General features: G+C 47.4%; 6 protein-coding genes across 17 annotated transcripts in view; 4 read left to right on the forward strand and 2 right to left on the reverse strand.

The window, feature by feature from the left end:
- The first annotated feature begins 37,885 nt into the window (after positions 1-37,885).
- Positions 37,886-91,172, forward strand: SLF2 (SMC5-SMC6 complex localization factor 2). 6 transcript variants are annotated; one of them, XR_004301667.1, is made up of 22 exons: positions 38,035-38,174; positions 40,741-40,784; positions 41,277-42,010; positions 43,554-43,611; positions 49,088-50,076; positions 51,051-51,121; positions 54,258-54,380; positions 54,892-55,059; positions 56,046-56,148; positions 61,004-61,079; positions 61,885-62,026; positions 67,400-67,502; positions 68,128-68,304; positions 69,733-69,830; positions 70,390-70,477; positions 71,696-71,827; positions 72,294-72,371; positions 75,389-75,475; positions 77,958-78,026; positions 80,158-80,337; positions 84,975-85,354; positions 91,091-91,172. XR_004301667.1 is itself a non-coding variant. In XM_032423026.1 (20 exons), the coding sequence occupies exons 1-20, from the start codon at positions 38,035-38,037 to the stop codon at positions 80,191-80,193; spliced, it is 3,516 nt and encodes a 1,171-aa protein (XP_032278917.1). In that variant the 5' UTR covers positions 37,886-38,034; the 3' UTR covers positions 80,194-82,878. The 6 variants fall into 6 exon arrangements, 5 of the variants coding, with proteins under 5 accessions (XP_032278917.1, XP_032278918.1, XP_032278919.1 ...); XM_032423026.1 differs by lacking the exons at positions 84,975-85,354; positions 91,091-91,172 and having other exon boundaries at positions 37,886-38,174; positions 80,158-82,878; XM_032423027.1 differs by lacking the exons at positions 84,975-85,354; positions 91,091-91,172 and having other exon boundaries at positions 37,892-38,174; positions 49,091-50,076; positions 80,158-82,878.
- A 250-nt stretch (positions 91,173-91,422) lies between these two features.
- SEMA4G (semaphorin 4G) lies at positions 91,423-101,584 on the forward strand. Of its 2 annotated transcripts, none has more exons than XM_032423031.1 (15): positions 91,423-91,570; positions 91,668-91,816; positions 92,049-92,111; positions 94,789-94,887; positions 95,025-95,118; positions 95,267-95,380; positions 95,580-95,749; positions 95,826-95,995; positions 96,292-96,436; positions 96,572-96,794; positions 97,192-97,307; positions 97,443-97,606; positions 97,769-97,830; positions 99,243-100,303; positions 100,438-101,584. In XM_032423031.1, exons 1-14 carry the CDS (start codon positions 91,447-91,449, stop codon positions 100,070-100,072), a joined length of 2,523 nt encoding a protein of 840 aa, XP_032278922.1. In that variant the 5' UTR covers positions 91,423-91,446; the 3' UTR covers positions 100,073-100,303; positions 100,438-101,584. The 2 variants fall into 2 exon arrangements, with proteins under 2 accessions (XP_032278922.1, XP_032278923.1); XM_032423032.1 differs by having other exon boundaries at positions 100,442-101,584.
- Positions 101,585-102,167: 583 nt separating this feature from the next.
- Positions 102,168-103,429, reverse strand: MRPL43 (mitochondrial ribosomal protein L43). The gene is made up of 3 exons (XM_032423040.1): positions 103,222-103,429; positions 103,026-103,132; positions 102,168-102,890 (listed from the first exon to the last, which is right to left on the reverse strand). The coding sequence occupies exons 1-3, from the start codon at positions 103,350-103,352 to the stop codon at positions 102,649-102,651; spliced, it is 480 nt and encodes a 159-aa protein (XP_032278931.1). The 5' UTR covers positions 103,353-103,429; the 3' UTR covers positions 102,168-102,648.
- A 90-nt stretch (positions 103,430-103,519) lies between these two features.
- Positions 103,520-108,649, forward strand: TWNK (twinkle mtDNA helicase). Of its 5 annotated transcripts, none has more exons than XM_032423039.1 (6): positions 103,520-103,605; positions 105,200-105,326; positions 105,514-105,754; positions 105,908-106,015; positions 106,327-106,468; positions 107,340-108,649. In XM_032423039.1, exons 3-6 carry the CDS (start codon positions 105,633-105,635, stop codon positions 107,658-107,660), a joined length of 693 nt encoding a protein of 230 aa, XP_032278930.1. In that variant the 5' UTR covers positions 103,520-103,605; positions 105,200-105,326; positions 105,514-105,632; the 3' UTR covers positions 107,661-108,649. The 5 variants fall into 5 exon arrangements, with proteins under 5 accessions (XP_032278930.1, XP_032278925.1, XP_032278924.1 ...); XM_032423034.1 differs by lacking the exon at positions 103,520-103,605 and adding an exon at positions 103,754-105,079; XM_032423036.1 differs by lacking the exon at positions 103,520-103,605 and adding an exon at positions 105,001-105,079 and having other exon boundaries at positions 105,491-105,754.
- A 2,252-nt stretch (positions 108,650-110,901) lies between these two features.
- On the forward strand, positions 110,902-121,601 carry LZTS2 (leucine zipper tumor suppressor 2). 2 transcript variants are annotated; one of them, XM_032423454.1, is made up of 5 exons: positions 110,902-110,971; positions 116,318-116,767; positions 117,396-118,058; positions 118,570-118,827; positions 119,640-121,601. In XM_032423454.1, the coding sequence occupies exons 2-5, from the start codon at positions 116,360-116,362 to the stop codon at positions 120,321-120,323; spliced, it is 2,013 nt and encodes a 670-aa protein (XP_032279345.1). In that variant the 5' UTR covers positions 110,902-110,971; positions 116,318-116,359; the 3' UTR covers positions 120,324-121,601. The 2 variants fall into 2 exon arrangements, with proteins under 2 accessions (XP_032279345.1, XP_032279344.1); XM_032423453.1 differs by lacking the exon at positions 110,902-110,971 and adding an exon at positions 113,650-113,735.
- Positions 121,602-128,793: 7,192 nt separating this feature from the next.
- PDZD7 (PDZ domain containing 7) overlaps positions 128,794-131,848 on the reverse strand; it is an 11,413-nt gene continuing 8,358 nt past the window's right edge. Inside the window, exons 7-9 of the mRNA XM_032423470.1 lie at positions 131,512-131,572; positions 130,693-131,094; positions 128,794-130,193 (exon numbers count right to left, since the gene is read on the reverse strand). Of these exons, the coding sequence (XP_032279361.1) occupies positions 129,877-130,193; positions 130,693-131,094; positions 131,512-131,572 (780 nt within the window). The 3' untranslated portion in view covers positions 128,794-129,876. The remainder of the gene's footprint in view (positions 130,194-130,692; positions 131,095-131,511; positions 131,573-131,848) is intronic.

The following is a 131,848-nucleotide window of genomic DNA, read 5'->3' on the forward strand; positions in this document are numbered from 1 at the left end:
ACCCAGAGCCCACCCAGAGCTTCTAGCCCGGGCCCCACCCCGGCCCTTGTGGAGCAAGAGGGGCAAGCTGGTGACTCCTCTCCCTTATGCACAAATGTGCAGGGTCAGTGACTCTGTGTGCAGTTGTGTGTGGGCCACGCATGGATGTTGGGGGTCACATCAGCATGAATATTTGGAGTCAGACAGGATATCAATTTGTGTGCCTGTATGTCTCTTTTCTGGGGGTGTCTGCTCTGGGGGGGCAGCTGAGTTGATTTATGTGAGAAAAAAGTGTTTGTGTTGAAGGTGACTATATGTACTGGTTATGGGATGTTTGTTCTGCATATGGTCACGTGCCGAAGAGAAAGCGAGATCCAAGGGGGTCCACAGCCCTCCCCAGGGTCTCCTGAGCTCCTGGCTCGGCCTGTGCCAGGCCATTCGGGGAGCGCCCGTGCTTTATGGTGCGCGGGTGAAAAATGGAAATGCTAATAAGGAGTCGTTAAGTTGTCTTGCAAAAATGTTAAATGATAAATTGGGTGATGTTATTGTTGAAATGAAATATGTAAAATAAATGAGTTATTTATTTCTAATAAATATTTTGTTTACGGTATATTTGTAGGGGTGTTAATTATTTTCCCCCTCAATCGGGGCAGTGTATAAATTCTAATAAAGTGCAGGCCGTGGTGAAGGCAGTGGTGAAGGTGGCAGCCCCTCCGGGCCGGGCTGCTGGGGGACCGGGCTGTGATGGACGCTCCAGGCACATGTCATTGCTCTGTCTGGTGTGGCCTGCTATCTCTCCTCAACAAAAAGAAAGGCAGAAAGGGAGCGGGGAGAGAGGGAGGGAGGGAAGGAAGGAGAGAGGGAGGGAAGGAGGGAGGAGGGAGTCCAGGAGGAAAACAAATAATAAGCTAGGGTCTCCAGGATGAGATGAGGAAATTTCCGTAGACCAGGTCCTGCTCCTTAGCTAGCTGCACAAGCCTTGCGCACGCACGTCACTGCTGGAACCAGCTGCAAGGAAGAAGAAATAAATATGTAAGCAAACCAAGTGGTGAGGACACTTCATGTCCCTAAGACCCATCTGCAGCCCTGACCCACCGCAATAACCCTCCAGGCTGGGCGCCCTCAGTTACTCCCACTCTCCCCTACTCCAGCTGGGAGATCTCCAGGGAGGCAGAAACCCCCACCTCTGGCTGTTTCTAAACCTGCCCTGCCCAAACTTCCTCCTTCCTCCCACCAAGGGAAGCCCGCTCTCCCCCGACCCTGCCTCTTCTCCCTCTCTTGCTTTGCCTCCACCCCTTCCTATGAGGACCTCCAGATCTGTCCACAGCCTCTCCAGGGGAACCCCCTAGTTTAGCCCCTCAGGATCTATCAGACCAGAAATTCAAGGAGGCCCTGGCCTGGCCCCTGAGGCTGGGATGGGTGGAGGGGAGTACATTCCCCTTCAGAACAGGCTGCCTCCCCCCAGGGCGTTATCTCCCCCTGAGTAATAAAACTGCTGAGGCAGGACGGCCTGGTGGGCAGGGACAGGTGGCAAGGGCACGGGATGCAGGGCCGCTCTGTCCCTGCCGCGGGCACCATCCACCTCTCCCTCCAACCCCCCGTGCCAACTCCTGGGGCTGAGCTGGGCTCCAGGTTCTCACCGTGGAGCTCCCATCAGGGAGCCACGAGGGCAGACCTCCCATCAGGGAGCTCAAGCCCTTAGCACACCCTTCCTCACGGTGGGGGAACTCGGTGGGGGGCTACATCCCCAAAGGAGCTGGGGTTGGGCCGATTCAAGGAGTTGCTGTGTGTCTTTAGAGTTGGGGTGCGGAAGCTACGGCTTGAGGTAATGCCTTCCAGGCTAGGGTCCCCCATAGTCGGCCAGGAAGGGGACCCGGACCTCTCCCAGCCACCTACCACTTCCCACCACTTGAAGCTGAGCCTTCGGGGGCTGCCGCTCAAAAGGCGGCCCTCAGCACAAGTGTGACCTGTTTGTGTGTGCACATGCCGCTGCGTGTGCAAGAGAAATAGGCTTATGGGAGGGGAGACCTTCAGCATGACACCGAGGAAGGTGAATAACAGAGGCAACAAACAGGGACGCGCCGCAGACTCTGGCGTGCGCACGCAGGCCCCCGCGGCCGCATGCGCAGATACTGGACTGGCACGCAGTCCGTCACCCTCAGTGCTTGCGGGGTGCACGTCCGGTGCAAAGCCCAGTACCACGCAGTCACAGATCCACAAACAGAAGTGCCTCCAGCTGCGCTTTCAGGGACATTGAGACAGGTCCACGAAAAGACAAAACGGGACATGAAATCATCACCTATCTGTGGGGCTTTGATTAGGTGGAGGGAGGGGGTATCAACACCGTGGGGAGGGCGCCCCCTACTGGACAAAACAGCGTAACGCCCCACCTCCCCAACCCCCAAGCCCCGCCTTCTAAACCTGCCCCTAACTTACCCGCACCCCGCTCCTACCTCCTACCGAGTCATCCACACACCTCACACTTGTCTGCCACACTCTGGATAAGCCCCCAGCCAGGCTGCATAACTCTGGGTTGTCTTCAAAACGTGTAAAATCTTTGATCATCATTTGTTTAAACTGTATAAATAATCCACCCGGTTTTAATAGGATTTTTCTATGAATCGGCAACAAAGCATGAAATGTGATATTTTCACCATGAGTAGTTGGGAAATTAGTCACCTCTGTCCATGGCTCTCTGCTGGCTGGAGACCCCCATTCTGTCTGGTCGCTCCCTCCCCTCCATGTCAGACTGTCTTGGGCCCTTCAAATGCTACCCCCTCAGCTCCCACCTTTTGGGGGGTAGTGGGGGAATTCTATGGCGTTGCTCTGAGGAGCCCTTGTGTTCATCTCTGGCTCTGAGAGCAGAGACCAGGCCGCACTGGTGCTCTGTTTCCCAGACTCCTCACCTGCCATCAGGGCCCCACCGTGGGCTCCAGTGCACTTTGGGGTAGGCTTTCGGGATGGGCAGTGGGCTGTGGGAGAGTTATTTGGGGCAGAATGCTGGAATGAGGCAGAGAGCGGGGGTCATTCACCATCTGCCCCAATCACCCAAAGTGTTTCCACACTTGCCTACTCCCCAGGCTGTTACACAGTCACAAAGGCAAGACCTACGTGCAAGCTCCAGAGGTCGGGCCTGTCTTCTGGGACTGACAAGTTGCCCACCCGCTCTGGGAACAGAAGATGCTGAGTCTGAGGGAAGAGCCCCTGTTGGTAACAGGGAGGGCGGCGGGGGCTGGGGAGGATGGGGGTCAGATCTGGGGAAGTGGGGGATGGGAGCATCAGAGAGGGGAGCCGGACAGGAATCAGAGATCAGGCCAGGACCAGGGAGGGGGAGTGAAGAGGTGGCAGGATGGTGGAAACTGCCCGAATATGCCAGAGAGCCTTTCAGTCCCACTCCCAAATGACTCCTGACCCCGGCCCCCACCACCAAGTACAGCAACCCCAAAGCAGCCCTCCTCTGCCTCAGTGCCACATGGAGAAAAGCCAGCAGCCGACACCAGGGACCAAGGGCCTACAGAGCAGGCTGGCCCGAGTCACCCAGCCAGGCCTTGGGCCTCCCAGGTCTCGGGCCACAGCCTGGTGGGGCTCAGCCACAGACCTGGGCACAGCCATGGGGGAGGGCCATGGGGGGTCCCCCCGCCCCTGTGCTGCACGACAGTCCACGTGCTCCAGGCTGAGCAGGGCCCCCTTCCTTTCTGTCCCCTGCCCCTGGCCTGAGATGAATAAAACTCAGGAGGTGGGGGGAGCTATTCATGGACCAGAGAATGTGTGAGCCGCCCAGCAGCCCCCTCTCATTAGGGGACCCCCGTCAGGTGGCGCTCATTAACTTCAAGTTGTCTCTTGTTTTAAAACTCGGGTGAGGGGGGCAGGGTGGAGGGGCACATTGTCTGGCTGCCGCCCCAGAGAGATTAGGCGCCCAGGAGGAGGGGGCAGGCAAAGGCCCTTTAATTAGTTACTTTCAAAGGTTCCCTGTCCCCTTTCTCTCAGGTCCCCCTCCTGCCCCTGGCTGGGCCCAGCTTCGAGGGGGGTGGTCTTTTCTGCTTGGCGGAGCCGCCCGGTCACTCAGCTTAAATCCGCAGCCTTTGTTCCCGCCCGGACAATGGGCCCAGCACATCAGCCACGGAGGCCACGGAAGAAGCAGGGCCTTCTTCTCTAAGCCTGGAGCCGGCAGAGAGGGGTGCACCGTGGCTCAGGGTGCAGCCTGGGGCTCCAGACAGGGGCCTTTCTGGGCTAAGAAGAAAAGGGGACACACACACTCACCCCAACCTCGAGACCTAACTCTAGCAGAGGAAAAAGTTGGGACAAACCTCATGTCAGGGACTCTTGCACACAGGAAGTTTCTAGGGGAGATATCTAGAAGCTAGCTCAAGGATGGGCGTCCCCTTCCCTCTATGTAGCTGAAAAAAACACAAGGTTTTAAAATCAAGCAGATCTGAGTCAATCCCAGTCTTGGCTCTGCTACTCATTAACAAGTAATTCGTCTCTCAAGCCTCAATTCCCCTCATCTCTAAAATGGGGGAAATAGTGCTTGTCTCATGGGTCGTGAGGATTAGATTCCTTAACTAGATAAAAGTGTCTAGCACAGTGCCTGGCAAACAGGAAGCCCTCAGCACGGTGCCTTGTATGGTTCCCACAGCCAGAGCCTGACCCCACACCCGCCACCAGCAGGCCGCAGGCTCAGCTGACCCTCTCCTTTGGCGGGTGCTTGCTGGGGGCAGACATGGGCTCACTGCCTTGCAGACAAAGTACTGGTGCTCACACGTGGGGAAACACTTAGAAGTCAGTGAGTATGTGGACAGCAATGAAGAGGAAGGAGGGTCCCAGATGGGGGATGATGGGGTGAGGGAGGCCAGCAAACAGAAGGCATAAGCAGGAACAGGAGGAGGAAGGGGAGAGTGGGCCAGCCTGGGGAGCGGGGGTTGGGGCGGGTGGTGACTAGCAGATCCTGGGGGGTGGTCTTGGGGGGATGAGTTGAGAGGCTGAGTTGCAGGAAGAGTTGGTGATTTGCCTGGGTCAGCAGATTAATGGTACTAACGAAGTTTCCAAGAGCGTGGTGAGTTGGGGGGCCGGGGGCGCCCATGTGGAAAGGCACATGACTGGGGATTGATCAGGCTGAAGATGAAACAGAGAAAGCTTCCCGGGCAGGAGAGGTAGGAAACGCCAAAACCAATTACTCCCCAACCCCTCTGGCCTCCGGATCCCTCCCCCAGGGAGGAGGGAAGGGGCTGTGACCTCTCTCTGTGGGTGCCTGCACTCCAGGCGTGCACACACACAGACAGCTCACGTGGGTAGGCGTGTGCACCGGGGAAGGCCCATGCGTGGGAGTGAGCAGGCCTGGATATGATGGTGGGTCACATGTTGGTCTGTGCGCTCTTCCCCTTGTGTGGGGGTCATTTGACTTCTCCCAGGTGTCCCCTGTCACAGATGACTCCTCTCAGGTATCCCTACCTCCCACCTAAGTGCCCCGTGTGACAAGCGCATGTGTCACCAGGAGGAGCCAGGGGCCCACAGGTGGAAGCAGAAGTGGGGGGTGTTGCTGTGGATCATCTTCATTCAGTTTGGGCCTTGAGTAGCACCTCCACAAATCTGTTAGTTTGGGCTCACCCCTAGTTTCCAGTCAGAGGCAACCCTGGATTACCATTTAGGTGGCTAAGTCCCTGGGCAGATAATTGACAACTTAGCCTCTGGTTAATGGGAGTGTACCCCACTTAGGGAAAACCCACCCTTTCGGAAGGAATCAATTACACACAGGTTCCTTTTAATAGCCCCTGATGTTTGTTGAATGAATAAGTGTGACAGACTGAGCAGCCCTCTTCAGCTTCAAGAATTCACAAAAGATATCAAAGAACTAGATCAAAGGGCAAGCAAACATCTCCTACAGGACCTAAAGAAGCCCTTAGTTAAAATTCAACAGTTAAGAGGTGATTAGACATAAGATAAGGGCCCTTCAAACTCCTAACACAAACCCAATAGTGGTCCACCTTGGGGGTCTTGAAGGAAGATAGCAGTGGGGGAGGGGGAGAGAGGAGGCACGAGGCAGCTCTTGCCCGGATCCACCTCTTGCCCGAGGAGGGAGGGATGGAGGGACGGAGGGATGGACCCCTTCCAAGCAGCGCGTCGTGTTGTGCAGAGATTGCACCTCCAGATTCAGGACAGAATTTGTGTTTCATGCCATATGCTGAGTGGTGTTATTATAGTTATTAGCAATTATGTTTTATCATAAAATCACTTTTCCTTTAAATATGTGAGTAAGAAAATATCAGCTGTTCTTAGAGTAAGTTCTAGCCAATCTATTCCTCTTGGAAATTACTTCTAGTTTTAGAATACATGCCAACAGGCAAATGGGCTGGGAGCCCTGGACGTTTGCTCCGGTGCGTGTTGGAAGCCTGGCCATTCCACGCAGGAAGCAGCCACCACAGCGCTGGACCCAGATGGTTGGGGGGGTGGGCATCGTGCTACAAAGGTGCTGTAGTCAGTCCCCCCCACCCCAGGCCCAGGCCTGGCCCTTCCCCCAACCTCCAACCCAGTGACCACTTTCCTGAGGCTGTCACTGGGTTCCTGGCCCCAAGATGCCTCCCCCTGCCCCATGCCCCCCCCATCCCCACCTTGTGCCCCTGCTGCAATGTCTACGAAGGAGACCGGCTCCTCTTGGGGCCTGCAAGCTTTTGTTAGCGTTATGTGAGCCGCTAGTAACAAGGGCCCTGAAACCCAACTCGACCAAACTCATAAAAGGGGTCACTGTCTCTTTAATTAAAGTTCCCTGTTTGGAGGTTAAAGACAAACCCGTTTGATGGTGCAGGTGTGTGGAGGGGGGGAGTAGGGTGGAGGGGGCTGGAGGGAAATGGAATTCTATCCTTGGAGGGAGCAGGGAGGGGCCTCACCAGGGCCAGACTGGCTGACCACGGAAAGTCTGATGGGGAGCGCGAGGGGTCCCCGGTGTGGTAAGTGTCACAAGGGGAGAGACCAGCCAGGAACAGAGAGGCCAGGGGCCAGTGCAGCCAGCTCTGACCACCCCGCACGCGTGCCCGGCTCAGGCTGCCTGGCCCTTGATCCCCGCCACCGTCGTGCCTAAGGACTGCTCCCCTTGTCCGCTCCTTGATTCCCCCTTTTCCACCCCAAGAGTTCTCCCCTAAAAGAGGGCTCAGGATTTAATCCCATCTCCACATAGAAGCGACTTCATCACAGTTTAACATAAAAAGATCAGCTGGTATCGACCCGTAATTTGGACCCACGCCACGCTATTGGCAGGAAGACAGAATAAGTTAGGGTGGCCATGTTTCAAAAATTCTCTGTGTGCACTCAATCACGGCCCAGGGAAGGCGGGCGGGTGCGTAATAACCCAGCCGCGCTCTCCATTTCCCCTGTAGATCAATGCTAATACCAGGAGGCCCCGGAAGATGGATGGAACCGACAGGAACCTTGAAATCCCTACACGGGGGCTGGTGCCTCAACCGATAAAGGATTTCGCTGCTGCTGGGGCGGGGACACAGAAACCCTAAGGGCCACGAGAGACAGTCTGGTGGGGGGCAAGGAGGCGGGGAAGAGGGAGCAGCCTCTCTTTCACACACACACACACACTCATGTCCTCACTGACACCCACAGTCACTCACGCAGCCTCTGACTGATGCGCACTCCCGAGTCACTGACATGCACACCAATGGCTGGCATACACAATCACTCACACTCTCCAGCCCACAGCAGCAACACCTCCCCGAGAGGCCTGGACTCCCAGCGGTCACTCACACAGGTCCTAGGACACATACGCACACTCAGACACAAACATGCATACAAGCTCAAGCCCACACACTAGAGTCGTGGTCTGACACGGAGGCTCACTTGGCACAGTGAGAAACTGACACACCCACTCACTGGCACCTACATGCTGCTCTGGTGAAGCATAAAGATCCAGGCGCCCACACCCATATTTACATCCCTGCCTTTCCTTTCTTCCTTTCCATCTCATCCCTTCTCCCCATTGCCTTCTGATTCTGTTCAGAACCTTGCTGGCTGGCCATCAGTCGGGGAGCTTCCCAGGACCCACTGGAAGTAAATCACTGAGACAGAAGTCTACCAGACACACAGCCCTGGAGACACCCAGATGAGAACCTGTATGCATCCTGGCTGGAAGGTAGGAGACCTGGGTCCCAGGGACAGCTCAGCCACAGACTCGCTTACATGGACTTGGGGAAGCCCCTGGATCTTTCTGGGCCTCTATTTCCTTATCTATAAAACAAGAGGTTGGACCAGGAGATTTCTAAGGTCCCCTTCCAGGTCTGAATGACTCTGTGGCAAATACAAATCCTTGCACGCGCGCACACACACACACACACACACACACACACACACACACACGGGCAGCCCCAAGCAAGTGCATGCACCCGGGCTTTTGAGTGCCTGGTGGCCTGAAGCCACACCCACGATGACGTGCAGGAGGATCACACCTGCAGGTGCTGCTCTTCCCAACCAGGGTGCCTGCCCCAGGGACAGCAGCTCCTCATCCTTCCCAAAGCTGGATGTCAGGGAGCTTCAGAACCCACTTTTCTGTGAGCAGAGAATTGGGGACAGAGCAGGGAGATGGAGCAGGTGTGAGTTTAAGAGAGGAGGTGTTGTAGGGCAAGGGCTGGGACATGCAGAGGGGATAGAGAGAAAAGCACAGTGCTGGCTGCCAAGACTGCCCCCCACCCATCCACCCCTTTCTGGCTGCTGATTTTCCTTCTGAGCTCAGCCCCGGTACAGGAGCCATTTCCACGGCCTCACACTGACATCTTGTGGCCATCACTAGGATTTCAGGCATTGCAAAGGGCGGCCCTGGGAACCCTGTGGAGAAATACAGCTCTACCAGTCACCCAGCCAGTACTTGGTAGGACAGTGGATCTGATCCCTGGGTGCCCTGTCCCAGGCTCAGCAACCAGGAAAGGCACGGGAGACTGACATGTACCTTGAGCAGGGGCCGGTGTAAGAACAGGAGGCTGCTTTGGGAAAAGGCTTCAGGGTCACTCGATGACAAAAGGGACTGGAGAAAAATGAACGCTCAGGGGAGCTCCAGTCTGTGGAGGTGACATAGCCCTGTCACCCTGCAGCCCCAGTCTGAGGCAGGGAAACATGACCCTGACCAGGGGTTGCAGTCCAAGGGAGGAGATGCAATATTTCCCCAGGGATCCTCCACCTGAAGGAAGAGACTCAGCCCTGGACTCATGCAAGCAGTCTGATGGGCAGTGTCTGGCTCCCCTCACAGGGAGACTAAGCCTTTGGGGGGTGAGACATGGCTGCCCCAAGGGAGCCTCTAATTTTGAGGAGGGGAAAACCCCAGCGTCATCAGGGATACCAATCCTATCTGAGGAACATGCAATGTGGGGGTTCTGAAGCCCCCAGCTGTCCCAGCCTCCCATGTCTGGAAGTCTGAAAGGAACATGATTTCTGTGTCTGCATCAGCAGCCTAGGGCTTGGAAGAGGGTTGAGGGAGAAGTAGGGGGTAGTTGGCTCCAGAGCCAGCCCCATCCATTCTGAAGAGGCCTGGTGAAGGGTCAGGGAGAACCACACCTCCCCAAGCCTCTCAGAAGTAACCGTGACTGAAGTCCCAAGCCTGTCCCAAGACTTCTCTGGATCAGTTCCTCTAGCTGGAGTCTCCTGTCACTTCTGGAGACAGGCTCTAGGCACCTAGAGATGGCAGATCACACACACACAAGGCAGAAGCCATGGGTTCTCAGCCCGGAGCCAGGGAACCCTGGAGGTGCTAGGCTGATGACTTTGTTATAAATTAGAGACTCATTAAGAGCAGGTTGAGAAGGGCTCAGTAACAGCTTTCGGGGCCCATCTTTTCGATTTCTTGTTCAGTTTGTTTATTGCGATTGTTCCTGTCTCATAAGCTTATTGCAAAACCAATAAAAATGATCTATTCGGAGAGGGGAGCTGCTCTTTTGACTAGTAAGCTGCCGCTTGGTCCTGGGCCCTGCCCCTCCCCCTCCCGGCAGCTGCAGCCCCAGCCTGGTTGACCAGCTGTCTCCTGCCGCGGGGTCAGCAGAGGGTGCCAGATTCTTGCTCACCAGAAACTGTGTCCACCTGCCATGCAGCCGCCCTAGGCCAGCCTCAGGCCTCCAACCTGGCCCCATCACCTCAATGACTTCTCTACCCCAGCCCTCCAGCTTACCAGGTCTGAGCTGGGCACATGTCGGGGCTCAGTTATGAGGAGATGAGAGGCCAGGTTGGGGACCCTGGAACAGTTGCTGGAGCCTGGAATTTCAGGTGGGATTTTGGCTCAGTGAGACTGTGTGCTTAGCATGGGGTTCTCTACTCTGAGGTAGCCCTGAGGGCTGATGAATGGAGCAGAGGAGGCCCCAAGGGTTCCCTAGAATCAAAAGTCCTGCCCTTGACCTTGATGACAGAACAGAATCCCCTGGCCTCTTGCACATCCAGGACCCTGTCACAGTTGGGTTCAAAGGCCCAGGAACCCCTCTTCTCAGGGAGCTGGCTCTCATTCCCGTCCCTGTTCCATCAATGACATCAGTTCCATTTAGCGACTATAATGTTTGAGACATCATGGATTTCCTTATGGCACTTGGTTTCAGAGACTTTCAGATGATCATTGTGGGGAGCGCAGGGTTGAGGGGAGTCAGAGGGAGGCCAATAGACTCCTTACTGACCATATAGAATTCGAGTGTCGGAGCCAGGAAGGACTTCTGAGAACGTTCTGTCCAACTCCTTCAAGTCTGCGATACAGAATCAGGGTCAGAGACAAGAAGTGACTTGGCCAAAGCCCCACAGCTAGGGAGTGACAAAGCTGGGACTGGAACTCAAAGTGACAGACCCTGGCACCATTGTCTTGTGTCTTCCTTTGTTTATCTGGCTCGTGTCAGGGCGCTCTGCCTCCCTCATGTGTCAGTCCAACGCAGATAACAGGCCACCCTGCCCACCCCCACCCCTGCTCTCTAATAATAGGCAGGTTCTCTCTAAAGCAAAGTCAGCATCTTTCCTCAATGCCATGGCTCTGCCCGAGGGCCCAAAGGAGGGGAAGAACCTTGCACAGAGGCCTTTGGAGTTTCTCTGTCATTTCAAAGAGATAGCATCAATTGACTCTTTCTTGGTCTGTTTACTTTGGACGGGGGAACAAGGCACGAAGGCAGGTAGGAAAGAGCAAAAGTTTGCAGGAAGCAGAGCATCTCAGGGACTTGGCATATCTTCAGAGCGAGGCACATCAACGTTCTTCCTTGATCTCTTTGTGTTTATTTTAATATTCAATATAGCAGTTACTGTGTGCCAGGCACTGTTCTAAGTGCTTTAAATATTAATTTATTAATTTAATATACATCATATATTAATTTATTGAATATTTTTAATAACCTTATGAGGTGGGTAATATTATTAGCCCCACTTTACAGAAGAGAAAACTAAGTCAGAGAGGCAAGCAGCTTGCCCAAGCCCTCACACCTAGGCAGTGGTGACGTCACCATTCAAAGCCAAACAATCTGGCTCTTACCCACCACGCTATGTACCTCCTCTTTACAGAAGTCCCAGCCCAAGGGCCGCTGGGGCCCCGATGGGCTGAGGAGGAAGGAAGACTCTGAACGTTCAGAAGGGACAAGATGTCCCTGGGGTCCAGTGCAGTATCTCCTCAAGTCTATCTCTTGCTGCCCACCATCCCGGCTACCTCTTCCGTTAGCTTGTTTGAAGGCTTATGTTTTATGGTTGGGGTGGCCAAAGGAAGTGTAGGCAGCTGAGACCCTGCGTCCCTCCCACAGCAGCCCCATTGTGGGGGGTCTTCTGCTGGATCTGGAAGCCGGGGCTCCGGGTGTGGTGCCAAGTACCCACCGGCCAGTCGCTCACCGGGCCCTGCTCCCTCCCACACAGCAGCCCGCACTGACAGCTCGGAGAGGGCCTTTGATTAAAGAGACAAGTGACTTTGCCCATTCTATTGATCAGAATAAATTACTAGGAACTAATTTATGGGCCTCCCCACAGCCGATGACATGGTGGATTGTGCGCTATTGGTCAGTAAATTGGATTGTCGGCTGGATTATTGGTTCGTACACAGTTATCTCTCACAGCAGTATCAGGCAGCCCAGGTAGAGGAGCCAAATCCTTTCTCTGCTGCCAGATGCCAGGATGTCATGAGGCCTTCTTGAGGGCTGGAGGGGAGGGGCCGGGAGGGAAGAGGAGGAGAGGGGAAGGGAGGCAAGGCCAGGCCTCTGTGCAGGATGCTTATTAATTAGTGCAGCATCACAGCAGTGAAAGAACATTAGTGTGGAGACATCTGCAGAGTGATGGGGAAGTGACATGGTGGGCCTCCTCCTGATTCTCCAGCTATGGCCCTGCTGGGCAGAGGCAGGGCGGGGGTTGAGGAGTAGATGGCGGGGAGATGGAGGCTGGGGGGGGTAAGGGGCCAAGAGGAGGGGAAGGGAGAAGGGGGGAAGGGAGAGGAGAGGCCACGTCGGCTGGGAGTTGCAAGCAGGGCAGGTCTGCGGAGTGCCAGCGTCGCTGAGCCCCATGTGGGGGAAACGGAGCTGCCGTTCTGCTCCGTACATCACAGCCAACGATGAAAAGTTCTAGAGCTGGGATTTCTCAGGCAATTTGGCCAGTGATGCATGGGGCAGTAGATCCTCGTGCACTCTTCCGTGCTTCTGCCAAGCCAGCAATAACAAAAACTTATTTTTTGCCAGGGAAACGGATATGAGTCAGGCAACCCATCAGGAGTAAGGGGGGCTCTACCACGCCACTGCGATTTGTACCGCTCGGCTATTTCCCCGAGCTCTAAAGACCTGCCAGGAGGTGACAAAGGCGAGACAATTTCGAGTTCACAGTCCTGTGTCCTCGAAGCATAACAGCACGCCATAGATGGGGACTTTCAGGGGCTGTGGGTTGCAAAGTCAGCGGTCTTTTCCCCCAAGCCCACTGAGGAGGGGGGAGAGGGGGTGAGCAGGAGGAGAGGGACAGAGAGCTGAGGCAATGGAGAAATGTGCAGTCCTTCCCCTCGCTGGGCATTCCCAGGACAGATTCCCCAACAGCTCCTTCCTCATATGGGGCATGGTGGGAAGGGCGCAAGGGGGCAGTGTTGGGGTGCCAAGCTGGCCCCGGGGATGGGACCACAGACATCCCAAGCAAAAGCCCTCTGTGCCCCCTGCCATGGGCTGCCAGGGTCTTTGTCACCCACGCAGCCCCTGGGGTAGGCCATCACTGAAGGGCCGGGTCTGGAAAACCCATTTGATCCCATTTTTGCACTCTCGCTGTTGAGGTGTGAGCCCTGAGGAGGCCTGCACTTTCTTTGAGGCTTGATCAGGAACACAGATAACCTGTTCTCTGGGCTACAGGCCTCCGGGGAAATGTGCGGATGGTGGATGGCGCACCAAGCCCTTCGGACTCTAGCTATCACTCATCTGACACCGCCAGGAACCCCACGAGTAAATACTCGCTGGCAGGGACCCAGGGCCTCCGGCTCGTTTGAGTTGCCACTGAGAACAACAGCAAGGAGGTCTCATCAGTGTCACAAATACACGCAGATCACCCCCCCCCACCCTCGCCTGGTGCTGCTTAGCAGACAGGGGCATGCTGATGGAGGGCCTTGGGAAAGGCCTAGCACCGTGAACTAAAAATATTCTGCACATTCCACAAGATAAAGGGCAGAGGTTTAAAAAGTGAAAGACACCTTCCCTCAGCCTTTGGATGCTTTTCATGCCTACCCCCGGTCACTTTGCTCTCCCTACGTTAAACTGTGGCCTTTGGCCATCTCTGCATGAGTTTTCCTTCTGAGTACTCTCCCTTTCTGCCCTCCACTGATAAATATGAAATTAAAAGGGGGCAGACCCTCAAAGTCAGAGGAAACAGGGCTAGGTCCGGACTCCCAAGCTCCAAAGTAGTCCCCCCACTTCTTGTCGGCACTGCTCTGCCCTGGCTTCCATTCAGCAACTATGTGGAAGTGAGCGCACGGCCCCCAGGGTCCTCAAGCCTCCAAGATGGAAAAGTTTGCAAAGCTTGGAAAAAGAAAAGTGGGCCTGCTAGTCGGTCTATAAATTAGAGACTCATTAAGGAGAGGCGGGAAGGGCTTTGGGGGCCTGTGCCTTTCGATTTCTTGTTGAGCTAGTTTATTGCTATTGTTTCTATTTCATACGTTTATTGCAAAACCAATAAAAATTATCTATTAAGAGCAGGAAACTCATCTTTTGACTTGTTGGTTGAGGTTTCTACAGAATAACCTTTAACTGGTCCAGCATGTCTGCAGGACAGGAGCAGGCCCGCAGAGATAACTCCAGAGGTCAACCAGGCAGAGAGTAGGCATGCCCAGTCCTGCAGGGAGGGGATAACTCACCCTCCAGAACCCGCCAAGAGCAGAGGTTATGACTCTAACCAGCGGGCAATCATACTCTATTTCATTCACCCCACATGTAAAATTTTTTAATTTGTTGAAAGCATTTACATTTGAGACATTTCACCAAAATATGGTGATATCTGGCTTCTCTTTAAACATGGGAAGATCATACCGGGCCTCATTCTCACCAGGAAACAATAGACACTGTCTTCTCTCGACAGGCTCACGGCCTCCTGTCCCCCCACACAGCTGCTCAGCCAGCTCACTTATATTTATATTACCTGCCCGACACCTGTGACCGGGTAAGTTTGCAACTCCTACCTTAGAGGAGGACTAGGTTGGAAGGGGGTACAGCAAAACATTTCTTTTTTTTTTAAGATTCTATTTATTTGTTTGACAGAGAGAGAGAGAGAGACAGCGAGAGAGGGAACACAAGCAGGGGGAGTGCGAGAGGGAGAAGCAGGCTTCCCGCGGAGCAGGGGGCCCGATGCGGGGCTCGATCCCACGACCCTGGGATCATGACTTGAGCCGAAGGCAGACGTTTAACGACTAAGCCACCCAGGCGCCCCCTAAACATTTCATTTACAGAACTACTCTTGAGATAAAATTTTATAAGAATGTTTCCAAATCAGACTGATGAAATTTCTCTTCCCAGATCTCCCAAGGGAAGGCCTGGGTCTTGTCCCCGCTGGATGGGAAGGGAGCTAACATGTGTCACATGCCTACGTGCCAGGCTCAGCCCTTCTAGCTTTCTGTGCATCATCCCTATTTCACCAACAGGGAAATTGAAGCTGGGAAATGGTCAGTGATGTGCCTCAGGGCAAAAGATAATATAACCCTCAGCCGAAGAACACCAGCCTTAGGAGAACCCAGTAACCATCTCTCTAGTTTTGAAGAAAGAACAGAAGGTCCCCAGGGTAACTCTCTCAGGCCTGAAGAGGCTGCCCTGAGGGAAGATTCACAACCGATTGAGGGAAAATCCACCCAACTGTGACTCAAGTTAGAACTTGCCTCCAGAGTTACCAACACCCCTAAATCTAGTGAAAGGGAACCACAGGGTCTTTAATAATCACTCTGTCAGGTCACGGGATGGTGACTAATGGGCCTACAGGAGGAGACGGTGAAAAACACTCTAGGAAATAAATTTGGGTGATTAAATTTCAAGGCAGTTCATGGAACAGCAACTCGAGGCCTAAACTAAGCCATCAAGTTACCAAGAGAATCAAGATTTCAATTTAACCACTGCTGCCCAGGAACCAATCCTGAGTCTGCAAAATAGTGGGTTCAGAGAAGGCACCCCCCCCAAAAAAAAAACTTTCTGAGTGGCTCTGACATCTTCCTAACTCCAGCCCTTCCTTCCAAAGGGCCAGCCAGCATTAAGTCGAGGAAATCATTGTCTTTGTCTGGTTATTACATAACTCGAGTCTTTAAGTAAAAAGTCATGCTCACTCAAGTCAGAGAGATGGGGGTGGGGAGGGCCTCCAATCAGATGCAGGCTAGAGCCGTGCACAAATGTCTGAGAGACTCTCAGTTTACTAAACTAACAGAAGAGGCCCAAATTCCTCTAGGTCTCTGCGATTTCGATTGAATGCCAAGTCCCCTGATTGGATCTCAGGCCCAAACAGTCATGGTCTAGTGTCTGGGGCATAATCCCCCCCCACCCCCCGGCTGAATCCCACCCAGGGTGCTGTTAAGCTTTGCTGGTGAATACAACCTGGGCTCTAAGGTAAGAGCCCTGCGTCTGATTCTCTGTCAGATATTGTCCTTGTCCGCTGGTTCTAGTCCCCGGGGCATCACTCTCACTTGTTTGTTTCTTTTTGAGAAAAGCCAGGGTGGGGAGCACTGGAGCTGGGGAACCCCCCCACCCCGTGATCGAGGAGCCTGGGCAGGAAGAGCTTAGCAACCGCAGCTGCTCCCATGGCTCTCCCTTCCGCAATCCCTTGCTCTCTCAGGGCTTCACCTCTCCCTGCCCTGGCTCCACCAGCTGTTTCCTGCAAATCCAGCTGAGACAGCTGCTGGCCCACCATGCTAAATTTCCAGGGGCCCTGGAACCCCTTGACTCTCTTGGCCCAAATGTGGGCAAATCTCAGGCATCCAGACAAGGCTGAGATTGTTCAAAAAGCACTTTGCTAGGAAACTGGGGGGAACGCCAACAAAGTAAATTTCAAAAGCAGAGAAACCGACAGCTTCGAGAGCGCAGATTCCTTCTCCCAGAATGACTCAAGTCTAGTCCCAGGAAAGTTTGTGGCAAGACTAGGTGAATAAAAGGGAGGGAGGGAGGGAGGCAGGGAAAGCTCCAGCTTGCTGGACACCCCCACCGCCTTGCTCCTCACTCCTCCTCAATTCTGTAAGGCTCAGATACAAAACAAAATACTCACGCTCTAGCCAGAGACAGAGGTTAACCCCATCACCATGCCTGACAGGGTTCTAAGTTGTTTGACATTCTGCCATCCAGGCCACTGGCTTGATCCAGCCCTCGGATCGGGGCTAGGCCGTCTACCTGCGTTGCCCTTTGGTGGGGGCTCCTTACCAGGCCCCCCAAGCCCCCGACAAGGAAGGCACTCCTCTGTCGCCTTCTTCTTACACAGGCTCTAGGCTGTCCCTTACAGAGAGCTCAGTGAATGCATTCTAGCTTTCCTTAAAGTTAAGATCTTGGTCTCTGGATCTGGTTAGGGGTTTGGCCTCTTGAGTTGCTAACGGATGGGCACAATGGCATTGGGGTCAGTACACTAGGAGCCTTTGTCCTCTGAGCTTCTACCTGGGCAACTCCCTCAGGTACCCTGTCCTACCCGATTCAGATGCCTGCCCAGCCCAAAGGAACTTCCTGTATTCTGATACTACAGTGGAGTTAAAAAGCACAAATATTTACCCACTGTCAATAAGAATGTCGAAGCCTTTCTCTCAGAAAACCTCCAGAAGAAGTGAGGCATCTGCCGGATGATGCCTCGAGTTTCTGTCTCCAGATCTTGGCTCAGCAGAGTCCCACTTCCACACGACCTCTCGCTTGGAGGATTATTCCCATCTGGCTGATTCATCAGCACCTCAGTATCCATTCTCCAATTCACCCTCAACTGAATGTGTCACCCCACCACTGCCAGCTAGCTGGGATCTATTGGTCCCACCATGGGCTTCAGGTTCCTACCCTGGTTCTGTCACCTATTAGAGAGATGACCTCAGTTAAGTCATTTAACCTGAACTGCTTTCTTTCTCTGAAACGAGGATGAGTGTTTGTAGCGCCCTCTCATGGCTGATGTGAGGAATTGATAAAATTACGTCTGAAAAACATCTAGCATTGCGCCTGACATATAGGAAGAATGTTAAAATAGATGTAAGTGTAGAAACAGATATATAGATATGCTCCCTTTCATGAGCAAACTGGTGTCCCATATCTACTCTCCAATATCCTTCAGTGATGCCATCTTTTCCAGAAAAGTCTGCCTCCTCAGAGAGACGGTGATGCCTGCAGGAGTCTCCTGGATCCATGAGAGAGACTGCTCATTATAAATTAATAAATTCACATTTTGGTTTTAGGCATCCATCTTTCAAGCCTGATTAATATGCTTTTGCTACCAGACAAGGATCTGTTTCTGGTTGCAGATAAAATGAGTTTTCTGAGCCCATGAGGCTGGGGGTCAAATCTTGGACCAGAGATAAGTCTTCAAGTTAATGGCTGTCCCCTGAGAAACCTCCCAGGAGACGACCTGCTCACCATCCCCGGAACAACTGGTCACCTCCATATCTGACACCTCTGGCTCTGCTGCCCCTTCCCCCATCTGGAATCGTTCTGCCCTGGGCACAGGGGTTCACAGAGGCTAGGTATTTAGAATCCACTTCTTTTGTCAGTGTGTGGGTGGGTGGGTGGGTGGACGGTCGAGCGGGTCACCGGGAATTTGTGCCTCTTTTGGAGGCAGGGAAGAAGCTGCGGTGGCCTAGCAACAGGGGAATCTGCCTAGCAACAGGGGCGGGAGGCGGGGCTTGCTGGATCGTGGGGAATGGCTGACGGGAGGGAGACCTTTCTGGATCTTGTCAAGCTGGGGTCTCAGGCCAAAAAGAGAGAAAGCAGACCCACAGAGACCAGGAGAGAAGCGTGGGAGGCAGGGCAGGAAGAGAGTCAGCGTATTTGGAAACATCACAAACCTAAACTGGAAAAAGCCTCCTGCTTTTCCCAAAATGTGCTGAAGCAAGGAGCCCTCCCCACCCCCCCCCCCCCCCCCCCGGTGTGAGCTGATGCCCCGAAGTGGACAAATTTGAAGAGTGTACCACCTTTTCTGCACTCCAGTTTGCAAGGGTGCGACAGGATACACTTTCACATGTGCTGTCAAGTCTGGAATTTGCTCAACTCAGAAAGCCACAACACTCCCCCCCCCCCCCCCAGGCCCTGGAAAGGATAAAGACCTATATTCACTTAAAATCAATCCAGAGGCAGATTTAGCAACTTTCCAACCCAGTCTGTCTAGGGCAAGGAACCATTAAGAACTCAGGGCTGATCTGGTTTGAATCGCTTCCCTCCTTCCCTCCCTTCCACCCATCAGAGGACAAGGGCTTGGACATCCCCTCCTGTGAACTTTCAAGACCCTCCCCTGAAGAGAAGAAAAATTGTCATCAGCCTTTGACCTGATTAATAATTAAAACTGCTGAGTCTGAGCTGCCCCTAACAGCGAGGTGCTCCAAAACCCCAGCAAACTTTAACAAATAACCAGCCCGCTCAGGGGAGAGAGGAAGCTTTTTTCACTAGACAAACTGACAATTAGCCGCTATTCAAATCCCCCTCTAGTCTTAGCATATTGGTTCTCCTTTGAAAGTGGCTCGGCATGGGGTAGAATTTTTGGCCTTGAGTTTAGAACTACTGTGCATAAAATCAAAGCAAGGAAGCCAGCAGTTGAGAGAATAGAGGCTATTTGGGGATTAGTGATTTCAGAGTTAGATTTCTAATAACTTGGTGAGTGGTGGGTTAGGAATGTCCTCCAGGAGCATCAGGCAGTCAACACCGTGGGACATGTCCTCACAGTGAACTGGAAAGCAGTGAGTCACTACCCTAGAGGGTAGAAATACAAAATGGCATAAAATAACTGCAACTCAGCAGCACCGCATGGTAATCTGCCTTTTGTAACTGCTGCGGGCTGTATCCAGCGCTCGCTGTCTTGGGGTTACGTGTGAAACCCCAACTTGGGCTCAAAGTTTTCTCCCCACGGAGCCACAAATACTGGCCCCCCCACATTAGGAACCATTTACGGAGAACAAAGGGAAGAGAGTGGGGGAGGTGGGAGAAGGGAGAAGGAGGAGGCAGGCATTCAAACTGTTCATTTTCCCCTAGGAAGCATAAGGCCCAGCCACTACGGTGGGTGAGCAAAGCAAATTGGTAATGGGTGATCCAGATTGCATCGCAGAGTCTTGCTTGCTTTCCAGGCACTTACTGAACTTTATAACTCTTTTGGGGGTAAGGCACAAAAACCCAGGGTTTCTTATTGACCAGTGGGGGAGAGGGAGTTTGAGCTGGCTGGTCCAAGTCGGCTGCTTTTCCACAAGACTGTACTGTGTTCTGTCAAGAGATTGTTTTTAAATATATATTTTTTTAAAGAGGGGAGTGAGCCAGAAAATTGTGATGGGAACAGCAGCTGCAGGTCCTTCAAGATTGCAATAGCCCAGGCTAGAAAGCACTGGAAAGCTCAGTTTTTCAGAGATGAAGAAGGCAGAAGACAGAGGTGGGCAGATGGCTGCTCATCCTAGGCACCCGGAAGGGGAGGAAGGCTGTTCTGTGAGGACGAATCCCCTTTTGTCCTTTTTTTGTTTTAATTGAAATATAACTTAAAAACAGCAAAGTGGATTATTCATAAATGTATGGCTTGATGGATGTATATATGTATTCATGCAATCACTAGCCAGACCAAATGTGAGGCATGACCACCACCCTGGGACTTTCCCGTGTGTCCCCTCATGGTCACTATGCATCCACCCCCCAAAAGTGGCCACCACTCTACCCTATGTCTAGATAAGTTGGCCAATTTTCAAACTTCATGTAAATGGGATCATAAAGTATGTACTTTTTGGTGTTGCTATCTGTGAGATTCATCTACAATGTTGTGACTATTGTTGGCCCATTCTTTTTCATTGCAGTGTGGTATTTCATTGTATAAATGTGCCACAACCTACTTATCCATTCTACTGTAGGGACAGCTGGGTTACTTCCATTTTTTGTCTATGATGCATATAGTGGCTATGAGTATTTTTGTACGCATCTTTTGGTAGATGTGCACTTATTTCTGTTGGGTATATACACAAGAGTACAATTGCTGGACCATTTACTTATTAAAAACAATAATCTGGAGGCATGTGGCTGGCTCAGTCATTAGAGCATGTGACTCTTGATCTCGGGGTTGTAACTTGGCGCCCCACATTGGGTATAAAGATTACTTAAAAATAAAATCTGAAAACAAAACAATTACCCGGACTCAAAGAGGACAGACATCATGTCTGTCTTCTTCATTGCTATATCCCCAGACCTTGTCACAAAGTACATACTCAGTGAATATCTCTGGAAAAAATATTGATAACAATGATCAATTTTTCCAAAATTAATGTACACATTTGATGCAATTCTAATTAAATAACAAGAAAGTTTTGATGGGGTGGATTGAGTAAAACAAGTTTAAATTATACAGAAGAATAAATGCTTTACAATGGCAAATACAATGTAAAAAAGAAAAATAAAGGGTGAGGCTTGCCTTAGCAGATATCAGAATGTACTATAGAGCCACTATAATTAAATCAATTTGATATTGGCATAGGAATAGATAAATGTATCATTGGAATAAAATAGAGAAGCCAGAAACAGACCAAGTGTATATATGAGAATTTACTATATGACATAGTTGGTATTTCAATTCTGTGAAAAAGGACGGATTATTTAATAAATGGTGCCAAGGCAACTTCCATCTGGAAGAAAATAAAACTGGACTCCTAGTTTATACCACATACAAATTTAAACTCCATGTAGATTAAAGACAAATGTGAAAAATGAGACAATACCAATCTTGGAAATTTAGGAGTCTACATGTTCAATATAGGAGTCAGGGGAGGGGGCTTTGTAAAACAAAACTGGAGTCCAGAATCTATACAAGAGAATATGGACATATTTTACCTGGTAACAATAAAAAAAAAAAAAAAAACTTTGTATGGCAATAGATAAACAAAGTCAATAGACAAACAATAGGTTTGGGGGAAAATATTCATAATGTCCAGGACAGACAGATAATTAAGAACAAAAATAAACAGAAAATCTTCATAAATGTACCAGAGACAAATAACAGAAAAACGGGCAAAAGCTCTTGGAAGGCACCTCACAAAAGAGCATTTGTAGATGGTCAACATGCGTAGGATCAAAATTATTAGTATTCAAAGAGATGCAAATTAAAGTACAATGAGATATTGTTTCATACCTTTCAAAAGCAAAAATTAAAATGAGGGTAATTTCCATTGCTGGCAGGGATTCGTGGAAAACAGTTCTTACATTGCTGGTAGAATTATAAATTTCTACAACCCTTTAGAATCTGGCAACATCTCTTGAAATTGAAAATATGTATTCACTTTGACCCATCAATAGAAATGAAAACACTGGCCATTCTCCTCCACACCCCTCCCCCCAGAAAAAAAGCCAGACACAAACTAAAACCCATTAATAAGGCTCAGTGATGGGCTAGTTAAAATAGGGAAAATGCCCTGGTTTGTAGCTTTTGCAGATTCCTAGTATATAACCAGTCCCAGTGCCTAACTTTGAGCTACCAGCCTGGTGTCACTGAACGCCTGGGCTGGGAAGAGATGTGAACAATCCGCTGGGAGCTCCAGCACAGCCGCACCTTGGACTATTAGGCAGCCATTAAGGAGAAGGAGATGGTCCTATAGAAGTTTCCTTGGTCGATTTCCAAGAGCGGTGGTTGCAGAAGAAAAACAAAAGGCAGAAAAGTGTGTAAGGTGACATCATTATATTTTTGTAAAGCATATTTCGACCCAAAAACCTCTGTGTGTGTGCATGTTTGTGTGCATTCTGTTTGTGCATGATTATATAAATATGAGAAGAAGGAGAGAGCCAAGGAAAAAAAATTAAAAGGGCACGTTTATACATTAGATGTATGTCTATAAAAGTAAAATTTATTTTAATTAAAAAAACATAAAGATGGGGCACCTGGGTGGCTCAGATGGTTGGGCATCTGCCTTCGGCTCAGGTCATGAGCTCCAGGTCCTGGGATCGAGCCCCACAACAGGCTCCTGGCTCAGTGGGGAGCCTGCTTCTCCCTCTGCATCTCCCCCTGCTTGTGTGCTCTCTCTGTCTCTTTCTCAAATGAATAAATAAAATCTTTAAAAAAATAAATAAAGAGGGGCGCCTGGGTGGCTCAGATGGTTGGGCGTCTGCCTTCGGCTCAGGTCATGATCCTGGGGTCCTGGGATCGAGTCCCGCATCAGGCTCTCTGCTCCTTGGGAGCCTGCTTCTCCCTCTGCTTCTCTCTCTCTCTCTCTCTGTCTCTCATGAATAAATAAATAAAATCTTTAAAATAAATAAATAAATAAATAAATAAATAAATAAATAAATAAAGAGCCTCTGATACATGCCCAGTTCTGCAGCAGGTCTCGGGAACATAGGAACATGTGAGACATGGTTTCATTCCAATATCTAGTTGGAAATATAAAAGCAGATCGTCACAGGGCAATTTATTAACTCCTATTAGGCGTGAAATAAGTGCCACAATAGAGGGATAAGTAAAATGAGGGTAGGGGTGAGAAATCCCACCGAGGAGGGCTTTTTATTTCTTGTTTATGTTGATGTTCTGTGTTTTTTGCTGTTTTGTTTTTGACTAAGCCCTCCAGGCTCTCCTGGGCCCAGACTTGCTGCTGGGTCCAGGTCTCCTGCCCCATGTCACTGTGGATCCCGGGCCAGCCTCCTTCTTAGTCTCCTTCAGCAGGTGCCTTTGCCAGGCCCCCAAACCCCCCTTCCCTGCTGCCCCCAAAGACAAACACATTTTATTTTAAAGCTTTGGCTGCTTTACTGCTACTGATTGCTGTTAATCACCATGGAAACAGACCTGGATACACATAAACTGGGGAAGCCACACATGTTAAGAATCATACAGGTGTCAGGAGGTTTGGTTTCTGGGCCTGGCTCTTGACTCCTTTCTGATGTGCTAACAGAAGCGCTCACTGGGCGGCCACACTCCCCTTTCGTGCTCCCATCTCTCTCTCCTGGGGTGGCCAACCGTTCATCAAGCAAGAGCTACTTTGGGTTGCCATCAGCTTTACCTTGGGGAAGGGTCCTTCTACCTCAGAGAGGGAGACCTCTCTGGGAGAGAGGGAGCATGAAATTCCTCCAAGGCGCTCTCCCAGGCCTCCCTTTGACTGGGTTTGGTCTCTGTATAACATACCAACAAAAACCGGGCGCCTGGGTGGCTCAGTTGGTTAAGCGACTGCCTTCGGCTCAGGTCATGATCCTGGAGTCCCTGGATCGAGTCCCGCATCGGGCTCCCTGCTCGGTGGGGAGTCTGCTTCTCCCTCTGACCCTCCCCCCTCTCATGTACTCGCTCTCTCTCATTCTCTCTCTCTCAAATAAAAATAAATAAAATCTTTAAAAAAAAAAAACAAAAAAAAACATACCAACAAATAGGCCGGACAGGTCATCTGCAAGTCTCAGAGCCAAGAATTGGCTAAAGCCCAGTAAATCCCCGTTGGTCCCAACAACCTTTGTGTTCAGGCAGCTTCAGACTCTGATGAATTCTCCACCCAGCGAGCCAAAGCCCCCATCACCACTCGATAGCCCCACCTCCCACTGCCAACAGGCCACTTTTTGTCCTGCTCCTCTGGTCCAGTGCTTTAGCCTTCATCCCGAGACTGTCAGGAAGTCCGTGAGCATCCTCTACCTGCGAGAGGCTGGCTTTGGCTCCTGTCCTCTCATTCAAACACGGCTTTATGAATTTACTGTGTTCAGTATCTTTAATTGGTTGCACCCACATTTTTCACTCAGCCAGCTTGCCAGAGCATTTATATAAAGTTTTGAATCATGCAAGAAAATGGCCAGAAGGCCTGTTTATATAGGAAAAAAAGAGGTAGGGTTTAATTAGAAGGTCTGAGGTAATATTCAAGGGGTCCATCCAAGCTAGAAAAGAGAAAAACTGTTGGGAATCTTAATAGTCAGATGGAAGTCCACCGAGACCAGCTGGACAAGGGGACAAGTAGAGTATGGTCAGAGGTCAGAGGTGGCAGCAGCAGGACATAGAAATTCTAGCACATTACAGTGAATCCAGGGTGAGCCCTCAGGCCGGGCTTGTGGTATTGCAATCGCACGGCCAGACTTAGAGCGTAAGCAGCCCTAAGCTTGGAAATGGTTATGGTGTCCCCTACCTCACTTGTGTTTCACTCAAAAAGAAAAATGCTAAACAGTAAAACAAGCACGTGGAAGTCAAAGTTTTGATTTTTCCTTTCATTATTATTTCAGTACTTTAAAAACTATATGTATTCTTTCAACCTTTTTTTTTTTTTTTTTTTTTTTTGCTTTCTTGGCACCCCAAGTGTATGCCCGGTTTGCAATTAGGCCATCTAACACTACGTACAGTACACATTGTCTTGCAACTTGTTTTGTTTTTCATATGAGCCATATCTTGGGCATCCGTCCATGTCAGTATCTAAACAACATTGTGACTGGCAGCTGTAGGCTCCTTTCTAAAGAAAAACAGGATCCTTCAAATGTTGGTGCCTGTAGCCAAGGGTTAGGATCTTGGAGGAATTTCATGGCTTTAATACATTAGTGTGACAACGACTGACAAAGAATTTTCCTCCATGTTTAGCTTGAGTTCACAAGCAACTGAACTGCTTTCAGACCTTAACAGAAAGAGATGAGATATAAATAAATAAATTGACTAGTTCTCTTCTTCACAGCTAGTTCAACTTAGGAAAAGCAAACATCCTTATCATAATTAAGGGGAAAAGTAAAAATCAGAGAAAACTAATTAATGCAGGGTTTCCTTTATGTCATCACTGTTAGAGAATTTAGAATTAGACTATCTCTTCAACTGATATTTAACTATTACTTAAATGTGGTACTTTTGTTACTGATTTCTGATTTTATTACATTGTGGACAGAGAATGTTTATATGCTATCCGTTCTTTGGCATCTTCTTAATCCTGCTGTGGCTTAGCACATGGTCATTGTAAATATTTGGCATGTGCCTGAAATACTGAAGTTTTATCCACCATCCTGGGTGAAGGCAGAAATAAGAAAACTAAAGTCCATATTCCTATTTGAAATTAGCATTCAAGGACAAGCTTCCAAATAGTATAAATCCTGAACTTTGCCCGACTGAAATCCTCAAAAGCTCTACAAAAAAATTACTTCTTAAAAATTATAAACCGCCTTTAAAATTTTCAAACAGAATAAAGATTATAAAGTTGAAAGTAATAACTCCCTGATATCTCCCCTACGTCAAATCCCAGAAGGTGGATGTGGGGCACTGCGAACAGTTTCAAGAACTTCCCCCAGACACTGTCTTTGTAGGCGCAAGAATATGTAAATACATTGCCTACGCCCACCCTGAAAGGGAAATGCTGCACAGAAGTGGGATGTTACGGGGCGCCTGGGTGGCTCAGTTGGTTAAGCATCTGCCTTGGGCTCGGGTCATGATCCCAGGGTCTTGGGATCGAGCCCCACATCGGGCTCCCTGCTCGGTGGGAAGCCTGCTTCTCCCTCTCCCTCTGCTGCTCCCCTTGCTTCTGCTCTCTCTCTCTCTCTCTGTCAAATAGATAAAATCTTAAAAAAAAAAAAAAGAAGAAGAAGAAGTGGGATTTTACTACCTGTACACTGTTCCACGCTCTGCTTTTTTCACTTAGTGTATGTCAAGTATCTCTTCATATCAGCACGCTTATATCCTCTCCATTCTTTTTAATGGCTGTATGGTATCCCCTGGTAAAGCCGGGCCATCCTCTCTTGATGGCCACGTGCATTGTTACCAACGTTCTGTTACAGATCGTGCTGCTGTGAGCAGCCTCGTTCACACATGAAATTGTTGCTGCTCGGCTCTGTCCTTTCTCAGGACCAACTGCCCCCTCCCACAGTGTACCTCACCAAAGCTCCCCATCCTCCCTTGCTGCAGACCCAGGTATTCAATCTGCTTCCCTCTCCTTCGGAGGCTGCCACACCATCGCCCCTGCGGGCTGAGGGCCAGCATTTAGTTCCCTCGCTCCCTGTTTGGCTAGAACTCCTGACGACCAGCACGCTGGCCTGTTTGGGTTTTAAGTGTTTTCTTCCACTACTCCAAGAAGCAAACAGAGAAGAACAGTAAGAACAAATGCGGGGTGGCACAAAGCTTACAAAGTGTTTTAGTTAGTAATCCCTGGCTCTTGTTTCTGTCCAGGAAATGCCAAATTTCCAAAATTCACCAACTCCATTTCTGATCCGCAAATTAGAGAAGGTCACATTGATTCTTTTTTCCATAGAACTCCTTCCTCCCCCCCCGGAAACTGTCTTCTTATTTCAAGAGAGCATTTTGTGGCTCTGAGGACCCTACACTGGGTTCCCAAATCAACAGGTTTCTGCTCTGTCACTGTGGCCACCCCGGAGCATTTGCTTCAACCATAATTTTTCATTATTATACAACATCTCTAGGTAGGCTGCAACATTCTATGACTAATAAACAGCCTGAAAATGTCAGAACATTGCGTCCTACAGCCAGCTAATTCTGAGTGAGTCACACATAACCTCCTAGCACCTGTAACATAAGGCCAGCAGAATGCATCCTTTCCCAAGCCCTGCAGAGATTGGGTGAGGGGGGCTGCACAGAGAGGGGGTAGATTTCATGAGAGAATTCAATCCCGAAGTGAGCTTTGGGTACAAGTGCCTCATGGGTCGGTACATCTGTGGACACCTGTTGTTTTGCCATTTGTTCTGCTGAGCTGTAGACACCCAGAATCCCCCAGGCTGATCCCTTGACTTTCACACCTGTCCACATCTGAATTTTTCATTTGTGATCTAAGCCAGCATCACTCAAAGAGCCTCTAGAAAATCAGGCATGGCATTTCTAGGCTATGCTCTACAAAACAAAAACAAAGCATATTTTCCTGCTCCCAACTACCCAGGAAAGGTTTGTTTCTGCTCTCATCATAAGAACACAAAGTGAGAATTTTGTGCTTGAAAGAGTCCAGAAAGAGAACGTTACGGTAAAGACCATCTGAGTCCCTACCATGGGAAACTGCGGATTCTGGGGGAATCTTGGAACAGATGGTTTGGGTTTATCACACATGGAGACCTCAGACTGAAGCCTGCTTCAAGGGTGAAGAGAAGAGGGAAAAGGCAGATTCGGTGAGTGGCTTGGAAAGGACTGGGGTGGAAGTAGCACAGAGGGGCTCGCTAAGGTTTTTAAAATGCAAATGATGTTCCCAGATTCATTTAACATAATGCATTTTTCTAATGCCTACAGTTATTTCTGGTATGGTAGCTAAGTGCCTGGGATGGAGGAGCTGGGGAAGAAGGGAGGAAGAACGGGCACCATTGACCAAGACTCACTGACCAAGCCAGGACTAAGTGAATAGTGGGGATTACTTGTGAAATTTTAGTTGGGGATGTCCATGTGTCACCTAGGCTAACACCGCTCCTACACTAAGTATCTCCTCTGGCCCTAAGAACCTCTTTTTGAGGAATGGGCCTATGTCCAACAATCAAAGGAAGCCAGGACTAGCAGGAGACAAACTGGGGGAACTGACCCAATGGTAGGAGCTAGCCCCCGTGGAGGAGGTAATACCCCAAAGACAGGGGACATGTGTTTCAACATTCTCAGTCCTAATTCTGTAAGGGGCATTAAGACATATAGTGCAGGTAGACAAGGTATTCGTGCAAATATACCAAGTGCCTACCATGAATAAATAATGGTTATTAATAATAGGTAAACAAACATAGATCATCAGAATTAACCTTTATTGGGCACCTATTATATGCTATATACTATTATAAGCACTTTATGTATATTAAATGATTCAGTACAAGCCAATGAGATAGGTACTATTATCATTATCCCTGCTTTACAAAGGAGGAATCTGAGTCACAGAGAAGTTAAGCAACTTCCCAAATAATAACAGAGCTGAGGTTCAAATCCAGGCCATCTGTGGCTCCAGAGCTCATACTCCTAGCCACTCTACGATTCTACCTCTTGTAACAAACAGACAGAACCCTGGCCAAATGAAGCTTTCAACCCATAGGGAAGACATAGATACAATAAATCATTTCAATGCAAGGTCATAAATATTATAGTGGGGTCATAGCATATGTGGGTTGAGAAAGGGGCAGGCAGGTCTCTTTAGGGATGTCAGGTAAAATTTTACTAGGACGACAAGATAGCAGTAGAAATGAGGTACTCAAAAGCCCAGAAGTGTGAGTGAGGCTGATGTGTTCAAAGAATGGCCAATACCACTGTTCAGAATGGCTAGAAGTAAGACACACGGGGGCGGGGGGGGGGGGGAACAATGTGATGGCCTCACAGGTAGAAAGGGATCAAATCGTGGCGTACCTGGTATGGCCTGCCGAAGAATTCAGTTGTTGATTCAGTGCCTTGAAATTTGTTTGCTGAGGATTTGGTCGTTGTTGATGATGATGATTTTGTTTTGTTTTGTTACCCTGTCAATAATGAATTTGGGAGTGGCATACTCAGATTTGCTTGTTAGAAAGATAGCTCAGGCTGCAGTGGGGAGATGAAGAAGGACAAAGGGACCAGTTTGAAAGCTGTTGCAAAAGACTTTGCAGGGGGTAATTAGGACTCGTATTGGGGTACAGCGGGAGGGATAGAAGGGATTTTTGAGTATACAAAATATGTAGTTTTAAATTCTACCCACCAATAAGAAAAACACAAACAGCTTAGGAATAAGTAAAATATGGAAATGGACAATTAACACAAGAAGAATCCAAATAGGCACCCCCTCAATATGTATGAAGAGATAGTCAACCTAATAATTAAAGTAATGCAAAAGAAGACAATGAGAAGCCATTTTCACCCTCCAGATAGGCAAAAATAAAAAAGGAGCAGAGACATGAGGAAAACAGAACATTGCTAGTGGGGTCATAAATTAATTTGGCCATTTATGGAAAGCAATTTGGCAGCATACAATAAACTTGATAATGCAAATACCCTATGACCCAGCAATTTCCCTTCTGATTATATAACCCACAGAAATTCTTGCACATGGGCACAAAGAAGCATGTACAGAAATGTTCGTGACAGCGTTGTTTGTAATGGATAAAATGTGGCATATGAACTGTATACATAAATAAGATGTATAAGTATGCAAATCTTTTCAAAAATATATACAAAATAATCCTATATATTCCTTATGACTGCATATAGGTATATGTAAAAAATAAGGAATCTGAGGCACAGAGAACTTGTGTACTTGAAAACCACAATACTGGGAGGAGGGGAATTAAACTGGGGTGTTGGTTAAAAAGGACAGCTACTTCTGTGATGTTTTGTTATAAAAACAAAATGACCAGAGGGGTTCCTGGATGGCTCAGTCAGTTAAGCTTAAGCGTCTGACTTCAGCTTAGGTCATGATCTCAGGGTCCTAGGATTGAGCCCGCCCCCGTGAACTCCCCATTGGGATCCCTGCTCAGCAGGGAGTCTGCTTGTCCCTCTCCTTCTCTCTCTGCCCCTCCCCCTACTCATGCTCTCTCTGTCTCTCTCTCAAATAAATAAATGAAATCTTAAAAAAAAAAAAAGACCAGAAAAGAGGAGAGGAGAGTAACTGGGCAAACTGTTCACAGTCTGTGAATCTGGAGTGGTGAATATGTGTTTGTAATATTCTTCTTTGCATTTGACTGTATCTTTTACATTTCTAAAAAGAACCAAATATATGTTTGTGTGTGCATGTATTTTTAAGAGAAAGAAAGGATACAGGTGATATTTAGGGTGCAAAACCACTAAGACTTGATGACTGATGACAGGTGGGGGCTGAGGGTAATAGAGAGGAGGGGTTAGTTAGTAGGGTTCCCAGGCTTCTGGTTTGGGTGACAGGGGAAGGGAGATGATGTCCCGATTCACTAAGATAAGAAATACAGGAGGAGAGAACATTACATTGGGAGGTTAGGGAGCGGAGATAATAAGTTACGTTTAGGACACGCAGAGCTTGAGAACTCAGCATCAAATGTTTGTCCTGCTGAATCCCTCCTCAGGCAACATAAGCAAATGGCCTCCACATTGGCCACAACAAGCAGATAGGCGCAGGGGTGTTAGTATCACGGTCCTAGGGAAGGGAGACGAAGGAGAAATGGGCAGAGGCTAACAGAAATAGGGGCGGGTATCCGGCAAGTCTTCACTGAAAGCAGTTAATATAACAGCATAACTTTTCATCTGAAACTATTGGTCCCCTTATTTTCTTATGTGTAGGTGAGAGAGAGATCTGTTTCTTTAGAAATGTAATATATGTAACTGGTAAAATACAAATTTCACAAGTAGGGGAAAAGCTCTCTCTAGAGGCAACCATTGTGAAGGGCTTCTTTACCTATGATCAAGGTGGCCACTTAAAAGGACCAGTGGCCTCCCACGTGGGGAGGTCAAGGCAGGCTGCAGGCAGAGAGAGGAGCAGGACCTGGAGCACATGCCTTTATTCGGGTCCATGGTCGAATCCTTTGTGGTTCCCAGGTTAAGGCCCCATTGGTCAATTCAAATTAAAAAGAGCTGGATTTTGGTAAGCTCCCCGGGGGTCTTATTAAGGGGCACACAAGGAGGAGGCGGGGGAGACTGTTGATCACAGGGACTGTTGGGGGGGTTTTATCAGGAACTTCGTTTACTTGTTACTCTGCAGGCTGTTATCTAGGCACGTGCGTGGGAGGGCAGATGTCAGTTCAAGGCCCCTGCAGGCTGCTTGGCCATGCAAACTAGATGCCAAGGTTGGCAATTTTACAGAGTAGTTTAGCAGAACTCTCTACGCTTGTGAACAGTATAAACTGGTATGGAATAGTTTCGAAGATATATTGAGAAAAAATTAAGTAGCAGAACAGTGTATGCTACCGTGTATACATAGACTATGTTATTGCTTGTATAAGTAAAATGGGTGATTTGCATGTATACGCCAAGACTCTCTGGAAGGATGCTGCACTTTCCAAGTGAATTCCTAAGTGCAGCACAGCATTCTACTGTATGGATGTGCCATGATTTGTTTTGTCCCCGACTTCTGGGCTGGTTAGTTCCTTTGCAGCCTTATACTTTGGCTAATGCTACAATAACTTTATAGATCCATCTTTGTGAATGGAGGAGAGGTATATTTCTAAGAGACATTAGAAGGGGAATTGCTGAATCAAAGGACATGTGCATTTTATATCTTTGATAGATATCGGCCACTGGTTCTTTGAAATGCCCACAGGTATTGATTATAAGTAAAGTGTGACAATTTCTTTAAGTAAGAACCCCTGAGTGAGAACCCTGCTAACTCCCTGTAACACTCCTCTGGGTACCGAAAGCACTATTTCTTCCTCTCTTGGTTCCAAGAGGAAATGCTTTAAGAGAGCATTCTCTCCTAGAACTTTAGAAACAAATATTAGGGCATATATTAAGACATCCAGGGCAGCTCAAAAAGGAGTTGCTGTGCAATGTCATGCCTCACCTCCCCACTGCCGGGTGCTTCTCTCTTTGCTGCTGAGAGAAGAGGAGGAAACACGGGGCCTACGTTCCCACATGGAAACTGCAGCCTAGAGAGGTTGTCTCCATTTAGCTGGGAATGTGCCCCCCAGGTCCCCCCAGAGCCTCGCCTCTCCACTCACTGAGGCTGAGTTCCTCGTGCCATTTACCACCATGCTTGTGCAAACACTGGGCCAGTGCCACCATGTCCTAACTTGTAGGGACGTGGCAAAGATTAAAGGGGTCAGCAATCGTAAAGTGCTTAGAACAGTGCCTGACCCATAGTGAGGCCCAATAGGATTTCGCTGCCATCGCCGTACTGACCTGCGAAATAGTTCTCTGATCCCAACTCTCTATAAAAGTCAGGAAAATGAACCTGATTCACATATTTATTTACCTAGCCCCGTAGGCGTAAGTGTGAGACCCCTCCTTTATACCTGTTAAAGCCAGAAATCTAGAGTTTTGTGTGAAATCTCTTGATTTTTTTTAATTTTTTTATTGCTATGTTAATCCCCATACATTACATCATTAGTTTTAGATATAGTGTTCCATGATTCATTGTTTGTGCATAACACCCAGTGCTCCATGCAGAACGTGCCCTCCTCAATACCCATCACCAGGCTAACCCATCCTCCCACCCCCCTCCCCTCTAGAACCCTCAGTTTGTTTTTCAGAGTCCATCGTCTCTCATGGTTCGTCTACCCCTCCGATTTCCCCCCCTTCATTCTTCCCCTCCTGCTACATTCTTCTTCTTTTTTTTTTTTTTCTTTCTTAACATATATTGCATTATTTGTTTCAGAGGTACAGATCTGAGATTCAACAGTCTTGCACAATTCACAGCGCTTACCTGAAATCTCTTGATTTTTAAATGTTGTTCTACGTCTTTAAGAATCTCTTTGAGAGCTCAGGAAAGCACGTTTTCAGGAAGGCTGGCACAGAAGGTTCAGTATTTTGGTGGCGTGGAAGCTTCCAGCTTCAGGATAGTGTTGGTAGGGAATGACTGTAGAGGCAAGTCAGAGCCTGATAAAGTAAGGGTCATGATGTGAGGAACTCTGGGAAGAGCACTGCAGAGGTAAGAGATCAAATGTATTCTCCCTCCCAGACCCTCTCCAGTTCCAGGTGGTGGGGTTTTATGTCAGGGGCAGGTGGAACAGGGGATCTCTGCCTCGTTTGCAACATTCTCCCTTCCACCATTTCTCACCCACAGTCCCTAGATTACTGAGGACAAGGCTGGACTTAAGAGGGCCACCTCGGCCATCCTCTCCATCTTGAAGCTATTACAGCGCAGGATGGGGAAAGGCCAGCTCCTCTAGAGAGTCAGCCTCCCTCTACAAGGCTCCCCACTCCTGGAGGGAATGGCTTTAAAGGAACATAAGGGGAACCTGAGTTGTGTCTCCTGACCCTCCTCACCAGCAGGAGTGACCAAAGGAAGCCCACCTTTTCTCCTCCAAGCAGCTTCTGCTGTTCAGAGCCCCCGGTACACAGAAGGGTGAAGTATGAATACAGATTACAGCAACAACTTTCAAACGTTTCCACCACTGCCCACAGTAGGAGCCACGGACCTACCTTTTATATCACTGCCTCCAAAAGAAAATACATACAACTGAAGTTTTGCAAAATAACACATAACTAAACTATGCACGGTGCACTGATATTCCCTATTCCATTCCCTCACTCTTTTTTCAATTATGGTCTGGGACCCCCTTACATCAATTTTAAAACCCTCTAATGGGTTGCTAACCATGTGTGAAAAACACCTGATTATAGACCGGAGTCCCTAAAACTAGTATTTTCCAAAGACTCTCTTGTATTTCACATATATGAATAATATCTATGCCTACCACCACTAGTAAACAAGATGACCGTAGGAGAAATGTGGGGAGATATTTTTCTAGTTCTAATTGAGTTCTTTATTAGTTTTTACAGTTTGCTTCCATTTGGAAAGTTATCACTTTCCAAGTGATACTGATTTTTAATTTAGGGAAATGATTTTAAGTTTTCTTCCAAAATAAATGGGTTTAAGAGTGATTTAAGTGAAAATATTGAGTAAATAATAGTACAGGAAATATTCAGGTATGTCAAAAATCACAAATATGTTACTTGTGTTCTAAAGTGTAGGAAATATTATCTTGCAACATTCCATAGTGAAATAACAAGAAACGTACTTTCCCTAACATAGGATCTGCTTTCTCAGAGTGTTACTAATTATTCCCAGGAAATTTAGATTATATGACATTACGTTATATTACATTTGGCGTGTCCCTAGCAGCCCCTTAAAACCAAGCCAGTGCTTCTTCCAAATGCTTGTTGGGCAGTTTTGAGTTCGGCATCCATTTGCAAAATGAATCGTGTGGCTCTTGAGAAGCAGGAGCTCGCCTTTCCTTCGTCAGATCATCACGTGGTCTTTCTTTCTCTGTCAGGTGTTCAAGTTAATTATTTCCTGTTTCTCTGGGTCTGTTCCTTATCCCCCGCTTCCCAGGTCCCTCTACCTTCCCCTCCACACATACAGGCTTGGCCATCGGCTGGCAGCTCTACAGTAAACCCACCTTGGTCTCTCCGCCTGCCCTGGAGAAACCTCCAACAAGAGCCTTGGAATTTACCAGAAGGTAGCAATCTCAGAGCAAAAGTGTGTCATTACTGTGGAACCAGAAGTTACTTTTACTTTAGTTCTCTTCTTTTTAGTATCATTTTTTGTAACTTACTGACCTTTTGTTCTTTTAGTCCCTGCCTGCTAAGGTACTGCTGAGCCAGTCTGCCCACTGCTGTTTCCTTTGTGCCCGCTTGGAATCTCTGGCATCAGTTATCCTGTCACTCCTCTCAGGATTCCCACGTTGGGCTTGACACTCCCAGCAAACTTGATCTGTTGTACATGTAACACTGTTGCTGCTGCTGCCCCATCCCTTCCCATCAAGGCCAGAGTCTGCCCTCCTCCTAACGGCCTTTAACAGTTCAGGGTGCCAGACTGAGGGGAGCTGCACTCCATAGAAGCTTCATGCATAGAAGCCACTCCATTCCTATGGTCTTTGCTTCCTCATCCCCAACCGCATTCCCAGAAATCTTTTCAAACTAGCCTTTTATGGTCATCTGGCCTTAATTTCTCCATATTCTTTTTCCAATCCTGGCTGAAGTTTTGTCTTAAGTCTCTAATTGAGTCTTGTCTACTTTATTCATCATCCTCTCCTCCCAGCCCCACCCCAGTTCTACTCTCCTCTTGTCTCCTCACATGCAAGCACCTGAGTTCTTTACCATCTCTCACCTGGTGGACAGCTCCTGGCTATCTATTTCTGGCCCACTACATGAACCCTACATGAACCGTGTGTGTGCATGTGGCATATGTACACATTCAATGTGGGGAGAAGGGGTATAAACACAAAATAGAGTGCCCAACGCTATTTGGGGGTAGGGGGAGAGCCTGAGAGGCTCCCAGCGGTTCTAGTTAGTATGTTGAGCATATTTCACCCTGTGACCAAATCTGTATCATTTTCAAATACAGCTTAAACAAAGAAGAGCCTTGATGCTTATCGAGGATTTGGATAACTACTTCCCTGTTAAGAAGAGATTTTTTAAATTGTGTTTTCATTATGACTCCATCTCCATTTATTGATCAAGGGATTTCTTGCCTCACTTAACTCTATAATCTGTTGCTCAGATTAAGAAAATGTGAAAACTATTGTTTGGTAGCATGAGTACAGACTTTAAAGTGATACCTTGGAGGCCAGATGATTCAAATATTATAATCCAAGAAAAGCAACTGATTGATCATGTAGAATGTTGTTTTTATGCATCGCTCTTTATTATGGACCGAGCATGCAGTGAAACGAATCAGATTAAATGTTTTGTAGATGTGCCATTATAGAAGCAAGAATTTACTAGTGTAAAAACACCCAAGAGAAAGCACTAATACAAAATAGGAAATAATACATGTAAAAAGCCCCAAATAAACAAATGTGTAAATCATTATTCATTCAACACATTTCAAGCATCTATTGTATTCTTTGTTAGGTAGAGAATGATGCTACGTACAACTTCTCGCTATTAGCAGAAAAAATGCCCCTTATTTTAGTATTTCCTTTCTTTTTTTTTTTTTTTTAAAGATTTCATTTATTTATCTGACAGAGACAGACAGTGAGCTGACAGAGACAGACAGTGAGAGAGGGAACACAAGCAGGGGGAGTGGGAGAGGGAGAAGCAGGCTTCCCGCTGAGCAGGGAGCCCGATGTGGGGCTGGATCCCGGGACCCTGGGATCATGACCTGAGCTGAAGGCAGTCGTTTAAGCAACTGAGCCACCCAGGAGCCCCATAGTATTTCCTTTCTTGCTACCTAGTATATTAGCTGCATATATATGCTTTTTGGGTTGTATGACAGATCGTACATTCACTGTTTATCTTTTACCCTATGCTTTGCAACCTTGTGGGCCACTTTTACTCCTCATTAATTCTTCCTCCTAAGGGCTAACCAGGAGGGAAAAGAAGTGAACTTCAGGTCAGTCAGCCTTGCTTAGCTACAGAACCAGTCAAATCTCAGTACAATAAACTTTATTTTTTTTAAAAGATTTTATTTATTTATTTGACAGAGAGAGCACAATCAGGGGGAGCAGCAGGCAGAGGGAGAGGGAGAAGCAGGCTCCCCACTGAGCAAGGAGCCCTATGGGGGGGGCTTGATCCTAGGACGCTGGGAACATGAACTGAGCCGAAGGCAGGCGCTTAACAACTGAGCCACCCAGGCGCCCCTCAGCACGATAGACTTTAAATACCTGCCTAAATTCTTTTGTGTTTTAAGATTTTGTTCCACCCAAATGATTGAACAGGTCTGACAATTAAAGCTTGGACATCCTGAAGATATCACATATAATGTACGTGAAAACTATTAATATATTACATACAACATATGTCTGCATATATGTCAGACAGTATCTGAGGTATCTCTGGAAGATTTTGTAGTAAATTAGAGTGTAAGAGTATGTCTAAAGAGCAAAGGAAAGGGAACACTAATTTGCTCAGTACTTATTACACGAGAGACTCTGAACTGTTAAGTTTACACTGCTTATCACTTTTATAGTTTACAGTTTCCCAGAAAAATAGAATAGCATTTTATAGATGTGGAAACTGAGGCTCAGAGATATTCTGACCAGTCTCAGTTTGCGAGGAAAACCCTGGCTAACAGCCTCCAACACACAAGCCCCTTACAAAGAAGGACTGGAGAGTGCTGGCAGCTTTCACTAATCTATGCTGTCCACACTTAACATGGGTAATTGAAAGCTGACCCTGTGTTCCTTCCAAAAATCTCCAAGGAATCTGGCTGCAGAGACTTCATGGATAACTCATTTCAACAGCTGAGAAACAAAATGCTTCTGCGGAATAAAAACAGCCTTTATTTCTGTGGGTTTTTTTTTTTCTTTCTTAAAAAAAGAGAAAAGGCATCCACAATACTTAACAAGAACTCTCACAGAACGGACAAGTCTTCAGATTGGGTTGTGCAGATTACCAAGGAAATGGTGACAGCATTAGGGCACTTTGGCCTAAGATGTTAAAGAGACGATGTAATGAACAGCTGGGGATTTCTGAGGCACAATTGTATGACACGGGAAGCCGAACCGTTGGCCATCCTCACTGAGGGCAGCTGCCGGGCTCGGGTTTGCTTCTGCAAACCTCGTCGTCCCTCGCCCTCGAGCAGGCGGCTGTCGCCAGCTGCCGCAGCACCCGCAGCGGCCCGCGCCTGTCCGCCCCCGCGTGCCTGCCAAGGCCGACGCGGCCCGGATGCGACGGTGCGCTCCCCCCCCAACCGCGCACGTGACGGGGGGGGCAGTTTTCCTACCCCCCTCCCCCTTCTCGAAACCCCGCCTTCTCCTGAGAGGCTGCGGCTTTCTATTGCGCCACTACTGAAATGACCGCCGTGCCAGCCAGTCAGAGTGCGACCCTTCAAGTAAGACCCGCCCCCTGTTGGTCCTCAGGTTCCTTCCCGCTCATACAGGAGTCACTTCCGAAGAGAGAGAACCGCCATGAAGAGGGAAGGGGGTGCCGCCCAACTCCGCTCCGACAGCCTCCCCGAGTCCCAGCAGCAAGACGGCAACCACGCACCCAACTTCTCCAGCCACAGCTCATGCCGCCGTCGCCAGCGGCGCCGACATGACAAGGCGCTGCATGCCCGCTAGGCCAGGTTTCCCCTCATCCCCAGCCCCGGGGTCGTCGCCCCCGCGCTGCCATCTGAGACCCGGTAGTACCGCCCCTGCTGCAGCGGGAAAGAGAACAAAGAGTCCTGGGGACAGGTACCGTGCAGAGGGCTGGAGAAGGGGCCGGGTCGCGGGGGCAAGGGTATGAGGGAGGACTGCGGACGCCCGCTCTTTCGGTTCCCGCCATCCTCCGCGAGCTCAGGCCTCGGCTTTCCGGGGCCTGGCAAACCCCTGCCCCGCCTCCGCGCGGGGGCTTCTGGGACTTCGAGTTTCCTTTTCTGTAGTTGGGACGCAGTTCTCGGTCTAGTGACCACACAGCTTGGGTGGCTACGGAGAACCCGCCTTAGGTAGACCGTGATTTTTGTCTTTTACGATAGCTGGACCCGGGGCCCTGCCTGCTTAGTGCATATTTAGGTGGTTTTTTTGTACGTTGCAGTTCTACTGATCGTAGTAGCTTAACAGTATAAATCTTTTCTCAATTGTGGGTGAAATTATGTACGACGTGACGAGGAAAACCTTTCCACGAATTACTTTATAGTCCAGTATGCACGATAATTGATACTTGACATGCAGATTTGGAATGTGATATGTTTTTTCCTTCAGTAACTTTCCGCCTCTCCAGGCTAGGTTTCTTGTGAAGATTTTGTGGGAGCTATGTAATAAGATGGGGGAGTTTTGACATCCTCTGACAATAAAACATGTTTAAATTCTCTACGCACTTGGTACTGTCTTTTTTATTTTAAGTTTTAAAAAGCTTGTAACAAGTTTAACAGTAAGTTTATCTTCTAATGTGGTACAGGTCCACAATCCCTTATCTTAATTGTGAAAGCCAGAATGCTATGAAAATCAAAAGTTTTCAGTAAGTTTGGCACCACCTCTGACTTGGCAGCCAAACCTGACTAGAACTAATGGAAGGCTATTTATGGGCTTTATGGCATTAAGTGTGAGTATTTGTAAGCTTTGCTGGAGAAATACTGGTGTGTTTGCTTCCGGGGTGCAGTGTCAGACCCCACTGGGGGACTTTATGTAATGCATCCAAGTTACCCCCGTTCTAAAATCCAGTAAATTCAAAATTCAAAAACACATTTGACCCCAAAAATTTCAGATAAGGGCTTGTGAGCTGTTATAATTTTTAAAAGCTAGTTATAAATAACTAATGGACATTTCTGTGCATATAAAATTAGAGAACTGTTCCTACTTGAAAGTTACATTCATGGTTATTTTACAGATTTCTTGTATGTTTTACCCAAAACCATTTTTCCCTCTGGTGTATTACTCGAAAAGGAGCCTGGGATCTAATATTTTAGGAAAGATATAATGTTACTTTTAGTAATTAATGTAAAGGCATATTTAGTATTGTTTTGAATTAGCTGCTGCTTAATCCTTTCCCATCTCTCCTCAACTAGTAACAGAGGGCATCATCCTTTCCCGATTTGCAGAACCTCTGATATTTCTTCGTTTATTCTCCTGTGGAATTTTTTATGTTTTATGAAAACAAATGCATAAATTATTTCTTAGTCTGTCACTCATATTCATTTCATAACCAGTTAGCTTTTCTACCAACATTTTATAAACATTGTAGACTCTCAGTAAACCATTAAAGACGGGTGTTGCTCTTCGAACGTGACCTGTGAAGCGTACGAGGGACTTGGATTGTTCAAGTTTTCTCTGAGCATTCCAACCTCATAATGAATAAATGTTTAGGGAAACTGAGTGTACTGCTTCTCTTTCAGTGAAATGAATATGTTTTAGCAGAATTTTGCCAGGAAGTTAATTTTTTGCTCTACATATGATGACATTTCTCTTTATGCAGCTGACAGATAACTCTAAATACATCAATCCGAATACAAATTCTGGTAATATGGTTCACTTTGTGTTACTGTGCAGAAAGGCGCAGAAATCCTTAAAAATTAAAACAATTTGGTTTTTGTAATTGTTCACTTTCTTCCTTTTCTCGTGTTTCGTGTTTTCCCCAGGCAATGTGTTATTTTTGTAAATATCTGAAGAGTTTTTAGGTAAAAATTAAGATTTTGAAACACTAGTTGTGAAGATCATTCTAATTTCTGCTGTTACTTAGATTAACATCTTACTGTAGTATATAAAGAAGGTAGTATAAGCTTGGCACTTGATCCTTTCTGCCTTATGGCCAGCATGCCCTTCAACTCAGCTGCCTCCCCAGCTAGGCCCAATCACTGATATGCCATTCTACCATCTACTCTTGCTATGAGTCTATTCAGGTTTTACTCCGTTTTTGTAATCTCCATTATTCATTCAGCAAACATCTATTGAGCATTATTTTGTACCAGTCACTGGAGATACCAAGCAATAGGATCAGATCCCTTCACGTAGCAGTAAGCTTTTCCTAGGAAGCACACTGTCAATTCCCTGGATCTGTACTCCAGTCTTATCATTTTAGTACTATAGATTATATAAACCTCAGTTGTGCTTTTATAAATTTTCTCCTACAGGAAATGGTAAATTATATTTTCAGTTTTTTATAATCAGCTTAGCAAGGCATTATTGCCATTGTCAGAACGTGATTAAACCAGGTAGTGAAATCCAGTCTATATCCTATAAATCTAGTATTCTCCCCTTAATCTGAATTATTGAGGTTTTAACGTTTGCTTGTGTGATACCATATTAGTTATGCTTTTATTTTCAGGAAGCAGTCAATTATAGATTTCTTCAAACCAGCTTCAAAACAAGGTATGTATACTATTAATGCATTTTTTTGCAGGATCTTTTGAGGAGGGAGATGGATTCAATAAATTTCTCTAAGCTCTTACTTGATTAAGCATAATGTTCAAATTGAGAATATAATGAAGATGCAGTGTTTTTTACAAAGATAAGTTCTAAACATCATGAAACTTTTTGCTATTATTTTCTTACATTTAAAATATTCAGTCAATAATGTTCATACTGCATACTATTTTGATTCTCTAGTACAGTAACATTTTATAAATGGAGCCATATGAGCTTACAAGATGTAGCAAAAGGGAGCTTTATGAAAGTAAGGCTATTAAATAAATCATGTCTTAATTCCCCCCCATGAAATATGTATCATCATCTAAATATTGATTTGAAAATTCTTGTGATAGCTTAGTATTTTAAGTATTATTAATTTAAATAAATATACAAAATGTAATAGTTTGTGTTATTTTTAATAACATGCAATTTGTGTTTTAATTGGCTATTTAGACAGACGTATGTTGGATTCTCCACAAAAATCAGACATCAAATATGGAGGAAGTGGATTGTCCATCACTGGGACAGAGCAGTTTGAAAGGAAACTATCCTCACCAAAAAAATCTAAACCCAAAAGGGTGCCATCAGAAAAGAGCACTATTTTAGAGGCTTTCATGAAAGGTGTAAAAGAGCACCATAAAGATCGTGGTATGCATGAGTCACGTCGGCCTTGTGTGTCAATAGCCACCAAATATCCAAAGGCAGTTGCAAAAGTCTATGTTCCTCCATATTGCTTGTCAAAGGAGATGAAGGCACTGAAGAAAAAACATCGATCTCCAGAGAGAAGGAAGTCACTGTTCATTCATGAAAATAGCAGGGAGAAGAATGATAGAGATCGAGACAAGACCAGTGCAGATTCCAAAAAGCAGGCCACAGTGACAGAAACTGACATCTTCAGGAACAGCTCTAGAAGTCTTAGCAGCAGGAGCAGCCTATCCAGGCACCACCCAGGAGAAAGTCCACTGGGGGCTAAATTCCAGTTGTCATTAGCTTCTTACTGCAGAGAAAGAGAACTAAAGAAGTTGAGAAGGGAGCAGATGGAGCAGAGAATCAACTCGGAAAATTCTTTCTCAGAAGCAAGCAGTCTTTCCTTAAAATCCTCTAGTATAGAAAGAAAATGTAAACCAAGGCAGGAACAAAGTAAACAGAATGACGTCACACCTGGAAAGAGTAATCTTTCAAACCTGGTATGTGTAATAATTACTGGATTAGCCTGGCTACTGCTTTATTTAACATGCTAAATCTAAAAATATTTAATAACTATTAGCATCATATTGGTATCTTTTGTTAAGGAAATACTGATACACAGTTTGTTTAAAACCTAATTTCATTACATTTCTTCTGACTGTCTGTAGGATTCAGTAAAGTAATGTTTCTTGCCCTTAATTTTTTCAGACCATGAACAAAGACCTTTCTTAATCAAGAAAGTAAGCATTCTTTTTTTAGGCAAGTATAGTCATTTTTAAATTAGGCTGTGCTGAAGGGAGATACTTAAGGAATGGAAAAATCTAAAACAGGAAGAAATGTTCTAGAACAGCGATTCTCAAAATGTGGTCCCTAGACTAACAACATCAGCATCACCTGGGAACTTAGAAATGCAAATTCTCAGGCCCCGCCCCAGACTCACTGAACCAGAAATTAGAGGTAAGACCAGCAATCTGCAATTAACAAGCCTTCCAGATGATTCTGATATACTTTAAAGTTTTGAGACTGACTGGTTTAGATTATATGAGTCCTAAATAATTTTGAGAATGGGTCTTAGACAACTTAGATAATACTTAGAAAGCTATCCAGATACATACTAACTTCATATTCTCCCTTGAGAATAGACCAAACCTAGATTAGCATAAAAGCTGACCCTCTCCCCTAGAAAGACAAGTACCTCTGTTTCAAAGAACTTTTCTACATACAGAGCAAATAAAGCAAGATCAGATATCAAGAAAGGGCTATGTTGATAAGATGCTATGAGATTTTAAAGCCAGGTAGACCAAAAAAGTAAACCAAACTATGACATTTTAGGAGGGAATGGAGAGTGTTGCCTTGTATATTGTTAGAAAATGTGTTTGTAAACTCTAGGGTTTGTTTGAAAGGAGTTTGGTGTCTTTACCAATGAGATTTGCTAACAGTCAATAGAAGTTAGTAACATTTGGTCCATTCTTACAAGATTTTAGTGTTTGGTTGTACATCAATACTTGAACTGAAGTATTGAAGAGTCTGTTATGTCCATTTTTTTTTTTTTTTAGAGATTTTATTTATTAGAGAAAGCACAAGTGGGGGAGGGGGGGCAGTGATAGGCAGACTCCCCACTCAGTGGGGAGCCGGGTACGGCTGGATCCCAGGACCCTGAGATCATGACCTGAACCAAAGTCAGGCACTTAACTGACTGAGCCACCCGGGCGCCCCTGAGTTATGTCCATTTAATTGGCAAATATTAGGCTTACTATTTCTTTTTCAAAATAATGATGCAGTGCTTAATCTTTAGCTCTAAATTTGCATTATGAAAACTGGCTTTTATTTTTACGACATTTTTACATTTTATGATACAAATGCCTTTCATTTTTATAAAACTTAAAGAGTTTAAAATGTTTTATTATAGAAGTTTGAATTTCTCTCCAAATATAAGTGCTTGCTTTAATTGGTCTAGAAATCTGTGTTTAAATGTTATAAAGAAAAGTTTACATTCTTTACTGGCCCCAATTCCTAATTAACTTTTTCTCATTTTGCTAATAGGAAAATGGACATTTCTCAAGGAAAAGATCCTCTTCTGATTCATGGGAACCTGCTTCAGGTAGAATCAAAATTAATTTATTAATTTTTAAATAAAATTGTACCTCAGTGGCACTTTTTTTTTTTTTAAGATTTTATTTATTTGACAGAGAGAGACACAGTGAGAGAGGGAACACACGCAGTGGGAGTGGGAGAGGGAGAAGCAGGCTTCCCACTGAGCAGGGAGCCCAATGCAGGGCTCGATCCCAGGACCCTCGAATCATGACCTAAGCCAAAGGCAGACACTTAACGACTGAGCCACCCAGGTGCCCCATTAGGTGGCACTTTTTTAAAACAAATTGGTTTAAATATTCAATTTCCTTCCTAGAGGGAAATTGAATGTCTCAGATCAGTTAAGAGTTTGGTTAAATTATATTTTAAAAGAATAGTACTTGAATTAGTATGTATAACCTGTGGTTTATCTTGACTTTTTTGCCTCTTTCAAGAGTTCCTAGCAACATGTTTCTCATTTTGGTATTCAGTGTTCTACTGTTGAATCTTGGCTACAATAAGAAGCATAATCTTATATTATTGGAATTGTGGACTATCTGAGATCTCGGTATTATAGATGCTTTGTATAAGGTTGAAACTGTTATCATGATCCAAAACAGTGTTTCCTAATATTTCAAGTACAAAGATAACCTTTTTAATATCAAATTTCTGAGGACACCTACATGATATTAATTTGTACTTTTAGTATCTATTGGTTGAGGAAATACATAATAACAAATAGCTACTGTTAATTCAGTAATTCTTAAAATATCTTTATCTTTTCTTAACTAGAAAATAGAACAGTGTAAAAGTCAAACATTGCAGAAATTCATAACACAGAAAATGAAAGGTTCCCAGAAATAACAGCTGTTAATAGTCCGGTGTATCAGATTTTTTTCTGCCATGATTGCAAACTTTGAAAAATGGATTTTACAGATTTCCACACTCAGTAAGATACAGTGGACATAACAATAATAGCCAGCGTTTATTGAACAGTTACTGTGTGCCATGCCCTGTTCTTTGTGCTTTTAATTCATTTGATCTTCACATCCTCATAAGATGATTACTTTTAAAGATGAAAAAACAGTGGTACAGAGAGACAGATGTGACTCCTTGTTCTTCAGGTTTCATGTAAGACTCTATTTTTTATATATTCTAGAGGTGCAGTACATTTTGACCAGGTGATCTCAAGTGTTAAAATCAATGTTTAGCCAAGGCTGAAACCATAATTACCATCATAGAGGGAGCTTCTAGATACAGGAATAAATTTGAAGTTTTATGTGGTTTTTAAAATTTTTATTTAATTTTTACAGTGTTGTTGATTTTAGTGATCAAATTTCATTGCATTTTGACATCACGAAATACAACAACAATAATTTCTCAGCCAGGAGGTTGTTCCTGTACTCACTGTATTACACATTTGTAGTAATAAGTGATTTGCAGTGAGGTGAATGGAGGAACAAAGTATTTTTAGTATAAAATATTTTGCTCTGCCGGTATAAAGGGCTGCCGGTGGTGGTGTTGCCACCAAGCTCTTCAGCTTTTTTTTTTTTCTCTAGTAATGACTAAGAGAAAAATTCTCTTCAGTTCATAGGTTTGCAGATTTCATCAGTGGTGACTGTAATGTAGTTTCATTTATATAGTTCCACATATTGCAGTTTTTGAACAGTGTTTGAAAAAGATGCTTTCTGGGTGCCTGGGTGGCTCAATCAGTTAAGCATCTACCTTGGCTCAGATCATGATCCTGGAGTCCCAGGATCGAATCCGAATCCGGCTCCCTGCTTAGCAGGGAGTCTGCTTCTCCCCCTGACCCTCCCCTCTCTTGTGCTTTTTCTCTCTCTCAAATAAATAAATAAAATCTTTAAAAGAAAAAGACGCTTCCTGTCCCGGGAGCTCTTAGGTATCAAAGTGTTGTCCTTTCCCCCCTGCTTTTCTGGTTGAGATCATGTCATTGATGAACTCCCAAAATCAAGGGAAGAGGGCGGACACCTCGTGTTTACATCGGAGTTTCTACACGTTTTAGACAGAGACTCTTTAAGGCCCGCGCTCTTGTTTCACTAAAGACAAACTAATGGCAGCACACGTTGCTAATGACAGTGGATTTTTTTTTAATAAAAGTTTACAGATCAAATGTGAAATAAATATGAAAAAAATAAAAAGATGCTTTCTGCATATTTTCATAAGCAGATTTAAGATTCACTTATATTTTTATTTCTAATATTTTTGCATGTTTCATAATCATTTTTAGTTATGGTATTGTACTTTTTAATAAATACACATTTGTGCTGCATTTCACTGTCAACAGAATATAAAGGACATAAGGGGCTTTTTCACTAGATAACCTGAAGAATGCTTATCTTTATCTGATAGTGAATAGATCTTAATAATCCAAATATACTGTCTTGTTCATATTACTGCTATTATACTTCTCAGTTGTGATCGTGATGTACATAATCACACACAAGTTAGAGGATTTCAGAAATGTTGATAAAGTCATTTAGCTCTTTAGTCTTCCAGAATCCTGTCCTTGGGCTGCATTCTGAGGTCCAAATTAATCCATCCCTTGTTTATTCTATAATTTATTAGTAACCAATCTCCTATTTTTTTTTCTTTTTTTTTTTTTTTAAGATTTTATTTATTTATTTGACATGGGGGGCGGGAGAGAGTGAGGGAGAGGGAGAGGGAGAGGGCAAGCACAAGCAGGGGTAGCAGCAGGCAGGGGAGAAGCAGCCTCCCCGAAGAGCAGGGAGCCCGATGTGGGACTCGATCCCAGGACCCTGGGATCATGACCTTAGCCGAAGGCAGCCACTTAACCAACTGAGCCACCCAGGTGCCCCTAACCAGTCTCCTATTAATGGACAGTTGGATTTTTACTTTTTTTCTATTTACAAATTAAATCTCTTGTCTTACCTGTTTTATATATTAACAGATATTTGAAATGTTCTTAAACAGTCTACAGTTTGTACAAGCAGTGCAAAAATAATTCTTCAGTTAACCCACTGCTTTAGAGAGCTTGCAAAAGGGGAGCTGCCCCACAGTACCATTTCAACCTCCTCTAATTCTAGATGTCAAAAGCTCTTAATAAGCTGATTTTTCCTAAACTTTGCCCATAAACAGGTTTTCTCTCCTCCTGTTCCGTAATTAAAGACCTGAACAAATCAGAAATTTCTCCTCATGTCTAGCTGTATATAAATTAACTTCTCTAGGAAATGGAACAGAACTCAAACTGGCAGCTCTGTAGCTGTCTTTTTTGAAACCCTAAATTTAAAATAATCAGTGTAAGTCCACCCCAAGTCTTTTTCTTAGTTACTTGATTTCTCATCTTATACTGTAAAGGACCCCTGTCCTTTTTTACAAGACATTTAACCCCAGCAGAGTGAGTGGGCATGGAATGATTTCTTCAGGTAATAGGAGCTATCTGTAGAAAAATGGCGATAGAGGCATTTGTTTATTGATTTTTCATGTTTATAAATGGAATTTTTTAGATTATGTTCTGATCAAGCTATCCAAAAAGTTGCTTACCTCTTGAGTTATTTTGTTGTTGTTTTAATCAAATTGTTAAGGATTTGAGGACATCTGCCCATATGCAGAGAGAAACTTGATTTGGGGAATACTGATTATATAAATAGTAATATTTAATGATTAGTGGGTTTTAATTAATGATACATCACATTTTTAAACACAATAAGAAATTTTTTAAACCTGGTTAACTCAAATATACGTGGTTTATTAAAGTTCTCCTGTATGGAGCTCCTAAACCTAGGTGGCTTAAAACAGTAGTAATTTATTTTCTCATGATTCTAGAAGCTAGAAATCCAAAATTAAGGTTATCAGCAGAGCCATGCTCTCTCTCAACAATTCTTAAGATTTTATTTATTTATTTATTTGAGAGAGAGTGTGCGCACACAAGCGGGGGGAGGGGCAGAGAGAGAGAGGGAGAAGCAGACTTCCACTGAGCAGGGAGCCCAACTCAGGGCTCAGTTCCAGGACCCTGAGCTCATGACCTGAGCCAAAGGCAGATGCTTAACCAACTGAGCCACCCAGGCACCCCTTCCTTGTGTGTTTTCACATCATCTTCCCTCTTCAAGTCTGTCTCTATGTCCAAATTTCCCCTTTTGAAGGAAGCCAAAGAGAAAGGTATTTAGGTTCAACTAAAATGCCAGCCTGCTCCACCCAGAGAAGTACATTTTGTGAGAACCAATGGAAAGGAGCCTGAGTTGCTGTAGTACATTCCCTGTGAATTCATGACATGATAGTGTAAAAAAAGATAAAAGACCTCAAGACTGCAGATATCCCCTTTTTCTGAGGACACCAGTCATAACTTTATTAGGACCCACCTTAATGACTTTATTTTAACTTGACTACCCCTGTAAAGACCCTATTTCTTATTTTTTTTAGCAATTTTTTTTTTTTTTTTTTTTTTTTTTTAAGATTTTATTTATTTGCGAGAGAGAGAATGAGAGACAGAGAGCATGAGAGGGAGGAGGGTCAGAGGGAGAAGCAGACTCCCTGCTGAGCAGGGAGCCCGATGTGGGACTCGATCCCGGGACTCCAGGATCATGACCTGAGCCGAAGGCAGTCGCTTAACCAACTGAGCCACCCAGGCGCCCCTAGACCCTATTTCTTATTAAAGTCGCATTCTGAGATTCTGGGAGTTAGGAGCCACAATTCAACCACAGCTCATAACACAGCTAAAGACTAGACGGATACACAGGAAGGAATAAATAATTAAACACTGGGGAGAAAGACTTGGGTGGATTTTCTTAATTGAGAAATTAAAATATATCTGCCTTCAACTAGTTATCGTATATATATTTTAAGGTGCTATAAATTTAGATGTAGAAGTATTACATTTTTGGAATCAGATAGTCCTTGGTCTAAGAAAGAATATATGAACTTTGAGGGAATTGCCTTCCATGATAACAGATATGCAGCTTTTGTGTTTTGGGGAGCAATACCTTGAATTTTGTTTTGGTAGTAAACTTTTAACAGCTTTAGAATGAAAATGAGCATTGTCATTAGCTTTAAATTTGGACACCAGTATTTTATTAGTTAATAAATAAATGGTAGTATTACCTCTTTTTCCTTATCCCACATATATTGAATGATCTCAGCCTAAACTTTTACAATTTATTTTTTCTTTTTTTTTTAATTTTACTTTATTATGTTAATCACCATACATTACATCATTAGTTTTTGATGTAGTGTTCCATGACTCATTGTTTGCGTATAACACCCAGTGCTCCATTCGATACATGGCCTCTTTAATACCCATCACCAGGCTAACCCATCCCCCCACCCCCCTCCCCTCTAGAACCCTCAGTTTGTTTCTCAGAGTCCATAGTCTCTCATGGTTCATCTCCCCCTCCGATTCCCCCCCCTTCATTTTTCCCTTTAAACGTTTACAATTTAAACATTTTGTCATAGTGTTCTAGACACTCACTGAATAAACTTTACTAAGATAGGAAAATATATTTTTCACTAATCTGGCAAAAATTAAATTTTAGCAGGGTCTAAGCAGAATAAGTTCCCTGACAAAAGAAAAAGGAACTCTGTGGACTCAGATCTGAAAAGCACAAGAGAATCTATAATGCCAAAAGTAAAAGAGTCCTTCCTTGAGAAGCGTCCTGACGGACCACATCAGAGAGAGAAATTTATAAAACATATTGCACTGAAGACACCTGGGGATGTATTGCGCTTGGAAGATATATCCAAGGAACCCAGTGAAGAAATTGATCGCTCCTCTGGAGGCTTGGCACCTTCAAATTCTGGCCACCATTCTTCCAGGAATAGTGACCAAATCCGTGTGGCAAGTACCAAAGAGACTAAGATGCAGAAACCCCACTTATCTTTACCTCAGGAAAAGTCTGCAGTTAAAAAAGCTAGCAATCTTCAGAAAAATAAAACTGCTAGCTCTGTGGCATCAAAGGAAACAAAACTTCTACCTTTACTTTCCCATGTTCCAAGTGCTGGTTCCTCCCGGGTACCATTAAATGCTAAAAATTGCACTCTTCCAGTTCCTAAAAAAGAAAAAGAGCGTTCCTCATCTAAAGAATGTTCTGGGCATTCTACAGAGTCCTCCAAACACAAGGAACACAAGGCAAAGACTAATAAAGCTGATTCTAATGTATCTTCAGGGAAAATTTCTGGGGGATCTTTGCGTTCAGAATATGGCACTCCTACAAAGTCTCCCCCAGCTGCTTTGGAAGTTGTGCCATGTATCCCAGGCCCTACAGCACCTTCAGATAAAGCCCCTTCAGATAAAGAGAGTTCAGGAAATTCCAATGCAGGTAGCAATGCACTGAAAAGAAAACTAAGGGGTGATTTTGATAGTGATGAAGAAAGTTTAGGTTACAACCTAGACAGTGATGAGGAAGAGGAAACATTAAAATCACTGGAAGAAATAATGGCTTTGAACTTCAATCAGACTCCTGCAACTACAGGAAAGCCTCCTGCTCTTTCCAAGGGGCTTAGATCTCAGTCATCAGACTATACAGTAAGTAATGCTGTGACATTTATCTTTACTTGAAGAGGGAAAGATGGATTGATCAGTGAAAGAGGGATAAATTGCTAGAACTTATTTGAAAACTTAGTATTTGTTATGATTCATAATTGGACTGAAACTGGTATAGTTCTTGTTTGGTTAATGGATTTCCCATATCTTTTATTACTGTAAATCAGTGGTCTCCAAACTTTTTTGATCACACACACTTCTATTAGTAAAAAATTTTTAAGCATGTACTCCAATATATATGTATACTTGTAGATTATATACATGTACCACTATACTACTGTGTACTTTCTAAAGCATATGCAAAAACAGAATTTAAAAGGAAGAAGAAAAAAGTATTTTCCATTAGAAGTTATATAGAAGTTACTATAGACTAAGTTCTACTGGAGTTTCTATAGAAGTTCCATATAAATAGAAGTTCTATTATTTTCTTCCTGCACCCCAATGGATCACCTTGCACACCCCCTGCTTTGGAGACCACTGCTGTAAATGAAGGTAGAGTGTAGAAATGTTGTTAATTGTGGTGTGCAATTTTATTTATAAAGTGCTTCATTCTATCTTGGGAATAAGCTGCATTAAATTCTAATATGTCTGTAAAATTTGGTGGGGAAGGTGTTAATGTTCCATGGTAACACCTAAAAATTAGTTTGATTCCATTAAAATAGAATTTAAAAATAAAGACAGGGTAGCCATGGAGCCCTTGGGTGTTTGCAGTCAGTTCCTAAGGCTGGCAGGGTTTTATAAGTAGTGCCTTTCCTAATAAATGGTAAAATCAAATTGCCTGCAGTACAAAATACTAGATTTAAAGCATGATGGTGAAAATTCTCTAAGAAAGGTATCCTCCTGGCCTAGGTTATTGAAATAGAAAATATTCTTTAGTACTCTGAACAACTTAGAACATCCCAATTCTTCTACTAAGATATGTTATAAAGTATTCCTAAATTTTCTTCTTGTTTTAGGAACATGTTCATAGTGGAACATACACAAATACTTTAGAACGTCTAGTGAAGGAGATGGAAGACACTCAAAGGTTAGTTAGCATCATGACTACCTTGCTAAATTTAACATACTGCTTGTTTGTGTGGCTGGCTTTTAATTTTCCTTTAAAAATTATGAGAAATTAGCATGCATTTTGTGCTAGTTTTATTGTCAGCTTTGTTAGAAAAAAAGTATTCTCGTTCACAGGCAGGGTCAGAAGATCAGGTTTTTATGGTTTACTGCATTACCGTAATAATACAAATTCCTTTCTGCTTACCACAACCAGAATCTAACTGGTAGCTGAAATTCTTGATCAAAAGTATGGGCAGAGTTTTTTGTGTGTATTTTTTAATTGTGATAAAATATATAGAATTTAATTTACCATTCTAATCATTTTTAAATTTGCAGTTCAGTGGCATTAAGTACGTTCACCTTGTTGTGCAACCACCACCACCATCCATCTTCAGAACTTTTTTTCAGCTTCCCTAACTGAAATTCCATGCTCATTAAATAATAACTTCCCATCCTTCTCTTCCCCCAGCCCTTGGCAACTACCCTTCTCCTTTCTGTCTCTATGAAATTAACTATTCTAGGTACCTCATATAAATGAAATCATACAGTATTCGTCCATTTATACTGGCTTATTTTACTTAGCGTAGTGTCTTCAAGGTTTGTCCGTGTTGTAGCATGTGTCAGAATTTCCTTCCCTTTTAAGGCTGAATAATACTCCATTGTATGTATATAGCACATTTTATTTATCCATTCATCCTTTGATGGACACTTGTGTTGTTTCTATTTTTTGGCTATTGGAAGTATTGCTGCTGTGAACAAGGGTGTACAAATATCTCTTCAAGTCCCCACTCAATTCTTTTGGGTTGGTATATTCCCAGAAGTGGAATCCTGGACCATACAGTGATTCTATACATATTTTGAGGAACTGCTGTACTGTTTTCCATAGTGGCTGCACCATTTTACATTCCCACCAGCAGAGCACAAGGATTCCAGTTTTTCCACATCCTCACCAACACTTGATATTTTCTGGTTTTTTGATCATAGCCATCCTAATGAATATGAAGTGGTACCTCATGGTTTTGATTTTCACTTTCCTAATAACGAATGATGTTGAGCATCTTTTCATGTCCTTATTGGCCATTTGTATAGCTTCCTTGGAGAAATGTCTATTCAGATCCTTTGCACATGTTTTTTTTAAGATTTTATTGATTTATTTGAGAGAGAGCACAAGAGGGGGAAGGGGCAGAGGGAGAAGGAGAAGCAGACTCCCTGCTGAGCAGGGACCCCGATGTGGGGCTCAATCCTAGGACCCCAGGATCATGACCTGAGCCAAAGACGGATGCTTAATCAACTGAGCCATCCAGGTGCCCCTTGCCCATTTTTTAATTGAGTTGTTTGGGGGTTTTTTGTTTGCGTAGAATTTTTTTTAAACATTCTTATATTCACGTAGTCCAAATTCTGAAACCAGCATAGCCACACATGGTATTTCTACATCAAGTTACTCTTGAGGAAGAAGTTTAGAATTAACGTTTCTCTCTCTTTCTGTCTCTGGCTCTCTCTCTCTCACACACACACACAGAAATCAAAAAGTTTGAGGATCATAATGGACCTGATAAAATTTGTCACTAGTTGTAAACTACTTTTGCTAATGAGGGGAAAAATATCTTCCTCATTTAAGGAAAATCCTCAAAACTAGCCCACAGAACTTCACTAAAAGCTCAACTGACTTGGGGCGCCTGGGTGGCTTAGTTGGTTAAGCGTCTGACTTTGACTTAGGTCATGATCTCAGGGTCTTGGGATTGGATCAGGCCCCATGTTGGGCTCCCCGCTCAGCAGAGTCTCCTCTCTCTACCTCAAATAAATAATAAAATCTTAAAAATAAGATAAAAAAATAATAAAATCAAAAAAAAAAAAAAAAAGAAGCTTAGGCGCCTGGGTGGCTCAGTTGGTTAAGCAACTGCCTTCGGCTCAGGTCATGATCCTGGAGCCCCGGGATCAAGTCCTGCGTCAGGCTCCCTGCTCAGCGGGGAGTCTGCTTCTTCCTCTGACCCTCCCCCCTCTCATGTGCTCTTTCTCTCTCTCTCTCATTCTCGCTCTCTCAAATAAATAAATAAATAAATAAAATCTTTAAAAAAAAAAAAAAGCTCAACTGACGTGAAGTTGGTATATATGTGTCTCAAACTTGATAGATGAGTTAGCTAACCATAGGAAATACAATTAGAAGTGTTCCCCTTTCTAAATTTAGAGAAATTGTTTCTATTGTAAAATTCTTTAAACATTTCATGAATTCATGTGATTTGTAATGTCAGATCTGAAGTTGTTTATTTGAAATGAACACTGCACAGACCAGAGGCAGAGATGCTAGTTTGGTCTGATGATTGACTCTTTTCTGTATTGGTAGAGCAGTACATTTACCAGTCACTTACTGTTGTATTATACTCATCTACTGTGGGGCTGGAGCTAGGAATAAGGACCTTGGTTAAAATAACTTAATCTTGGCAAGCAGTATAAGCAAGGACTGCAGAGCTAGACTCTCTGGCTTTGAATCCCAGCTCCTTGCATTGTGAGCTTGAGCAAGTTAGCATTCCTAATGTTTGTTTCCTCATGTGTAAAATGGGTAATAATAAACTACTACATGGGGTTCTTGTGAGGGTTGAAAGATTTAATACGTAAAGTTCTCAGTACAGTGCCTGTCCCATAGTAAGGGCTCAGTGTTAGGTATTGTGATGATAATAATGATGACAATGATAATGACTACTGGTGCTAGAAAGACTAATTAACATCAGTTTGTTGGTCTACTGGAAGTCAAATGAGCATTAAAGATTCAAGGGGATAATCAAATTATTCTTTGCCATTTTCCTTCCCCTTTCTCTAAATGATTTGGATATCATTCTTGAAGTCCTAGCTATAAAGAAATATTCAAGTCTTCTATCTGAAGGAACACTATTCTAATATCATACCAGTAGCTGGGTAAAAGTCTGTTATACATCATGATGTTTGGGAAGACATAATTTGACCTGTAGTGCATCAAAGTTTGTCATATAACAAGGTACTTATTAATAAGAGGTTGAGTTTTGGGGCGGGGGGTGTTTTGTTTTTTGGTGCTGCTTTTAGACCTAAACTAAAGATTATTTTTAGAGTAAACCATTTTCTGTAACATTTCTTGTAATTCTCAGGTTAGATGAACTGCAGAAGCAGCTACAGGAAGACATAAGGCAGGGCCGAGGTATTAAATCCCCCATCAGAATTGGAGATCAAGACAGTACAGATGATGAGGATGGCCTCTTAGAAGAGCACAGGTATAGCATTTTTCATAATGTATACCCTATTAAGTTTATATTTTTAAATTTTGTTCTTGTGAAATAAATGAACCATTGACGGTTATGTACTTTACGAGTAGGATGGCCTCTTAGAAGAGCACAGGTATAGCATTTTTCATAATGTATACCCTATTAAGTTTATATTTTTTAATTTTGTTCTTGTGAAATAAAGGAACCATTGATGGTTATATACTTTATGAGTAATCTATGATGGTTTTCTAATCCATGTATGATGGATTTGAAGGACAAATGTTAAGGCCAAGTTACATCTTTTTCCTCCTGGTTATTGTTTCTTTTCACACAGACCCATTTAGTGGCTTTGGACTAACTACTAGCAAAAAGTGGGAGGAACAAAACACATGTTCTCATGCTAGTCTTCTTATCTGGGGTTAACATTGGTCCTAAGAAAAGTTTTCTTTGCGCCCAACCTTTAAACACAAAATCATATGCAATATAACTATTTGATATTCAATAACTTTTTTTATTCCAGGGAATTTCTAAAGAAATTTTCAGTTACAATTGATGCTATTCCTGATCATCACCCAGGTGAAGAAATATTTAATTTCCTCAATTCCGGAAAAATTTTCAATCAGTATACCTTGGATTTAAGAGACTCTGGTTTTATAGGACAGAGCGCTGTAGAAAAGCTTATACTTAAGTAAGTAGAAAAATAGAAAAACGTTTTGCTTTTTCCTATATAAAAATTACTCTAAAAGATTTCTAACTGACATAGTCTTCTAAAAGGTTAATTTCTATTATGACCTATCCAGTTTTCTAATCCTTCTTATTACTATTGCTTTTTGTGTTTATTATTTAATTATAGGAAGCAGTGTAAGATAGTTGCTTGGCGTATTACATGCCTTTATTAGTTAGGATTAAGATCAGCATATAATAACAGCAACTGTCAAAATAATAGGGGCTTAAAATAAGAAGTATATTTCTTTCTTATGTGAAAGAAGTTCAGAGGTAGGAAGTCCAGGGCTGGTGTTTCACCATATAATCTTTCTTCTCCACCATCTAAGCACCTGGTTGCTTCAGGTGCTACTGGTACTCCAGCCCTTTACATTAAAATTCCCAGAAATCCCACACATTTCTACTTACGGTTAGTTGGATAGAACTTAGTAAACATGACCACGCCTAGTTACAAGGAAGGCTGGGAAATGGTTTTTATTTTAGGCAGAGCCAGTGTACCCAGCTAAAAGTCAGGGTTCAGTTGCCAAGAGGAAAGGCAAGAATAGATGTTGGGATGGGCAACTAGCAGTCTATACCACAGTGCCCAAATTGGTCTAATTTCTCTCAGTGCATGATTATCTCAGATGCAGAGAGATCACATTAATTCTGGTGCTGAGTTTTATGGAAGTACAAACCCAAGCTGACAAAAGCAGACTTAATAGGAGCTTTCTCAACACTGCCAGCTAATGTAAATTTATCCACCAGATAAATCTGGAAACAGGCTAACAGACTGGATCAGCTTTAGGCCATCACTTGAATTTCCTTTATGAGTAACCCATCCATATTGGAGTAGAGTCCACCTCTAAGGACTGAGGATGGTGTGCTAGCTCATTTCCCTGATTATGTCAGATGTGGTGGTAGAAGTTTCTTACTATGAAAGTAACAGTCATTGATTTCACTTTATTTTTTCAGATCAGGAAAAACAGATCAGATTTTTTTGACAACACAAGGCTTTCTTACCTCTGCTTATCACTATGTCCAGTGTCCCGTACCTGTGTTAAAGTGGCTGTTTCGGGTAAGAGAAATGTTTGGGGAGTATAGTTGTCTCCTACTGCATTTCCTAGTCAAAAACAAAGTTAAAATATCATATTTGCACATTACTAGAGGAAAAAAATAGCACATCAAACCCATGATTTCAGTGGGTTAAAATGAGGCAAAAAGAGTCCATGTGAAGAGATTATAAAGGAAATGCTAATGCAGATCGTGTGTGGGATAGTAATGTTAATTGTGCCTAAGACATTTCATCCCACTGGTAAATCATTATCATGGTTAGTTTAGGAGAGTTCTTCTCATTCTTACGTTACCTGTTTTTTTGGGAGGGGAGGGGGTTTAGTGGGGTTTTTTAAAATATTTTTTTCTCCCATTTTTATGGAGATTCTTGCATATGTATTTTTAGGATTTGACTTGTATACCAATATTTTCCCATTTGTGTGTGTGTGTGTGTGTATGCAGATATATATATATCTGCAACCAAATGTTTCTTTTCCCCAATAATGTTTAATTCTTAAATCCACTTAATTATCTAAATTTTTATATTATCTGCATGGTAACTTTAGAAATATCAGTGGTATCAAAAAATATGACTATTAAAACATATGACTATTGTATGAAGTGAGAAGTGGGAAAAACATAAGGAGTTTCTATTCTGGGCTTTAAGATAGCATTTCAAACAATCTCATATTTGGCAGGAACTAGATATTCCAATATAGCCTTTTATTCATTTTTTTCATATAGCTGGCATTTTTTGAGTGCCAGCTGTGGCCAGGTACTGAAGAGAACAGCAATGAAAAAATCTACATTTCTTTTTTTTCTTTTTTTTAAGATTTTATTTATTTATTTGACAGAGAGAGACACAGCGAGAGAGGGAACACAAGCAGGGGGAGTGGGAGAGGGAGAAGCAGGCTTCCCGCAGAGGAGGGAGCCGGATGCGGGGCTCAATCCCAGGACCCTGGGATCATGACCTGAGCCGAAGGCAGACGCTTAATGACTGAGCCACCCAGGTGCCCCAAAAATCTACATTTCTGATCTCATGAAAGCCACATTCTAGTACTATAGAGGAGATAGTAAATGGGTGTGTGTGTAAATGCCTATTTAGAGATCTATTGTGTCAGATGGTAAGTGCTAGGAAGAAATAGTAGGCTACAGTAGACACAGAGAAGTATCAGGGTGGGGAAAAAAAGCTTGCTTTTTTGAATATGTATATAAGATAATTAATGATGAGGGCCTTACTGGTAAGGTGAGGTCTGAGTAAAGAGAAGACAAAGTAATGGAGTGAGCTGTGCCACTATATGGTAAAAGACCATTCTAGGCAGAGAAAATAGCAGGCAGTGCAGACTGTGGGGCAGGAGCATTTACTTCCAGTGATTAGGAGCTCAGTACTTTGACCCCAGTAAATTTTTTTTCAAGAGTCCTAATTAAATCAAAACTTGCCTCCCTGTAGTTTTTATATAGTAGTACTAATTATCTTTTCTGGAACTTCCCAGAATATGCTTCATCTAACAGTCCTTCATTTATTTTAAAACAGCTGTCATGACCCTCATCTCCCCCCAGCACTAAACTTTCTCCAGTCACTAAATATCTAGTCCCTTTACTGATCATCTTTCTGAATGGCCATTAGCTCCTAAAGTGTTTCCCCCATAAATGGACATATGCTCCAGATAAGGTCTTTATAAGCAGCAGTTTCCAGTGCGACTCTTTCCCTTCTACCCACTGACATATTTCTGTTACTGCAATTCAAAACTTCATCTATTGTCATGCCAGGGCTTTGTTATTCTCTAACTATGCAATATATCTTTTCTTAAACTTACAAGTAAGGCTTTCCATTTTTATCTGTGTTAATTTTTATCTTGTTGATGTGGGTCCTCATTATAGCCTTTAAAACCCTGATTATAACATATAAGCATACCTTTGTATAAGTGGTTTCTATACTCTACATATTTATTATTTGAAAAACTAAACTAATAATCATTCTAATCACTTTTTCTGTGTAAAACACTTTGTCTCATCTCTCCTTTTCAATTCCAAGTCCATTTTTCATGATGGAGAGATATACCAACTTATGACTATTTTTCTTTTTTAGAAAGTATGTCAGAATTTATTTTAATGCTGTGGTTCTAATTTTTTTTTTTAACCCTTCTTACCCAAAGAATACAAAAACACTAATTCAGATATATACACACCCCAGTGTTTATTGCAGCATTATTTACAATAACCAAATTATGGAAGCAGCCCAAGTGTCCATCGATAGATGAGTGGATAAAAGAGATGTACATGTAGACATGTGCACATGTACAATGGAATATTATTCAACCATAAAAAAGGAATGAAATCTATGGTCCTAACATTTTTGTAGGTTAATTGTTAAAATGTAATTAAAATGTTTGCATTTTCCTGATTTTATGAGTGTAAAACTAGAAGGACACTTTACTACTTTTTAAAAACTTTTGCAAAGGCAATTCACATTTGATTGTGAAAAGTTCAAGTAAAATGGAAAGATTTTTTAAAAAGGCTTAATGCCATCCCAGTTTCCAGGGGCTGTTAAATTTTAGTGTTTTCTAGATTGTTCTCTGCGTGTACATAGATTGCTGTATGACAGTATAAACAGAATATGTGCTGTTTTATGATTTGTTTATTTCAGATAACAAATTATTGAGTGTTTTCATGTCAGTATAGATATGTTGTCATCGTTTTTAGCGGCTTTATATAATTCTTTTGTAGTGTTATACTATGATTTATTTAACCCAGTCTCAGTTGATAGACATCAGATTGTTATTTGCACCTCTTTACACATTTATTTAATTATCTCCAAGTACTGGGTTGCCCACCTTAGAATTATTATTACCCAAAAAAGATTGTTACCAAAACTTGTCCTGTTTCCAACATGCCTTTGGATGGTGCTTCCCCCTAGTGGCAAAACATAGCACAAACATTATAACAGACTTTTTTGACACAGGTTGATTTTGAAAATGGCACAAACATACAAATGATGCAAATACAAACATACAATGACACAAATATGCCTGATTGAAACCAGAGTTTGGGTTAATCTCCCTTACATTTTAGATTTAAATTTACTGTAATCGTAATCTACAGCTCCAAAGCAAAAGGGAAAGAGAAGTGTTTTCCCCTGCTAAACCACTTTAAAATTACCTTCGATACGTCACATGATTCTTTTTTTTTTAAAGATTTATTTATTAGAGAGAGCGTGCATGCAAATGCAAGCAGGGGGAGAGGGAGAATCTCCAGCAGACTCCCTGCTGAGCGGGAACCTGACACAGGGCTTGATCTCATAGCCCTGAGATCATGACCTGAGCCAAAATCAAGAGTTGGATGCTTAACCAACTGAGCCACCACCCAGGTGCCCCTGTCATGATTCTTTAAAATGTTTTTTTTTTAATGTTTTTTTAAACTTGAAAATATTTTCCCAAAAAATGGTTTTGTAAAATTATATTAATTATATGCCTCTGCATATAAATTTCTGTATGTAAAAAGGCTAACTAGATCAAAATATAAGGACAATAACTTTGCATAAATATTACCAAATTACTTTTTAAATTTTACCAAATTATACTTAATACTGGGCATGCTACCTCTTTCCTAGTACTCTTATGAACGCTGGCATTATCAATGTTCTTTTTTTTTTTTTTTAAAGATTTTGTTTATTTATTTGACAGAGAGAGACACAGCGAGAGAGGGAACACAAGCAGGGGGAGTGGGAGAGGGAGAAGCAGACTTCCCGCGGAGCAGGGAGCCCGATGCGGGGCTCGATCCCAGGACCCTGGGATCATGACCCGAGCCGAAGGCAGACGCTTAACGACTGAGCCACCCAGGCGCCCCATTATCAATGTTCTTGATCGTTAACAATCTTAAAGTCAAGCTTCTCTTTTTTTTTTTTTTTAAGATTTTATTTATTTCAGAGAGAGAGAGCAAGCACGAGTGGGGGGGAGGGTCGGGGGGAGAGAGAGAAGCAGGCTCCCTGCTGAGCAGGGAGCTCGATGCAGGGCTCCATCCCAGGACCCTGGGATCAGGGCATGAGCCGAAGGCAGATGCTTAACCAACTGAGCCACCCAGCGGCCCAAAGTCAAGCTTCTTTTGACATGCTAATGACAGTTTGTCACTTCTCTTTGCATTTCTTTGATTACTAGTGATATTGAACATCTTTTAAAAAGTATATTGATAGGGATGCCTGGGTGGCTCAGTCCATTGGGCGTCTGCCTTTGGCTTAGGTCATGATCCCAGAGTCCTGGGATTGAGTTCCGCATCAGGCTCCCTGCTTAGCTGGGAGCCTGCTTCTGTCTCTGCCTGCCACTCCCGTGCTTGTGCTTGCTCTCTCTCTCCCTGACAAATAAATAAAATCTCAAAAAATAAATAAATACGTAAATAAATAAATAGTATATTGATATATTATTTTGCTTATTTGTATCTTTTCAAATATTTTTATTAGTTTGTGGTTTGATTTTTGCCTGTGATCAACTAGCAGCCTTTTCCTTTATGGTTTTTGGATTTCATCGCACAAATGAACTAGAAAGGCATTTTTTGATAGTTTTCAAATGTAAATATTTCTCTAATATAAACGAAAGTTGTAAAAACAGTCAGCATGTTAGAATGGAAAGGGCCCTGATTTTAGAATTAGACCTGAATTATAAGTTCCAACTCCTCATGTATTACATTAGGTAGAGTATTTTAATCTCTCTGAGCCTGTCTGCTCATGTGTAATGTATGACCACTTCATAAGGTTATTGTAAGTATTAAAATGAAATGCATATAAAATACATTTTAAAGAAAATACACATAAAATACCTTTATATATGCCTGGCAAGTAGTAAATGCTCATTTTCTTTCTTTTTTAATACTCTTACCTACTTTGGCAGATGATGTCGGTTCATACAGACTGTATTGTGTCCGTGCAGATTTTAAGTACATTGATGGAAATAACGATTAGGAATGGTGAGTATATGAATTTACTCTGATTAGCTGTGTGAATTATTGGTTGCTATTTATACAGTCTCTTTCGTGTTGCTAAACATTTAGGATATTCAGAAATATAGAATAAAAAATTATTTTTTGTGATCTAAAATCTTTAATGACATGAAACTCCAATCAAAAATGAGTATCTGCATTTTTCTAGTTGCATTGAGAAAAACGGTATAAGACCTTACAAGTGACAGCCCTAACCTAATATTTACCAACTCATGGGTTACTGTTCTGGGTAAATGGAAATAGTTGCAAGTTTGTTATTTATTTAGCCAGTTAACTTTAACTGGCTTATTGGTGAACAAGTATTGTACTGATTGTGCACTGAGGAGACTGAAAGTACTACAAAAATGTAACAATTGTTTTCTCACCTCTGAGATCCCTTATAATAAAACAAGCATTGTGATTTACACCTTTCGCTTGTTTTGGGGCTTGAGACTATATGGGCACTGAAGATGGTAAAGTCTTTCTGTGTTAGGAGTAGTTGGTATTTTACCATTGTTATTTTCAGTCTTTTCAAAGTGTGTTACTTTTTGAGTTATACTCTTTTATTCATCATCACTCTCAGATACTTTAATAAATGTCATTTCCTTCATTTACTTGAAAATCTATAATTCCTGTATGATCATTCTAAATAACTATATCATTAACATACCATTACCAGATGTCATTTCTATAAAATCATCATGATAATCCATATTTCACATGCAGACTGTCACCTTGCAACTGTGTTTGTGAACCTGGGATTTGGGATAAAATATTTTCTTCTGTTAACTAGATACCTTCAGTGATTCACCAGTTTGGCCCTGGATCCCATCGTTATCTGATATAGCAGCTGTGTTTTTCAATATGGGAATTGATTTCAGATCTTTGTTTCCTCTGGAGAATCTTCAGCCAGACTTTAATGAAGATAATCTAGTGTAAGTTTTATTTTCATAAATAACTCCCCAAAACATTCTTTTAAATAATTTGTAATAGGATAAGAGTTAATACTCATTTGATAATTTCAGTACCCATTCTTGGTTTTTTTAAATCTCTCAAAGTTGAAATGGATCTTGAATTAGATACATTCCTAACATCTGTCTTAATCTGAAAGTCATCATCAAGTTGAACAGGGAGGATATAGGGGCACCTGGGTGGTCAGTCATTGGGCATCTGCCTTCGGCTTGGGTCATGATCCCAGAGTCCTGGGATCGAGCCCCACATCAGGCTCCCTGCTCCAAGAGGGGCCTGCTTCTCCCTCTCCCACTCCCCCTGCTTGTGTTCCCTCTCTAGCTGTGTCTCAGTCTCTGTCAAATAAATAAATAAAGTCTTTAAAAAAAAAAAAAAGGAGGATATAGAAACATTTAAAATTTTTAAATTTTTTTTAAATGAAACTGACGTTATTTGACATTATTTGTTATTTGACATTATTCTGTTATTTGACATTATTTGCTTATTTGACATTATTTCTTGGTGATACTGGCCAAAGCAATTAGATAAGTATTTGACATTATTTGACATTATTCTGTTGGCAATACTGGCCAAAGCAATTAGGTAAGAGAAAAAAATAAGAGATATAAAAACTGGAAATGAGTTGGTAAAAGTTTCATTATTTGCAGAAGAAGTGTGTTAATGTATGCAAAGAAGCCTAAGTCGGCTGAAAAGCTATAACAAATAAAAAAAAAAGTAAGAGAAACTGGTATGGGGCACCTGGCTGTCTCATTCAGTAGAGCATGTGACTCTTGATCTCAGGGTTGTGAGTTCAAGCCCCACATTAGGCAGGGAGCCTACTTAAAAGGGGGGGTGGGGCACCTGGGTGGCTCAGTCGGTTGGGTGGCCAACTCTTGGTTTTGCCTCAGGCCATGATCTCAGGGTGCTGGGATCAAGCTCCACGTCAGGCTCTGCACTCAGCGGGGAGTCTGCGTAAGATTTTCTCCCTCTATCCTCCTCCCTCTGCCCCTCCTCCCACTCACCTGCTCGCTCGCTGTCTCTCTCCCTCTCTCTAAAATAAATAAATCTTTAAAAAAGAGAGAAGTTGGTATGGATTCCAGGGTACAAAATTTAAAAAGAGAAATTAGTAACCTTTAGATATATGAGCTGTAGCTAGTTTAAAAGATAAGCTGTGGGGTGCCTGGCTGGCTCAGTTGGTAGAGCATGTGATTCTTGATCTCAGAGTCATGAACTCGAGCCCCACCTTGGGGGCAGAGATTACATCAAAAATTTTTAAAAATAAGGGGCGCCTGGGTGGCTCAGTTGTTAGGCATCTGCCTTCGGCTCAGGTTGTGATCCCAGGGTCCTGGAATCGAGCCCCACATCGGGCTCCCTGCTCAGCGGGAAGCCTGCTTCTCCCTCTCCCCCTGCTTGTGTTCCCTCTCCAGCTGTCTCTCTCTGTCAAATAAATAAATAAAATCTTTTAAAAAAAAAATTTTTTTTTAAATAAAATCTTAAAAAAAAAAAGATAAACTGGAAGAAAAGACTTCATTTACAACAGCAAGAAAAATATATGAAATACCTAGGAATAAACTTAAATAGAAGAGAGAGAGAGTGTGTGTGAGTGTGTGTATAGAGACAAAATAGAAGACCTAAATGAATGGAAGAGCATACCATGCTTTCAGATAGGAAAATTCAACATTATAATATAAATAGATTAGAGCTCCTGAAGTTAAACCATAAACATAATGACATTTGAATAAGAAATGCCAATGGGATATTTTGTGGGGAAGGGGAGAGTTGATACTATACAAGTGATTCTATAAAGTTATATGGAAAAAAATAATATCTAGAAAAGCTTTGAGAAAGAAGAGTTAGGAGGCAGGACTGGCCTTAGCAGATAATAGTATGGGACAAGTGCAACATGCAAAGTTCTGTCAGTGGAACAAAAGAAGTCCAAAATAGAACCAAATACATATAGATACTTAGTAAATGCTAAAAAGCTATTTCCATAAATGAAAGAGTAGGCTATTAAGTATCTGGTATTATCCACTATCTGGAAAACTGGATAGCCATCTGAAAAAAAATTTTGCATCCATACCTCAAACTGATAGATCAAAGATTTAAATGTATACAATAAAACCATAAAAGTAACAGAAGAAACCAGCAGGTTTTTATAATCCTAGAAAAGGGGAAAATGATTTTGTGTATGAACTAACACTCAAAAGCCGTATAAAGGAAAATTAACTTATTTGACCACATTAAAAACACTTTGCCATGACAGTAATCACTATACACAAAGTCAAAAGAAAAGCTTCAAAAGGGAGTGGGAGGGAGATAATATTTATATGAATTTTTCATATTCATGCGTATATGAATGAAACAACTGTGGTTACAGGTAAAGATTTAGTTTCAAATTAATAAAAAAGATGACCTATTAGAAAAATGGACAAAGGAATAAACTGATCACAGAAATAAAACTGGTTCTTAAATATGAGAATATACTCATCTTCACTTCTGAGAAAAAAGGTAAATTCTTGTTATTGCTATATCCAAAGCCAAACTCTTACCTCTCTAGTTCTCTTTCCACTCCATACAGGATCCCTTGTTGCTCAGATATAATCTGTATCTAAAAATACGTTGGATAGCAAATTTTCAGATAAAGACTATGTTCTATCACTTTAAATAGGGAAAATAATGCTTGTCCCAGCCCATCCAAAAACCCAACCATTTCCCCCAAACATTGTTAAAATACTCAAACCACCTATATTTAAAAAGTTAAAATACCAGTTATTTTATTATTTAACATTTCATGAATTCAGTAACATGTGGTCACATATGTTGTATGCAACAGATTTGAATTTTTCTTCACTGTTGCAAGCAGGTACTGTAGTGGAAATAGTGAAATAAAGATATATAATGAATGCATTAAGGCATAATACATGCAGATAATATTCAGCAAAATGGTTTTTTTTATTGGTTACTTACCAGTTAAAGAGTTGGCATCAGTTAGGTTTGATGACTACAGCAGGGAGGTGGTGGCTGTAGTCACTGTTGCTGTGCAGTGGTAGGCGTCGGTGAGCACAGGAAAGCAAGGAGGAGCTCGTGAAGGAATGAGTGAACCATGATGAAATGCCTGTTTAAGCAACATGAGTACAAGACTGAATCCTGTTGAGATATGACCACAACTCACTCTTCTCACTAAGACTCACATGCAACTTAACCATTTTTGTTGGTGTGTGTGAAATGTTTGAAGGCTCTTAAATATTCAGATAGGGAGAGTAAGATACTAAAGGATAGTCGAACAGTTCTTTTCTTGACCATTATTGTTAGATGTACAGACTTAAAATCTGAGTCACAACTAACCTCTTTCTCTTCTGCATTCCATCAGTTCTCACATCCCTGTGTTCTAGTTCCTCTGCTCATGTCACAGCTGTTCTTTCCTTTTTTGTTACCCGTGTTAGTCTAATTCAGATCCTCTTTTCATGCCTACCCTGGCAAAAAAAAAAAAAAATCTCCTTTTCCCCAGGGGCTTTCTACCTCCAAGATATTTATTCCTTTCACTGTTGGAGGATTCCTTTTATGAAACATAGCCTTGAACTTCTTTCTCCTCTGTTCTCAAGCCTTTTTACACCTTGTATTGAAGACTCTGCAATTTGACCTATTTTCTATTTTTTTGTTTGCTTTTGTTTTTTTTTTTTAATCTCCTTTGACGTCTTTTTTTTTTTTTTTTAAGATTTTATTTATTTATTTGAGAGAGAGAATGAGAGAGAGAGAGAGCATGAGAGGGGGAGGGTCAGAGGGAGAAGCAGACTCCCTGCCGAGCAGGGAGCCTGATGCGGGACTCGATCCCGGGACTCCAGGATCATGACCTGAGCCGAAGGCAGTCGCTTAACCAACTGAGCCACCCAGGCGCCCGACCTATTTTCTATTTTGCTGTCCCTTTTGTTTTAACCAAATTGATCTGCTTGCTGTTCCTCCATATTAGTCATCATTGCATTGGCTCTTCCTCATAGTGATCCCTCACCTCCATCCTCAGTGTCAGCTCACTAAAATATTACCTGTCTCTCTCGTTGAAGCGCTGTTTCTAAGAGCAAGACGGTCAGGGGGCCTGGGTGGCTCAGTCTGTTAAGCATCCGCCTTCAGCTCAGGTCATGATCTTGGGGTCCTGGGATTGAACCCCACATGGGGCTCCCTGCTCAGCAGGGAATCTGCTTTTCCCTCAAACCCCCACCCCCCACTTGTGCTCTCTCTCACTTTTGCTCTCTCTAATAAATAAAATCTTTAAAAAAAAAAAAAATAAGAGCAAGACAGTCTTATCTGTATGGAAGAGATTACTAAATCATGGTACGTTAATCATCATCATCACAACTACTAATAGTTACATATTGCTTACTATATGCCAGACACAGTTCTAAGGGCTTAAAATATAGCACTTCATTTAATGGTCACTACAGCTGTTAGATAGTATTCTCATTCCATTTTACAGGTGAGTCAGGCACAGAAAGGTTAAGTAGTTTGCCTGAGGTTTACAGCTAGGAAGGCACCGGACTACTAAGCAGAGACTTGAAAAGCTAAGAAAGCTTTTCATATATAGTTATGGAAGTATAAGATATATTAAGTGAAAAAAAGAGAGGTACACAACAGAGTATATAGTGTGCTGCCACTTACATTAAGGGGGGGCAAATAAATAAATACATATTTATTTGTATATACATAAAATGCTTGTGGAAGGAAGGATTAAAACTAGTGATTGGAGGGGAAATGGATGGCAAAAGGCCTAGACTGAGGACAGTTCTTCACAGCAGTACTGTTCCTTGATACCTTTTGAGTTTTTTAACCATATGAAGGTCTTATTATTCAAAAAATTAAATAAGAAAGTACCTTTTGAAGGCCAAATTCATGTGTCTCCTCCTCCACGAACCTTCACTGATTACCTCAACCAAAACTGCAGTGCTTAGAATTGTTTCTTTATATTGCTGTCTATTCATGAGACCTTTATTATGAGTTCTTTTGTAGTCAGAGCCACCTTCTACATAGTTCTCTGACACCAAGAACAATGAGGATAGTGCCTTATAAAAAGTAGCTGTTCAACGGAAAACTAATGCATAGAAATAGGTGTCAGATTAGTGTTTACCTGGAGTGGGAGATAGCAAAGTGACTTGGATCTGGCATGAAGGGACTTTTGTGGGTAATGGAAATGTTCTACTACTACTTTATTCTGTTGGTGGCTATACTACTATATATATTTATCAAAACATAAAATGGGTATATTCTTTTTATTATATGTAAATTATGCCTCAACAAAACTTTTTTGTTGTTCGATCTTAAAATAATTATTTTGTGCCTAATTTCACATTGCTTTATTCACTTTTCAATAGTTCTGAAACACAGATGACATTGGGGGGGGAAGGAAGTGAAGATTCATCTTATAAGCCAATTTTTTCAACTCTTCCTGAAACCAACATTTTAAATGTGGTTAAGGTAGGGAAAAACTCTTTTATGTCTTTAGCACAGTACTGGAACCATTTAGTTTTGTGGTTAGTGGTTTTAAAACAAAATCACTAGTGTTTTACCAGGTGATTTCCAATCTTTGAAATTTGTTAGCAGTATTCTTTGTATTAAACATTGTTTTTGCTGTTTTTATTTTTTGTTTTAATATTAGGAGGAAAAGGGAACTTTGGATTTATAGAATTAATATAGTTCTAGGATACCTTTACCAAGAAGCTTTTAGAAACCAGTATTTTTAGAACCAATAATTTTTTTAGAATTAGGATGTATGAAGAGAAAAAAGTTATTACTTGTAACTTAGTGATTAAGAATTAATAACAGTGTTAAAACTTTTTAGTGGCTGAATCAAGTCAGTGATACTGAACCATTAAAAAAATCTCAAAAATGAAAATTGGAGAAGAAAATACTTATCTTGTCACCTAATTCAGCTATTACATTACTATTAACATGAGTATTTCTTGCCTTTTTTCTAGACATCTGATGTTTCGTTTTCTATAAGTTCTCTTTTGCATTTTTTTGTCAGAAAGTTTTTATAATTTAAACTCTCCAAGTAAAATATATCTCCTTAAATTGTTTTGTCTTTGTACTTCTGTCACAGTTTCTAGGCTTGTGTACATCTATACATCCAGAAGGTTACCAGGATCGTGAAATAATGTTGCTGATTTTAATGTTGTTTAAAATGAGTTTGGAGAAACAGCTGAAACAGATTCCTCTAGTGGACTTTCAAAGCCTCCTGATAAATCTGATGAAAAACATTAGAGATTGGAACACAAAGGTAACCATACTTAAAGCTTTTGTATTGGTTTTAGTATTGGTTTTTTGTATACCATCACAAATTGACTTTCATAGTGCATATGGAATTAATAGTTTCTAAGCTCAGTTAAGATCTCTGGCAGATGAAAAATAAACAGGAAGCTACTGTCTTTGTTGGAACTGTATTAAATTTATGATAACTGAATCTTCTCTAAAACTGCAGCTATTCATTCCCAAAAAAAAAAAAAATGTGTTTATTGGGGGTCAAGCATTAATGTAAGTGCTGGAGATACAGCACTGGAAAAGATAAATCCATTGCCTTTATAGCAGTTTTATGCTAGTTAGAGGGTTAAATAATAAATGTATATTATACTATGTCAAGTTGTAATAAGGGCTACAAATTAAAATAAAGCAGGACATGGGTATAAAGAATAGCAAGGCAGGAATCTTCTGCTGTTTCAGATAAAGCAGTCAGGGAATGCCCTTCTGAAGTGACCTTTGAGGAGAGACCTACATGAAATGATGAAGCAAAGTCACACATACAACAAAAATTGGGAGTTGAACGTTTATAGCCATATTAAGGGTAAACATGTATAATTTTTGTTAGAAGAATTACATTTTTTAACCTTTTTTGATGGAAAATTTCAAACACGTGCAAAAGTAGAAAGACAAGTATGATGAACCCATAAGTACTTATCACCCAGCTTCAACAATTAACAAGACATAATCAACCTTGTCTCATCTGTTACCCTCATCCCATACTTTCTTCCCCTACTCAGATTATTTTGAAGCAATTTTGTTAGACCTTAAATACTGAAATAGTTGAGGATCCCTAAAATGCAAGAAATCCCAGGTCAGGAACATGTATGATCTTCTGCAGCTCTCATTATACACCTTTAGAAGCTGGTATTTGTATTTAGCTCTATTTAGGGGTACCTGGGTGGCTCAGTCAGTTAAGTGTCTGACTCTTGATTTCGGCTCAGGTCATAATCTCAGGGTCCTGGGATGGAGCCTCCAGTTGGGCTCCACACTCAGCAGAGAGTCTGCTTGAGGATTCTCTCTCCCTCTGGCCTTCCCCCTGCTTGCGCGCACGCACGCACACACACACTCTCTCTCTCAAATAAATTAAATTAGATCTCTTTAGATTTAGATTTGTATTCTTCTAGGGAGGACTGTTTAGAATATAGGTATAGGTATGACGTAGAAAAAAACATGAAAGCAAGTGAAATTCTGATAAATATATCTGTTCAGTATGTTCCAAAGTTTAAGATAAAACTGAATCTGTGTACTGTGTATGTTTTAGCAGGTTCTAGGCTCCATGCTGTTTCTAAAAGTGAGTGCTCTTTTTGTCATAATGCTCACATAGGGCAAGAAGGTGTGGATGAGGAAGATGTGGATGACTTGGTTTCACTGACCTATTTGAAAAATCTTGCTCATTCTTTGTTTTCAGGTGCCTGAACTCTGTCTGGCCATAAATGAACTGTCTGATCATCCACACAACCTTCTGTGGTTGGTACAGCTGGTTCCTAACTGGACATCACGTGGAAGGTATTGAAAATTGAGAATTAAACATTAAGAAAAATTTATATTTACATTAATGAAATACTTTTGGGTCCGTTATTTCCTTTCATCGTTCCTTGAATGTTAGATCAGTCTTTTATTTCATAGTCAGCTGTGGGAAAAATCATTGAGAGCCTGATTCTAATACTTAACTCAGATCATTTTGTGATATTCTTGATTTTTAATTTTAGCCTATCTTATAACTTAATACAGATGACACATATGAAAATGAATGAATTCGCTTTTTTCTTTTTTTTACTTTAGTAAATATAAATGTGAGCAATAAAATAGATTTTCTATCAGTATATCAGCAGGGCCAAAGATAAAGACTCTTAATGATTTGCAGGCAATTCTAACTTTATACACAAATACTTTACATGAAAATTTTACTGTTCTATTAAAGTTTATATGTTCTTATACTGTCTTCTCTTGAAATACTAGCTATGTTTCCAATGTTTCCAATTAGAAGAACTTTGGGCTCATTCATTTGCTTCTCAAACAGTATTGATTAAAATGCATTCTAAATACTTTTAAATTCTAATTCCAGGCAACTAAGACAGTGCCTCAGCCTAGTGATTATTTCAAAGCTTTTGGATGAGAAACGTGAAGATATCCCTAATGCCAATAATCTACAGGTATAAATAATATTTTTGTTTTCTTTTCATAAATGGGAAAGGTAGTGAGGTGTAAGGAAAATTGATGGTTCTTAAGTCAGAAGTTCTGGGGTTAGATATCAACTCTCAAGCATAATACTATTCATATAGTCTTTAGAATGGTACTTAACTAATGAGATCCATTACACTGACATGATATCATATTCAGTAACATATAGGTTGGTTGTGGACAATTAGATGAATTAATGTATAAATACTGGGAAAATCAAAATGTGCTATATAAATAGGACTATATGATTATTTATCAAGGTTAGCAATTTTATCACAAGATTAGAACTTGCAGAACTATTGTACATTAATTGCATCTTGTACTGTTTTCATGTTAAATTGTCCTTAAATTGTGGAGCTTAAACATGAGTTGTCCCCTAGTAATTGTTCAGTAGTAAATATATCATGTATAGATGAGTGGGTTTAAATATGTCCAGCGGAAGCTCCACTGAAAGGTACTGAAAGCCTTTTACAAACATTAATAACACTAAGGGAGCTACATGGGCTACACATAGTTAGAATTTTAAAACTCAACATCTAACCTGGTCTAGATACATTCTTCTGTGAACTGCAATTCAATACAAGATGATCTATTCTCTACTAGGTCCTAGGGATAAAAAAATGAATTAGAGACTCTGCTCTTGAAAACATAATCTAGGTTGAAACAAAATAAACCCTTGTAGTACAATGTAGTAAGAACAATGATAGAGGTATGCACAGGGTGCTGTGGGACAGAGAGATTGAAAGGGACAGCTGGTTTCTTCATTAGTAGAGCTCAGGTAGATTTGATTCCAGATATGGGGACTGTCAGTCTTTTCAGTGATAACTTACTTTCATCAAAAGAGAATTCTTTTTAGAATTCAGTGACTTCTACTCATAGGGAGATTCAGCTTTGCTGACTTTCAAATAATTTCACAGAGAAAGCGTTCTGTTTGGCCTTTGTTGTAATGCCATTCGGTCTCCTCCTCAAGCTTTTATCCTCAATTACAAGTATTGAACCTTTTAATTTAAAATCCCTTTTAAGCAAATGAGGACTTTTAAATAAAGGAGAATTGGATATCACTGGACTATAAAGAAAGCTAAAGGGGCAAAATTAGAGAAGGCAAAATGAACAGAGGACCACTGAAAAAAAGTAGACTAAGAAAGAGCAACTGTATTGCTTAATATTCAGTTTCTCCTCTCTGTTGATAGATAACAGTCCTACATCGCTATCTTGTGCAAATGAAGCCTTCTGATTTGTTGAAGAAAATGGTCTTGAAGAAAAGGGCTGAACAGCCAAATGGCACTATTGATGATAGTCTTCATTTGGAACTCGAAAAGCAGGTATCCGGGGCTAGATCATCTCAGAAGAGTACATTATGAGTATAACTGATGCCAGTTTCCTAACAACAGGCTGATAGCATAGGCATTTCTGGATTTGGAGACTTAGATACATTCTAGCAAACACAATTATAAAAGTGAATGATATTTTTTACTTATTGCTGTCGTGAAATTCTTAAGTAACCTTGAGAGTTGAGAACCGAGGTAAAAGGATGGTTGTTGGTAATTTAATACTGGGAGTATTTTTTGTACTCCTTTACTAGGGCACTTGTGAGATAGTAAAAGGAATGCACTTGAGTTAGAAGTCAGGAAGCCTAGATTAAATGCTTGGATTTTCCTACTTACCAGCTCAGTTAACTTTATTAGCAAATTCTTTAGTCCTTCCTGGGCAACTCTCCTAATGTGTAAACTGGAATGATATCTATGCTAGCTAATTCATGGGTGTTTGTGTTATTTATTTCTTCAACAGGCATATTACCTGACCTACATTCTTCTTCATTTAGTTGGTGAAGTTAGTTGTTCTCATTCTTTTTCTTCTGGACAACGGGTAGGTAGTTTTTAGTGTTTTTTGTTTTTAATAAGTGTCACTATTGATGGAATGAATGAATGTTCTTTATATAGAAGAAAACTTCATAAAAGTTAACTTTGGGTTTGCTATAGAAATCCCAGTGTACACTGGAAAGGGGAAAGTAATAGTAACTTTGCAACCATATCATTGGCAAGAATTATTTGTCTGCACATGTTAGTTCTGTTTACTGGAGTGTAATTTAACCATCATAACTTGACAACAATGTAATACATTAATAAGATACCAAGGTCACCAAATGGGCCAGCTATTAGCTGGTTTTTTCCCGTCTTTTCTCCCACTCACTTTTTTTTTCCTTTAGAACTAATATTTGCCTTCAAAATTAAATTGATAGTAAGTCAGGCTACTTTACATATGCATTTCTTAATTATCTCCCCATGTTAAGATACTCATTTTGAATTATTCTGTCCTTCCCATACTATCATAATCCATACTTCTGGGGAAAGTTCTTGTTTAAGTCATCATGTTTCATACTGTAGGTATTCCAACCTGTTTTAAAACTTAGTATTATCTCCTTAGTCATTGTGAAAAGGACGCAACACTGGGGGTTCATGTGGGTTTTCTTGGTTCTGTTGTTTGTTTTGTTTTTTGGGTTTTTTGTTTTTTGGTGTTTTTTTTTTAGATAGACACACAATGTTACATTAATGTCAGGTGTACAACATAGTAATTCAACAGGTTTATATATTATGCTCTGCTCACCACAAGTGTAGCTATCATCTGTCACCATACAATGCTATTACAACACCACTGACTATATTCCATATGCTGTACCCTTTATACCCATGACTTACTCATTCCATATCTGGAAATTTGTATCTCCTACTCCCCTTTAGCCATTTTGCCCATCCCCTCACCACCCCCTACCCTCTGGCAACCATCAGTTTGTTCTCTGTATTTATAGGTCTGTTTCTGCTTTTTGTTTGTTTATTCATTTGTTTTTTAGGTTTCACATATAAGTGAAATCATGTAGTATTTGTCTTCTGTCTGACTTATTTCACTTAGCATCATACTCTGTAGGTTCATCCATTTTCTCACATGGCAAGATCTCATTCTTTTTATGCCTGGGTGGTATTCTAGTTTGTGTGTGTGTGTACCACATTATATATATATATATATATATATATATATATATATATATATATACACACACACACATACACATATATACACCACATCCTCTTAATCCATTCATCTGTCACTGGACACTTGGGTTGCTTCCATTCTTGGCTTGTAAATAATGCTGCAGTAAACATAGGGATGCATATATTTTCTCAAATTAATGTTTTTGTTTTCTTTGGGTAAATACCCAGTAATGGAATGACTAAGTCATTTGGTATTTAATATTCTGAGGAACCTCCATACCGCTTTCCACAGTGACTACACCAATTCACATTCCCACCAACAGTACATGAGGGTTCCTTTTTCTCCACATCCTCGTCAACACTTGTTATTTCTTGTCTTTTGATTCTTGCCATTCTGATAGGTGTAAGGTGATACCTCATTGTGATTTTGATTTGTATTTCCTTGATGATTAATGATATTGAGCATCTTTTCATGTATCTGTTTGCCATCTGTAGGTCTTCTTTAGAAAAATGTCTAAGTCTTCTGCCCATTTTTTAATTGGATTTTTGTGTGTGTGTGTGGTGTTGAGTTCTTTATATATTTTGGATATTAACCAAATCGGATATCAACCTTAATCGGATATATCATTTGCAAATATCTTCTCCCATTCAGTAGGTTGCCTTTTCATTTTGTTGATGCTTTCCTTCTCTCTCTGGTGGTTCATGTATTTTTATAAACACTCCTCTTGTACATAGCACTGTTTGCTCTTGCTCTTTTTTTTTTAAGTTTATTTATTTAAGTAATCTCTATACCCAAAATGGGGCTCGAGATCAAGAGTCATATGCTCCCCTGACTGAGCCAGCCACCTGCCTGCCCCTAAAACTGTTTGCTCTCCTGAATGGAATCTAATGTAGTCATCTATCTGTATTGTTCTTATATGGTCCTCACATTTTTTTTAAATAATTTTTTCTGATTAAAAGCAATGAGTATTGTTTAACAATTCAATTATTATAAAACTATATAAGGTAGAAAGTGAAAGACTCCTATTATCCAGTGCCCTCCTATAAATTTCTCCATAATCTGTGCATATACTAACTTGATTACTTTAACAAAAATGGAGTCATACTATTCATATTATTTGCAACTTATCTTTTTTTTTGCCTTAAGATATTAGCATTTCTATCTAATAACTATAGTATTTCAAAATCTTTGTTGATGAACATTGTATTATGCTTCTTGTGACTACACACAGTACTAACATGAACATGCTTATTTGTGTATGTTTACCAACCTATACAAGCATTTCTTTAGGATAAATTACTAGAATTAGAATTGCTAGATCAAAGCTTGTAAATTTTTCAAATTTTAATTGTAAAATAATGGTTATCACATTTCCCTTCCAAAGAGTGTCCATTTACATTCTCACCTTATATAATCAGCCTTACTGTATGTATAACAGTGACTGTTTTGGACTATACACTTCTAAAACTTAAGACACTTAATTTGTCAAGACACTACTTTTACACCTCGTTTTGTTCAAAGAGAAAAAGTAAGTTGGCTGGTATTTGAATATTCCATTAGAGAATATGTTAAAAAAGAAGGACTCTTTAAATTTCTGAGCATTACATCACAGTCAGAACTCTAGCATTAATTTTCATTAATGTAGCTTAATATACAGCAAAACGACTTTCATTTTTGTGTATATTTTTATGTTAGCAGTAAACCTTAACAGTCTTATTGTTGGTGGCAGTTACTGTTTTCAGTGATATGACTGGTATTATGTTATGGTTAACATCAGAAATCGGTAACTGGAGAATGAGATTTTTTAAATGATTGTTAGTTCTAAGCATCATCTCCTCTTTGTTAATTTGCAATGCTTCAGAGTTGTTTTCATCCCTCATGTTTGTTTCGCACAGAAACACTTCGTGCACCTCTGTGGGGCTTTGGAAAAGCATGTTAAGTGTGATATTAGGGAAGATGCAAGACTGTTTTATAGAACTAAGGTAAGTGTTTGTTTTTCATAAGAATTGTTAGGATTTTTTGTTGTTGTCTAGCTTTGATTACATTAATATTTGAGGAAGAGAAGCGAATAAGCCTCTCTTTAAAAAGGGAGGGTGGGTGCCTGGGTGTCTCAGTCAGTTAAGTGTCTGCCTTCAGGTCAGGTCATGATGCTGGAGTCCTGAGATTGAGCCCTACGTGGTGGGTGGGGAGAGAAGAGCGGGCTCCTCTCCCTCTGCCCTTCACCCTGCTCGTGCTCTCAACCTTCTTATGCTCTCTGGCTCTCACTCTCTCAAATAAATAAAATCTTAAAAAAAAAAAAAGAACATATAAGATGAGAAATATGACTTTCTCCTTTAATAACAGAAATCAGTTTCTACTAAATACTTCTAGCTAAATTAAAAGTGAAAGGAGAGGCACCTAGCTGGCTCAGTCAGTAGAGCATATAACTCTTCATCTTGGGGTTGTGAGTTTGAGCCCCACATTGGGCAAAGAGATTACTTTTTTTTAAAAAGTGAAAGGGAAAAATCTCAAGACAAATATATTTTTCATTTTACTATACTCTCTATTCTAAGACTCCTGACACCTGAAGAGAAAGTTCTTCCAGTACTAATAAAACTTGGACGCCTGGGTATCTTAGTCGGTTAAGCATCTGCCTTTGGTTCAGGTCATGATCCCAGGGTCCCGTGATCGAATCCCGCATTGGGCTCCTTGCTCAGCGGGGAGCCTACTGCTCCCCCTGCTTATGTTCTCTCTCTGACAAATAAATAAAATCTTAAAAAAAGAGAGAGAGAGAAAATTAGTTTCTTTTTTGATTACAAATTAAGACTTTTATGCCTAAGTTAGTTTCGGGGATTAAAAGCAATTTTGTGATAGTTGAAAACTTGTTTTGTTCATAGAGAAGAAATAGGTTAGCTGTTTTTCTTTGAATGTCCCATTAAAGAATGTGTTAAAGAAGGATTCTTCAGGTTTCTGAGTTCTATATCACCCAGTCTGAGCTCTAGGATGGAAATGATTCAGCAGTAAGCTTGCTAAGCTTTTTTTCTTAAAAGTTTAGTATATTTCAAGACAGTAGAGAGTAGAAAAGCTGACTATGAGTATGGAGTTAGGAAAGCAACTTGAGTATTAATAAAATAAGTTTTTCCTAAAACATTAAACACTTTTTTAAAAAACTTTTCTTTTAAGGATTTTTTAATTCCAAATCATCTTTTAGCATTTGTAATGTAAAGCTGATTCTTTTTTGCCGTTGTGTTTGGATAAATCAGTAAATGTGAAGTTTCAGCTTTGTAACTTTATATCTTACATTAATTAGCTGTAAAGGTTAGTCATTTCAACAATGCCCATTTGGATTCAGTATGTGTATTTATTTTAGTAGATTTAAGTTAAATACAGAGATGAGCAACTAATGAAGTTGTATCAGATTGCAGATTTTCAGAAATATGTAGGGGATAGCTCTTTGACTTAGAGGGGAAACCATAGTTTCAAAGAAGCACATTCTTTTGAACATTGACTAGGGTTACTGGCCCGTAGAACTTAGTGGTAGTGGCTACTGCTGACAGATGTGCTAAAAGGGGACCACCCAAGGTTTTTGTTTCTTAAAGCCAAGGGCCTGCATAGATTGGTGCCAGGGCTTGCTTCTCTCAGAGTGGAGAGAGACACAGGCGTCTATGGAAATTGTGTCGGGGGATGGTCTGCTGAGGAGTTGCCTCTTCACAACCTGTAATAGAAAAGGTGGTGATTATTTTGGAGAAACCGAATCTGCTGAACTCTAAATGGAGAAAAAAGTACCTTTTAATTTACTTTATAAACTTAAAGCAGCTATAAAATTCTTGACTTGTTTAAAACATTTTTCTGAAGCAGTTATGTTTAAGAACTAATTGAGAATCTCTAGAGTTGTAGGGAAGCTTGAGTTTCAGGCAGAGACTCACTAAACCTACAAACGTGGAATATACTTTGGATTTAAAGAGGATTCATAGTACTTTGCAGAAACCTAGAGAGACAGTACAGTGAATCTTGGATCTTCTGATAATGTGGAAAGGAACAAATGACAGCCATTTTTGTGGCCTTGAGTCTTTCAAATAGAAGTTGGAAAGACAAGGACAGCCAAAGCCTTGGGCCCTATAACAAAGCCCCACAATTCAGCTTCTCTATGTGGGTGTTCAAAAGCCAGCAAGTTGAAAATATAAGTGTCTTGCTGGCAGGGAAGGAATATGTTTTTTCTGGATGATCTTTAGTAACTGATGGGAAAATAGAGTCCTAAGCATTCAGTAACTTAGATTATGGTGATTGAGAAAAGTCTTACATTAATCACTATGATTTGAAAGCCCCTCCAGAAGATGAGTAGTTTATTTTCTTTCTTGACAAAATTAAATTGAATTGTTGGGTATGGGCCTGTCACAACTATCATATCTTTCATATCAAGCATTAAATTGATTTTAGTTAAGGATGTTTGATCTGATCCCTTTTCCCCTTTTTGATACTTTTAAGGTAAAAGACCTGGTTGCCAGGATACATGGAAAATGGCAGGAAATAATCCAGAACTGTCGGCCTACTCAGGTGTCATTTTATTAAACAGTTTTATTTATTCTTAGTAGTTTTGCTAAATGGTACTTCTTTATACTGTTTTAAAAAAAAATGACAGAGCACTTGCTTCTAGGTATCTTAAGATAAACTGAAAACTCCAGTATAATAATTTGTGTATGTTTTTTAGTTTTTGTTTGCTTTATATTTATTAATTTATTTCCAGAGATGGTTGAGCCTATTTTAAAGTATCACATTACATCAAATGGAGGTTGATATTTTCATGGGGAGCATTTTTCTCAACAGCTTTATTGAGATAAAATTCACGTATCATATTTCACTCATTTAAAGTGGTTTTTAGTATATGCACAGAGTTGTGTAACCATCACCACCAAATATTTTAATGTACTTTAAAACATTTTTGTCACTCCAGAAAGAAATCCCAGAACCCATTAGCAGCCACCGCCCATTCCCCAACCACGTGCATTTCTATCCCCAACTCCCCCCAAGCCTTTAGGTAACCACTATTCTTTCTGCCTGTATAGATTTGCCTATTTTTCACATTTCATATAAGTGAAATGATATACTATGTGGTCTTTTATGACTGGCTTCTTTCACATAATGTTAGGTGAATCCATGTTGTAGCATGTATGTCATTTCTATTGCCAAATAATATTCCATTGTATGAATATATCTTATTTATCCACTTAATTAGATGGGACATTTGGGTATGCTTCTACTTCCTGGCTGTTGTAAATAACGCTTCCATGAACAACACTACACAGGTTTTAGTGTGAACATATGTTCTCAAATTAAAATATTTTGGGTGTATACCTGGGAGTGGAATTGCTGGGTCGTGTGGTAATTCTATGTTAAATGTTTTGAGGAATTGCCATACTGTTTTCCATAGTGGCTGCACTGTTTTACATTCCCACCAGAATGTATAAGGTTTCTAAATTCTCCACATTCTTGCTAACACTTGTTATTATCTGTGTTTTTTATTATAGCTATAGTAGGGGGTTGGTAGTAGAATCTTATTGTGGTTTTAATTCTTATTTCCCTAATGACTAATGATGATGTGCATCTTTTCATATGCTTACTGTCCATTCATGTATCTTCTTTGGAGAAATGTCTACTGAAATCCTTTGCCCATTTTTTAATTGGGTTTTTTATCTTTTTATTACTGAATTGTAGAAATTCTCCATTTGTTCCAAATACAAGTCCCTTGTTAGGTATATGATTTGCAAATAACTCTCTAATTCTGTGTGTTGTCTTTTCATTGCCTTGATGGGATCATTTGTAGAACAAAAGTTTTTAACTGTGATGAAGTCCAGTTTTATTTCCTTTTGTTAGGCTTTTGGTATCATATCTAAGGCTTTTGCTTAAGAGGGGCATTGTTTAAGCACCTGGTATTACATTTGCCATACTATAAATTTGCCTTTTACAAACTAACGGATATGTTATTTTCTAAAATTATGCTTCTCAAATTTTAATGTGCATATAGGCATCAATTTATTGAAATGCAGATTTTGATTCAGTAGGTCTGGAGTAAGACCTGAGAGATGCTGCATTTCTAACAGGTTCTCAGATTGATGGCAATGCTGCTGGTCCAGGAACCATAATTTCAGTAGATTGGACCTAGAAGTTGCTTATAGTTTATGTCAAAGCAACAGGAACACTGAAGATTAATTAGGAAAAGTAATCTCAACTCTTCTGCATTTTGACCCTCTTGCTATTATTGCCCCTCATAAGATATGCCTGCTCTTTGAGAAATCTTAATGTTTTGTTGTTATTTCAGTTTCTAATCTCAGTAGATCTTGTTTTAGCCTGGCCATCTTTGCTGATGTGGTATTAAAATAAATGAATTTAATACCCAAACTTCTCTACTAGTCAGCTTAACATTTTACAAAATCTTCTTAAATATGATCCTCCACATGTGTATGTTGGTGAGGAAAACATCTTGGACTTATTTTGTGCTTTTTTTAATTGTTAGACCACAAAATGTGAAAACTGATTCCGATTACCATAAATTTTCAGAGAAATGTACAATATAAAGATTTTATTACTTCCTTTACCAAAACCCTGTTTGATGATTAGTAGTTTTATAAGGATTAATGCATAATCTGACTTTCCTTTATCCTGTTTTTTTCCCCATTCCCTTTTCTAGGGGCAGCTTCATGACTTCTGGGTACCAGATTCTTAACAGGAGTTGAAGCAGCAAAAATATGAACCAAGAGAAATTCAATAAGACCTTTTCCTAGGGGAGTAGAAAGAATGCTACAAACTCCAGTGGAATGCTAAGAAAATGTGCTGCAAATGTGCCACTTGAATATCTAGTATGAAGCTGGTAATGAAGAAATTGCCATTTCTGAAGCAGATATGAAACATGATCTGCTTAATTTTAAGGCAACTGACATTTTAAAAAGAGCAGAATCCTATAACAAGAGGGGAGGGGTAGAAGCAGCTAATAGTTGCATGTCTAACCTGCCCCTATTAACTCCTCTTGTTAATTTGTAAGCCAGTTATCCTTTTTTTTGTTTTGTTTTGTTTTTTTGGATTGTATTTATGGCACTTGGATAATCACAGGAAATATGTAGGAAAGGGTTTGGACCAAGTTGAGTAGTTTGACATGGAAATCAAGACCAAGTTCCAGTTGGGTTTAATTTTCCCTTTCGTTATTTTGGGACTCAAAAAGAAAACTTAGAACTGAGATTAATAACAAAAAGAATAAATCTCTTCTGTAACTCCTATAAACCACAGGGAGGTTTCAATCCATACATTTTCCTTCACTATTCAAGATTAGAAATCTGTTAGGTTTTTAAAATACATTTAAACAGTTAAGAAACAGAAATTTGGTATATTGTCAGATCCCCCTTAAGGGGAAGAGTTAAGCTATAAAATAGTGTCTCTGTTTTTATGCCAAAACATTCATATGCAGTTTGTTTTGGATTCCTTTTAAGTGTATATATAATTTTTAAATACTGGTTAAATCTTAGAATTTGGCTAAATCTTAGAATCCTGGCCCTTGGTCAGCCATATTACAGAAGTCTATAGTATAAAAGCTTAAAGATCTGGACAAGTTTCCAAAACCCTTACTTTCATGAGTATATAAGCTTGGCAGAGACCTGGATGGTGTTTATTCTTTGGGACATTGCACACGCGCGCGCATGTGTGTGTGTATGTGTGTGTGTGTGCACGCGCGTGTGTGTGCTTGTATTTTAAATTTGTTGCACTTGAAAACCACAGCTGCTCTAAATATTCTTAAACACTGGAAAGCCATCCTTGGGTTTAAATGGTGAAGGGTTAGTAGAAGTGCACATGCTGGTCTTATTAGTCCAAGGGCCCTTTGAAGCCTTTGGTAGTAATAGACTCTTACTAGCTAACTGAAAAATTCTTTTGTTGACTGAGTGTCCCTTTGTGGAGGGGGTTGTTTCTTGAATGAGAATGTCAACTTTTTTTTCCTTTCAATATTGACTTGGATGACACTGCTTTCCTGAGCATTCTCATGTCTCCAATTGTGGGGGGAAAGATGATGGAGAGGAAGGGAATTGGACTTGGGTTTTATGGTTTGAGAGGGGAGAAAATAATTTTTGAAAAATAGCTTTCTACCTCTAAATTGAGGCTTAGGAGTAAAAAGCATTTTATCTTAAACTTATCATTTACAATAGTATAAGTAACTTTTGAGCCCACGTCAAGCATTGAGCAGTTAGAGATTTTAAAGGGAAGACTAAGTAAATCCAATTCCTTAGAACCCCGACCGAATGAGGCTCCAGGAGTCAGACCAACAAAAGTTTTATTCTGTTGAGTTTACTGGTAAGAATATTATTATCTCGATACTACCTCTCAAGGGTATTATTAGAAAATGCCACTTATGGTTAATGAGATAGATACAAAGAGTTCTATTTGACAGAAGCTTGAAACTCTGGCATCTATCTGCCCAACAATGGGGGCTTTCACTCTTTGTAATTTAATACTTTGTAGATACATTATTTGTGTGTAATTTTATAAGTGTTCATATTTTTCTCATTTTGCATTGTGTAAAGTGTACAAAATCTCAAAGTATAAAATACTGCTTATATTGCTTGTAATTACAGTGTGTAAATATTTTCTAATCGTGTACATTGACGGGGGGACAAGTGGGTTATTCAGGTTTTTTTTTTAAGTGACCCTTTTGTATTGCAGTTTCAACTGATAACTGCTCATCAAATTTAAAACCACTTTGATACATTTTTATTTAGCAGTTCCAATAAGAAAAGTCTCTATTTTTAATTGTCTTTCTTCATTAGAGAAAAATACTTCATCTGTCCCTTTAAAAATGGCCAGACATCAGTTTGAGCCCTTGTATTTATGACTGTGGTAGATGTCTCCGTCTCCAGGTCATACTCCAGTCAGTATTTGCATTGGGTTCTCATACAAATTCTGTGATGATTCTCTTTTAGCACAAGTAGCCCATGACTTTTCTCCCAAATCAAGTATTATCCTTCTCCCTCTTGAGTCCCCATGTTCTGTCTCCCTCCTGCTGTTGTTGCCCAGCAAATGGGATGGTAGTGGGGGGAGAAAATGTTCATTGCACAGAAAATGTCAGGCCACTTTTGGGACTTGGCAAACAAAGCTTGCACTGAGTGGTGGTGTGTTTGGCAATATTACTGTGCCAAAAATAACCTTGTCTAATTTTCTGGTTATGTATGTCAAACTTATTACCCTTATTGCAAGCTGAAAATTAAGGTACTTGTAAGTGTTTATGCTTTTGTGTGTAACTGTTTGCCTTTTCTAAACTGCTTTTCTTGTTATTGGAAAATATAATTCTATTAGTTATATCATGTTAAGTGAAGAGGCTCTCCATGCACAAAATGCATCTATCTAGCAGTAAAGTAACAGCATTTGTACATTTCCTGTCTGTCTTTTGATGGTAATGGTGCCTTTGTCACCTTTTGGGAGGTTGGCATTTTGGTTTTGTTTTGAAGTACAAATAATAGCTTGCTTTTGACTTCACAAAATCTCCCCAGATGTAAAAGAGAGAAAAGGCGCATTGTCATCCAGGCTCAGTCAGGAGCATTTGCATTTTTATTTCTGTCCAAACAAGTATAGTTGGTGGGGACTGGCCAGTAATAATGCGTGGAGTCTTTAAACCAAGGGTAATTTTTAAATTTTAAAAATAAAAAATTTAAGAGGTGACCCAATAACAAGTGACTGAGTTGGAAATTAGGGAAGAGACTGTCCTGGTTTGTCTCTAAGGACGCAGGATCAGGGAACCGGTGGCTGGGCATGTAGAGCACGGTCTGTGGTGGTTATTTCTTACTCGTTTACAGTGTTGGCGCACCTCGTTATCTGTGCATCTGTTTTCCCTGGGCAGTCCTGTCAGCCAGTTGCTCCACCAGCTCTTAGGCAATTTACAAGTAAATGCAGATTTCTTTTCTCTTCCCCTTTTTTTTTTTTAAGATTTTTTTACTACATCTTGTTTAAAGTCCCATGAATGTATGTGTGTGTTATTAAAAATGCTTTTTCTCAGTTTGAACATGTGTTTGGTAATATTTGTTTGGGAGTGGGGGATAGTTAAATATCTGGGAATCCTGTTTCTTCCCTGCCCCATCCCCCTAGTTTTTAAACTGATTCTTTTTTCCTCTTGCTTTGGATTCTTCCATCTGTTTTTTTGGTTTGATGTCTCCTGTTTCTGGAATACATAAAGCTATAGTTGTGCACAGTTCACTTTTACATAACCCACTTAATAATTTGCTGCATAATTTGTGGTCAGCAATTCAGTAATCTCATTCTTACATTACCCCATTCGCTCGGTTGATTCAACAACTATTGCGTACCTACTACATGCTAGGTACTCTTTTGAGGATTCAGTGGTGAACAACACAAACCGCTCTCATGAATTGTACCTTCTGGTATCCAGGTGAAAATACTTTGTTATTGGCCAAAGAGGACTGGAAAGGAATCCTTTGGCCTGGCTCCCCTGTTCTAGAGCCCAGGTCAAGGAAAGGGGAAGCCATATGATGCAGAAGCAGGGCTCAGGACTACCTCCAACCTGCCAGGCAGAGAAAGCTGTGCATATGGCAGCTGAGGGGAGACATAGGTTGACAACTCCTCACAGAAGAAATTATTATGAGCTCATAGAAGGGCTAGGCATGGTTGCCAGAGGCCTCAGGTTCCAGAACCATGCCAGTATTTCTTTCTCCCTTCTGACAGGCTGGTTTGGAGAAGATCACTTGTGAGCATTTTTCTGACTGGGGTAGAAGGGTGAGGGAGTAACAGACAAAAGCAAAGACATTGCCTTAAGTACTGGGATCCTGGCAGCATAGCCTTGTGCAAGTTAAGGGCCTTGACCTTGACCTTAGTCCTGACCTCAGATCCCAGATTGACCGTAACAACCATTTGATCTTTGGCAAGTTACTTAACCTGTCCGAACCTTAGTTTCTTCCTCTGTTGAAAGCAATAATAATGGTGTCTATCTCAGAGCTTATAAGGATTAAGTGAGCTAATGCATGAAAAGTACTTAGCAAGGTGCCTGGCATATACGCTAGGTATTATTATTTAGCTCTCATTTGAAGCTCTTCTCAGATGACAGGTAAAATTGAACTTAAGGAGGGGCACCTGGCTGGCTTGGTCAGTGGAGCATGCTACTCATGTTGTGAATTTGAGCCCCATGTTGGAGGTAGAGATTACTTAAAAAATAAGTTGAACGTAAGGCACTTGGGGGTTCACTGACATCTAAGCAAACCATACCTTAAAATTGTAGTGTGGGTGTGCTCTAATCCTTCTGACAGGCAGCTCCAGAGGCTTCTCTGTCCAGCTCTGTCTCTCCTGGTAAAAAAAATATATATGTATATATATATACACATATATATGTATCTGTATATATAAGTTTGTGGCTTCTTTAGGACTCAGCATGCTAAAGCTGAGAAGGGGTGGTGGTGGGTGATTTTCCATCATTTGTAGACATGTCCTGACACTCCCTTTTCCTTGCTAACCATTCCCCAGGCTGGAGTCAAGAGAGGGCAAACCAGAAGGCCCAGCTTTGGGTCTGACTCCAAGACGACTGGCTGGGAGGAAAACTTAACAGGCAAAACAGGCTTCTGAGGCACAGTGGAACAGTGAGACTACAGCATTGGTGCCCTGGTGACAGTCCCTACTGAAGAAGCACCTCAGCTGTATATTTGGCCCAAATAAAGATCACGCCACCTAAAGGGAGAGTGCTGGGCAAACCAGAGGTGGAGATGGCAAAGCAAGAACAGAAATGCTGCCACAGTGAACAGGAAGCAGGACAACTTGACTAGGCCAGAGTTCTTTGCCTCAGGGAACCTCTGCTCAAGTTTCAGGAGTTCATACCTACCCCCTTCACCTAGGATCCCTGCTATACAGTGAGTAACTGCTCTGTGCGAAGCCTGGAACCAAACGCTGGTGTGTAGGTGGCTGAGAACAAGAGCCATTTTCTTACAACGGAGTTGGGGAGAATAGCCTAGCAAAAACAAAACTACGTTTTATGTTCTGTGCTTGTGAAGTACACCAGAAGGTTTTCCAATGGGATCATCTCCCAGCCACCCTGTGAAGCAGCCAGGATAGTGACCTTAAGGATGAGTAACAACCTGCTCAAAGAATGCCCTGCCTGTGTCCCAGGACACAAACTCATGGCTAGGTTAGGATTCATTTCTTCCTTTGATTTGGAGTCTCTTCCACTGTCAGTATTCCCCTCATTCATATTTTATGAGCTTAATTTGCAGAGAAGAGCATTGTCAGAGGGGCTTCCTAGAGAAAGTTCCATTAATTGCCGTCCCATCTGATCATTAGGTTCAGAGACTCAAGTGGGAGGACAGCAGAAAGAAATGGATTGTGATGTAAATCTGTATTATTGGAGATACTTAGGTAACTGCTCAGCTACAGTTCTGCAAGTGCCATGCTGGAACTCCGCATTGTAATTTACACATTTTGTTCATTTGAAACGTGTGAGGTTCTGAGTCGGCCGTCAGGGCACCTTTGAGGAGGAAGGCTTGCCTCACAGAGTGTAGGCGCGAGTGTGATGCTAAACCTGCCACCAGATCACTACAGCTGCACAGGTACCTGAAGTCAGCACTGTGAGTTCTGTGAGAACCGGAGGAGCTGTGTCCCTTAGCCCACTGGGCCCCTGCAGGCTAATCTCTCTCCTGTCTGGTACTGTGGGGCTAGCAGTCTTCCTGCCCTCCCTCCGCTGTCACCCCCCAACCCACTTTCCCACAGGACTGCAGATTTATTTTTCTTAGCCATGTCTTTCCTGGGCTTCCCAGCCTGGACTTCCTTCATCTATTAGGATTTTCTTCTGTGGTGTCTCCCAACTATTTGCTGACTTCTCCTTTCTGTTTCCCACTAGGAACCCTCCCATCTCATCACATTAAACTCACTTTTCTCTTTCACACCCCTTCCTTTCTGCCTACTCCCCCAATACACGTCTGTGCACAAAATTGCACATTTATGCCTTTGATAATTCCCCTTCAGGTTTACCCTGTTTCCCTCTTCTCAGGCTTTCCCAGTACTGATTATCTGTAAACACAAGAATCAATTTCAAGGCCAGTTACTTAACCTCTTAAAGCCTGTTTTCTCATCTATAAAATGGCGCTGTTAATCCCTCAGGATAGAATGAGGGTACAGTTTTTAAAATGAAGCTGGGTAGTCTTTGTGAGAGTGTGTGTACACTTTAACATAAGCATTTCTCCCCAGCTACCTCCCCCTTCACATACACACATCCTATTTACAGAGTGCTGGGGGAGGTGGGAGTGTAGCGTGGGCCCTGCTGTCTAGCAATCTGCAGTCACACACAGCAGCCCAAGCTACGAGATTGTATATGATGAAGTGCCAAACAGAGCTTTGGGGAATTCAGGAAAGAGAGATGACATGTCTTTCCCAGGGTCCTTTTAGTTAAATGACAGAGCCATTTGAATCTTGTTCACCCTCCTTCAGGCCAATGTGCATCTGCCTCTTCTCCTAGCCCCTGCCTCTCCAGAGTTCAGACTCTCAGGCACATGCAAGAGTCAGTTACCTATGTCCCTGTAGCCTTCAGCATTTTAGTCCTGCTCTTCGGCCCACTACAATAATGTCATGGATGAGGGAGGGGGAGGATCAGGCCAGGTCATGGCTAGAGCCCCAGTTTGATTCAAACCCTAGAGGGGTCTTTAACAGGCCGTGAGGCAAAGGTATAGCCCGAGTTGCCAGGAAACTGCAGCACCAAAGGTGGCTTGGGAGGACCATCCTGGACCTCCCCTGGTTGGGAAGTTAATTCTGAGGGGGGCTTTCTAGATTGCTTCTAGGTGAGGTGACTGAGCCTAGGAGGGACAGGATATCCGATTGCCTATGAGGAGAGTTAACTGGAAGACCTGGAGTAAGAATGATGTTCAACATGAGCTGGAAGGGAAGGCAGTTATCTGAGTGACCCAGTCCCTGAGGAGGTAAACCCCGGTTACCATAAGGTTTGGTTGAGTGGACAAGTGCAAAACCTTGTGGCTTATTTATCCAGAAAAACAGCATTGTCTTTGTCAACTTCTGGTCAGGCCGTTACTTCATCCCACCAAGCCCGACCCACTCAGACTTCAGGCTGAAGGACCAAGCAGCTGGAGGCTCTTGAGCTGGGAATCCAGACCCTGTTGTGTGTTCAGAGCTGCCCCAACGCTCGGCCTCCACCAACTGTGGCCCACTGCACCCTAGGCAGAGAGCAGAAAAGAGTGGCAGGCGCTCAAGAAGTGAGGTCCAGATTAGAAGACAGGTTAGAGGGCCCTCGGAAAGTTAAGCCCCCAGAGAACAGTTTTGTAAGTCCCCAACAGTAGACAAGTCGGAGGGGTCCTAGGGCTAGAGGGGAGAGAGGTGGGTTTTAAGCCCATCGAGGGCGCATGGCGTGATGAGGCCACCACCAGGGGGCGATACGGGGGCCACGGCCCTTGGAGGCGGAGGACGCCAGATGCCCGGAGGCCGTGGGAGTCTTACCTCAAACCTTTATTGTGTAGGGTGGGGGGCGCAAAAGAAGAGAACGGCGCCCTTCCCTGCACGCCACCCAGTCGGCCCCGCCTCCCTGGCCCCGCCTTCCAGCCCCCGCCCCACCCCCGGCTCCGCCTCCACCCCCACCCCGCCTCCGGCCGCGGCCCCTTCCTCCCGCAGCTGGTGCTGTGGGGCCGCGGAGCAGCGCGTCGCCGTCTCTATGGCCAGGGATCCGAGCGCAAAGGTGAGAGAGGCAGGGAGTACGGGCGGTGGCGGGGCCTAGGCCGGGGGGCGGAGGCCAGGCCAGGCCTTCCCCACGTCCATTCCACCCTCCAAGCTGGGCCAGGCCTTTCTCAGAGCCAAGTCTCCCGGTCCCGCATAAAGGCTCCTGGGGGGGCGCGGGCCAGGCCTCGGGCTGTGCTGGGCACAGACCCGCCACCGCGGAGTCGGGGACCCGCGCGGGGCGAGGACCCGCGTGGCGAACAGTGTTCCCTGGGATCTGGGTCACGTCTCCTGGTGTCCGGCGGGATCGAAGGAGAGCTTGTCCTCGAGCTGCAGCAGTAGAGACTGAGATTAGATCTGAGGAGAGGGAAGACGCGCGGACTGTCCAGGATGGTGGAAGAGAGGGTAGCGGGGGAGGGGCTCTCAGGCCAGAAAGACGGCCATCCTACTGGGCAGAGGGGGATGCCGCCTACTAAGCAGGTGGACATCTGGGATGAAGGTCGAGAGCCTGCTGATCCAACATCGATCCTGTTTTGGGGGGGGTGTCTCCCCTCAGTTTCTTCAGCCCTAGGATCTAATAGTCGGAAGGTGACCAGAGTTCAGGGGGCTGGCCCTGGGGAGGAACCCAAACTGTGGAACTGGGGGTGGAGTGTGGGGTGTGGACTGGAGACCTTGAAGCCTTGTGGCCACTGGGGGAGGGAGGGCAGCAGCTCCGCCCCCCCCGTTTAGCCCCGCCCTCCCTCCCAACAGGTTAAATGGGGGTTGAGAGCCCCTGTCCAACTCCCACATCTAGAACAGCAGTATATACATCGGAGTAGAGCAGCGCTAAGTTACACGTTCCATTCCATCTTTCCTTTGCTAAAGCTAGGGGCCTCCTTTCTCCTGGGTTAGGTACCCCCTCCCTCCTTTGCAGAGAGGCCCATCCCATCCCAGCATCTGAGGTCAGATGCCTCCCCACATCACTACACATACACTTAGAATCTGGCCTTAAAATTGGGACTTTTGGGAAGGGAGGGAGGGTCTGCTCTGCACCTCAGTGGATACTGGCAGCCTCCAAGCCTGCAGTGAGAACTGGACCCCTATTTGTACATACGCTTGACGCTTGTCTCTGCATACATGTAATTGTGTGTTTGAGTACTGTGTGAACACACATTTACTTGACCCTTCTGTGAACATGAACACCCCTGACCTACTGTATTGGTGGGTTTGTGTGCATGTCCCTACACATATGTGTGTATGTGCTGGACCTTTCTGTGAATAGGTGTACAGTCCTTCATATGCACATGTGTAGGTTTATAACCTTCCTTGTCAATCTCTGAGGCTGTGTAACCTGCTGAATGAATGGATATGACTATGTGAATACAACCTTATTTGTCAATGTGTATGAACACATCTGGCAGGCCCTTTATATGAACATATACATGCACAAACCTCCCTGTGAATGTATGTTTGCATGACTCTCCTGTGAGTACATGTGCTCACAGCCCTTCTGTGAACATGTGTGTATGTGCACCTATTGCATGCACATCACCCCTCTCTGGATTATGTGTGACTTTTGCCATGGACCACACTCTGAGTGGTTCCTCTGACCTGGGGTGTGTTCCTCTTGCCCAATCCTAGGGACTGATACCTCATAGCCATAGGGCTCCCCCCACTTCTGCACTAAGCAAATAGGAGGCCCCAAAGGTAAACAGGTGTGCCTCCACAGTGAGAGGTGGGGCATGGGCAGTTTGCCTGGGACTTCCTACTGCCCAGCCCCCACACAAGGAGTGGATGCCCTTTCTGTGGTCCAAGGACCCTCTTCTCTCTACTCATACTACATTCTCCCCTTCTGGGCTCTGACCACTACAGTGCTGACCTTTACCTCTTAAATAAATGCTCCAAATTTCTGTTCTCCCTCTGGCCAGTTCCTGGTCCTTCCCTTCTCTTCAAGGCCACATAGTTAATATTTGACCTGGAAAGGAGTGGAGAGGCCAGTGGCCCCGGTGGCCCTGTCTGTGGGTGTCTGATGAGATTGGGTGGATCAGGCTTCCTTCACACCCAGCCCAGTCAAGGAAGCTTTCAAGAGCCACCTCAGAGATCAGGCCTATTACAGGGGTCACAGAAGGCCTGCCACCCACTTCCACCCCATCCCCAACTGGTTGGCTTGAGTGTCCCGGTGTGGGAATAGTCTCCAAGATGTGCCAGGGGAGGTGGCAAAGAACTCAGGGATCTCATCATTCACCTTTTCCATGTTGCTTATGTTTCAACTGGTCTTGCACACTAGAGCCTCCGGCACAGACTTTACACCTGTGCAACCAGGGGGCCCAGATGCCAACCCCCCCATGTCTATGAGTGCCTGTTTGCAGGTAGGGGCACGTGTGGATGCCTAGCCAGAGGGTGCAGTACAGACTCGCATGGGCAGAGTAGAGATGTGCACCCCCTCGGAGAAGAATGCTGAGGAGGAGAAGTGTCTAATTAAAGAGAAATTCCAGAGGGAGCTCTCAGGCCAGGGAGAAGAAAAAACAAAGGGAAAACAGGACAAAATAAACAAAGGCCCATTAAATGTCTCTGCCCAGCCTTCTTGCATAAGGCACCCCCGCAGGCAGCAGGGGCAGCTGCTGTCCCAAGTTTGGTCTCATTGTTGCTAGGAGAAGGCATTCTCCCTGAAACGGAGCTCTAGTCGAGATGGAGACCTAGCTTAGCTTCTGACTTGGTCAGAGGATTGCCATTACTTTGGGTTTGGGCTGGGAGGAGTCTAGGGTCTTGTAAGGACGGCAAATTCTGCCCAACTTGCATCAGAGCAGAGAGGTAGACAGAATGACAGTGAGCTGATCCTGATGTGGGATTCTGTGGGCCTTCTCCCACCAGTGCCCCCTGAAGTCTGGGGGTAATGCCATCTACCTTCTACCCACACACAGATAAAAGACCTTTTTTTTTTCCTGTTTTTTCTTCAGAAAACGGACCTCAGAGAACCAGGACTAGTCCTTCTGTCGGGGCAGGGTGACCCCATCAGTGACCTACAACCCCTGTATGACCCTACAACTCCCTCCCACCATGGAGTTTGTATGTGATGCAGAAAGGCAGTGTGGGATCCATCCCTCCCTCTGACCTCTAACCTGGGATTCCATGGCCACACAACCCTGTGATTCCATGTCCCCTCGATTCCAGGACCCTCCCTGGCCCCATGACCCCTGACCTTCCAAGTGACCTCTCTGGACCTTGACCCCCGTGACTGTTCTTCCCATCATCCCCTGTGACTCTGGCCTTGGCTCCCCTTGGGGGTCTTACTGGTCTGGGCCTCCCAAGGAAAATGTGGGGGAGGCTCTGGCCCCTCTTCCTGAGCTTCCTCACAGCAACTGCTGTCCCTGGACCCTCACTGCGGAGGCCATCCAGAGAACTAGATGCCACCCCGCGGATGACCATCCCCTATGAAGGTTAGACACCCCTCCCCCAACTTTGAAAGGCAGCGGGAGCCAGGTCTGGGAGTAGAGAGGCAGCCCCAGGGCCGGGCTCACTGCTCCCACTCTCCAGAGCTCTCCAGGACCCGGCACTTCAAGGGTCAAGCCCAGAACTACTCAACACTGCTACTGGAGGAGTCCTCCGCAAGACTGCTGGTTGGAGCCCGAGGTGCCCTGTTCTCTCTCAATGCCCGTGACATAGGAGATGGGGCTCACAAAGAGGTTAGCCCCCAGAGCCTGGAGTGCCTGGAAGGTCTCCAGCTTTATAGCCCTCTGGTCAGATAGCACTGCCCTTCCCAAGCCAGGTCTCCTTTACCATCCAATGGCACTCCTGAAACTTCTGCACCTCAGTTTCCCCTGTTTCCTGCAGTCCTGTCACCTGGTCCCACAGACAATGGTGAAAGACAAGGGTACTGGGGTTAGCACATCAGCCCCTTCCTTTCCCCGTCTCCAGATCCGCTGGGAGGCCTCCCCAGAGATGCAAAGCAAATGTCATCAGAAAGGGAAAAACAACCAGGTATGTGGTCTGCCCTGTCCCCAGCTCCTTTCCTTCTCTTCATTTGGGGATGTCAGGGTTGGTGGGGACACAGATGGAGAGGTATGGATCAGCCAGTCAGTTGGAGCAACCACAACAAACACGTGAGTGTAGCCGGAGTGGCAGGCCCTAGGTGCAGCACTTCTAAGCCAAGCATCTGGTGACCTACCAGCTTGGCCTATAGTGGCCTCTTAATCTCTTATGGGCTCCTGAATAATAATCATGAGAGCAATAAGTAATCTCCAATAAATGCTGACTTAGCTGTTATCTCTCCTAATTCTAAAATAACCCTATGAAGTAGTTTTATCCTCCATTTTACAGATGTAAAAAATGAGGTTTGGTCAAGGAATCGCTCAAGTACCCGGTACACCATGGAGGGGTGGTAGTGAATTGCTAGCTCTTTCTGGCTAAAGAACAGGGTGTCTGCGGGGGTCCCAGGTCGGGCTATGGAACAGATGCCTCTGGGGGCGCCTGAGTGGCTCAGTCAGGTTGAATGTCTGACTCTTGGTTTCAGCTCAGGTCATGATCTCAGGGTCGTGGGATGAAGCCCTGCTTCGGACTCCCCACTCACCTCAGGCTCCTCTGGTTCCTGGGGCTCCCACTCAGCAGGGAGTCTGCTTCCCCTCTCCCTCTCCCTCTGCCCCTCCACCCGCTCATGCTCTCTCCCTCTAAAATAAAACAAATAAAACTTTAAAGAGGCACCTCTAAGAGACTCCATCAAAGATGCCTGCTGGTACAGCGTGTGGCATGGGCAGAAAGCAGGGCTGGTGAGGCAAGTGGAACCCAGGTCACAGAGCACTGTAAGTGCCCAACAGGGGATGGCTTTTACCCTGTGACAACGGACACCCTCACCACTTGGTACTTTATAGACTCTCCAACTTTAGTGTGCACATGAAGCCCCAGGGTATGTTATAAATGCAGATGCTAACTCAGTAAGCCTGGGGAAGGGCCCAAGATTCGGCAGTTCTAACAAGCTTCCAGAGGAAACTGATGCTGCCAGTTCCCAAGCCACACTTGAGGTAGCAAAGCTTTAGGACAACACTTCCCAAAGCATGTTCTGAGGAACGCTAATTTTCAAAAGAAGGGCTTAATGGTCACATGAGTTTGGGAAGTGCTGTATGCTCAATCCCACAATGCACAGCAACATCCTTAAGGCTCTGAAAAATCCCCTGGAAAGGCAAGTTTTAGCCATGGTTTCCAACTTATTTGACCAGAGTTCCTCCCTCACCCCCCTTTTCTTATGTAAACATCTTGGGGAAACACTACTACAGGAATATTAATCCTGCCCCAAGCACTAGAAGGATTAAAATAGAGTGAGTCTGGAGGCAGGAAAGACAACATGGGTTGGGAGCATCATGGGGGTCGGAGGAGGGAGACCTGAGCAGGCTAGTGGAGAGAAGGGACAGATACACCGAGGGAGGGAATGGGATGAGACAAAGAGGTCTGCATGGATTCAAACCCTGGGTAACAGGCAGGAGGAAGAATCATTAACAAGGCAAAGTCAAGGTGTCAGCTTACGGCATTTAACGGGCAGAGAAGAGCAGTGTGGCTGGAGGGGGTGAGGAAGGGGCAGAGCCCTATCATGCAGGGGCAGAAGTGGTGGGACTCCATGTTCAGGACTCTGGTGAGCCACCAAAGTTTTTTTTAAATACAGCAGTGACATGATTTGGTTTACATTTTTAAAATATGCCTTGGAAAGTGGGTTGCCAGAGGGTGCTGATGGGTAGAATATCTCTGGAAGGAGACTGCAGACAACGGTAACAGCAGTCCCCTTTGAAGGCAACAGGGATAAAAGGAGATGTTCTGTTTACAACATATCCCTTTGTACCTTTTGAATTTTACACTGCATACATGTATTCCTCATTCACTGGATAAATAGGTAGCTTTATAGAGTGGCGGAGGCTTGGGAGAACAGTCAGGCAGTCCCTAAATTTGTTCAGGGAAGAGGTGACAGCGGTAACATGGACTAGGGTGGTGGAGGTGAAGGGGAAGTGGACTACATCAGGAGACACTTACGACAAACAATCCTGGAGAAGGACTGAATGTAGGGTGAGGGAGTGGGAGGCAGCAAGCCTGACTCCTGGTATCTAGACTGAGTAATAGGATGGATGGATGGAGTGAGGTGGGAAAGACTGGATGAACAGGTTTAGGAGGGAAGATGCGGGTTAGGGAGGACGGAATGAGCTTGGTTTGTGACGAGGTGAGTTTGATGTGTCCGTGGACTATCAGATGGAGAGAGGGCCAGAGCCTGGGGATAGATTTGGTAGTGTCACCCCAAAGGGTGTGTGGGGGCTCCAGGACGGGGGCACTGCTGAGAAGGAGATGTGAGAGAAACATCTCAGGGTGGCGGGAGCCCTGGGGGCCCCAGGACTGGGGATGCAGGGGCCTGCGGAAAATGCAGGAGAAGCTGGCTAAGTGTTTCAGGTAATCCTAACAGTGAGAGAGAAGCAAGAAGAGGGCTCATGCCACTGGGAAGCCAAAGGACAGTGAGTGCCAGGGAGTAGTCTGTGTCCCGGACAGTGAGCAGGCCCACTGGGATCTCAGAAAGAACCACATCCCGTGGTGGGGGCAAGAGCTGGACGACAAAGCTAGAATTTTGATTAATGGAAAAGGCCTCTAAGCAGGCTGGGGGCTCAGCCCTCCCCCACCCACCCCACAGACGGAGTGCTTCAACCATGTGCGATTCCTTCAGCGGCTCAACACCACCCACTTCTACGCATGTGGGACTCATGCCTTCCAGCCCCTCTGTGCAGCCATTGTGAGTATGCCTGCCCCAGCCCTGATTGCTGGTCCCAGGCCCCTGGCCCCTGGTCCGTGGCCCCAGACTGGTCTGACCTTGGGCCACACCCCTGCCTGTCCTGGAGACCACTGACTTCTGGCCCCATATTCCCCCAGGATGCTGAGGCCTTCACCTTGCCAACAAGCTTCGAAGAGGGGAAGGAGAAGTGTCCTTACGACCCAGCCCGTGGCTTCACAGGCCTCGTCATTGGTGAACATGCTGTCCTCCCCACCTGGCCCCTCACCCACCAGCATGCTACTTGTGGGACATGGATCCCGTTGCTAGGACTTGCCACCCATGTGTGTTATGCGCCTTGTTGTATGTGACATGTCTCATGCTTAGCATGTCTCTGCTCCAGATGGAGGCCTCTACACAGCCACACGGTATGAATTCCGGAGCATCCCTGACATCCGCCGGAGCCGCCACCCGCACGCCCTGAGGACTGAGGAGGCACCCATGCACTGGCTCAACGGTCAGGAGATTGAGGCACAGGATGCTGGGGGGGGTGGGCAGGGCACTGTTTCTTCATCTTTACTCCCTTGGGCAGTTGACCGTCCCCTCCCTAAATTCCCAGGTGAAGCTGTCTATTCCTGTGTGGTGCTGACTGAGGGGTGGTGGTGGAGGGGATCCCCAGCCTGTCTCAGAGGCCACTTGAACTGTCCAACCCACAGATGCTGAGTTTGTCTTCTCTGTCCTGGTGCGGGAGAGCGAGGCCAGTGCAGTGGGTGATGACGACAAGGTTTACTACTTCTTCACGGAGCGTGCCACTGACGAGGTCCCCAACAGCTTTGCTCAGAGCCGCAACAGCCACCGTGTGGCCCGTGTGGCCCGTGTGTGCAAGGTGAGTAGGACCAAGTTCAGGGCAAGAGTGTGGAAGCTGAAGCTCTGACGCTGACCCTGTGCCCCTGCCTCCCCAGGGAGACCTGGGAGGAAAGAAGATCTTGCAGAAGAAGTGGACCTCCTTCCTAAAGGCGCGTCTCATTTGCCACATTCCCCAGTATGAGATGCTACGTGCTGTCTGCAGCCTGGACGCTGACGTCTCAGCCCGCACGCACTTTTATGCGGCCTTCACGCTGACCACACAGTGGTCAGTGCAGGGACAGTGGGGAGAGGAGGAACTGGGGACAGCATGGGGGCTGAGCAGAGGTCAGTGAGGGTACGATAGGATCCCTTGTGGGGAGGCTGGCTGCAGAGAGAGACTTTCAGGTACACCCAGTTAGCCTGGGGCCAGAGGCCACAGTGGCCTACTGACCCTTAGGAGAGGCCCTGAGGCCTAGAGCTGTGGGGTCGGCCAGGGTAACAGCGGGCTTCAGGCTGGGCAGGTGGCAGGGGGGCAGGTTCCACTCAGTGTGGCTCAGCCCCTTCCCCTATGTCCCTTCCTAGGAAGACCCTAGAGGCCTCAGCCATCTGCCGCTACGACCTGGCCGAGGTGCAGGCTGTCTTCGCAGGTCCCTACATGGAATACCAGGATGGTGCCCGGCGCTGGGGCCGCTATGAGGGTGGGGTGCCGGAGCCCCGGCCTGGCTCAGTGAGTGCCCAAGCCTAGGGTCAGCGCTGGGTGGACAGAACCCCTGGGAGGGGCAGAAGGATCTAGCCTTGGGGGTGGCGGGGGACGGGCAGGCAGTAGATTCCTGAGGCTCGCCACCTCTGTCCCCCACCCCAGTGCATCACAGATTCATTGCGCACCCGCGGCTACAACTCATCCCAGGATTTGCCATCCCTGGTCCTGGACTTTGTGAAGTTGCACCCACTGATGGCCCGGCCCGTGGTGCCCACACGCGGACGGCCCCTGCTGCTCAAGCGCAATGTGCGCTATACACACCTCACAGGGACGCCTGTCACCACGCCTGCCGGGCCCACCTATGACCTGCTCTTTCTGGGCACAGGTACTTCTGACCCCTGGTCTGAGCCCTTTGGTTACTGAGTCCTTGATCCTCGTTGACCGCTAATCCCCTGGATGACTTTTGATCACAAAACCCTGGTGGCCATTGATGTTGATTCTTCATTGAACACTCACTACTGGTCCCCGATGACCACTGGCTCTGGGTAACTGCTGAATCCTGTCACCAAACACAGTGATATTTGACCCTGATCACTAATGCTTCTGAACCCAGTCATTTCTGCCATGACTAGCCCAGAGTTCCCAGCGTCTATGAGGAACTGCTACTGCCTGAGTCCTTGTCCCTGATCTCATGACTCCTGAGCTGCTCCCATTAGGCTATTGCAGGGGACCAAAACCAGATTCCACTGTTGGGTTCTGACCCTCTGTCCACTCCGTACCAGTCGATGGCTGGATCCACAAGGCCGTGGTGCTGGGCTCTGGGATGCACATTATCGAAGAGACGCAAGTGTTCAAGGACCCCCAGTCTGTGGAAAATCTGGTCATCTCTCCAATGCAGGTAGCCTCTGACTCATGACCCTCAGTACGGCTTTGCCAGAATAGGGGGAGGGAGTGGGTGGCTGGGCAGTGGCCATGTGTGTCTGTAGGTGGGAGTTGGGGGTGTTGCCAACCAGCTTTGCTCTCTGGCTCCCAGCATAGCCTCTACGTGGGGACCCCTAGTGGCGTCATCCAGCTACCACTGTCTAGCTGCTCCCGCTACCGCTCCTGCTATGACTGCATCCTGGCCCGGGACCCCTACTGTGGCTGGGACCCCAGCACCCATGCCTGCACCGTATTCAGCAGGTCCCAGGGGAGCAGGTGAGAGGTGGGGGGGTGAGGGTCCCACGTGAGCGGGGAATCAGGGCCTGAGCGGGGAGGAAGGCCTGCCGGCTGTGGGGGACGTGGGGGCCATTGGCGACAGCCCCACGGATGCTGCCGCTGGGGAAAACTAAAGCTCAGTTCCCCTGTCCCTGAATCCAGGACAGCCCTGATACAGGACATGGAGAGAGGCAACCGAGGCTGCGAAGGCAACAGGGACACAGGTAAGTGACCTTCACAGGCTGCACAGCCCGTCCTCTCTACACTGATTGTCATTTACCTGTGCATGTGTGGCTCCGAACGGCCGCGTCTGTGGGCTTTCGTCCAGGATGTCCCAGCAGAGTGTGGCAGAGTAAGTGCTTCACAGACGGTTGTTGCCCAAAAGAACCATAAATGAGGAGACAGGCTCAAGACGTGAAGTCTTTGTCACTTCTGGAGCTTATAGCCAAGTTGGGGGGGGGGGCAGACAATTAAATGATCACCCAAATAATTATTTCATTGGTTTTTGTTACAAAAAGAATACTAACAACTATGACAAGGGTTTGAAGCATAATGGGTACTTCCCTGAGGAAAATCAGATGACTGAGCTGATGCCTGAAGAGCAAAAGTTAATCGCCACAGCGAATATGTACTGAGTACTTATTCATGACAGGTGCTGACTGAATACTTACACACACGATCTCACTTACTCTCCCAGCATCCCTGGGAGACAGGTGCCACAATCCCCATCCCCATGAGGGGCAATCTCTCTGAGGTCCAGGGAGAATAAGTAAACTACCCAAATTAATAAGCTATTAAGTGGCAGGGTCAGAATTCAAACCTGACCCCAAGCAGCCTGACTGGAGTTTGTGCTTTTCATCACTGCTGTGCTCTTTCCTCCAAGTGAACCAGTGGAGGGCACAGAGAGGGGGGTGACACCCGAGCAGAAGGAACAGCAGGCAGATGAGCTTGGTGTGTTTGAGAAGGGGCTGGAGAAGTGGGCAGGGACCACGTTGAGGGAGGGAAGCGGCATAATCAGTATGGTGTTTTTAAAAAGATACCCCACTGCTGCATGGAGAATGGATTAGATGGGAGCCAGAGTGAGCCAGCTTCCCCAATTGGGGAAGGAGAGAAGTGAACAGGTCTGAGATGGAGTCTGGAAGCAGAATCTTGGTGAGGGTTAGATAGAGCGGTGAAGGGGAGAGAGAGGCAAGGGAGACTCCCAGGTTTCTTTCTGACTTAAGCAGCTGAGTAGCTAGTGGTGCCATTCACTGTGATGACAATTCAAGGAAAAGACCTGGTATAGTTTGGGAGGGAGGCTTTGGCCTTAGTTCTTGTGCCGTATGTCCAAGAGGCCTCACACGGAGATGCCCTGCAGGTGGAAGATGTTAGAGTCTGACAGTCAGGAGAGAACCCCGGGCTAGAGGTCGAGATTACCAATCACTGGCAGGTAGCAGGAATTGAAACCACTAGGAAGGGCCAGTGCGAACCTTACATGGGAGCATGAGTGCAGGAGACCTTGGTCATTTGTCACCGTGATTCCAGAGTCTGTGCTTGGTGCTAGGGACGCTAACAGTGAACCATCTGGCCTGCCATCTCCAGTGCCCTCCCTGAGATAGACAAGCATTGACCAGTCCTGTTTCTCACCCCCCTCCAGGACCACCACCACCACTGAAAACCCGCTCTGTGCTCCGAGGGGATGATGTCCTCCTGCCCTGTGACCAGCCATCCAACCTGGCCCGGGCCTTGTGGTTGCTCAATGGGAGCATGGCCCTGAGTGATGGGCAGCATGGCTACCGCGTGGGCGTGGATGGGCTGCTGGTGACAGACATACAGCCTGAACACAGTGGCAACTACGGCTGCTATGCTGAGGAGAATGGCCTCCGCACCCTGCTGGCCTCCTACAGCCTCACAGTCCGGCCAGCCACTCCTGCCCCAGCTCCACAAGCCCCTGCCATGCCTGGGGCACAGCTGGCCCCTGACGTGAGGCTGCTCTATGTGCTAGCCATCGCTGCCCTTGGCGGCCTCTGCCTCATCCTAGCTTCCTCCCTCCTCTATGTGGCCTGTCTTCAGGGAGGCAGACGAGGGCGTCGAAGGAAATACTCTCTGGGTCGGGCTGGCCGGGCAGGGGGCTCTGCTGTGCAGTTGCAGACTGTTTCGGGCCAGTGTCCTGGAGAGGAAGATGAGGGTGATGATGGGGAGGGGCCTGGGGGACTGGAAGGTGGCTGCCTCCAGATCATCCCTGGAGAGGGAGCCCCAGCCCCACCGCCTCCACCACCCCCACCCCCACCGGCTGAGCTGACCAATGGGCTGGTGGCTCTGCCCAGCCGGCTGCGCAGGATGAACGGCAACAGCTACGTGCTCCTGAGGCAGAGCAACAATGGAGCGCCAGCAGGGCCCTGCTCATTTGCCGAGGAGCTCAGCCGCATCCTGGAGAAGAGGAAACACACGCAGCTCGTAGAGCACCTGGATGAGAGCTCTGTCTGAGCCCAGCCTCCTAGGACAAATGCTCTTCCAAGCCAGCCTGTCTGCCCCAGGCCGGGCTGCTGCTTCCCCAACACAGCCACTCTACCTTCACCCTCCCCCCCAACTCCAGGCCCTTCTCCCAACTTTTTGATGTCCCTGCAGGGCTGGCAGAGTCAGGCCCAGCCAAAGCCCCCTCCTCAGTCTCCACAGACCCATCTGTGAGCAGCCCAGGCCAACCGGTGCTCCTCAGAGGTGGGTACTCCCTCAGGACCTGGTATTCTGTAGACCCAGTCCCAATTCCTATTCCCTTAACCCAAGCACTTGGGAGGAGAGGATGCCATTCTCCTGCCCCATTTGTCTGCTCAAACCCTTCCTCTTTCTCCCAGGCAGGGCTCTGCAGGTCCAGATGACCTCCATGTCACCACCCTCTGCATGGCCCTATGTGCTGGACGGTCCCGAAACCAGACGAGACCTCTGCCAGCCACCAGAGCCACCTGAGCCCTGCGTACATTCACACGTGCACATGGATGAATGTCTATCAGCTGGGCTGCAGGGCCCCCACCCCCATCTCCTGGTGCATTCTTGTGTTTCATCTCTCCTGGACTTTGGGTACCCTTCCAATTGCCACATCCCATCCTATCTAGTCCTCTCCCCTAGTTCCAACCCCATGTGGTGACCTCTTTGGCAAGAGCTTGGGAACAGGCCAGCCTGGGGAGGTAAGACTGTGAGACTGTGTCATTCCCCTCTTCTTCCTTAATGTGCAGCCCTCGTGAGTCAGCCTCCCCACCCCCTTGGTCACTCTCAAGAGTGACAGACAGAGCCCCAGGCATGTCCCTTCACGCACATGTGCTTACATTTCCACATGTATTTCTGAGCCTCCCTTTGCTGCCTCGGACCTGTATCTGTTGGGTTTGGTCCATGGACATTTCAGAGGGAGAGCCCTCTCCTGTTCAGCTGTCCTCTCAGACATTTCCCTAGGACGGGTGACCAACACTGCAATGAGCCAGCCTCCCTTTTGGGGACCAAGCATTTGCTACCCCTAGACCAGAGCAGGGGGAAGAGATCTGAGGTCTCATCAACCTGGCACATGAAGCCCGTTCTTGGAACTATGCAAAGGGCAGAGGCTGGGAGTTTGGATGCTTGGCTCCCATCCCTGTCCTACCTCACCGGGGCACTTTCAGGGTCCAGGGGCCTCTGAAGTTTCCATTGATATGGGACAATCAAATCCTGACTGAGCTCCCCCGTTCTCCTTGGGTGAGGATGACTGTTATTTTTGTAGCCAAGAACGTGGAATCCCCACGGATTTTTACTGCCCTTCACCCAATCTCTCCCACCTCCACCCCACAATGAATGTATTTATTGTGAGAACGGCTATACTTCTTTAGGAATGCCCCCACTCACCACCCAGGTGGGCAGAACAGGCATGAGACAGAGTGGGGAGCCTGGGCTCAGCTCCTCCCCCTCCTGTTGGTTAATAAATACCCTCTCTCCCCGCAGCTATGTGTGTTCCGCTTGGTCTAGATTGGCCTTCCCTGATCACCAGGGGGCAGGCTTCTGAGCCTATGGAAACAGTGCTGCAGGGTTGGCTCTGCTCCCTATAAAACCATTTGCAGAGAAAACTGGGATCCTCAGCTTCCATCTGGCTGCCCTGGGCAGGTACACAGGCCTTTATAAGGCTCTCACCACTCACTGAGCATGGTGATAAGGGCATGACAAAATTACAGCTGTTCAAGAATTCATACAAAGGTTTCTAGGTTTACCTCCTGACTCTCTTCCTCACCATTCCTCCCCCTTGTTTTAGCTAAGCCTAGAAGATGCTCCCTGTTTATTTCTCTTGCTTGTCCACAAGAAGCTTTTCAGTACCTCCCCTCCCCCAACAAAGGACAACATGAATTCCTTTCTGCAGAGGGGCCTGTCTTGGGGAATAGTTAGGACAAGGGCAAGCTTGTTACCACAGATCTGACCTGAGAATCACTCTCCAAGGGTCAGGACTAGATTAATCACATGGCCTTTGATACTAACCATCCTGAAGGGTTATATGTTCTGCTTCTGGTTTTAGGATAACGAAAAGTGAGGTTATATTTAAAATCTACACATATTTTGAAGACCTCAAGTGTAACCTCGAACAAGTTTATTAACCTCAGTTTTCTAATCTAAACATTCACACAGATATAAAGTGATTATCCTAATGCCAGGTTCACAGCAGGGTGGAAGATGCTAGCTCTCTAGCTCAATGGTTACAGAAAAAGGACACGGGGGATTCTTCAGATGCCAATCTTGAAAGCGCTCTCTGGGATTTGAGATCACTGTTATCAATCTGGATTTCAGAAATAAATGCCTGTAATATCCTTGAAGAGTCAGGTTTCAGGGATATCAAATAGGGAAGAATTAGGAGACGAACAAAGTCACTGCCCTGCCTCATAAGCAACGAAAAGACAGCTCTTCTTTATCCCAAGCAAAAGCTTTGGCATCAGTTTCCCTTTTGGTGGGCTCTATCTGCCTGTGTGGGCTTGGAATCCCCTGAACCCAAAGAGGAAGAACCACCTCCACTGGGGTAAGAGTCCAAAGCCTGGGTATTGGAGTTGGTGGGCAACTCTTCATGGCACTTGCGCCTGGGCTAGGGCAGCATCTTGGACCTCTCGCGGGCGCAGCCCACCCAACGTCGTCGGTTTGTTGGTGAAGGGGTGCCACTGGCCCTGGATGCTAGGGCTGTCCGTGTGGAAGGGCTTGCGGATGCGGATCACGTCCAAGCCCGACTGGTCCGCCAGCTTCTGCACCAGCGTCGTAATCTCCTCGACTGACTTGCAGTGGATGCTCTCCTCGCGCACCGCCCCGTTAACTGGCCGAAGGAAGGGGGTCGGAGGAGAGGAAGCGGATGGATCAGGGGTCAGACCAGAGGAAGGCGAGCGGGCCCAGTCTCCACCCCCCCAACCCGCCCCCAGGCGCCCTCCAGCCCTCGGCCGGCCCCACTCACGGTATTCGGCCACTACTCTGGGCACACAGCACGGCCGCGAGTTCACGTATATCACGACCCCCGGGTTCCGTCGGGCGAAGTCGGCCACCTCTCGTTCCACGAACTCCCTGAGGAAGCCGAGAAGAGTAAGCACAGCGACCCCTGACCCGGGGCGACCTCAGCCCGGAGAGCACCCCGCGCCCTTCGCCCAGTTCACCTGGCGCCGCGAGACGACGGCGCATCGCGGCTGAGGCTAAAGCTGAGACGCTGCAGCTGCTGTACGTAGCGCCCCAGCCCGTTATGGAGGACACTGGCCAGGAAGCGGCTCGGGGTCCCGCGCGCCGTCATGGCCGCAGCGCCCAGGTAGCCCAGGCCAGCCTGGAGGGGCGGCGGGGGTGGGGAGCGAGACGAACGCCGAAGCTTCCGGTTCCGGGAACACCCGCGGCCGGGAGTTTTGCTTCCGCGGTCACGGCGCGAGGCGCGCCAGTGAACCGCGTTGCGGGCGAGAGGGGCGAGGGGAGGGTAGTGACGCGCGGTCCGGGTCGCGAGCCGCGCAGCTTCTGTCAGTAGAGCCGAGGGAGGACGCGGGCGCGGGGCCGAGGTGAGCGCGGGGACTGGCGGGAGCCGCCCGGTGGCGCTCTGGTCGTGGCGAGTCCCCTTTGAGGGAAGGAGCGGCGAGGAGGGCCTCCCCTTGGGGGCTAGCGCGTTGGGGTCAGGAACGACGCAGGCGGCGGTAGAGATGGGCACGACGAGGAGATCCCCTGGCCGGGCGGGAGTGGTGAAGAGATGATCTAGAGAAAGTAGAGCGGTGAGGCGGTGGCTGTACGGGGCCATAGAGATAGAGAGCCGGATCGAGGCCCACGGACTGAAAGATGGGCATAGATGTGAAGTAGCAATGCAGAGGGGCTGAAGAGGGTTCAGAGAGATGTTTATGAGGGACAAGTTGGAAGAAAGAAGCCACCTCGAGGGGGCTCTGTAGAGTGTGCTGTGCAGAGGATCCCTAGGGTCTGACCTAGTGAAGGCACCCAAACCAGGGACGGAAAGCATTTCAATTAGTGACTTCCTCGATTTGACTAGGAATGTGGGTACTCCTTCGAGGTGGGTACCCCCTCCGTATCCTGCTACCCCTGCGTGGGGAGTGGATGGGTCGGAGGGGCCTGCCCAGAAGCTTGGTCCCAGGCTCTCCTCGAAGACGGTACAGGAAGGAGGCTCTCCCAGCCTTGGAGGTACCAGTGTTGCCTGTAACTGCAACTGAAATCCGCCAATATTTGAGGGCACATGGGATCTCCTTCCAGGATGGCCACAGCTGCCTGCGGGCACCGAGCCCCTTTGTGAAGGCCTTGCAGCTCAAGGACCAGACTGGTGCTACTGCTTCCTTCAGCCTTTTCATTGACAAGACCACAGGCCGCTTCCTCTGCATGACCAGCCTAGCAGAGGGCAGCTGGGAAGACTTCCAGGCCAGCGTGGAGGGGCGAGGGGATGGGGCCAGAGAGGGGGTCCTGCTTGGTGAGGCCCCAGAAGCTGAGGACAGTGAGGAGGTCCGGAGGATCTGGGACCGAGCCATACCTCTCTGGGAGCTGCCCGAACCAGAGGAGGCCCAGCTGGCTCGTGTGATGTTTGGCCTTACCAAAGTGACAGATGACACACTCAGGCGTTTCAGTGTGCGGTATTTGCGGCCTGCTCGCAGCCTTGTCTTCCCTTGGCTCTCCCCTGGACGTTTGGGATTAAGAGGCCTGAAGCTACTAAGTGCTGAAGTCCGGGGAGATGAAGTGCACTATAAGGAAACCACCATTCCCCGGCCTGGTGTCTACCACAATCTGTTTGGGTTACCACTGATCAGTCGGCGAGATGTTGAGGTGGTACTGACAGGTCGAGAGCTGGACAGCCTGGCCTTGAACCAATCCACAGGACTGCCCACCCTTGCCCTACCCCGAGGAACTGCCTGCTTACCCCCTGCCTTGCTCCCTTACCTTGAACAGTTTCGACGTATTGTGCTCTGGCTGGGAGATGACCTTCGGTCCTGGGAAGCTGCCAAGTTGTTTGCCCGAAAACTGAATCCCAAGCGATGCTCCTTGGTACGGCCTGGGGACCAGCAGCCCCGTGCCCTGGAGGCCCTGAACCAAGGCTTAAATCTTTCTCGTATTCTGCGTACTGCCCTGCCTGCGTGGCACAAGTCTATCGTATCTTTCCGGCAGCTTCGGGAGGAGGTGCTAGGAGAACTGTCAAATGTGGAGCAGGCAGCTGGCATCCGCTGGAACCGCTTCCCAGACCTCAATCGTCTCTTGAAGGGACATCGGAAGGGGGAGCTGACAGTCTTCACAGGTGAGCCCTTGGGAAATCACTACTTGGGGTAAGAGGCAAAGGATCAGGCGACAAAAGCATGTGGGTTTGGGCCATGGCAAATCTTAAAGAGGAGGTTTCTCCCAACTTTGAAGCCCTTGCTCCAGGTCTTGGTTTTAAGGGTAGAACTTTCCTCCCTCACCCAGGTCTGTGTTCAACCCCCCTGCAGGGCCAACTGGCAGTGGAAAGACGACATTCATCAGTGAGTATGCCCTGGATTTGTGTACCCAGGGGGTAAACACACTCTGGGGTAGCTTTGAGATCAGCAACGTGAGACTAGCCCGGGTCATGCTGACACAGTTCGCTGTGGGGCGGCTAGAAGAGCAACTGGACAAATACGACGAGTGGGCAGACCGCTTTGAGGACTTGCCTCTCTATTTCATGACTTTTCATGGGCAGCAGAGCATCAGGTAAGATTCCAAGGCCTAGGGTTTTCAAAGAATGGAAGGGCAGGAGAACAGATCCCCAACAGAATTTTCAGGAATGCTGGCTTTTCTGCTGGGATGGTTTAAAGAGACTACTTATAATTGACTCTTGAATTCATTGCCTTTTCCTCTTCCCAGGACTGTAATAGACACAATGCAACATGCAGTATACGTCTATGACATTTGTCATGTGGTCATCGACAATCTGCAGTTCATGATGGGGCATGAGCAGCTGTCCACAGACAGGTGACATCCTCTTGTCTCTCTGGAACCCACTTGAACACGCAATTCTTCTCACGCAGTTGGCCCCTAGGCACGCACACTGTACTCTTTTGTTTTCTGACATGTGTGTTTGCACACACCACCCCATACGTATTTCTGTCTCATAGAGGTGTGGGTTGTGGCAGTAGGAAGTATGGATAGGGACCTAAGTGTGAGTCCTTGGGTAGAGTGGGTTGGGGCGGTTTGTGGGGAGATGTGAATGAATCGAGTGTGGGTATGTTCTTGTCCTTCTCTCTGTGTCTGATAATGTCTTTACTTTGATGGGGTTGGGGCAGGATTGCAGCTCAAGACTACATCGTTGGGGCCTTTCGAAAGTTTGCAACAGACAATAGCTGCCATGTGACACTGGTCATTCATCCCCGGAAGGAGGATGATGATAAGGAACTGCAGACAGCATCAATTTTTGGTTCAGCCAAAGTAAGTGGCCTTTAGAGGAGCCCAAGTTTTGGAGAGTAGAGGGGACAGGTGTGACCAGGGATGGCCTTCATTCAGCCTTAAATCATCTTGACTGTCCACCTGGAAGAGGCAGGAGACAGCTGCCTCTGGGGCCATGACATGCGGAACACATGTGCTAGGAATATAAAGGCTGATAATAGTTGGTCCTTTGCCTTCACATCGGAGCTCACATCGTCCAGTGGGGAAAATAGTGAGACAGTGATTATAACTCAGTATAAGAGCTATGATAGGCAACACAGGTATTTGGGGAACAATGAGACATCTGAGTCAGCCTGGACATCTGGAGAGACTTCCTTGCCCATTTGGGGAGAGGAGGTATCAAAAGAGGTTGGGTTGAGTTCTGGCAGACAGTAAGTGTTAAATAATCGAATAAATGGGAGGGCTTTCTGGGCAGCAGGACCAACCCGGTCCTGGAGCTTCCAGGGATATGCTGAGTGCCTGTTACATGCTAGGCCTGGGCTGGGCACAGGGAATCCAGGGTGAGGAGCACAAACTATGCCACCATGGAACAAACATGGAGCTGGGGAAGAGAGTGACACAGAAGTGCAAAGATGGTGGTTCTTTCTTTATGGGGATCAAGAATGGTCTCTGATGAAGTGTGACATTCAGACCGAGACCTGAACGATAAGAAGCTGGGGTTGAGTGGGGTGGTGAGCTGTGGAGAAGCGTCACAAGCAGAGGAGTCCGGGGCAGTGAGGTAGTCAAGGAACTGAAAGACAGGTGGCCCCATCATCATGGTCAGTAGTTCAGGGAGCTTTGCCATTCTTCCCTGGACCTTCAGCCTTCCTTTCTGCTTCTCTCTGCTCTTCCTCCTTCTGCCCCCATCCCCCAGGCAAGCCAAGAAGCGGACAACGTTCTGATTCTACAGGACAGGAAGCTGGTAACTGGTCCAGGGAAACGGTATCTGCAGGTGTCCAAGAACCGCTTTGATGGAGATGTAGGTGTCTTCCCACTGGAATTCAACAAGAGCTCTCTCACCTTCTCCATACCACCAAAGAGCAAGGCCCGGCTCAAGAAGGTCAAGGATGACAATGGGCTAGTGACCAAAAAGCCTTCTTCTGGCAAAAAGGGGGCTGTGCCCCAGAACTCCAAGACTTGCTTGGGTCAGGCCCACCACCCCTACCAGCCAGACCCCTCCAAGCCCTCAAGGTGAAGGCAGTGCAGAGCTGGACACTGAAATGAGCCTGACAGAACAGGCTGGGACACAGACTTTCTTAGCCCTCTGCTAAGGCTACCTCTGTCTTGTGGTCCTAAGCTAGGGACCCTCCTCCGTTAGAGGGGCCTAACCTAGGGCAGAATTCCATACTGAGAGAATTCAATTTAACAGATATCTGAGAGCCTCCAGTGTGCCGTATACAGCACTGACAAGACAGGTGAGGCCCCTGCTTCTCTAGAACCCACGATCTGGTAAGGGAGACAAGAAAAATAATACAAAACAGTGTCAAACAGTGAGATATACTATGAAGAAAAAACAGTAATGCAATAATGCTTACAGGCTAGTTTAAGGTCTGAATAGGTATCTCTAAGCAGAGGACCCTGGAGATGGGGCCTAAAGAACTAGGATTGAGCCATGTGAACATCTGGAGAAAGAGGGATCCAAGCAGAGGGAAAATTAGACACACAGGCCCTGTGGTGGGAATGAGCAAATTGAGTGCAAAGCCCTGGGTTCAGGCCCCCTGAACCTGGAAGGGAATAGAGGACTTCTTGCCAAAACTCCAGCCTAGGTTTCTGGAGCCACAGGGTGATACACGGTGGGTATCAGACTCTGCTGCCTCCTCTGGACCCTGCCATGTGGTGGCACTTGCTACCATTGGATCCTAGGTGCTTGGCCCTGTAATATCAGGGCCCCAAAGGTGGAAGCTGGCTGGAGAAGAAAGCTGTGAACCCAGAGTGCCTGCCACCTGGACACTGATTCCATGTTATGCTGCCTCAGACCACTGGAGTGGACACAGTCATGACTTTTTGTAGAGCCTTTTCTAGTTTTACTGAAAAAAATTTTCCATTGCCTTTGTTTCTGTGTTTTTTCTTATTTGTCCACCAGATGTCTCCCCAGTCTATAACTGGATTTTCCTCTTGATTTGAATAGGGAGTCTGAGCTGTGCACTCCCAAGGAAGCAGGGGCATTAAAGGGCCTTGACCCACACATCCCTTTACGCCTCTTCTTGGCTTAGGGATGACAGGATGGTGCCTCTTTATCCCTATCTTCCCTGAGGATCTCCATGTGATCCCTGGCAGAGGTGTGGGTCACTGGGCCACATGCCTAGGCCCTGCCTGACCGGCTGTCCCTAGGTGATACAAGCCACTCACTGACCTCTCAGTGTGGACACATGCTCAGTGTCTTATCTGGCTCCCCATCCATTTCCCTCGTCCTTGTACACTCAGTATTTCTCTTACGTTCGTATGTGTCAGAACTCCTGGGACTCTAAAAATGCAGAACCTAGGGCCTACTCTCTCCCCAATAAACACTCACACAGACGTTTTTAATTCTGAAGGTCTGAGGAAAGGTACAGGATTCCTCATTTTTAACAAGTACTGAAGGAGATTGTACAGTTAGAGGCCTTGTCAGAAATAGTCCTAAATGAGGGCACTTTCCCATCTCACTTCCTGTGATAGCCTAAAGTCCCATTGTCCCTTTAGATTTGCATGCAAGGATAGTCAGAATGCAAGATGTTCTGAGGGCGCTGGGGAGAAGGCTTTTGTAAGGGTGAGCAGAGGTTTCCTGCTCCCTTGAAGCAGGTCTGCCTTACCAAGTTCTCCCAGTCCACCTAAGGGGGCTGCTTCTGGGGCCCTGTGGAAGGCTCTGGGGTCTCTGGTCTGTTGTGTGTGAGAACTGTGGCTACAACTGTCTCCTGAAACAGACCCTGGAACAAAGCTGTTCTCTGGGGAAGAACCTGCGGGGGAGGGAGGGGGTAGCTCCTCCAGGGCCTCCCTTCTTGGGGGTCTCTCCCAGACTGGCTGGAGCCAGGCCTCCTAATCCCGCAGTAATCATTCCCAGCCGCTGGCTGGTCTATGCCTCATCCAGGATCTGTAACACTGAACGTCAGCCATACCTTCCAGATGCATGCCACCGGGTCATTCCTACCTCTAAGGATTCTGGTCTACTGGGAACGCCTGGTGTGTTCTCAGGAAATCCTTGAGGGATTTCCATTAGGGCCTTTGTGAGGTCTCTGCCAATTGGGGACAGAGGGATAGATACACACTTGCCTGTCTGTCTTGCCCTACACTCCTAGCAGACTCCCCCCACACAGCACAAACCAGAATGATGGGAGGTGAAGTTAATGCTCCCCCAGCCCCACCCCCTACACACATTCCTTTGCACACCTGTCTTAAACTCCTCACATCAAGACTAAAGTATGTTCAGGAGTCTCTGGAGCCTAGAAAGCAGTGGGGGATCCCTGGGTCCTATGTAAGGTCCCTGGGAGCCACGTCCCTATACCCAACCAGAGTGGATTGAGGCAAATTACCTGGGCTCTGCCTATATCCAATTGAATATTAAGAATCTCCCTGAGAGTTCAGGAAGGGCTTGGCCAAGCAGGGTCCAGCTGGATCTGCAGCCCTGTCCTCAGATTTAGTGTCATTTTTATCTGTGAGGGGGCATCTTGGGTCCTCCGGTAGCTTCTTTACTACAGGTGGGTTTGAGAAGAGACTAAATTCACTGGACTCCTGCTGCCCAAGTACTCAGGCTGCAAGTATGGCCCAGATACCTGTAGATACCGCAGTCTGTGCCTTCCCACAGGCTGCCTTGGGTGCCACTGGGGGAGCCCTAGGTGCCTCCCTGCAATACAGGGCAACTTCCTGTTTGTGCCTGTGGGTGGAACTTTATGAGTCGAAGGGAAGCCTGGCCATGCTCTGTGGGGGGCCAGAACTGGCAAACATGCTCACCTGGGCAGACACCTACTCCGGGGGAGGGGAGGTGCTGGTTCTGCTAGGGCAGTTCCGACCGACCGCAGGGTGGGGCGGGGTCTGTTTTGGTGAAACCCGAGCCGTCTTTGTCTGCTTCCTAGGGGTTTTCCTTGTTCCCGGGGAATGAGCTGAGAGTGGACCCGGTTTGGCTCCCTACAGGGCAGGGCAGGGGCAGTAAAGCCCTATCGTCAACTTGGTTAGGGCGGCCAGGTAGTTTAGTTCTCGGTCACGTGCTGCTCGTCCCTTCCCCAGGTCGAAAACCAAATCCAGAAAGCTGTGAAGTCGGAGGCCAGAGGGGCAGCCTCAGGCCACCGTCGAGCTACCGCTGGGCTGGGTACCGGGTCGGCTGTTGCGGGGGTGCTGGGCAGACCACTCCCCTCCCTGGGTCGGGGGCGCGGCCTCAGCCGCCCCGCCCCGCCCCGCTCCACCAGGCCGGGCCAGGCGGGCGCCCGGAGTCCGGAGCCCGGAGCTGGCTGGGAGCCGGCAGATCCGCGGCGAGGAGGTGCCCGCGCTGGAGCAGGAGCCGGGCGGGAGCTGGAGCCGCGGCGCAGGTGGCGCTGGGTGAGTGGTGGGGCCGTGGAGGTGTCGGAACTCCAGCCTCCGGCACATCCCGGCCCCGGAGCGAACTTTCCCGGTCTGGGGAAGCCGGGGGTTGGCGTGAGGAGGGGGTCCTATTCTGGGGTGGGGGCGGGGGTGCACGCGGGGAGCCTGAACAGGGAACCGAGACGGAAACTCACACCGAGGGGTTCACACACGCGCGCACACAGACCCACGCACTTGGGACACACGAACACACGTGCACTCAGGAAAGGACGCGCCCAGTGGGTTACCCTTGCAGTCCCTGGAGCAGCGCCACGGGCCCACACGGACCCCCAGCGGACAAGGTGCTCTGCTGTCGCGTACTTGACGCGAGTGGGAGAAAAGGGCTGCCCGGCGACCGCCGACGGGGGCGGGCCGGGTGGGCCACCTCCGGAGGTTCCTGCTTCCTGGCCGCCCACAGGTGAAGACTAAGACGTAAACAGGCGCCGAGCACGTGATCGCTTCGGAGACAAGTGGGCTGTGCTTCCCCACCCCCGCATCAGGGCGAGGACCTGCCTCCCCAGTCCTGGGCGAGTCTGCGAGGTCTCCTGTCGGGCTGTATTCCATTCTCCGCCTCAAGAAATGTTAAGCCTTCCCCCAGAAATGGGAGCACAACGCCCCCTGGAGTCCGGGTAGCGCAAGACTGAAGACTGTAGGGCTCGGTGGGGTTACCTGGGCTCCGCTCCTTCCTTCACCCGAACGCGTTCATGGTGCCCTCATCCCTGAAGGTATCGGAGGAGGGCGCTATTTTTGATGGCAGTGTACGGCAACCCCCGCCCCATACCTCCAGTCTGGGGAGCAGCTGCCTGAGCGCCGGTGGTCTCCTTCCTGCCACCACCCCTCCTTGCAGAACTGGGACCTCCTCCCCTCACTGTAGGAACAGAAAGCCCACTCTGCAAGAGTGGGAGTCCTCCTTTCCCAGAGAATGCACGAGGGTAAATGTGCCCTAAGTACGGGAGTGGGCCCATCTCCCTGCCCTAGAAGGGAGGATGAGCCCCCTCTCCCAGGGAATGAGGGAGTGGGCAGCGGCCCTCTGCCTCCCTCCCTGCCCCACCCTCCACCCCTCCACACATGCTGAGCCCAGCTGCTGCCTGAGCTTCTGGGCTGGCTGCCAGAAAGGGGAGGAGGCTCCTGGTGCCCCAAGAGGCTGGGATCAGGGCAAGGCCAGAGGAGGGGTCTCTACGGGGGGGAAGGGGGGGCTCAGTCTGTTCTTGTGAGGATCAGGGTCTGGGGTGAGCCTGAGGGTGGTTGGGCTATGTCTCCCTTTCCAGGGAAAAAGAAAGAAAAACAACCCCTTTCCATAGAGCTAAAAATAGAGCTGAGAGCCGGCCAGGGCTGTGGCCTGGAAGGGGGGGATGCTCCTTCCTGGGGCAGAGGAGCTCTGGCAGGCCTTGGCGTTGGGGGTGGGGATGCAAGTAGGGGCTGGGAGGCGGTCCTTGCCCAGGGCTGTGGGCATTTGCTGACCTGACTGGGGCACAGAGACCCCTCGGGGAAAGTCTGTGTGGTAGAATGTGAAACACCACGTGTATGTGTAAGTTGTCTGAATGAGACCACCAGTGTGTGAAAGATGCTTAGGAGAGGAAGCCCATTTGAGATTGTGCCTCGGTAGGAAGGACTTTGAGTCTATGCGAAAGACTCTGCACAAGATGTGTGACAGTTTGTGTGTGAGTTGGCCTGAAAGATTATGGAAAGAAGGAACATGGAACCACGTGATGGATGAGACTGTGTGATTGTGGCTGCAGGGGACTGAATGTGGGAAAGGTCGTGTGGGTGTTATGAAGACTGTGTTGTTTGCAAGAGGGTGAGAATATCTGTGACCCTGAGAAGACAGAGGAGTGTTGTCAGCTGTGAGGCTGCTGTAGGTTCGGACTGTAGGTTTGGACCGCCTCAACCCAGTGACTGTTGGGGAGGGAGGGCAGGGGCTGCCGCTCTCCCAGCAATGACCTCTGTCTTAACAAATGATTCTGAAGGAAGGTTGGGGAGCAGACAGCTGCGCCCGGGACAGGCCTGGGCTCGCGGGGTCGAGAGGGTACAGTGCTGGGGAGCCGGGTAGGGGCCCCCAGGGTTGGGGGGGTGACGGTGTATTCTCCGAATGTGTCGCCAGGTGGCGCCACCTCCGCAAACCCGAATATGCCTCTATCAACCGCTGGGGGTGGGGCAGGCACGGCCCGAGCCTGGGTCCCCGACCGGTCCTGGGGAGCAGGGGCCCGGCAGCCGGGGAGGGTTGGGGGGTCAGCTGACCCTCGACGCCCCGCTCCGGACTCCGAAACCGGAGAGTGTGTCTTGCGGGGCAGGCTTCGATCGAGGAGCGGAGGGGGAAGGGCGGCCGCTGTGGCGCCCGGCCCTTTGTGCTCGAACAATGACCAGCTGCCGCTGGCCCCGGGGCCCGAGTAGGGGTAGAGGGTGACCCGCCGCCGCCGCCGAGTCCAGAGCCGACCGGGCTTCGAGGGGAGGGGGGGGAATCCTGAGTCCCGTGGCGCGGTCCCCGCGTGCGCCCGGCCGGCCTCGCGTGACGCGGGGTGCCTGCGCGTGTCCGCGCCCGGGGCGGGGACGCCCCTCGGACCCCTCCCCCGCGCTGCGCCGCCCACTCGGGCCGGACGGGGGCCGGTCGGGCCGGGGGCGCCGCGGAGGCGGGGCCGGGCCGGGCCGGGCGGCTCCGAGTGGCCGCGCGCGGGCTGGAGCCGGGCGGCAAGCCTGTGGAGCGCTGGGGGCGGCCCGGGGCTGAGCATGGAGCGGCGCGGCGGAGGTGAGGGGGGGCCGGGGCTGGGAGGCGACCTGGGGGCGCCCCCAACTTCTGCGCGGCGGAGGGCCGGTGGGGAGGCGGCATCCCCCAGCCGACCCCACTTAATGGAAGCGGAGAAAGGGGGGGGTTGCTCTGGAGGGTGGGTTGGGGGCTCCGGCTTCCTGTCGCGGAATGGGAACTCGTGATCCCAGACTTGATCCCGTTTGACTGGTCTTTGGAGTTTGGTGGGGGGAGACTTTCCCCAACTCTTCAGCCCCCAAAACAGGTCTGTGGGAGTTCAGCTTAGCCAGACCTGCCCGGGGCCCTGGCTGAACCCAGCGCTCGGCTGCCCCCAGCCCACTAAGGGTGTGTGTGTGTGTGTGTGTGCGCTGGGCCAGAGTGATTACTCAGGGAGTGCTGGGGAGAGCCAGGGGTTCCCTTTCCCACAGCCACAACGCATTTCTCAAAATGGAGCCTCCACTTGCCCCTCCTTCTCTCTCGGGCTCCCGCTCTTGGAGCCCGGCTGGCTGGGCCTGGCTTTCCAGAGGCCTGGCTCTGGCTCCCTGAGTGTCTGGCTCTCAGGGCCCAGTTTTTATATCTCTTCTGGGTTTAGGGGCCTCTGGCTCCGTGGGATTCAGGGGCCCAGACTCACTGGGTCAGCCTGTCTCCTTGTCTGCCTGACCCTGGGGCCTCTCTGAGTCTTTGTCTCTTGTCTTTTGGGTCCCTGTCTTTCTCTGAGTCTGTCTCTCTCCTGCCCTTACTTCTCACTTTCTCAGTGCTCACTGAAGTGGGCAAATGCAGACAGAGGTGCCAGCCTCCATTGCCCCCTAAGAAGCCCCTTCCCCACAGCTTTCTCCGTGCCCTGGAGTGGTGTGGGAGAGGGCAGGAGATGGGGTGTGCCATCTGCTTAGCCCAGGGCTGGCACTTGGTGGGTGGGCTCTGCTCTCCCCCAGGTCCCAAGCCCTAGCTCCTCCACCCTCAGTCTGGATACCTTCCTGGTTTTCAGGGTCCTTTGACTTGAGCGGGGAGATGGAGGGTGGGCCTAGTGGAATACAAGCAAGAAAGAAGGGGGATAGACCAAAGGAGTCAGATAATGTGTCTCTCCTTTCCCCACACTCCAGTGAGTGACAAGAACCAGGCTCCTGCTCACCCAGTTGGCCCTGCTTGCCACCCACGCTCCCACCCACTCTCACACATGCTCTATCCACATACACACACTCCTCTGTACACACTTGTGCACACTCACTTTCCTGTTCGTATGCTCGTGTAAGGTGCAGGGGGGGCTAACATATAAACTCATGTGTATCTGAAGGGACATCTATCCAAAGACACTCAGAGAGTTGCACTCATACACCACGAATTCACTTATCCTATATGCAGTTATTACTTCTGCGTATTTTCTGAGGGATCCCGAAGCACACACGTACTCTTTTATGACATATTAATCCACACACATGAATAATAGGAATGTACTGATACAACTATTCAAACATACATATACTCACACACACTCATTCATGATGTTTTCACACATTTTCACAGACATACATAGTAAGTACGCATTTCCACGCGCCTGTGCACAGTCTCACACACACAAATAAGTACAGACACAAACTCCTGTTCCTACGCAATTCTCTGTCCACTTCTTGGCCCCCACTCTGCATGATGACTTCAGCAGATGCCTGAGTCCTGCTCTTCGGCCTCAGGCCTGGGGAGGGAGTTCCGGGTGGAGACTTGCTGTCCCCTTCCAGGAAGGAGCAGAGCCTGGGGAGGTGGAGCCCTCTTCCCTGGGTTCCAGGGAAGTGAGATCTGAGAGCGGCTGCCAGAGGTGATGGTGGGGCTTCCACCCTCATCCCCTCGGGGCTACTCTGGAGACTGGCTAAAGCCGGATGGTTTCGCAGAACCAGAGGTTGGCCGCAGGCCTGTGTAGGCTCCTTTAGGCCAGACGATTGGGTGTGGTAAGGCTCGGAGTTGTCATGGAAGAAGCAGGAGGCTGCATCCACCTCTAGAAGGCAGGAGACCCCAGAGGGCATCTGTGGGCTCCCTAAAAGCTCTGGGTTTCTTGTTTGGCCGGCTCCATCCTTGCCGCCTCTCCGTCTGGGAGAAACTGAGGCCCAGCTGGGGGAGGCTGGGCGCTGCCTGGCCTTGGCTCTTTATTCCCTAATTACCATCTGAGTTGCTGACTGTGTCCCTGAGGTTGCCTCTGGCCCAAGTGCCCTCTAATGAGGCCACCTGTCCCAGGGGACCAGAAACCTGTGCTGGGAGCTGGTAGAGAACTCCCTCCTAAACTTGAGTCCCGAACTCTGTGAGGGATGCAGGTTTGGGTGGGGCACTGCGTCACCACCAGGCCTCCCTTCCCCTCATCATCCTTGCTTGGTAAGGTCAGCCCTTAGCCCTGCTCAGACCAGAGTTGGGCGGTGATCTGGATCTCAGGAAGACCCGAGTTTCATGCCGGTGCTTGGAGGAGGAGCCTTCGGGGATCAGGGCTTGTACCGATGTCAGGAGGCTGTTTGACGTGGGACAAGGGGTCAGGAGAGGGACTCGGGGACTTGTATAGGGAGGGGCCTCAAGGTGAAGGGACTCTGACGCCACTGCCCTGCTCACAGGTTTCCCTGGAGGCCCTTGGCCAGGCCTGAGCCTCTGTCGCCATGGCCATTGTGCAGACTCTGCCAGTGCCACTGGAGCCCGCTCCTGAGGCCACCACTGCCCCACAAGCTCCAGCCATGGGCAGCGTGAGCAGCCTCATCTCAGGCCGGCCCTGCCCTGGGGGGCCAGCTCCTCCCCGCCACCATGGCCCCCCTGGGCCCACCTTCTTCCGCCAGCAGGATGGCCTGCTCCGGGGTGGCTATGAGGCACAGGAGCCGCTGTGCCCAGCTGTGCCCCCTCGGAAGACCGTCCCTGGCACCAGCTTCACCTACATCAATGAGGACTTCCGGACAGAGTCACCCTCCAGCCCGAGCAGTGACATTGAGGATGCCCGAGAACAGCGGGCACGCAGTGCCCATCTCCGCGGCCCCCCACCCAAGCTCATCCCTGTCTCTGGAAAGCTGGAGAAGGTAAGGACCAGCCCTTCCTTTGGGGCCTGGGTGGAATCAGGAGCCCCCTGAAGAAGCTGGAATTTGGGGGCCGATTTAGAGGAGAGAATGTGGGCTGCAGATTCACCAGACCTGGGTTCTAATCCCAGCTCTGCCTCATTCCAGCTGCATGAGCTCAGGGAAGTCACTTAGCCTTTCTGAGCCAGAGGTTCTGTATCTGCAATGTGGAGGCACCAGGTCCGCTCTCCTGTGGTGGTCGGGAGCACCCCATCACACAGTGTACGTCAGTGTTGAGCCTAGTGCCTGTCACACGACACGTGCTCAGTAAAGGTGAGCTGCTCAGACTCCTGTAACTGTGCAACAGCTACGCATCTGACTCTGAACGAGGCCTTTAACTTTGCTGAGCCTCCATTTGCTCATCTGTAAAACGGGCACAGTGATAATATTTTGCTCGTGTGGCTGTTGTAATGATTAGCGATGAACCTTTTAAGTGGCTTGCCATAAAGGGTATCAGGAGGCCCTCAGCGGTGGTAGCAATTAGTATTAATTTGTGGGGATTGGGGACCCCAGATGGGAGGGCAGGCAGTATGATAAGGGCTTTGAAAGGTTCGGCAGCTCATCGCCAGTGTCACGTGGCACCTCATTTCAGAACATGGAGAAAATCCTGATCCGCCCAACAGCCTTCAAGCCAGTGCTGCCCAAACCTCGAGGGGCACCATCCCTACCTAGCTTCCTGGGTCCTCGGGCCGCCGGACTGTCTGGGAGCCAGGGCAGCCTAACACAGCTGTTCGGGGGCCCTGCCTCGTCCTCGTCCTCCTCCTCCTCCTCGGCTGCTGACAAACCCCTGGCACTGAGTGGCTGGACCAGCGGCTGCCCATCGGGGACACTGTCTGACTCCGGCCGAAACTCACTGTCCAGCCTGCCCACCTACAGCACCGGGGGTGCAGAGCCAGCCAGCCACTCCCCAGGCGGGCACCTGCCCTCCCACGGCCCTGCGCGGGGGGCCCTGCCCGGGCCAGCCCGAGGGGCCCCTACTGGGCCCTCCCACTCGGACAGTGGCCGATCCTCCTCCAGCAAGAGCACAGGCTCCCTGGGAGGCCGTGTGGCTGGGGGGCTCTTGGGCAGTGGTGCCCGGGCCTCGCCTGACAGCAGCTCCTGTGGGGAGCGCTCCCCACCCCCGCCCCCGCCCCCTCCACCCCCTTCGGATGAGGCCCTGCTGCACTGTGTCCTGGAAGGAAAGCTCCACGACCGTGAGGCAGAGCTGCAGCAGCTGCGGGACAGCCTGGACGAGAGTGAGGTGACCGTGTGCCAGGTGTGGTCAGCAGTGATGGTGGGGGTGGTACGGCCGGACAGCCGCAGGAGCCGGGAGTCCAGGGAGCACTCCCGTGTGTGCGCGGTGGGGGGGGGGGGGGGCGGCGGCAGGTGAGGCCCAGCTGTCGGGCTTCACCTGCGGAGTGGTGAGGGGTCCCGGCCAGCACCGCCGTTGGCTGTCCTCAGACTTGAGCGAGACACTTCACGGGGCTGAGCCTCGCTCTCCTCAGCTAGAGATGGGCACATTTCTGGCCTCCTGGGGTTCGGATGAGGATTAAGTAAGGCAGAGGCAGTGGAGCGCTTAGAATGACGCCCGGCACCTAGGAATTCCTGCAGGCGCGTTTGCTATCATGGACATTGTCCCGAGAACCCTAGAAGTGGTCGTGACTAGAGTTACCGTAATTATTCTTGAGTGGTTGGATGGCGTCTCCCGCCCCCGAGCCCAGCCATAGAGCCGTCGGTGACCTGGGAGCAGTGGGCGGGGGGGACCCAGGTCTGCCCTCTGTCCCCAGGCGTATGAGGAGCGGCAGCGGCACTGGCCGCGGGAGCGCGAGCCGCCACGGGACGACAGCGCGGCCCAGGCCCAGCGGGCGCAGCGGGCCCACCAGCTGCTCCAGCTGCAGGTGTTCCAGCTGCAGCACGAGAAGCGGCAGCTGCAGGACGACTTCGCGCAGCTGCTGCAGGAGCGGGAGCAGCTAGAGCGGCGCTGTGCCACCTTCGAGCGGGAGCAGCGGGAGCTCGGGCCGCGGCTCGAGGAGACCAAGTGGGAGGTGGGCCGGGCCGGGAGGGGTGGGGGGCGGGGCCTACTGGGACGAGCCCTGGGCCCAGGGGTCCAGCCATTAACACACACACACACACACCCCCCAGCCTGCTACTCCCAGAGGTCCTTCCCATCCTCACCTCCGGGAGATGAAGATCTCCCTCTGACCTCCCTTCCTGGGGGGGGGAGGGGGCCCCCTTATGCCCCCGTTTTAGGTCTCCTCGTTGCTCGGGTCGAGTGCTCACGTAGCCAGTGGCCTTCCCATCCACTGTCTCCCGACCAATAAGAATGTAGAGCCTGCTATGCGCCCAGAACTTTCTAGCTGTTACTTAGAGTGGATCTTCCGATCCTCAGAACAGCCCTGGGAGGCGGCTATTGTTAACACCCCCATTTTTGAGAGGAGGAAGGCTGGAGCCCAGAATTACGACTAGGCAGTGGCAGAGCTGAGATTTGAACCCAGGCCTGTGGCTCCATCATCTGCGCTTTTCACCAAAACGCTGTGGCGCCTCCCGGTGGAAGTGCGGGGACTGCCCTCAGTGGCTCCCAGTCCTGCAAAACCTGCCACCAGCCAGTCCCGGGCCTTTGTGATGGTTTAAAGTCACCTGCTTTGAAGGAAAAAGATCTGGGTCTGTGTTTTACTTCGGCCGCTTACTAGCTGTATATATGGCCTTGGACGTGTCACCGGGCTCGCCTCAGTGTCTCCATCCGTGTCGTGCGTGTCATGATCACACAAGCTCTCCCCAAACACCCCGCGTGATCTCAGGGCCTGACCCTCTGGGAGAAGCCTTCTCACCCCCCTCCCCGGCCCCCTCCCACCCCTAGGTGTGCCAGAAGTCAGGTGAGATCTCCCTGCTGAAGCAGCAGCTGAAGGAGTCCCAGGCAGAGCTGGTGCAGAAGGGCAGCGAGCTGGTGGCCCTGCGGGTGGCGCTGCGAGAAGCCCGAGGCGCGCTCCGGGTCAGCGAGGGCCGGGCGCGGGGCCTGCAGGAGGCGGCCCGGGCTCGGGAGCTGGAGCTGGAGGCCTGTTCCCAGGAGCTGCAGCAGCACCGCCAGGAGGCCGAGCGGCTCCGAGAGAAAGCTGGCCAGTTGGACAGCGAGGCGGCCGGACTCCGGGAAGCCCCCGGGCCGCCTGCCGCCGCCGACCCATTCCTCCTGGCAGAGAGCGATGAGGCCAAGGTGCAGCGGGCGGCCGCCGGGGTCGGGAGCAGCCTGCGCGCCCAGGTGGAGCGGCTGCGGGCAGAGCTGCAGCGGGAGCGGCGGCGGGGTGAGGAGCAGCGGGACAGCTTCGAGGGGGAGCGGCTGGCCTGGCAGGCGGAGAAGGAGCAGGTGATCCGCTACCAGAAGCAGCTGCAGCACAACTACATCCAGATGTACCGGCGCAACCGGCAGCTGGAGCAGGAGCTGCGGCAGCTGAGCCTGGAGCTGGAGGCCCGGGAGCTCGCCGAGCTGGGCCTGGCCGAGCCGGCCCCCTGCATCTGCCTGGAGGAGATCACCGCCACCGAAATCTAGGGCCCTTGGCATCCCAGATCTGCGGGGAGCTCTGCTGAAGAGGGGGGGAAGTGGCGGGAGCCTCAGGTCCACGGAGGTCCCCACAGTCTGGGGGCCCCAGAACCACTCGTCCCCTGGGATCCAGGCCTCTGGGCCTCTGCCAAGACCCTGGGGCAGCCCTGTGACTTGGATGAGCAAGATCAGACTCCTTGAAGGTCCCCGTTTCACGGTCATGCAGAGGCTCCTGCTCACTTGACCCATTTCACCCCCCTTCTGCCGCCATTGCCACTCTGCCAAGCGCATTCGTCCCAGACGCCAGGGGGCTGGGAGGAGGAGGAGGGGGCGCCTTCGTTTCCACACTCTCCCCTACCCCAAAGCCAGAGAGAGCCAGACAGCGCCAGCTGCCCCAGATGTGCCTGCCCCCACCCTGCCCGTGTCGGGGGCCAGGGCTGGGACTGGGGTGTGACCCCCAGGCTCCAGCCCTGCAGCCTCTCTCCTGGGACAAGGGGGCTGTAGTCAGACCAAAGGAAGAACTCAGCATTGTCTTGTTTATTTGTGTTTGTGACCAAGTGGCCCCTCCCCACACCCAGGTTTATGGCCTCGTTTTCACTTGTATATTTTTCCACACTGTAAATTTCTTGTACAAACCCAAAGAAAAAAATTAAAAAATCTTTTGTTTTTAAAAAAAAAGATGAGTGTGCTAGGTAGAGATTATGGGAACTTCTTTGACCCCTACCCCCAGGCCCCCTCAATTTGCTGGCTAATCCCCTACCCCTCGTAGGGATCTTGGGGAGGGAAAGAGTGATGGGGGAAGGACAAATCCAGTAGAAAGTGTGAGGTCCTAGTGGACCATGACATGAAATGGTCTCTCAGGGTTTGAGAACCTAGAAAAGCCTTCCATCCTGTCCCTTGCACAGAACACTGCTTGGGGCTGGGGGATGGGTGCAATGACCCTTCAGGGCCCTGTTGAGAGCCCATGTCCCTCAGTGCTTGGGGGCATTAAAGGGGACATCATGAGAAAGTGCCCACCAATCCCAAGCTCCAGACCTTGGCTTTCTCCCAACCTCTCCCTGTCCTGGCAGATTGGGGGCAGTGAGCGGGTGACACAGGCTACCTAGGAGCACCTTGTCCTTGACACCAAGTTTATCTGGAAAGGGCAGAGCCTTAGTGATAGCTGGAGAGGGAAGAAAGTGGGGAGCTTTGGGAGGAGGCAAGTCAAGCAAGAGGGGGAGGTTCCTAAGTCCCGAGGAGGTTAGTAGGTGAGGTCTGGGAGATAGCAGGAGGGTCCTGAGAGTCAGTGGGAGGATCTGAAGTCAGTGGGAAGAGTCATAGCATAGGTGGGGAGAGTCTGGGGTTAGTATCAGGAGTCTGGAGGGCTAGAGAAGGGACTGGGCTGTCGGTCCGATGGAGGAGCCTGGCGTCGGTGGGAGGAATCTGGATATTGGTGGGCAGAGCATTAATGGGAGGTTCTGGGAGGCAGTGGGAGGGAAGGAGTACCATCAAGGGGTCAGCGGGCAGGGGAATGGTCAGCAGGAAGGCGCTGATTGGTGAGGGCTGACAAGTCAGGGGGTAAGGGTAGTGGACTGGTCCCGGGGACCCTGACCACAAGCTCCATGGGCTCCCGAGCCTTGTTTCGATAAGCTCGGCGGATGGTATCTACTGCTCGCTGGTGGGTCACCTGCTCCAGGCTCTCTCCATCCACTGCCACAAGCTCGAAGCCAGCCTGGGATGGGGGTGGGAAAATCACAGCCCTCCCTTCTCAGGTCATCCCACCACCCAACCTCTCACCTCCACCACCTAGGACACTCCTCCTCATCTGGGTGGAGGGGATGGACAATGGGACTTTTGTGCCTGGAGCTGTGGGGGGCAGGGTGAGGCACAGACAATGGCCCTTTGTCCCTTGGGGCTAGGGGTGGAACATGATGGGCCACTCTCAGGCCCAGGCTGGCATGAGGGGACAGATTTCTCCCTAGGCTTGTTCATCTTGCAGGCCTGACCCCCCTGCACCCAAGCCTCCTCCCAGGACCTGGTCTAAACCTGTCTGGCTGGAAGATGAGTATGTTCCGGCCCCACCCCCACCAGAATTCAGCTCTGGACCTCGGGAGTGGGCTTGGGTACTCTTCACCCACCTGCAGGGCCCCACTGAGGAAGGCAGCCCCCCCCGGAAAGATCTTTTCTATCTTCACCATGGGCTGCACCTTGGACTCAATGCCCCCAGAAATGCTGATGCCTAGTGAGAGAAAAACACTGGATGAGCATGCAGCCACACCCCTCAACCCAGAGCTCCCAGAAGAAACCCAGCACCCCAACACCAAGTCCAGGCCCCGACTTCTCCCAAATCCCCAGATTCTGTTCCTACTCGGTCCTCGACTCCAAAAATCCTCTAGTTCCCACCCCCTCCAATCTAGAACCTCCCAAATAGAACCCCATATCCAAATCTTTTCCTAAGCCCAGGCCCCCTAGTTGTACCCCAAAACCAAGCCCAGAAACCTCACCCAAACCCAAGAGCCCCACCTGCCAGGCCTAGTCCCACCTGCACTCACCCAAGGACTGCTTCATCTTGGACAGCGTGACTGTCCTCAGCTCCCCACCAGGGGCCTTCTTGGCTGCCTCCCTGGCTGTCCCGCCAGTTCCATTCTCGGAGGGGCCTTGACGGCCCCCCGCCTTGGCTGCCTGCTCATCCACAGGTCGTGGCAGAGGGGGCCTGGCCTTCCGAAGCTTGTGGTAGCGCCCGTTGGCCATGCTGGGGGTGGGGACAGGTGCTGGGGATGGGGAGCGCCTGCGTCCGGGGGACTTGCCTCGACCCCGGCTGCGGCTGTGGCTCTGGGCAGGGCCCTGGCTCTGGCTCTGGCTCTGGCCCTGCCGAGGGTCCTCTGGGGACAGGGGTTCTGTCAGCAGCCAGTTAGGCCTTGGGGGCCGGGGAGCGACGGGGGGTGGCTGGGGAGGGGGTGTGCAGGAGCTTCGGTGTGGGGCGAAGGCGTCTACTGGCACGTCTTGGAGAGGGGGGATCCCTTTATGAGGGTGGCGGGGAGCAGAAGCACCCAGGGAGAGCTGGAGGCCCCCCAGACGCTCCCTCAGTTCCCCATCGTCTTCCTCCTCCGAGAAGCCGTTCACAGGCAGCAGGTAGAAACCTCCACGTCTGTCTGGGGAAGGGGGCCAAGGTCAGGCTGCCCATCCTCACCAGCCGGGACCACCTTGCCAGGCCCCAGTCCTCGCCTTCGTCGGTGCAGGGCCCATGAGACCCAAGCTTGGGTTTGCTCAGGCCCTCTGGTGGCTGTGCGCGCAGTGAGGGACTCTGCCTGGGTTCCAGGGTGATACAGAACTTTAAAGTTTTCTATGGCAATATGTGTCTCAGAAAAAATAGCACTCGCACACCAAACTGGTAATTTCTCAGAGATTATTGCATAGAATGAGAGTAGATTTAAAAAGTGAGTGGGCTTAAAACCAATTAATTAAGTAAATAATAGTACAGGGGGTGAGTGGATGTGATAAACGTGGCTGCGGTGGACAAGGATTTCCTTCAGGGAACCAGCTGGCCTTCGGAAGCCACGACACCCTCTGTGGGGGGCAGGGACGGAGGGCCCGTTCTCCCTTCCCCAGTGTGCCCCCTCCCCCGGCTCCGGGACTCTGACTGACCAGGCACAGGCGTGATGAGGTGACGCTTGGGTGGTGTGTCCTGCCGGGCTGGTCGCAAGGCAGGAGGCCGTACTACTGGGAGAGGAGACCCCGTCAGAGGCGGGGCCCCTGCCGGGCTTCCTGATGGACCCAGCTGAAGGCCATCTCTGCCCCGTCTCCCCCCGGGAGGCCCCACTCCCATCCCCACCTGGGGCTCAGGATCTACACGTCCTACCCCCAGCTGCTGACCTGCCCGGCTCTTAAGGGCCTCAAAAGCCTCCAGCTCCACGGGCATCACCATGCTGTCGAAGCGGCCGAGGTCGGTGGGGGCCACCACGCTCCTGGGGGAGGTCGAGAGACAGGGGGTGGGCAGGGGCACAGTTCTGGGGGTGACAGTGGGGGGAGTTCTCAGAGGTCCCCTTTCTGCCCCCCAAACCCTCCCCACAGCCCCCACCCCACCTGATGTCCCTCAGTAGCAGCAGTTTCACGGGCCTGTCCAGAATGGCCAGCAGGGGCCTCACGAGGTCCTCTACGCCGCCCTCGTGCACGTACTGCGGAGAGAGGCGCCGCGGGTCACACAGCGGCGAGGACATCCAGAGCTGGGGGGGGGCTGCTTGCACATGTGCGGTTCCCCACGTTTAGGAAAGCTCCTCCGCATCCCCAGGCTGTCCCCAGCATGGGGGGGTGTTGGTGACCAGGGGGAAGTCTGCAATTGTCGTAACAGACCTATAACAGCCCCGGGAGCAGCGTTTGTAGCCTTTTACATACGGTCTCTCGTTTAGCAACCCTGTGCGATGACGTTCATTATTCTCGTTTTACAAATGAGGAAACTGAGGCTCAGAGAGAAGGACTTTGGCCAAGGCCACACAGATAAGGAAGTGTGAAGAGGGACTGGAACCTGAGAAGTCTGGCTCTTGCGAGCTCTGGTGCCGGAAAAGGGTGTGCAGGGAGCCGACTCTCCTCCCCGCCCCCACCTCCCAGGCAGAAGGAAGGAATTGGAGCCAAACGCTAGGCTGTGGGCCTGGCTGGCCCAGCATATGTCTGCACAGACACCTACCAATTAGGCTTTGTTCGGCGCTGGAATGGGGGACCTTGGGGAAGGGGTGGCTCGACAGAAAGCCTCTCCAGTCAGTCCCCCGGGGCGTGGAGGCCCTTCTGCCTGGCACTGCCCGGATGCCACCAGCCACACCCCACCCACGCAGACAAACCCGTAAACTGAACACTGGGAGCCACCCTATTTGGACAGCACACCGCCCCCTGGTGGTGAAATGGAGATACATACAATCACATGGTGATACACACACACACACACACACACACACACACACACACACCATCCTGGACAGGAATAGACACAGAGACACAGCAAGCCCTGGTGGCCAGAGTGAGACATTCGTAAATATCGGGAAATAAAATATAAACTATGTGGCCCTAAACCACACACAAAGTTACAGGGATTCACACACACACACACACACACACGTGTCCAAAATACAACCCCTTTTGTCTGGAGCGAGAGATCTATAATTGCACAGAATCAGTTGCATATGTACACATTTTAAGGCTACAAACCCGCATGTAGCACCTACTAAGTGCCACGCCCTGTACTGGGCAGTGGGGGCACAATGAAGAAGACCCTGTTCCAGATCCTTCAGAATTCAGTCTAGTGGGAAACGAGGGGCAGAGCGAGCCACGTGCCCCAGGGAATGACAAACCACCTGCAGCGGGGCAGAGGGAGTCTCCGAGGAGCGCACCAAGACCGGAATCGGCTTCTTGGAGGCGGCGACATTTACACCGACCCCTCTTGGTATGTTTGTTTCATTGACATTTACTCTTAGGCATAAATGCAGGCAACAGCATGAGTATTGGGAGGAAAGTGCTCCAGGGTGGGGTGGAATAGTGGGTAGACAGAAGTTCAGCCTGACCGTGGGGTACAAGATGGGCCTCCACGTAGGCTGCATAGGTGGGGACTCCGGTGTGAGTGGTGCCCCAGAGTCGTGCGGTTCATCACCTGTATAACCCTGGGCGGCGACCAGCAGAAGATGACCATGTGGTGATGTGGCGACCGCGGGACAGCTGAGGTTAGTGGCTGGGGGAGTCGAAGCAGGGAAGGCCTTGAATGTGAGCATTAGAAACTTGTACTCTGTTCCGCCAAAGGTAAGAGATTGCACAGGGGCTTGGGGAGTGTAAAGTGATCCAAGGGGGGCTTTCTAAAGCCTGGTCTGGTGGCGGTGGAGAGATGGCTCAGAGAGGGAAGGAGGCCTGGGGTTTGAGGCCACACATCTGAGTCACTAGGGGAGATTTTCCAATCATCCCGGCCAGAGCTCCACCACAGAGGGTGTGATCTCTTGGTGCCGGTGAGGTGGGGGTCAGGTTTGGGTGGCATGCAGGTTTCGTGGGGGTGCCGTGAGAGGTGGTCCCGGCTTGGACAGGGTGGGAGGAACGGAAGGCTGATGGAAAAGGAGCTGACCCAAGAAACGGGCACAGCGCGCCACCTAATGGCCAGAGCCCAGAGTTGCAAGCTCACGGAGGCTGGTGCTGGGGACCCCACTTAGCACTGAAGAGTTGAGCATGATGACACAGAGTTTAGCCCAAAGGCCCTTAGCTGCCCCGCAACATGCACCCCATCTGCAGCTCTGCTGTCAACCAGGCCTTGGTAAAGGGATGCATGAATTACTGTGCCTCAGTCTCCAGGTGATACACACATGCCATATCTAGACGCACGCACACGGGTCGATCACACAGATGACAAACCCAGGCGCCCACAGACACACAGATGTACACATCACACAGACAAACAGCACAGCCCCACCCCGACCGGGCTGAGGCCATGGGGGGATCACAAACGACTTCCCGGAGCCCCTCAGCTTGTCCTTGCACGCAAGCTCACATGTGCACTGACGCCGGCACCCCACGGGGACCCCAGCGCAGGAAACCTGGGGGCTCTGAGGCAGGAGGAGAGCAGAGGGCCTTCCGACCTCCCTGGAGGATCAGACCCCAGACCTGTGCCTCCCACAACCTCCCCAACACCCAGGCCACAAGGACTCCCTCACATCTAACTTGCGCCCCACCCTGGAGCCCTACTTCCTGTTTGAAGTAGAAGGAAACAGAACAGCAGTGCAGACGTTGGGGGAGGCTTGGGGTGTGTGGGGGGTGACAAAGGATTACTTACTTAGGTAACAGGGGAGGGGGCCTGGCATGAGGCCGGGCCTGGGGGCTGATTCAGGGGGTCAGGGGAGAAGGTTGGGGTTTAGAGGAGAGCTCAGGCGGTGACCGCAGAGACTCATGTGCCCCCACTCATCACCTGTCCGGCTCCTTCTCTCCTTAGCTGAAACATCACCTCCTCAAGGAGGCCCTCCTAGACCACACCACCTAATTTGTACCTCTTGGGTTATTTTCTCCTATTCTTTTCTTTCACAGCATTTCACACAATTTGCCACTATGGGTGTTGAGGTTCTAGTTATTGTATGTCCCTCTCCTGTCTGTGAGCTCAGTGTGTGTGTGTGTGTGTGTGTGAGAGAGAGAGAGACAGGAACAGGAGTGACTTCTGCTTTTCCCAACCTCTGGCCTCAGGGTCTCGAGCCCAGATACTGACCAGAGATGGTGGCCTGAATGAATGAGGGGCTGGGTGATGGGGTGACCATGTGCTGGAGTTGGGTGCAGGCTGGAAGCTCACCCGGGAGCAGTGGCGGGTGACTGCCAGCACCTCGTCGTCAGTCAGCAGCCGTCGGGCCAAGTCCTGAATAAGGGGCCGTCGGCTCTCCCAGGCTTGCACCTGCTCATCCATGTCGGGCAGCTGGCTGGAGGGGCCCCCGGACCTAGCAGAGAGCAGGGTCGGGCCCCTCTCCCGCTCTGCAGGGAAGGAGTGAAGGCATATGATGAAGGAGCCAGGAGCCGTCAGGGGAGGAGGCAGGGGCTTCTCTCAATGGGGTCAGACCCCAGAACAGGTCAGCTGAGAGGCCTAGGTGCCACTGACAGAATTCCAGCCTAGCCCAGAATCTCCCCCACCGACGTCTCCCATAGCAATCTGCCCAACAAGGGAGCTCCAATCTAGACCTTTGACCCCCAACACAGACCCCCTATACTAGGCTGTTCCTTAATGGTGTCCTAGCCCAGTGCCCCCCGGGGCCCCCCGAACATTCACAGTCATAGTACTCAATGGGGTCCTGGCACAGGCTCCCTCACCTCCCCAAAATCTGTCTTTGGGAGTCCCATCGAGTACCCAGTCCTCAAAAATGCACCCCAATATCTGTCTGCAGCCCTGTCTCTCCTGGTAAGCTTAGTCCAATTCTTTTAGCTGCCCCCAATTTGCACCCAATCCCCCATGCATGACCCCAACTGAGTTTAGCCCAAAGCCCCTTAGCTGCCCCCCAACATGCACCCCATCTGCAGCTCTGCTGTCAACCAGGCCTTGGTAAAGGGATGCATGAATTACCGCGTCTCAGTCTCCAGGTGACAAACTTCTGCACAGGCCCCACTGCCCCTGCTATGAAGAAGAAAGGCTCAGCTGTGGGCCCTGGCTCCCAGTCTGAACATGGGGCTTGGGAGGGCTCAGGGACGGCTGGATCACTAGCGGGAATGAAGAGTTTAGGCTGGAAGGAGGTGGAATGGCGAGGCAAGAGGCCAGGCCACGAAGGTCTTGTAAGGCTATGCCCAACTGGGGACTTCATTCATAGGCAGTGGGGAGTCAGTGAAGATTTTGGATCAAGAGAGGGTGCAGTGTGAGTTCTGCTTGTGGAGATTCATTTAGAAGCAAATGTATGGAGGGAGGAACCCCAAGAACGAAGCTTGGGGCAGCACCTACCTTCAGGGGACAGAGAAAAAAAGAGGAGCCTTTGGAGGAGAGAGAGGAGTGGCCAGAGGGATAGGACGAGCATCAGGTGAGAGCAGGGCCCTGGGGCCTGTGGAAAAAGAGATGGGTTGAGGAAGTCGGGCTGACCTGGCCTAAGCTGAAGAGATTGTCTCTCCCATGGGACTCTCACCTTGGCCCCCCAGAAGGGGCAGGGTCCAGCTCCTCATCCTCTGGTCGTTTTTGCCTACCCAACATCCACTCTCCCTCTGCAAACAGCACCCCAATTTCACCTGGGGATCTCCATTCTCAGTGCATGGACTCCAGGGTGAGCCCATGACCCAGGCTGGCCCAGGAAGGTGCCACTGGCCTTTCCCCGGCACAGCCATCTGTTGGGCATGTGACCCAGCTGAGCCAATGAGAGCCTGGAACTTCAGCTGGGACTCTTTAAGAAGTTCTCCTGTCCCTGGGTTGCTAAGCGAGCATGGCCATCTTCCCTCTGAGTGGGCAAAACCTGCATGATAACGAAGCCAACCCAGGGGAAAGGGGAACTAAAGAGGAAGGGGGCAGATGTCTGATGAGACTGTTCAAACCTTTAGACCCACTCAAATCAGTAGCTGAGCCAAGGAGTGTTTTTTAAAGCTAATTTGAGTTGGGTTTCTGTCACGTGCAACCCTGAGAGTCTTAACTCATCCACTCTTGGTCCAGTCTTGGAGCCTCCCCTGAGAGACGAGAGGCCTCTCTGAGGGTCCATGGGAAGCCCCTGACAGAAGTGAAGCCTGCCCAGGCCTTTCTGCTTGGGCCCTGATCTAGAACTGGCCTTACTCAGGGATGGTGCTAGAACTGTGTAGGGCCTGTGGAGCACTGGCCAGGGGAGGTGAAGCCAAATATTCCAGGAGAGGAGTGCCCTACCCACCTCAGCGCCACCACAGAGATCTGACCCAAGCCCTTCAACTTCCTTGCTAGGCTGTAGCCCTATCAGTTTTCCTTTCTGTAAAGTGGGGAGATGAGAGAGTTTAACGATGACCACTACATTTTCTGGTACCTTCTGGTACCCTCTCTATGCCAGACAATGTCCTGGAGTGATTTACATACATCCATTCACTTACTCCTCACCATTCCTAAAGAAACAGGCATCATTACTCTCACTTTACTCACGAGGAAACAGGCTTATGGGGGCGAGTTGTTCCTCCCAGCTAGGAAAAGGCAGCGTGGGATTGAAACCCAGAGCCGCTGGATGCCAAATGGGCTGTACCTCCTTCCTCCCTGTCTCATTGGCCGGTGCTTACCTTTCTCCAGGTCTAGGCGAGGGCGGGGCCTGGCCGGGCTCCCTCCGTCCAGCGTCCAGGCCTCTCTGTGCCCGTGCCCTGCCAGCCAGCCCTGCCGCCCTCCCTTGAAGAAGAGGTTCATCAGTGTCTTGGAGCGCTGCAGGGCCCCCTTTTCCCCGGAGGACCCCAACTTCTCCTTCTTCCTCTGCTTCTTCTCCTCTGCAGACATGAGGGAGCACCCGGGGGCGTTGGAGCAGTGGGCAGAGGGAAGGCCGAGGGGCAGGGGTGTGAGGAGGGCCAGGGAGGAGGGACAGTAGGGGGCAGACAGGACCTCCAGCCTTGTGGGGAGGTGGGGGTGGAGATAGGTGGGCTTCTTCCTTCGACTTTCCACCTCTCCCCCACCCACAGCTCCAGCTCGGTGAGGACCCTCCAAGAGGGCCGGGGTGTGTGTGTCTGTGTGTGTAGGGTGGCGGGGATGGATTAGGGCTGGTGTGGGGCCCAAAGCCGACAGGAGCTGGGACTGGATCTGAGGGTGGGTTTGGGGCCCAGGGCCAGTTTAAAATGGGGCCCAGAGCAGCGTCTGAGTGCATTCTGGGGCTGGAACGGAGGCCGAGTCAAGGCCTAGAGCCAAGGGAGGTTTGGGGCCCAGGACTGGGTGTGAGACAGGTGTTGGACCGGGAGCTTTGGAGAGAACATCGGCCGCCCCTTCCCTACATACCCCACAAGGTCAGGTGGCTCTGGGACCTTGTGATGGGGGGCCGGGGTTGGCTCAGGGCCAGCAGCAGAGCAGTCTTAGGGGACTCGGAGAGCGCAGAATCCAGGCGGCGGGCGGGCCAGGGGCCGTCGGAGCGGATGGCTGTGTCCCTGAGGATGACGGTGGGCCTCACGCTGCACCAGGTCTCCACGCGGCCGCCCACGTCCGGCTCCGTCTGCATGGCTGTGTCCGCCCGCCCCCAGCCTGGGCCCCAACTGCGCGGCTCGTCAAGCCCCAGGCCGCCATCCAGGCGCTGGGAGGGCAGGGAGCCCTCGGCCGAGCTGCATGGGGCACTGGAGGCATAGGAGGAGCCGCTCGAGCTGCTCTCCGAGGCGGGGGACAGCTGCCGCAGCGCCCCGTTGCTCACTGCAGGCAGTGGGGAAGGCAGGGGCATCTCAGGGGCAGGCCGCTGGCCTCAGGGCCCTGCCAGGGTCGCACACCTTGGGGGTGGGGGTGGCTGAGTGTCGGCTAGCAGCCAAGGCTGGAAGCGCGGGGCTCTGGGGAACCAGCTGCTCAGCAGTCCTGCCACTGACTTGTTGAGAGACCTTAGCCAAGTCACTTCTCCTCCATTCACCCACCCCCCGACCCTGCCCCGGGACTCCAGAGCCAAGGAGAGCTGGGAACTGAACCCGCAGCTTCTCAGAGGGGAGCCCGGAAATGGCTCTGGGCGGTGGGGAAGTCCCAAGCAGGTGTTGCTCCTCCTGCCCCATTATTCCTCAGAAGCTCCCACGCACCCTCGGGCCTCAGCCCTTTCCCTCCAACGCAGGGGCCTGAGCCACTTACATCGGTCCAGCCAGCAGTACTCAGAAACCATCTCTTTGTAGGCAGGGTACCGGCCAGTATCCTGGGAAGAGCATGGCGGGCACAGGAGGGCAGCGGGGAGTAGGTGAGAAGGGGGAGTGACGGGACAGGAGTAAACTTTTCAACCCCATCCCTCTCCTCCAAGTTCATCACACTCCAGACAAATGGGCCGCTTTATGTCGGAACTTGCCAAATTCCTCTACACCTCAGGGCCTTGCACTTGCTGCTCCTTCTGTCTGGATTCTCTTCCTTCCACTCATCTCCTGGCTAGCTCCTTCTCCCTCTTCAGGGGTCACCTCCCCAGAGAGACCTGCCCCAA

The sequence above is a fragment of the Phoca vitulina genome, unplaced genomic scaffold (assembly GCF_004348235.1).
Source record: "Phoca vitulina isolate PV1807 unplaced genomic scaffold, GSC_HSeal_1.0 scaffold28, whole genome shotgun sequence".
NCBI classification, from domain to species: Eukaryota; Metazoa; Chordata; class Mammalia; order Carnivora; family Phocidae; genus Phoca; species Phoca vitulina.

Bases quoted from the DNA above. Each gene is read 5' to 3' on its own strand.
- MRPL43 (XM_032423040.1), bottom strand. From the start codon at position 103,352: ATGACGGCGCGCGGGACCCCGAGCCGCTTCCTGGCCAGTGTCCTCCAT. The intron at 103,133-103,221 runs GTGAACTGGGCG...CGGCTTCCTCAG, and splicing joins CCGTCGTCTCGCGGCGCCAG to GGAGTTCGTGGAACGAGAGG. The intron at 102,891-103,025 runs GTGAGTGGGGCC...TCCTTCGGCCAG, and splicing joins CAGAGTAGTGGCCGAATACC to TTAACGGGGCGGTGCGCGAG.
- TWNK (XM_032423033.1), top strand. From the start codon at position 104,084: ATGTGGGTACTCCTTCGAGGTGGGTACCCCCTCCGTATCCTGCTACCC. The intron at 105,327-105,513 runs GTGAGCCCTTGG...ACCCCCCTGCAG, and splicing joins GGAGCTGACAGTCTTCACAG to GGCCAACTGGCAGTGGAAAG. The intron at 106,016-106,326 runs GTGACATCCTCT...GGGTTGGGGCAG, and splicing joins GAGCAGCTGTCCACAGACAG to GATTGCAGCTCAAGACTACA.
- SEMA4G (XM_032423031.1), top strand. From the start codon at position 91,447: ATGTGGGGGAGGCTCTGGCCCCTCTTCCTGAGCTTCCTCACAGCAACT. The intron at 97,308-97,442 runs GTAGCCTCTGAC...TCTGGCTCCCAG, and splicing joins TGGTCATCTCTCCAATGCAG to CATAGCCTCTACGTGGGGAC. The intron at 97,607-97,768 runs GTGAGAGGTGGG...CCCTGAATCCAG, and splicing joins AGCAGGTCCCAGGGGAGCAG to GACAGCCCTGATACAGGACA.
- SLF2 (XM_032423026.1), top strand. From the start codon at position 38,035: ATGACAAGGCGCTGCATGCCCGCTAGGCCAGGTTTCCCCTCATCCCCA. The intron at 42,011-43,553 runs GTATGTGTAATA...TTTTGCTAATAG, and splicing joins AGAGTAATCTTTCAAACCTG to GAAAATGGACATTTCTCAAG. The intron at 54,381-54,891 runs GTATAGCATTTT...TTTTTATTCCAG, and splicing joins GGCCTCTTAGAAGAGCACAG to GGAATTTCTAAAGAAATTTT.
- LZTS2 (XM_032423454.1), top strand. From the start codon at position 116,360: ATGGCCATTGTGCAGACTCTGCCAGTGCCACTGGAGCCCGCTCCTGAG. The intron at 116,768-117,395 runs GTAAGGACCAGC...ACCTCATTTCAG, and splicing joins TCTCTGGAAAGCTGGAGAAG to AACATGGAGAAAATCCTGAT. The intron at 118,059-118,569 runs GTGTGGTCAGCA...CTCTGTCCCCAG, and splicing joins GTGAGGTGACCGTGTGCCAG to GCGTATGAGGAGCGGCAGCG.